Here is a 141,161-nt window from a genome sequence, read left to right on the forward strand (position 1 = left end):
ATACATGAACTTATTTACATGATACCAATATATTTTATTTTATTGACGGTAGTCGTGAAGACGCAGCGATGACCTGTATATAAACTCTGACAACTGACCCTGATACTACTACTACTTCTACTACTACTACTACTACTACTACTACTACTACTACAACTACTACTACTACTACTACAACTACAGACGATTCTGAATCCGACGAGTCTTTATTCTCAATTTGTTAAGGTTTTTTGGGTGTTCAATTCGCCAGACTGAAGAAACAATACATGAACTTATTTACATGATACCAATTTATTTTATTTTATTGACGGTAGTCGTGAAGACGCAGCGATGACCTGTATATAAACTCTGACAACTGACCCTGATACTACTACTACTTATACTACTACTTCTCTTACTAATGCTACTATAACTACTTCTACTAATACATCCTATTCTCCTTATATTATTACTCCCGCTATCACTGAACATCAACACAAGTATTAGTATTTTCAACCAGCAGAAAGTGATTCCACCAGTGAAGAAAACAGTGCTTATGCAAACATAAAAGCAACAAAACAATCGAGCCAATAGCAAAACACTTATGGGGTGAGAGCACGCCAAATTCCACAGCTCTTAGAACCACCAAAGTAAGTATCCGACAACGATAACCCGTTCGCTAAGTTAGTTGCAGAGATATCAAAATCGACTGTTGAAAAGTCTAAAAGAGAAATCATAAATAAATCATCGTTGGTGGAAAATTCCAAACACGCTTTCCCCAAGATTGAAGACACACTATCAAAACATGGAAAAGATGGTAGGATTTGCCTACATTGGTGCATACCAGATTCATGCATACTTATTTGTAATGACCAAGTCATACCACAGCATTCGTTGTTATATGAATATTGTTTACGACTGGTTTCAATTTAAAAAGTATAATGTTAATGTTTGGTGAGTTTTCAACAACAAAATTGAAGTACCGGAGAATATCGGTCATACGTTGGCTATACGTTTACTTTTGTGTAAAATAACGGCACACATAAAACACATTAACCAATATATACATGGGACGATACAAAAGTACATAAATTCTACAGTTGTGTCGTATTCATCTTTTTGTTTTTTGTTACCAGACGAATAGCATTTTCTTCCTGTCAACTTATTCTACACTACATGCGTATTACTTGATAGAGCATTAAACAATAAATTCCAAAAAGGCAGAAAATAGACACAGGCACCGTCAAATACTTCAGGAAGACATGACAATCACGGAGCTGTTTGCACGCAACAGTGACGATGACGATGAATTTGCCGAAGATGAAAATCTGTACATGCAGCTTGTGCCGCAGTCGCTGTTTCAATCAAGAGAAATCACAGTGCCTAACACGAGTTTACGTTGTCATTGAGTACCTAAACTCTATGTTCTAGCATATGAATATAAGTAACACATAACATGTAAGAATTATTATACTTTTACACAGGGATGTGTTTCAGGTGAATCGACAATTGTTTGTGCTTTTATTTCTATTTAACAGAGCATTCACCAGTCCCAGCCAGCGGTTTGAACATTTCTGTTATATTTTCTTAATAAGAAATCCTGCACGGACAAGTAATAAATTTCGGGAAACGGGGTTTCATGCATTTGCGTTTAGTGTCGTCCATGATGACGCTGTTAAGTCCTCACAGGCTATTCAGGGACGAAACTTTACGCCTAAACTGGGTTTCCGCTAAGAAGGGACTTCCTCTGAACAAACAATAGCTTTAAAGCGTAATGTGTTCTCCCTAATTTCGGACGACAATTTGCGCTGATGGTACTTCAGCTCGTCTGATATGTTTAAGCTGAAAATGGTTTACATTTGACAATTACTGAACAAGAACTTTTGATATTATATTGCTTCTGTATAAACACAAATTCCACATTTTCCAAAGGGGTGCACAGTCAGTGGGCTTACGCAAATTTCTTTTAACGGTCGTTTTTTTTAAATATACGTTTATTATTTACATACGTTTTAAAATAGAAGCAAATTTTGAAAACGCTGCGATAATTGTGTACATCTTCAATTATTTTCGTATCGTATTTTTTTGTATATACTGCGAGAGCAGCTCATTGCAGACTTGGGCCAAGGCGAGCAGCAAGGTGAAACACGCTATTTAGACCTAAATATTAAGCTTTACGTATTCTTCGATAAAACATTCAAATAAAACAGCTAGCGTGAGTTATGTATAGACATGATGCTAATGCATTGAAAATTGATTTTGCGTTTGTCTGAACGCTTATTCTCAGGACAGGGCGATGATGGGCAGAAGATGCCATATGCAATTCAGCGTTCTATACGTTCTATCAACTACAACAAATGCTGAGATGATAAGGCGGCGATCAAGCGAAGCAGCTGTGGAAAATGATTAGCGGATTAGGGGGTACCCAGGGGAACCAGATGAGACAAATGATGATCGGATAATGGGGTGATCAGGGGAATCAGATGAGACAAATGATGGGCGGATTAGGGGGTAATCAGGGGAATCAGCGGAGACAAATAATGGGCGAATTAAGGGGTGAACAGTGGAATCAGTTGAGACAACTGTTGGGCGGATTGGGGTGATCAGGGGAATCAGATGAGACAAATAATTGGCGGATTAGGGGTGACCATGGAATCAGCTGAGACAAAAGATGGGCGGATTAGGGGGTGATCAGGAGAATCAGCTGAGACAAATGATGGGCGGATTAGGGGGTGATCAGGAGAATCAGCAGAGGCAAATGATGGGCGGATTATGGGGTGATCAGAGGAATCAAATGAGACAAATGATGGGCGGATAAGGGGGTGACCAGGGGAATTAGCTGAGACAAATGATGGGCGGATTAGGGGGTGATCAAAGGAATCAGATGAGAAAATGATGGGCGGATTAGGGGGTGACCAGGGGAATCAGCTGAGGCAAATGATGGGTGGATTAGTGGTTGATCAGGGGAATCAGATGAGACAAATGATGGGCGGATTAGGGGGTGATCAGGGGAATCAGCTGAGACAAATGATGGGCGGATTAGAGGTGACCAGGGGAATCAGGTGAGGCAAATGATGGGCGGAATTAAGGCGTGACCAGTGGAATCAGCTGCGGCATATGATGGGCGGATAAGGTTGATTTCCAGAGTTGTCAGCTGAGGCAAATGATAGGCGAATTAAGGGGTGACCAGGGAAATCAGCTGCGGCAGATGATGGGCGGATAAGCTGGTGCGCAGGGCAATGCGCGTGGGTACGGTGCACCAGACGGAGGCGGTGACCGCATTAATCAACTTTGACTACTTGATAGCTTAAGTTGAATAGTTAAGAGGAGGTGTATATAGAATACTGACATACATCGTTTCATTGATCATTGATATTGTTTGTATAATTTTGTTTTTGAAATTTATAGCTTGTTTTGCTGTATGGAAGGGAAAGACCACCAATAGTATTCATCACTAGAAATGTTGCACGTGTTGAATATTCAGCTCAGTTGTTTAACAGAGAATTTTTTTTAATGCAACATTTTAATATCTGTTGTGTACAATTGTAAAGTGTAAAATGTTCCAAATCTACAAAGTGTTTAAATGTTTAAAAACAAACATGTAACTTATTAATCTACAGATCTGAAAATGAAGATATATATAAAGTCTACATCTTCATATACCTTACATTGTAGTCAAAATAATAAGTAAAAAATAATAGATCCATCAAAAGTAAGTTGATGATAAACAACATTAGCATGTTGAATCTTTTCTTAGTTGTACGATCGGTTTTAGTAATCTGCTACAAGTCAGCATCTCACAAGTGTAGACTATCTAATTGTACAGAATACAAGTTGACGAATCACAATTCAACGTTTTACAACGTATTTTCAAGTCAAGCGGTGTTATGGTACAAATTGTCATAAGTAGTAGCCACAGGTGTCGGGCGCGTGGCCAAGTCACCTAAACACTATTAATATGTAATAAAGCAACATTTTTCATAATTTTGGATTAAAAACAAATTTCTGATATAATATACATATACAAGGTAGGTATCTCTTGACACAAGAAAAATCACCTACATTAACATTTTTAAGCCATTAAGTGCCTAAATGGCGGTCGATTTTTGTAAACTATGTACCATTTTGTTAGGAAAAGTTGCCTCGTGACGAAAAAAAGCCACGAACGGCTACTTGCAAACATAAATTACAAGAAAACACTTCTCGAGCTCGTAGAAATGCTAGGTCGGCTCTCGTCTGCCCGAAAGTTCAGTGCCAGTTTGTACAAGAGTAAAACTGTCGTAATATCCCAGCTACCGAACGTAATCCACATTAGAACATTAAACAAATACGAGTTTTTCAACTAAGAACACTTACGGCTTAAATATGTTCATGTAGGTGCTTTTCCTGAGTCAAGAGATACCTACCTTGTATATATATATATATATATATATATATATATATATATATATATATATATATATATATATATATATATATTCAAAAAAGAAAATGTGGTCAAAATGATAAAAAATGTTGTTTTATGACATAGTGTTAAAGTGACTTGGCCACGCGCCCAACACCAGTGCACCAGAAGAATCATTGTTTAAATTTACAATGGTTCCCGGCCCGTAAGCGAGGCATTGGTTCCTGGCTAAGACGAAAAATAGTTTTGTCGCTTCCACCGCGTGTAGTTTTCGTGCAGACTTTACAACTGTTCAAATGTCAATTTGTAACATTGCAAGATGTAAAGGTACGCGATGACTAATTTAGACGTGTTTACATGCTCACAGTGGAAATCGGCAGTTCGTTAAAGTTACAATTGCAAATTTGTATACACTAGCATTCGCCTTTGTAAAGATGCGTTAGAGTTGTGACAAAGTTTAGTGCGTTGTGTATTCGATTTAAAAATAAAAGTGAATGTATATTTTACATTTTGAACATTTAATTTTTATTCATTGAACAGTTTTAATTGGAAAATGCAAAAGATGAACATTTGAGATGTCTCCGCCCAAAAAATTAGCATTGTTGAAATTGAAACATATAATATCAAACATTGTTTATTTGAACGGATATTATTTGACATGTATGTATACTCTTTAATTGCAACATGGAATATATCAGCTGAATAATCAACACGTGCAACATTTCTGGTCGTAAATAATATTGGCGGTCTTTCCCTTCCATATTGCTGAAGTCTTATTATTTGTTCCAGTAATAGCCATTGCTAACGAATCTTTATAATTCCCCACCAAACCGCAATGTTTATAGAAAATGTTAATGATATGTTACCAGGTTTGGATGGTCATTTAAAACTCATCTTACATTTTACACTTTGTTTAGGTCGCGTTCGTGGAATGGGTGAAGGACAGATAAGAAGAAATGTTGAGGAGGAAGAGTGACGTATTTTTTTTCATTCAAGCATTTTTATTCCGATGGTTAGGTTAAGCTTATAAACAATAATATTGCAATCAAATTAATCATGGCAAGGATTACAGTATAGTTTGAATATTCTATGCTATGGTTTCAAAGTCTTTACTGAATAATTCAATTAACCATTTGCATATATATGCATATAAATATACTCTTGTTTCAGATATAAACATCGAAGCCCCAGACAAAGGAGAAATTATGAACCAACTTCGTGCAATGGAATCAGGCAAAGGTAAATTATTATGTAACTTACAACTAAAAGTGTTAACATTCACATAATTCACATAAATTAACATAAACGGTGTTATATATTCCACTTAACATATGTCTTGAGGGTTCTCAACCTTTGTTATCCTTGAAGATAAAGACGCATTGTTAAAAAACAATATTTTCCTAAACTTTGGAAAGTAAAAGTAACTTCGGCAGTCATGTTGCGGCACCACGTGTTATCCTCCTGCTATTGCCCGTCTCCTTGCCATTCCAGTGATGCCAAGTACTCCGTAGGCCTTCCAGAGTGACTACCCGGCCTGCCAACCTCGATAGGGAGGTTCCAGGTCTTCCATCCTTGTCGTCGACACTCATAAAGTATTGGCTGGTATTTAGCCTTCATTTTTTCGTGTGCTTCATCCGTTCGTTTTTCCCATGGCACTGTCAGTTCCAGAAGCACTAGCTTCTTCGTTGCTCTTGACAGCAACAACATGTCAGGACGTAGAGTGGTTGTGGCGACGTATGGTGGGAATTTCAGCTGCTTTTTCAGGTCTACAATAAATTCCCAGTCACTTTCTTTAGCTAGGATACCTGAATTTGTAGACCTGTTGTTGCCTCTAACAAAATTGATGAATGTTGGCTTTGTCTTCATTGATGGCCTCTTCTTTCGTGCCACATCAAGGTTTGCTGCAATCTCGCGGAGGATCTTGTCGTGCCGCCATCGGTATCTCCCGCTCGTAAGTGCTGTTCTGCAAGACGATAGGATGTGCTCTAGGTTTGCTGGCCTGCCACATAACTTGCAGGTGAGTTTCCGGGTCCGAAGGTTGGTTTTTGTAGGCACCACTTCGTAAACAGGGCGTAGAAAAAATCCAATTATATGATGGTCCATTTTCCACATGGCAGTCCAAGACACGCTTCTTGGTTGGACACCTTCCCATTTCAACCAAATGCCCTGTTTTTTTGCATTCCAACGGCTATTAATAGTATCGTGAATCATCACGCCCATGCTTTATAAATTGGTCTATATGTTGATATACTTCTAATTAAATTAATCAAAATTGGCACTTATCATTCAATTGTTGAAGAGATTCACCTACCATAATACTATCGCCGGATATCTGTTTTTAATATCTTTCTGATCAAAATAAACTTCAAGTTCACATAACGCGATAGCGTTTATATTACAATTTTTGTTACTGACCGCGATTTGACCTTGATACCTTGAGAGATGAAATGCAATGCATTAAAGTGAGGTAACGATTCTAGTGTTGGAACGACGGCTTGTTTCAAGCTGTATACATTTACATGTTTAATGGTCAATATCGAAAACAATTTAACATATTTTCGTCAAAGCGTATATCAGGTTTCTGAACATATATTTACTACTTGTTTCTTCCTACATAACTGTTAAAAGATTTACTTTTGTAAATGATTTTTGAACACTTTAAATATTTATGTATGTGTATAATTATGTATTTGGTTATATTGTACTGATGCATTTCGACTATAATTTGAATACGTAAATGGTCAAAGGCTTTTTGACGATGTTCCGATAAAAAACTTGGAAAAAAAACTTGAACAAAAATACTCATTTAATCTAACATAAATGAGTGCACAGAATGCAATATCGTAATGATTATAAATATATCGTATGGTATTGGTATTACCAATGTTGACTTTTTTTCAATATTTAACCAACATAGTTTTCTCAAAAATGATGAATGTTTTATAACGACTGTAATGCGCTTAAACGCTGGACCATTGATATAAGCCGTGTGCTGACAAAATTGGGCTTAATGCATGTGCGTAACTTTCAGTTCTTATGGTATTTTTAGTTTCAAGGATGTCCCTCCTTACCAAAAATCAAGTTAAGTCGGAAAGTGTCGTTCCTGATTAGCCTGTGCGGACTACACAGGCTAATCAGGGACGACACTTTTCGCTCTTATGGTATTTTTAGTTTCAATGAAGTCCCTCCTTACAAAAAATCAAGTTTAAGCTGAAAGTGTTGTCCCTGATAAGCATTTGCGGACTGCACAGGCTAATCTGGGACGACACTTAGCGCACATGCTTTAAGCCCCATTTTCACAGACCAACACTCAAATATCTTATATAGTCCCTTCTTACCCATTAGGCAGACTAGACCTCTGAGCCCCGCAACTTTTAGGAGCTCCATGAGACCGTGACGAAATAATGTGTTACTTACTTACTTACTTAGCCTAATCGCATAAAGCCAATTATATTGTTTCAATGTTTATATCTTGCAAGTATAAGTTTCACTGCCTATGGGCAGCCACGATGCTCAATGTTATATTGCAATTACAAACGCCCGAATAGTTTCAATAAGGTATTCCAATCAATTTGTTATTGGCTGTAGACTGTAATGTAAAGCGTGTGTTGTCGGTAAAACCAACGTTGTTCAGTTTCCTTATTAATCGCTTTTACGGTTTTATCAAGGCAGGGGACGTAATTACCACACACTAAATTAAGCTTCTTCCTGATTGATAAGGTGGTATTCCACCATGACACTTCAACTTGTGTTTATTTAATTCATATATCTTTTAAAGGCGAACGGAATATAATTGGGTATACAAATGGTTAGTTTATACTTAATGTTTTATATTGGATTGTCTTGTGGAATTGCTCAGAGATAAATAATTCATTGTAATGACTAAATAAGAAATCGAAAGTAGGATTTCGATGAATATTATTTTTAAACTTTAGTTTAAAATGCGAACGGAATTTTGTTGTTTATCCATAGGATGTGACTTTATACTTAATGTATTATGATTTTTATATTGAGATGTCGTTTTGTATTTTTTAATATAATCAATAATTCGTTGACATATTTGGTGGTGGAAAATCGAAAGTAGGATTTCGATAAAGAGACTAGATATTAGTTTAACTCTTAAATGCGACCGGAATTTAGTTGTTTATCCGAATGACTTTATACTATATGTATTGTGATTTTTATATTTATAATTGATTTCTTCGATTGTTTTATTCTAAATAATTTATTGACATGTTTTGTGGTTGTAAATCGAAAGTAGGACTTTGATAAACATCTAGATATTTATTGCTAAACTATTTATGAATGTCTAACTTGGTGTATGTACAGTCATACTGTGATTGAACTTAATTATGCTGTTGGTTTGTTTGTTTTAATCTAATTGTACAGCTTTGGAGGCTAAATCTGGCTGATTTCGTACATTTAACAAATTGAAGTCGAAAGTAAACACTGTTTACATACGCAAGTATAAACAGGATTTTTCCGGAATGTTGTACTGAAAAAATGTGAGTTTCGTTTTCCTGGTCCGGGGTTTCCTTATTGATTTATATTTATGATTAAAACACAGACAGGGGTTTCTCACCGCCATGCTAGCGTAACAAATATATATTTTTACGCGGACGTAGCTTTATTGTAAATTGTGCTATGTATAGGCAGAAGCAATTATTGAACTATGTTATGACAGCTAGTTTTATCTGTGTCTTTATTCAACTAATTGACATGAAGTAAATGACATTGAACGCGTTTGAAATATTATACTTAATATTACTGCATTTTAATATTCAATATTTTGTTTCACTTTAATATCGTTTAAACGCACTCAGTTGAAATGACAAATCTTCCTGCCGTTATATAAAACACACACTGCCAATATACTTAATGCTTCAATGCATCTCAAGAATAAACTTATATACTAAATCTTATTTTTACGTGCATCAATCTTCATTGTGAATGAACAAATATATATAATCATTGGTCCTTTTAGAATGTATCTACTTTGTTTATTTCTCATGAAATCTTGCAATACATTAGAATTACTTAAGTTCTTACTGCCAACTTAGATATTACTTGCTAAAATATTTACATAGTCTGTATTTTATGTTCCAACCTGTACGTTCTAGCTTTTGAAAACTTTGTTTCAAAAATTGACAAATTTGGCAAACAAAAATAAATAAAAACTGTCGCTTTTATAATAAGTATACACATGCATTATAAATTAAACGATGCAGATACATCAACGGGAAATCAGACATAACTTGAATAAAAGGTGAAATTATTTAGCAAGGACTCAACTGCCGTAACTTTGAACAGGCGGTGCCATTCTTAGTGCAGTAATCAATTCATTGTATCTTCCTTTTTGACGATGCTGGAACAGCATCGTCTAAGGTATGATAACCATCAAAACATTCTTCACAATGGCGACCAATGTTAAAGACCGAGCCAGTCCGATTGAGATAACTCGATTTTTCTTATCGAAATACCTCGACCTCGTTGATTTTCATTGATAACATTCTCCTAGCAGAGTTGTCGTTCGTGTTTCAACATTCAACAATGGCCGCCCCCATGAGAGTGTCGAGTCAAAACTTTCTTACTGCATAAATTCGCTTGTTTCGCTATTTAGAAGCTGTCATTTATGATATATGAATTATTTATTCACTAAATCTCCGCTAGTGACAAGAATGGATGGAATTCGAAGGATATATTCGATGTGAATGGATCACTTTCTACAACAATGGCTTCGCCCATGAGAGACTTGATAACACTCGTGTCAAAACTTTCTTACAGCTTAAAGGGATCTTTTCACGCTTTGGTAAATTGACAAAATTGAAAAAAGTTGTTTCAGATTGGCAAATTTTCGTTTTAGTTATGATATTTGTGAGGAAACAGTATTACTGAACATATACCATGGTCTAATATAGCCATTATATGCATCTTTTGACGATTTTAAAACCTAAAAATTATAAAGCGTTGCAACGCGAAACGATTGAATAATTTGGAGAGTTCTGTTTTTGTCGTTAAATTTTGTGAAACTACGAAGATTGCTTATATAAGGTATAAAATACGTCGTGTATGTGTATTCGGCGGAATAGCTCAGTAGGCTAAAGCGTTTTTACTTCATGACTTTGGCAGGACTCCAGGGGTCACTGGTTCGAAACCTGCTCCGGCCAATGTTCTTTTCCTTTTTTTATTTTTTTTTTTATTCTTGATTTTTTACTGGAGCTTTTACGATCCAATGTTTACATTTATCAACATAAAGCATTTAATGAATAAGTTAAAAAATGCCAAAATCTGTGAAAAGGCCCCTTTAAATCGGCTTGTTTCGCTCTTTAGTAATGCAACAATAAATATAATTCGAAGGATATTCAATGTGAATGAAGCACTTTCTGGATCTCGACAGCTTGACAAGGCAAAACTGGCATACTGATGATACTGGTATTTTAGTTATCAATTTAAGTCACATTTTGCTTTATAAATTTTGTTCGAGCATTTTGCGACTTATTGAATGGCTATGATACCCGATATCAACATGTCATATGGGATTTGCATATCATCAAGCTGTCCTGAAATACAACATTGATTACAAACTCTTTACTTAAATTACTGGTTTGTATGAATTCTTTCATCTTTCTATTTAAGTAGTTGATATCATTATAGTCCAAATAATTAGACGTAATTTATCGTTTAGTCCATGTATATTGACCTCATATTTATAGGAGTAGATTTTATGTTAAAGGGGCCTTTTTACACATTTTGACATGTTTTGAAGTTAGTCATTAAATGCTTTATATTGATAAATGTAAACATTGGATCTTAAAAGCTCCAGTTAAAAATCCAGAATAAAATTCTTAAAAAAAAAGTAGTCCGCAGCAGGGCTCGAACCAGTGACCCCCTTAGTCCTGGAGTAAAAACGCATTAGCCTGCTCGACTATTCTCAGGGGTTTTCAGCACTCCCAAAGCAAACGGACCCGATCCCAAACCGAAATGATAAAAAAAATCCCAATTTCCAAAAAAAACTAACCAGTGTTTGTTTTGGTTAAAAATGTCTGCTATAAGGTTTTGACTGTACAGTTCTTATCTCAGAGTGTAACTGTAACTGAAAAACAAAACTGCAGTACTTGAATAAACGTTGAACATGCTCAATATTGCATCTGTTTATATAAAGAAGACAAAATAACAAATAAAAACTAATTTATTTGTTAAACCACTGAATTATTTAAGCATGATAAATTCACAATTTTTTCCCAAATGAGCCGTTTCATCGAAGCAAAAATTCCCAAAATGGCAAATTTTGTCGATAAAAAATTCCCAATTTGGTCAGACCCCTTTTCCCAAAATAGGCAGAAAATCCTCTGATTCTGCCAAGTATAAATGGTTGACGTATTTTATACCTAATATAAGCAATCTTCGTAGTTTCACACATTAAGCAACAACAACATAACTCTCTAAATTATTCAATCGTTTCGCGTTGAAACGTTTTATAATTTTTAGATCGTTAAAATATGCATATAATAGGCTATATTAGACCATGGTAAATGTTCAGTAATACTGTTTCCTAAAAATAACATAACTAAAACGAAAATTTGCGAATCCGATACAACTTTCAGTTTAGCCTTAATGCGTTTTTATAAGCATTTATAGACAGTGTCCCTCCCAAAAATCAAGGAATTATTACTTGTCATTCATTTGTAATTGTATAAAAAATTTTTTGGTAGAATTTTGAGAAAAACATTAGAAACGAAACTTGTCAGTGAGGAAATTTTCCATATAGTTATGGAAATTATCGATCGTCAGTTTCCGAAAAACAACACGTCACGGTTTTCAAAAATATGATGGTTGTCCCTAAAGATTTTGGTGTTAATGAACATTACTGGTTCATATTTTAATAATTTCGGGTCTCATTTGATTAATAGGTAATTTCAAGGCTGATAAACTTGAGATATGCAAGCTATTCTTTCTTGTTGAATATGTTTGTCGTTACATCTGTACAATCGGTAATTTCCGTAACCACTAGTTAAATTATAGCAGACACAAGTTTAAATTAAAAAAAAATATGTTTTACACTAATATTCTACCTCTTTCTTGTAAAAACTTATGAATGAATGATTTAACAGTAATATTGCATCGTTTTCAGCCAGGAACACTGTCTATGACCGCGAAAAAAACATAACAAACTTTTTGATTTACGATATTTACTTTATAAATAGCTTGCATGCGGCATGGCATTGCATGTTACGCAAGATGAATATCTCGACTTTATTTATTTGATGATTTCGGACTGTTTCATCCAATCAGAAAATAGCTTTTAAGCGTAATTTAGACCCATGTTTAGCGAGATAATTAAGTACCACTTTCTTGCATTGCCAAATTGTGACATAACAAGTTGCCACCCTTGTTGGTTCATGCTACTGTATTATTATGCCCCCCTTCGAAGAAGAGAGGGTATATTGTTTTGCACATGTCGTTCCGTATGTCCGTCCACCAGATGGTTTCCGGTCAAGGTCACGGTGACCCGAAATAGTAAAACGGTTTCCGGATGATAACTAAAGAATGCTTATGCCTAGGATCATGAAACTTCATAGGTACATTGATCATGACTCGCAGATGACCCATATTGATTTTAAGGTCCCTAGGTCAAAGGTCAAGGTCACGGTGACCCGAAATAGTAAAACGGTTTCCGGATGATAACTGAAGAACGCTTATGCCTATGATCATGAAACTTCATAGGCTCATTGATCATGACACGCAGATGAACCCTATTGATTTTCAGGTCACTAGGTCAAGGTCAAAGTCACAGTGACCCGAAATAGTAAAATGGTTTCCGGATGATAACTCAAGAACGCTTATGCCTAGGATCATGAAACTTTATAGATACATTGATCATGACTCGCAGATGACCCCTTTTGAGGTCCCTAGGTCAAAGGTCAAGGTCACGGTGACCCGAAATAGTTAAATGGTTTTCGGATGATAACTCAAGAACGCTTATGCCTAGGATCATGAAACGTCATAGGTACATTGATCATGATTCGCAGATGACCCCTAATGATTTTCAGGTCACTAGGTCAAAGGTCAAGTTAGTAAGAAAGGGAAGGTATTGTATTTGTTTCAAAAGTAACATTTTATTGATATTGGAAGTAACTGAGCAATTATATGATGTCATAGTTTTTGTTATTTTGCTCACTTGTTATGATGTAACAAGGTGAGCTTTTGTTATCACTCTTTGTCTGTTGTAGTCTATCCAAAGTTTATTGTGAACACATAAGATATCATTTTACAATGTTTAAATTTGGGTGTCACCTCTTTGCCAGATTCTAATGAAACTAGTCACCTCTATGTCATTTTGGGTTTCATATTCTATCAAAAATAAGGGCACTAGGTCAAATATAAGAAAAGGTTTGTTAATACTTTAGTGGCCACATTCTCTCTCTGACCCACTTGTAAATTGGTTAGAACATTATTTTAAATGATTTCAAAGTCAACCTTGAAAGTAGCATATTCAACATTATGGTCACAATGTCTAGTCTCTGTGATTAACAGGTCACGTTCCAAAGTGGATCATGTGCTTCCAAGCATTTGATCAATAACTTAAATCATTAAAATCTATGTTAACACTTACATTTTTTACCTGATCTTCATGGCAGTTGATCAAAATGTTCAAATAAATAAAAGAAGATATTCGGTACAAGGCTCAACTAGATCGGATCGACGCAAATAGTTTGTTCATACTCACAATGCCTTTTTTTTAGATCTTCATGGAAAATTAGTAAACACCACTAGGAAACAATCAGTTTCAGATGAGCCACATTGTGCTGTTAAAGCTATCTATGTATAGTATAGATTGTTACAAAACCTTGTTTATCAATAAAAATAAATGAAAAAAAAATGGCTTTCTAAAAGTTGTAGTCTTGGATGATATATTCCTCAACTTATAATCTACGACAATCTTTTGAGAAGATAAACAAAATTTGACTATTATTATACCCCAACATACTGTGATTAGGGGCTAGCACAGGAATTCTCAATTATGTTCCTCGAAAAATAATGGGTAAGCATAGTGTTGCTGTTTTATCCAGTTGTCTGGACCATAACTCCCAAAAGAATTGTAAGTTCAAATATGAGATATTTAGGTAAATAAATTTCATTGGAGGGAGTGCAGTGTCCAAGAACGAAAACGATCGCACCACAACCATTAACTATTGACCTGTGGATAAAAGACAAGCAATACAAATTACACAATTGCGGTGATGTAGATTAACTTAAATGGATGCTTATTTATTTTATGCTTTCCGGTGATTTATACAGAAATAACAGTGAAATAAACTGGTATTTTACTGTTTTAAACAGTGAAAAATAACAGTGAAAATATCGATATTTTTCGCAGTTTTTCTGGGAAAATCGATCCAACAAATATCCTCTATATATCCATCCTCTTCAAAAGCATCGTCAAACCAGTACTTTCAGTACTTTGATTCGACGTTGTATCCAGCTAGCCATTTTTCCATTATTTGCGAAACTCTTATGTTTTGGAACGGAACAGGTTACTTAATTAGCAGGTCTTATTTGTTTAATCTATTTCCAGCCATGTGAAAGTAAATGAAACTGGGGATTTGTGCAAGTTATCTTAATTTAAGAGTAATTTTTGATCGCTTTGAGGGGTAAGACGTATAATGGCTAAATAAAAAAAATGTATCTCCTTTTTGTTGTTTGTTTGAACTTATTCTTTATATTATTTCCACAATAACGATGATAATGTCGATGGTGATCAAGGTGAATGAAGAAAGTGATCATTTTCACAATTAAGCTGATCGCGGTGGCAGTATTGAAATAACGAGGATAATGTAATGGTATGATGCTATTGGGGTGGTAGAGATGAGTATGATGATGATGATGATGATGATGGTGGTGATTATGGTGGTGATGGTAATGATAATGATGACGATGATGACGATGATGAAAATGAAGATGATGATGATGTTGATGATGATGATGATGATGATGATGATGATGATGATGATGATGATGATGATGATGATGATGATGATGATGATGATGATGATGATGATGATGATGATGATGATGATGGTGGTGATTATGATGATGATGATGATGATGATGATTATGATGACGATGATGATGATTATAATGATGATGACGACGACGACGTTGATGATGATGATGATGATGATGATGATGATGATGATGACGATGATGATGATGATGACGATGATGATGATGATTGTTGGTTCCACAACTAATTAATTGGTTGAATTCTTCATTTTTCAGATATATACAAACCACCGAAACATGTTATTGATGAGGCTCTAAAACGCGAGATGATGGCTGGTAAGAATTATCTATTTTAAAATATAATTGCATTGTATGTGTGTGTTATATCAGTTTGTTATATAATTGTATATCACGTTAAGGTATTTTAAGATGTTGTAACGTTTTGTCATTTCATTTAATGTCCCCTTGTGCAAGTATTTTGTTATTTGTTTCAGTAAAATGTACAAGATAAGTATTGATGCAAAGTATCAAAAGGCGACGGGAATTTCAGTGTAAAAGGCACTCAATGAAGTTACATGGAACGATTTTTTTCTACTGTAAATATTAATATATTGGCCGATTTTTTTTAACAAAATAGAAAAAGATACTGGTATAACCATTATCTATGATTTTCTGTTATAACCCCCAAATAACCATTCTCTATGATGTTGTGTTATAACTCCCAAATAACCATTATCTATGATTTTGTGTTGTAACCCCCGAATATTTCATAGTTCATTTTATTGACATTAGTTTCCATTTTTTTACTGGCATCCGTGTGCAGTTTTCATAAATGGAACAGAACTGTGTAGGATTTAAAAAATCTGCTTCATCTTGTAAGCGTAATTTAATATTTTTCTCAACTTCAAGGGGAGATGATTCTGAACTTATTCTTACGTTGCTCATTTACGATACGGGTTGAGTACTCATTGATATGAACACACTGTAAAAGTTTGAATGTGTTTACGACCCCACCTCCCCATCCTTTCACACATATATTTCGTGGGCATAATAAAAACAAAAAATGGTTACAATAAAACAGTATATTTATCTAAACTAAAATGTCTACATCAAAACAAAAAGTTAACATAGAACACAAATAAAATAATTTGATTTTACTGGGGCTCGAACCTTTCAACTCTCACATGTGAAGCGAGCTTGTAACCACTACACCACGGAACCGCTTGAAAAATCACCTTCTAACTAAGATTTTTATAAGTGACTGTAGTATAACGGTTATCAATAAAGCAATAAACCGTGTAATCGCTGTCGTCTTGTAAAACTGAAAAAATACGCGTTAACCAAAACTCGGAACAGCAGAAGTCTGCGCTATTGTTAGAAAAACCACAAAATAAATATATTTTGATAATGTTTTGTTTTTATACAAAACCAGACAGTTTCACCGGTTCGCGTATTTGCCCAGTCCCTGTCATCCTTTATTATTTCCCAGTCCCTGTGATCAGTTATTAATTAAAAAAATTAGCTTTGCATTATTGGCAATAAATGTTGTTGTGAATATAAAAGGCACAAATGTAGTACTTATTTACACTAATTTAAACAAAAATCACCACTATGCAAGATATTCTGACAACAAAAATATATACAATGATCCATAAAATTACTTCTCCTCCCAGAAGCGAAAAAATGTATAACATACTAGTCGCCGCACTTCAGTGCGACGCCAATTAAAATTATCTTAAGAATAAATACTGTTTGTACCAAAAGTGAAAACAAGATACTCAAAGGGCGTCGGGAATTTCAGTTTAAAAGGCACGCACTGAAGTTACATGGAACAATTTTTTTTCTACTGTAAATATTTATATATTGGCCGATTATTTTAAACAAAATAGAAAAAGATACTGGTATAACCATTATCTATGATTTCGTGTTATAACCCCCAAATAACCATTATCTATGATGTTTTGTTATAACCCTCAAATAACCATTATCTATGATTTTGTGTTGTAACCCCTATATATTTCATAGTTCATTTTATTTACATTGGTTTCCATTTTTTTACTGGCATCCGTGTGCAGTTTTCATAAATGGAACAGAACTTTGTAGGATTTAAAAAATCTGCTTCATCTTGTAAGCGTAATTTCATATTTTTCTCAACTTCAAGGGGAGGATGATTCTGAACTTATTCTTACGTTGCTCATTTACGATTGGGGTTGAGTACTCATTGATATCAAAACACTGTAAAAGTGTTAATGTGTTTACGATCCCCCCCCACACACACACCCTCTCACACATATATGTCATGGGCATTCTAAAAACAAAAAAAATGGTTACAATAAAACAGCATATTTATTTAAACTAAAATGTCTACATCAAAACAAAAAAGTTAACATATAACACAAATAAAATAATTTGATTCTACTGGGGCTCGAACCTTGGGCCTCTCACATGTGAAGCTGAGCTTGTAACCACTACACCACGGAACCGCTTGAAAAATCACCTTCTAACTAAGAATTTTATAAGTGACTGTAGTGTAACAGTTATCAATAAAGCAATAAACCGTGTAATCGCTGTCGTCTTGTAAAACTGAAAAAATACGCGTTACAAAACTCGAACAGCAAATGTGAAGCGAGCGTGTAACCACTACACTACGGAACCGCTTGAAAAATCACCTTCTAACTAAGATAATAATAAGCTATTAATAGTCGGTTTAAATGTAAACCCGGTAGTTTAAACGCTGGGTAGTGAGCGGGGTTAAAGGTTCATACCAAAGCATCCATACCACTGGCAAGATACGGGTCAGGCCTGCGGCCTTCTATATGTGGTTCTTAAAAAAAAACCTGTAGGGGGACTTGAAAGTAATGAGACTGGGGTGCTGTGATGGTGCTCCTCATTGATAAACGGCTGCTTCCTTTATCAAGACTCATTATTACAATTAATTATACGTGTCCCGCTTCGCGCTCTATAGCGCCTTATTAGTAATTAGGTGGTTGCTAGGATAGTGGAACAAAGAAGTTTTGTTTTTATACAAAACCAGACAGTTTCAGCGGTTCGCGTATTTACCCAGTCTCTGTGATCTTTTATTATTGCCCAGCCCCTGTGATCAGTTTTTAATGAAAAAATTAGCTTTGCATTATTGGCAATAAATGTTGAAGTAAATGTAAAAGGCACAAATGCAGTACTAATTTACACAAAAAATCACTACTATGCAAGATATTCTGACAACAAAAATATATAAATTGATCCGTAAAATAACTTCTCCTCCCATAAGCGAAAAAAACGTACATACTATTCGCCGTTCTTTAGTGCGACGCCAATCATAGCAATGCGTTTGAGATACTTTATATAAGGGATAACAATACGTACTGCATTATCTCGTATGCATCTCTCTTTCAAACGATGGTTCATATATTTGTATTTCCAATTTTGCCAATAAATAGTACAGCTTTTACACATGACTAAACTGCTGATATAATACAATATTTCACTTTGTCAGGATACAACAGAAATACGTCTAGCAGTGAGGAAGAGGAGGGTAAAATATTTTTAATTTATTATATGATAACAAGTATGTTATTTTTTACAGTAAAGTTATTTGTATAAAATCTATTAGATGTTCTCCCTTAATCGTTCGGTAGATCTATGATTTAAATGAATACACTCTGTTTATGTATGCTGGTTTAGAAAGGTCCCGATCATTGTGGTAGTGTTGCTGCAAATTGAGTTAATGGTGGTGGTGAGAATTATGATGGCGCAACTGATAATGATAAAATTGCTGTTGGTGACGATGATAATGATGATGACCATGGTGATTATGATGATCATGATGATGACTATAACGATGGTGATGATGACTATAACGTAGATGATGATGTGAAGGAGGAGGAGGACGACGACGACGGTGATGATGATGATATTGATGTTATTGATTATGATGAGGAGGATGAGGACGACTATGACGATGATGATGACTGTGATAATAATTATTTTAGTAATTGTGATGGTGGTGGTGTTGATGATGATCATCATGATCATCATGATAACGACAACGATGGTGATGACTATGACGACGACGATGATGATGATGACGATGATGATAATGGTGATGATAATGTGATCATGATGATGATGATGATGATGATGATGATGATGATGATGATGATGATGATGATGATGATGATGATGATGATGATGATGATGTTGACGATGATGATGATGATAAGGATGATGAGGATGAGGATGATGATTAGGATGATGATGATGATGATGATGATGATGATGATGATGATGATGATGATGATGATGATGATGATGATGATAATGATGATGGTGATGATAGCTATAATGGTGATGATGAAGAATTGTTTCGTTATTTATTGCAGAAACAAAACCCAACTTACGAGATATATTCCGTAAACCAGCTGCTTCGAGCAATCAAGCACAAGTTCGTAAAGAAACGGCACAAATTAAGGATAACCCTTCTACTAAAAAGTCCTCCAAAAACAGGGAACACTCCGAAGGCGAAAGGCTTGATGACGAATACGGGACAAGAAAGAAGACGTCAAGCACTACACGTGTGACTGGTAAAATAAGAAATAAAGGTGAACCCGAGAAAAAATCAGCCGATGATTTCATGGCCATATTCCAGCAAACAACCTTGGGAGAACGCCCAGAAAAAGATGGACTAAAGAACAATCTCTCGTCTCAAAGATCTTCATCAGGTAATGCGATACTTAGTCAAGTTGTCGAATAAGTGTGAATGATTTTAAATAGGTATGGAAAGAATATTTATTACGTCGCGTCATGCGGTAGCGTATAGTTTGGGTAACGTAATCTGGCATATTTACGTTGATTCAATTCCAGTTATCTCGCATTTACACTAAATATCCAAACTTTTCTAAGAAAAACAAGTTTATTACTAAATATATGACTAGTATAATATATATACGAAGCGGTACACTTGAAGCGAGTATATACGATTTATATGTGAACAGTTTATTCTCGATATCTTAAACTAACTTTTTAATATGAACGACGGCTGTTACTTAAAATTATTAAACACTTTTTATTTGTACAATCAGTCAAATTTTTTTTTACTTCAACGAAATTAAGGAAAAACACGTTTACACCGATACCGACACTTTAATGCGTACATGTGTTGCAAATCGAAAAATGTTCACGACTCTTCACAGAATGATTGGGATTTACCAACATGACTATGTGGGGACATGTACAGTAGGCATTATTTGCAGTTTTAAACAAATCTAGTTACGCTTAGATTTTTTTCGTAAATTGTCTTCTGAAATTAATTCTAGTTTTGCATTCATGAACATACGTTTTGAGACAAAATCATATAAGATCATACATACTCGCTTTAATTTAAATCGAATGACCAACTGGTGTAGCGTTTTGATATATGTTATATTTAAATCGAAAACATAATTTTCTGTTTCTAATCTTTTCATTTGGACAACTGTTTATAACAGAAAAAGTTGTATGTTGACATCACTGGTTCAATCTGTATGAAACTTTTTGTAACCATATGCAAAATGATTGTTTTTGCATAATTTGAAATTAGGCCATTTCAGTTCTGATTTTTGATGTGCTTGGTTTAAAACAAATAATATTTATTTAACACGCTATTAGAGCAATTTTCCTATGATGTAAATGACAAGCATTGTTATGAATTAAACTTACAAGAAACGTGTTATACATTGCGGGTCTTATCGATTGTTTCTTTCAACAGATGATTCTGAAGAAGATGAAGAAAATCAAACACCAAAATCAAGCGTTTCTTCGGGATCGCGTTCATATCCGTCAAAGGACAAAACTGAACCATCCCCCGACGATCCTTTCAAGAGGCTGCAAGCTGGAATGAAAGGTAACACCCAAGATAAGGGATAAGATAAGCTTGGTAAATCGAAATTCTGTTATATTAATGAACACTCCTTTTCTGACTACTCTTGATTTTAGTGATAATGTACTTGATACAAATAATATATATGAAGAGGAATTTGCCTATTTCGCCAATTGCAGGCATCGTAGTATATAACAATTACATCAAACGTATTTTATATGACTGATGTTATCCATTTTGTGTTTAAACAGATAACTCTGAAGAAGATGACAAAAAGCAAACCGTTACTAGGCATACATCAAAATCAAGCGTTTCTTCAGGATCGCGTTCAAATCTGTCGAAGGACAAAACTGTACCATCCCCCGACGATCCGTTCACGACGCTGCAAGCTGAAATAAAAGGTAACGCCCAAGATTAGTAAAAAGATAAGCTCGGTAAATCGAAATTCTGTCATAATAATGAAGACTCCTTTGTATAAATCATATATATTTAATAAATTTGAAGGGTAATCTGCAAATGTCGCATAATTATGATAGGCATTGTAATATATAACAATTACTTTAAACGTATTTTATATTACTGGTGCTATCCATTTTGTATTTCAGCAGATGATTCTGAAGAAGATGACGAAAATCAAACCGTTTCTAGGCATACACCGAAATCACGCGTGTCTTCGGGATCGCGTAAATATCAATCAAAGAAAAAAACTGTACCATCCCCCGACGATCCGTTCACGAGGCTGCAAGCTGGAATGAAAGGTAACGCCCAACATAAGTAAAAATATAAGCTCGGTAAATCGAAATTCCGTTATGATAATGAAGACTCCTGTACTGACTACTCTTTGGATAGTTAAAGTGATAATACACTTTATATAAATCATATATATTTAATAAATTTGAAGGGTAATCTGCAAATGTCACAAATGATAGCCATTGTAAAAGATAACAATTACATTTAACGTTTTTTTATTGCTAATGTTATCAATTTTGTATTTCAGCAGATGATTCTGAAAAAGATGACGAAAATCAAACCGTAACAAGGAATACACCAACATCAAGCGTGTCATCGGGATCGCGTAAATATCAATCAAAGGACAACACTGTACCATCCCCCGACGATCCGTTCACGAGGCTGCAAGCTGGAATGAAAGGTAACGCCCAAGATAAGAAAAATGATGAGCTCGGTAAATCTAAATTATGTTGTGCTAATGAAAAATCCTTTTCCGACTGTTTTTGCGATAATTATATTGATAATGCACTTTATATAAATCATATATATTTAATAAATTTGAAGAGAAATCTCCAAATATCGCAAATGGCAGGGATTGTAATATATAACAATTACATTTACGTATTTTATATTGCTTATGTTATCCATTTTGTATTGCAGCAGATGATTCTGAAGAAGATGACAAAAAGCAAACCTTTAATAGGCATACACCAAAATCAAGCGTGTCTTCGGGATCGCTTAAATATCAATCAAATGACAAAACTGTACCATCCCCCGACGATCCGTTTACGAGGCTGCAAGCTGGAATGAAAAGAAATGCCCAAGATAAGGGAAGCGATGAGCATGGGCAAACACAATCTGTTTATGAGAATGAAGAATCATTTTCCGACGACTCCTCACAGGGTAGTTTAAGTGATAATGCTGATGCCAGCACTCAAGATGATCATTTCAAAAGGTTGGTAGAGTCAACTAAAGATACAAATGCTAAAGAGACGCGATCGGCGAAGTACAAAAAGGACGAAACAGAGAGCTCTTCTTCAGATGATTCTGATGATAATGTCCAACCTGGCGAGGAATATAATCCTTTTAGGAAAATGGTAGCTGATGTGAATAGGCCTAAAAGTAAACCTGGTCATTCCAAACACCCGTCAAGAAAACCGTCAGACGATTCCACATCAAATGGCGCAGGTATCATCATAGAATGATTGATATTTTTTTATTTACCTTTTTTGTTTTTGATGGACAATACTGAAATGTTATATTCTGAATTTCCGATAATACAAGGTTGGTATGTCTCTGTCAAATATGACAGGACCGAAGGAGATGTCCTGTTAAATATTGTACAGTTCCGCCTGTCCCTCACATTTACAAGACCGTTTGATATTGAGGACAAATTCATTAATGTTTGTTAACGCCTCTCGAATTTTTCTGCGTTGCAGGCATCTAATTGGTCCATTTCTGCATCATAATGTTCTAACGAATGCGGTAAGGACGGTTTAAATCTATGACCGCATAGTCGCTAATTTTTGAAGCAAATACAAATATCAATGTGCGTGTTTGGAATCACAATACTAATTAATATAATGATAATCGTAATTTAAACCGTCATGATCTTGGCTGTCATTCGTCAAGCATGAAAATGAGTGGACGTCATTGAGGTAGGCCGTCGGCAGTTAAGATCGTCTTGACCAGATTCCTATCAGACATGCGCACTCATACTTTACCAGTATAGGCTTCTTTTTTTTCTTTTCTACTTTTTTTTGAACGCTGACGTTTTTTAAATTATATGAAAGTGCGATAAATGATTACTCCTTCATGCTATTGACATGCATGTAACCCAAATTTCATTTACTCAAAGTTATCATCAACGCCTTGATCCCAGTAATGGAACCGGGCTATTTTATAATACATTCTATAGCCGATAGATCTTGTAAACAGAGAAAGTACTGTATTTGTTCGCATTTAAAACGACTAACAGTGTTTAAAATGTTTTAAGTTTTGATTTAATTGTAATGATGTAAAATATCTTCACTTGCGACTGATTGTTGCCACCGTTTTCGCCGGCAATTTCAAAGATCTAGGTTTCCAAAGTTTACACTGACCGCAACTTTAGTTTTTTGCTTTCCTATTGCATAACCCAGTCTAAGAGACATGTTAGTACCACCGAAGTTTTATTCACTCTTCATATTCGTTTGTTGATCGATTTGGTATAAATATTTTTTTACCAAGGTACCACTATACAACTATTGCCACTACAGTTAATTTTGCAGCATTTGAACCCGCTCTATCAATAGCACGGCTTTTTTTCAAGACTTAAGTCGCTCGGAAGACAGCGAACAGGCTGAATACATGTATACAATTAGGCGGTCGAAATGTGTTAAGCATTTTAGATAATAGTAACTTGATGGTTAATTCGTGTTGAACTACATTTAGAAAACTCATAATCATCAACACTAATAAAACATTAATTTTGATTTAGGAAGAGAGTAATTGTTTTATGCACATAGATTGTAAATTAGTTATTTTTACGAAGTGGCAAAATTCAAATATTACCAATAATTAAACTTTAAAACATACCATATATATAAAAAAAAGTTTTATTTTATCTTTAATGATTACACGCACATGCATTTTTGTAGACCGGACACCAGATATCATGAGTAAAAGAAAGTTAGACGATCTTCCTCCGAGTACTTCACAGAGTTCCCAAGGTAAATAATACACGGCGCAATTTATTAAACAAAAACATTGTTTTGTTAGGTTTATTGTTTGAATGCTTTCGGAGGATAAACATGAACTGAAGTATGAACGCTTATAAAACGCACACTGTTACAAAGAGCAAATTGTGAAAATGAGTTGTGCATTACCTTGTAAGAACAGGATCGATTAGTCATATCGTTTTATAGTCGATGGAATGCTGTACGAATCCATGGTCACTGAATTCGGAATCCTATTTTTTATTTTTTGACTTCTTTAAAAATATTAGCGAACGGTCTATTTCATGCCTTACTGTAATTATATTTGAAATAATACGCATACAGATGAATTTTCCGAGCCGAGACCACCTCCATCAACGCAAAGAATGTACGAAGAAATGACTCGCATGTTTAACACTGGCTAAGGTGAAAATAATTCTTACACGATTCATTTTGATATTTTCATTGTTAGCGAACAATATTGGCGCAGTGCAACAACCAAAGAAAATCAATCATCAATGAAAGAAAGCCGGAACAGAGAGGAGTAAATAAAGTTCATTTAAATTAACTTTTTGCACATACGTGTATTTAGCAATTGGTCATTAAATTATTTTTGTTAATGTTTAGCGAAGGGAAAAGTATAAGAATGTGTTTTCTTGGATCACGAGAAGTAAACATGTTTTAATAATTTAAAGTTAATTGATTTAGGTAACTTTTCGACATCTAACCCAGCTTTCAAGACCTATAGAATGTTCGAGGACTTTGCTGGTATGGCAAACGGGGCAGAAGGTAAACAAAAATCGAGCCTTTCAAGACATTTCACTTATACTGTAGATAAGATGCCCATTTGTCCAAGATGTATATAATATTTAAGTATTTGACAAATTAATATAATGTTTTTCATTTTATTAATAATCAATTTCAACGAATCAAATACTTCGATTGCAAAGGTAATAGGCTATTGCTTACCAATCTTGGTCAGAAATTGTATCTACATGATGTCTAGGCCAAGTTCGAACGTGGGCCTTGCCGGGTCAAAAACTAGGTCACGGGGTCACTTAGTGCGTTTTAAACATTCAGCATGTTGTTCGCTCTCTAATTCAAGTAGTTTTCATCCGATTTTTACCAAACTTGGTCAGAAGTTGTATCTAGATGATCTTAAGGCCATGTTCGAACATGGCCCTTGCCTGATCAAAAACAAGGTCAAAGGGTCACCTTGTGCGTGTTTTAAAATTCAGCATGGTGTCCGCTGTCTGATTCAAGTAGCTTTCATCCGATCTTCACCAAACTTAATCAGAAGTTGTATCTACATTATGTCTAGGCCAAGTTCGAACATGGGCCTTGCCGCGTCAAAAACTTGGTCACGGGGTCACTTAGTGCGTTTTAAACATTCAGCATGTTGTCCGCTATCTAATTCAAGTAGTTTTCATCCGATCTTCACCAAACTTGGTCAGAAGTTGAATCTAGATGATCTTAAGGCCAAGTTAGAACATGGTCTTGCCGGGTCAAAAACTAGGTCACGGGGATACTAAGTGCGTTTTTTAAAATTCAGCATGGTGTCCGCTCTCTAATTCAAGTAGTTTTCATCCGATCTTCACCAAAGTTAATCAGAAGTTGTATCTACATTATGTCTAGGCCAAGTTCGAACATGGGCCTTGCCGGGTTAAAACAAGGTCACGGGGTCACTTAGTGCGTTTTAAACATTCAGCATGTTGTCCGCTCTCTAATTCAAGTAGTTTTTATCCGATCTTCACCCAACTTGGTCAGAAGTTAAACCTAGATGATCTTAAGGCCAGGTTTGAACATGGCCCTTGCCGGGTCAAAAACTAGGTCACGGGGTTACTTTGTGCTTTTTTAACATTCAGCATGGTGGCCTCTCTCAAATTCAAGTAGTTTTCATCCGATCTTCACCAAACTTAGTCAGAAGTTTTATCTAGATAATCTGAAGGCCAAGTTGGAACATGGGCCATGCCAGATAAAAAACTAGGTCACAGGGTCACTTAGTATGTTTTCCACATTGAGCATGGTGTCCGCTCTCTGTTTCAAGCGGTTCAAATCCGATCTTCACCACACTTGGTCAGAAGTTGTAACTAGATGATGCGTAGGTCAAGTTTGAACATGGGCCATGCCGGGTCAAAAACTAGGTCACAGGGTCACATAGTGTGTTTTAAACCTCACCATGTTGTCCGCTCTCTAATTCAAGTAGTTTTTATCCAATCGTCACCAAAATTGGTCAGAAATTGTATCTTGATAATGTCTAGGGCAAGTTTGAATATGGGTCATGCCAGGTCAAAAACAAGGTCACGGGGTCACTTAGTGCGTTTTAAACATCACAATAATGTCCGCTCTCTAATTCTAGTAGTTTTCATCCAATCTTCACCAAACTTGGTCAGAAGTTGTATCTAGACGATGTCTAGGCCAAGTTCGAATATTGGTCATGCCGGGTCAAAAACAAGGTCACGGGGTATTTTAGTGCGTTTTAAACCTCACCAGGTTGTCCGTTGTCTAATTCAAGTAGTTTTCATCCTATCCTCACTAAACTTGGTCACAAGTTTTATCTAAATGAACTCTAGGACGAGTTTGAACATGGGCCATTCTGGGCCTAAAACTTGGTTACGGGGTCACTTAGTGCGTTATTTAACATTCAGCATGGTGTCCGCTCTCTAATTCAAGTAGTTTACATCCGATCTACACCAAACTTGGTCAGAAGTTTTATGGAGATGATCTTAAGGCCAAGTTAGAACATGGACCTTTCTGGGTCAAAAACTAGGTCAATGGGTAACTTAGTGCGTTTTAAAAATTGAGCATGGTGTCCGCTGTTTTATGTGAAGACGACATGTAAAATATTATGTGTCGATGCGGCATGTGGGGGTATTCGTCACGTCTGTGACAAAGCTCTAGTTCATGTTTGTTTATATTCGCTGTATGGATCAGTCTCGATACAACAATATCGGAACTCATCTTTTCTTGTTAGTGTACCTGCCCTTAGTAAACATCAAACGAAAGCGTTTCAATTTGAGCATGAACAAGTTAATTTATGGTTAAAACAAACTTTTTCAATTCAAATAAAGGAATAATTTTGCTAAGTAAAACGTTTATGAAATGTGATGCTTAACGGACAGTTTCACATTTTAGATGTTGAAAACACACATTAATACTTAACCGGTCTTATCATATATTTTAGGTTATTTTAATTCTTTATCCTTGTAAAATACCATATGACTTATTGTGCAAAAGTAATGCGATAACGCCATCATTTGGAATGCATTTGCAATTTATACAAAAACAAATTGACGTTAGCTTCACGATTGGAATAGCTGGAACGTCTGAAGCTGTCCCAACTATTGTTGTGTTTATAAATGTATGTATCATTGTGATTTATACATACGTTTTTACCAGAGGAGGAAAAGAAGCCCATCACTATTGGATCGTCGATGGCGAAACCGAGAGGTATAAACACTTATCACAAGTGATAAATTCATCGTAAATTATTCGTCGTTTAGGCAGGGGTCATGCCTCCGGTGAGTTCAGACCACTGAACCCTCGCAATAGACTAGATGAGTGAACAGTAGTATATAGAGGATAGTTATTAGCTTGTATTGACTGCGTGTTGTACATTGCCATCGTGAGCACAAGGAACACCAGTATGACCATCGTTGCTAGAGGACTTGTTAGTTGGTATACGGTGAATACTTCAAAATACAGGAGGCGTCTCATTAAAGAGACGACCTTGTGTCCCCAAGTTCACTGAACATCGGTTAAACGTGTCATCTTATGGTTTAACGCAGTGTTGAACCTTGGAACACTGAGTACAGTCGCCAGTATGTTTCCACTAGGACCGTAATAGTTTAAATAAAGGGCTTTACATCTAACCAAACGTAACCATTTTATACCGTAAGTGTGTGGTAAACTTAAAAAAAGCCAAAAATGTTTGCCGGATTTTTAAAGGTGTACTAGGGGATGCGGCAGGTGGCCTGGAAGGAATCGGTACGTAAGAAAACTGGTTTAAAACAACAAAGCTTTGTTTTCGCTTATATGCGGTTATTGAAGTTGAGTCCTTTAGATAGTTTTTGTGTAAATATGCAATGTTTTAACATGTTCTTAAATCTATTTGTGTTAAATTGGTTAATCGACATTTTCCCAGTCGCAATGTTGGGAATTTGAGTAAAGGATCTGATTAAGATTGGTCACCGGCATTGGTCTCTGTCACAAGAAAGCTTTACAAAACCTCGAAAGTCAAAATCTGACTAAAATAATTTTATATTGTTTTTACGACATAGCATACATGTACAAGGATCGGTTTTAAGAACTTTACTTTGAATAATGATTTGATAGTGTCCAAATGGTCACTACACTATGTTGTACATAAAATTTAATTTCAATTTAGGTGGCGATATTTTAATTGTTTAAAATAATAACTGATCACAGGGGAAAAATCACAGGGACTGAGCAAATACGCGAACCTTTCTGGTTTTGTATAAAAATAAAACATAATCAAAATATATTTATTTTGTGGTTTTTCTAACAACAGCGCAGACTTTTGCTGTTCGAGTTTTGGTTAACGCGTATTTTCTTCAATTTTACAAGACGATAGCGATTACACGGTTTATTGCTTTATTGATAACCGTTACACTACAGTCACTTATTAAGGCAGTAGGTGCCTAGTGAGATCGGGAATAGTCAGTCGATATCGCCGTATTCGGAAAGCATTTCGGCTTTAAGCGATATCTACGGTAAAGTCCGGAAATAATACTAAATACACAAAATAAATTTGTATTTTTTTATTTAAGAGTTTAATTTGCTTATCTCTTTAAGATTTAATAACTATACAATATAAATATAAGTTAAATTAATTCGTTTCATAAAATATTTGTGTCCATGACGTCACGATTGTTGACATTTTCTTAGCAAAATGAAAGTGCGAAATAATAGCGAGCGATTTGCAAAATCGAAAAAGAAGCAAACACCGATCGATAATGTCAACTGCGTCGTCTAGTAAGGCTGCCATTGATGCTTATGAGAAAGAAATGGAGTAAGTGTAAAAACTAACTTTTAATACAATGTTATTGACTATTCTGGTGCCATATTTTAGTATTTTTTCTTATCAACTGTCTTTTTATTTCCTATTCCTGATGAACATGAAACATATTAATAATAATGGTTTTATTAAAGGCTCTGTGTTCATAGTTTGGTAAAATTACATTTTTAAAAAGATTTTTGGTTAGAACCCCAGGGCAGGCACATTATTAAAAAAAAATTGTGATTGTTATTATAAACATGATAAGGTATTCCAAATATTACAATTTTTAAAATAAATTCATTACTTTTAGTAATAAATCTTATGGAGGAGCATAGGTATATTACAATTCTGAGCTATTCATATAAATGGTGAATTCTTTTCACACGCTATCATTTTAGTTCAACGACTTGTCAATATGTATTGTGTTTGTTATGCTGAAAATTGATTTTTCTCATAACCAACGATCATATACGACGTCAGAATGAAACTTAAAGGGGAATTATAAAATTAATGAAATAAGCATTGTGTGAATTTAATTTTGTATTTCAGTTCGAGGTACAGTAATGCCTGATGTTACTTAGATTGCTGCTGTGCGTTTGAAGACGGGTTTTAAGTTCTTGACATATGCGAAGACAACAGTGCCAATTTCTTCCGAAGCTCAGAAAGTGATTGGCATCTCTGTTGATCATGGCATAATGCGTGTAAATGGTGGAAGTGTTGATAGTCTATCAATTAAAACTTCTCTACATGATTGTATGATGTGGCTTGCAAAGTTTCCCAGAGCCATTTGTGTTGCTCATTATGGGCGCAGGTTTGATTTTCCGGTTTTGGTTAGTGCATTGCTGAACACACACTGCATTGCAACGTTTGTAATTGTGTAAGCAGTTTTGTTTACTCTTTGCCGGTTTTCAAACATCGTATCCTTGACAGTCACACAAACAGGAAGATCTAGTGAACGTGTTCTCCAGGCAACCTGCAAGGCCCACAGTGATCCTGATGATGTTGAAGCACTGGGATCTTTGCTAAAACATGTTAAATTACTGACAATATGGCCCACATCTTTACTGTTACTGCAATCCATAATTCAGTTTGTTTAAGTCGTGAAAAGCCCTAAAGGCAAAGAACATTAGATTGTTAGAAGTGCTGTTGCATAGAGGAACTCTAAAGCGACAAACAGCTGAAAACATTGCGGGATATGGACTTACCTTGTGTTATTTGAAAGCCATATTTACTAGTTCCGGAAATGATGACTTAAGGGATACTTTCATTGCTAAAAACAATGAGGGACTACCAAAATTCACAAACGCAAAAACATATTTTATCTGAAGTGGTCCCTAAAATCGGTCAGTTTTTCAGTGACGAAAAGTCACGGAACGAGATAATATGGCTATCAAATGACACGCAGCAAGTCAAAATCACGCAATGGCTGTATACTGATACTAAATTATGTACATCTGGTTGTCATTAATCTGGATGTTTTTATTAAAATATAAGTTGTATATTATTGTGCTACATGATTAGAGAAACATGATAACTTATACATATTTATGCTACGTAATATTGGGACAACTTTAACATTTTGTGGTGAACTGCGCCTGTAGTCATATGTTGCCTTTTGACTTTAGGTAACCTAAAGATTGTAGTATTAGCTCGGCTGTTTTCGGAGAAAACTCCGAGGTTTTGTCATAGCCTTTTTGTCGTCCGCCGGCCGACGTCCGCCGTCGTGCTAAAACCTTTGCATTGGCTCTAACATCATAGTGCTTCAACATACAACTTTGAAAATTCATATGTACATGCACCTTGATGAGATCTACATGCCACACCCATTTTTGGGTCACTAGGTCAAAGGTCAAGGTCACTGTGACCTCTAATATAAAACTTTAACTTTGCCTCCAACATCATAGTGCTTCCATCTACAACTTTGAAACTTCATATGTACATGCACCTTGATGAGTTCTACACACCACACCCATTTTTTGGTCACTAGGTCAATGGTCAAGGTAACTGTGACCTCTAATATAAAACTTTAACTTTGCCTCTAACATCACAGTACTTCCACCTACAACTTTGAAACGTCATATGTAGATGCAACTTGATGAGTTCTACATGCCACACCCATTTTGGGTTACTAGGTCAAAGGTCAAGGTCACTGTGACCTCTAAAAAAATATTCTTACAAGCTTTCGCAGCCGAGCGTGTCACCCATTATGCGGTGCTCTTGTTAATGTATTATTATATCAAAATTAATTCATAGTTAGCTAAATTTCTTTACATGTCATGGATTATAACTGTAGCTTTCAATAAGAAACTAGAAAAAACCCAAATATAAGTGATATACAAATTTATACTTAAATTCATTGCGTTAAAATGAATTGGGGTAGGCATACTCAAAGTAAAATTTCTTGAGTTAGGAATGGTAAAACTTAATGAAATTCATTCAGTAAGTAGAAAATATGCTGTGTTAAATAAATATGTACAATATATGCATTTCATTATACGCATTATGCCATGATCAACAGAGATGCCAATCACTTTCTGAGCTTCGGAAGAAATTGGCACTGTTGTCTTCGCATATGTCAAGAACTTAAAACCCGTCTTCAAACGCACAGCAGCAATCTAAGTAACATCAGGCATTACTGTACCTCGAACTGAAATACAAAATTAAATTCACACAATGCTTATTTCATTAATTTTATAATTCCCCTTTAATTCCCCTTTAAGTTTCATTCTGACGTCGTATATGATCGTTGGTTATGAGAAAAATCAATTTTCAGCATAACAAACACAATACATATTGACAAGTCGTTGAACTAAAATGATAGCGTGTGAAAAGAATTCACCATTTATATGAATAGCTCAGAATTGTAATATACCTATGCTCCTCCATAAGATTTATTACTAAAAGTAATGAATTTATTTTAAAAATTGTAATATTTGGAATACCTTATCATGTTTATAATAACAATCACAATTTTTTTTTAATAATGTGCCTGCCCTGGGGTTCTAACCAAAAATCTTTTTAAAAATGTAATTTTACCAAACTATGAACACAGAGCCTTTAATAAAACCATTATTATTAATATGTTTCATGTTCATCAGGAATAGGAAATAAAAAGACAGTTGATAAGAAAAAATACTAAAATATGGCACCAGAATAGTCAATAACATTGTATTAAAAGTTAGTTTTTACACTTACTCCATTTCTTTCTCATAAGCATCAATGGCAGCCTTACTAGACGACGCAGTTGACATTATCGATCGGTGTTTGCTTCTTTTTCGATTTTGCAAATCGCTCGCTATTATTTCGCACTTTCATTTTGCTAAGAAAATGTCAACAATCGTGACGTCATGGACACAAATATTTTATGAAACGAATTAATTTAACTTATATTTATATTGTATAGTTATTAAATCTTAAAGAGATAAGCAAATTAAACTCTTAAATAAAAAAATACAAATTTATTTTGTGTATTTAGTATTATTTCCGGACTTTACCGTAGATATCGCTTAAAGCCGAAATGCTTTCCGAATACGGCGATATCGACTGACTATTCCCGATCTCACTAGGCACCTACTGCCTTAATAAGTGACTGTAGTGTAACGGTTATCAATAAAGCAATAAACCGTGTAATCGCTATCGTCTTGTAAATTTGAAGAAAATACGCGTTAACCAAAACTCGAACAGCAAAAGTCTGCGCTGTTGTTAGAAAAACCACAAAATAAATATATTTTGATTATGTTTTATTTTTATACAAAACCAGAAAGGTTCGCGTATTTGCTCAGTCCCTGTGATTTTTCCCCTGTGATCAGTTATTATTTTAAACAATTAAAATATCGCCACCTAAATTGAAATTAAATTTTATGTACAACATAGTGTAGTGACCATTTGGACACTATCAAATCATTATTCAAAGTAAAGTTCTTAAAACCGATCCTTGTACATGTATGCTATGTCGTAAAAACAATATAAAATTATTTTAGTCAGATTTTGACTTTCGAGGTTTTGTAAAGCTTTCTTGTGACAGAGACCAATGCCGGTGACCAATCTTAATCAGATCCTTTACTCAAATTCCCAACATTGCGACTGGGAAAATGTCGATTAACCAATTTAACACAAATAGATTTAAGAACATGTTAAAACATTGCATATTTACACAAAAACTATCTAAAGGACTCAACTTCAATAACCGCATATAAGCGAAAACAAAGCTTTGTTGTTTTAAACCAGTTTTCTTACGTACCGATTCCTTCCAGGCCACCTGCCGCATCCCCTAGTACACCTTTAAAAATCCGGCAAACATTTTTGGCTTTTTTTAAGTTTACCACACACTTACGGTATAAAATGGTTACGTTTGGTTAGATGTAAAGCCCTTTATTTAAACTATTACGGTCTAGTGGAAACATACTGGCGACTGTACTCAGTGTTCCAAGGTTCAACACTGCGTTAAACCATAAGATGACACGTTTAACCGATGTTCAGTGAACTTGGGGACACAAGGTCGTCTCTTTAATGAGACGCCTCCTGTATTTTGAAGTATTCACCGTATACCAACTAACAAGTCCTCTAGCAACGATGGTCATACTGGTGTTCCTTGTGCTCACGATGGCAATGTACAACACGCAGTCAATACAAGCTAATAACTATCCTCTATATACTACTGTTCACTCATCTAGTCTATTGCGAGGGTTCAGTGGTCTGAACTCACCGGAGGCATGACCCCTGCCTAAACGACGAATAATTTACGATGAATTTATCACTTGTGATAAGTGTTTATACCTCTCGGTTTCGCCATCGACGATCCAATAGTGATGGGCTTCTTTTCCTCCTCTGGTAAAAACGTATGTATAAATCACAATGATACATACATTTATAAACACAACAATAGTTGGACAGCTTCAGACGTTCCAGCTATTCCAATCGTGAAGCTAACGTCAATTTGTTTTTGTATAAATTGCAAATGCATTCCAAATGATGGCGTTATCGCATTACTTTTGCACAATAAGTCATATGGTATTTTACAAGGATAAAGAATTAAAATAACCTAAAATATATGATAAGACCGGTTAAGTATTAATGTGTGTTTTCAACATCTAAAATGTGAAACTGTCCGTTAAGCATCACATTTCATAAACGTTTTACTTAGCAAAATTATTCCTTTATTTGAATTGAAAAAGTTTGTTTTAACCATAAATTAACTTGTTCATGCTCAAATTGAAACGCTTTCGTTTGATGTTTACTAAGGGCAGGTACACTAACAAGAAAAGATGAGTTCCGATATTGTTGTATCGAGACTGATCCATACAGCGAATATAAACAAACATGAACTAGAGCTTTGTCACAGACGTGACGAATACCCCCACATGCCGCATCGACACATAATATTTTACATGTCGTCTTCACATAAAACAGCGGACACCATGCTCAATTTTTAAAACGCACTAAGTTACCCATTGACCTAGTTTTTGACCCAGAAAGGTCCATGTTCTAACTTGGCCTTAAGATCATCTCCATAAAACTTCTGACCAAGTTTGGTGTAGATCGGATGTAAACTACTTGAATTAGAGAGCGGACACCATGCTGAATGTTAAATAACGCACTAAGTGACCCCGTAACCAAGTTTTAGGCCCAGAATGGCCCATGTTCAAACTTGTCCTAGAGTTCATTTAGATAAAACTTGTGACCAAGTTTAGTGAGGATAGGATGAAAACTACTTGAATTAGACAACGGACAACCTGGTGAGGTTTAAAACGCACTAAAATACCCCGTGACCTTGTTTTTGACCCGGCATGACCAATATTCGAACTTGGCCTAGACATCGTCTAGATACAACTTCTGACCAAGTTTGGTGAAGATTGGATGAAAACTACTAGAATTAGAGAGCGGACATTATTGTGATGTTTAGACATCAAAAATACACCGGTACAATGTAAAGCAAAGTATTGGATATTTTATAAGACAAAATACAGCAAGAGGCTGTGCATAAGTATATACAAAAGTCCTACCCTAATCATAATACGTATTATAAGTATTTCTTATTTCCCATGCTTTAAAAATAAACATAGCTAAATTTTTAACTATATTGCTATTTTGAGAGGTCAATAAATCTATAAACTTTAACATATTTGGTCTTACGTAATAACATGGTTTTAAATAAGCTTTTCTTACATCAGTATATAATGTACACTCCATAACAAAGTGGTATTCGTCTTCTAAGACATTGCATAAAGTACATTTTCTTTCTTCATAAGGAATAGCTATTGGTTTTTGCCATCTACCCGTTTCAACTTTAAGCTTATGTGCAGAGACTCTTAATCTAGAGAGTGCCATTCTGTACTTTGGGATATTTACATCACTTAAATAGGATTTAAATTTAAAATCGGATATTAATATGTATGTTTTTGCTCTAGTTGATTCACTCAATTCGGTTTTCCAATTTTGTATAAACATATCTGTAACTCTTACTCTAAAAATTTTCAAAAATATTTCTACATCCCCTACCCCTTGGTTCAGCCACACATCGTTAAAACCACAATTATCTAATAGACTTTTTACCATGTAGGCCCAAGATCTGTTATTAGGGTACGTTTCTAATTCTCGGAACATACTATCATAAACAAGTTTTACATATTTAATATCATGTGTGTTTACTATCTTTAACCAATATCTAATTACATTAATGCTATGTCTGACGGATAAAGACGTTCTTCCCAATTCTCCATATATAAAGTTATTCTGTGTTTGCCTTCGTACTCTTAATAATAATTTGCAATAATTTAAATGTATTCGTTCTATCTTTATATTGCTCTGTAAACCCCATATTTCGGACCCATAACTTAAAACCGGATAAATTAATTTATCAAATATTTCTAATCTGTGTTGTATTGTAATGTTATAAAATTTCGACATATATTGTCTTAACTTAAAAATAGCTTTCAAAGATTGTCCACACAGACTATCAAACGTTTTAGAAAAAGAGCCCCCTGAGGAAAAGACAAAACCCAAATATGTAAAGTTATCAACAATTTCTTATACATTGTTATTATATAACAAGATGTGTTTGTGAAACACAATGTCCCCCTATATGGTGTTTGACCTTGTAGGATGACCTTGAACTTGACCCTTCACCACTCAAAATGTGCAGCTCCATGAGATACACATGCATTTCAAATATAAAATTGCTAGCTTCAATATTGCAGATGTGACATTACATGAGCAATTTTGACCCAAATATTTGACCTTGAAGGATGACCTTGACCTTGACCTTTCACCACTCAAAATGTGCAGCTCCATAAGATACACATGCATGCCAAATATCAAGTTGCTATCTTCAATATTGCAAAAGTATTCATAAAATTAGCGATTTGAGCCACATACATTTGACCTCTGACCTTGAAGGATGACCTTGACCTTGACCTTTCACCGCTCAAATTGTGCAGCTCCATGAGATACACATGCATGCCAAATATCAAGTTGCTATCTTCAATATTGCAAAAGTACTCATAAAATGAGCGATTTTGGCCACATATATTTGACATCTGACCTTGAAGGATGACCTTGACCTTGACCTTTCACCACTCAAATTGTGCAGCTCCATGAGATACACATGCATGCCAAATATCAAGTTGCTATCTTGAAAATTGAAATACTGCAAAAGTGTACATTAAATGAGCGATTTTGACCCATATATTTGACCTTTGACCTTGAAGGATGACCTTGACCTTGACCTTTTACCACTCAAAATGTGCAGCTCTATGAGATACATATGCATGCCAAATATCAAGTTCCTATCTTCAATATTGCAAAAGTTATTGCAAATGTTAAAGTTGGCGCAAACCAACCAACCAACAGACCAACCAACAGACCAACAGACAGGGCAAATACAATATGTCCCCCACTACTATAGTGGGGGACATAAAAATCTCATATTTTGTCTAAGTCTTCCTCCTTTTTTAAAAACCATGACTTTAGTTTTTTGTGTATTAACCGTTAACTTCCATCGATCACAGTATTGTTTTAACAAATCTAATCCTATCTGTAAGCCAGTTTCACTTTCTGAAAACAAAACAATATCGTCAGCATATAACATTATTAATAATTTTAAGGTGTCTAGATTTATTCCATCATAATTATTTGTCAGCAAATATTCCTCAATGTCATTCAAATACATTGCAAATAAAAATGGAGACAATGATTCACCCTGACGTACCCCTAACAGGCATGTAAAACTATCGCTAACCTCATTGTCATATTTTACCATTGACTTAACAATACTATACATTGAACGAATAATGTTTAATATTTTCCCTCTAATACCAAGCTTTATCAGTTTATACCACAGAATATCTCTTACTACGTAATCAAATGCTTTTGTAAAATCTATAAATGTTACAAATAGTTTCTTTTTCTTATATAATACATGCTGTATTACGTTATGCAATACAAAAATATTATCTATTGTGCCCATGTTTTGTCTAAATCCTGCCTGAGCCTCAATGTAAACATTATACTTTTCCGCCCAGATTGTTAGCCGGTCATTTAAAACTTTTGTAAATAATTTGCCTAGTGCACTCAATAAAGTAATACCCCTGTAGTTATTCGTATTATTAACATCACCTTTCTTATGCAATGGGACCACATAACCCTCTGACCATGTTTCTGGGAAGTAACCCGAATCAAAACATTTATTAAATAATGTGCAAAGAACTGTCGCGAACATGTCTATTTCACATCCATACTTAAAAAAATCGTTAAGGAAGTTATCTGGACCACCCGATTTGCCATTTTTTAGTTTTTTACAACATTTTTTTTATTTCATGCGTGGTAATAATATTATTCAATTCTTCTGAGTGGTGAAAGGTCAAGGTCAAGGTCATCCTTCAAGGTCAGATGTCAAATATATGTGGCCAAAATCGCTCATTTTATGAGTACTTTTGCAATATTGAAGATAGCAACTTGATATTTGGCATGCATGTGTATCTCATGGAGCTGCACAATTTGAGCGGTGAAAGGTCAAGGTCAAGGTCATCCTTCAAGGTCAGAGGTCAAATGTATGTGGCTCAAATCGCTAATTTTATGAATACTTTTGCAATATTGAAGATAGCAACTTGATATTTGGCATGCATGTGTATCTTATGGAGCTGCACATTTTGAGTGGTGAAAGGTCAAGGTCAAGGTCATCCTTCAAGGTCAAATATTTGGGTCAAAATTGCTCATGTAATGTCACATCTGCAATATTGAAGCTAGCAATTTTATATTTGAAATGCATGTGTATCTCATGGAGCTGCACATTTTGAGTGGTGAAGGGTCAAGTTCAAGGTCATCCTACAAGGTCAAACACCATATAGGGGGACATTGTGTTTCACAAACACATCTTGTTATATAATAACAATGTATAAGAAATTGTTGATAACTTTACATATTTGGGTTTTGTCTTTTCCTCAGGGGGCTCTTTTTCTAAAACGTTTGATAGTCTGTGTGGACAATCTTTGAAAGCTATTTTTAAGTTAAGACAATATATGTCGAAATTTTATAACATTACAATACAACACAGATTAGAAATATTTGATAAATTAATTTATCCGGTTTTAAGTTATGGGTCCGAAATATGGGGTTTACAGAGCAATATAAAGATAGAACGAATACATTTAAATTATTGCAAATTATTATTAAGAGTACGAAGGCAAACACAGAATAACTTTATATATGGAGAATTGGGAAGAACGTCTTTATCCGTCAGACATAGCATTAATGTAATTAGATATTGGTTAAAGATAGTAAACACACATGATATTAAATATGTAAAACTTGTTTATGATAGTATGTTCCGAGAATTAGAAACGTACCCTAATAACAGATCTTGGGCCTACATGGTAAAAAGTCTATTAGATAATTGTGGTTTTAACGATGTGTGGCTGAACCAAGGGGTAGGGGATGTAGAAATATTTTTGAAAATTTTTAGAGTAAGAGTTACAGATATGTTTATACAAAATTGGAAAACCGAATTGAGTGAATCAACTAGAGCAAAAACATACATATTAATATCCGATTTTAAATTTAAATCCTATTTAAGTGATGTAAATATCCCAAAGTACAGAATGGCACTCTCTAGATTAAGAGTCTCTGCACATAAGCTTAAAGTTGAAACGGGTAGATGGCAAAAACCAATAGCTATTCCTTATGAAGAAAGAAAATGTACTTTATGCAATGTCTTAGAAGACGAATACCACTTTGTTATGGAGTGTACATTATATACTGATGTAAGAAAAGCTTATTTAAAACCATGTTATTACGTAAGACCAAATATGTTAAAGTTTATAGATTTATTGACCTCTCAAAATAGCAATATAGTTAAAAATTTAGCTATGTTTATTTTTAAAGCATGGGAAATAAGAAATACTTATAATACGTATTATGATTAGGGTAGGACTTTTGTATATACTTATGCACAGCCTCTTGCTGTATTTTGTCTTATAAAATATCCAATACTTTGCTTTACATTGTACCGATGTATGTTTGATGTCTATGATTCGAATGACCTGTGACTTTGTGTTTTTGCTTATTGTATTTGATATTTCATGTATACTCATGGGCATATTGCCTACTGTATTATCTAATAAACTAAACTGTATATCATATTACAAAAAACTATATATTTTGGATATAGGTTAAATCCATAGAAAACGCCCAACCGAGTCAAAGGGTAGGTGTATTCAACCAAGTATAAAAAGTTAACCGGCTGGTAAAAAGTTGTAAACTTTTGCAATTAGTTGTGATATAGAATTTACTATGTGGAAATAAAAACATATAAAAATAATAAAAGAAACAATGTTTCTTAAAAGTACCCATTAGGCTCCCACTACCTTAATATATTAGTTAGAAGGTGATTTTCTAGCGGTTCCGTAGTGTAGTGGTTACACGCTCGCTTCACATGTGAGAGGTCCAAGGTTCGAACCCCAGTAGAATCAAATTATTTTATTTGTGTTCTATGTTAAGTTTTTGTTTTGATGAAGACAGTATAGTTAAAATAAATATGCTGTTTTATTGTAACATTTTTTTGGTTTTATTATGCCCATGAAATATATGTGTGAGAGGGTGGGGGGGGGGGGGGGGTTCGTTAACACATAAAAACCTTTGTTCCACTATCCTAGCAACCACCTAGTTACTAATAAAGGCGCTATAGAGCGCGCAGCGCGACACGTATTATTTATTGTAATAATGAGTCTTGCTAAAGGAAGCAGCCGCTTATCAATGAGGAGCACCATCACAGCACCCCAGTCTCATAACTATGAAGTCCCCCTACAGGTTTTTGTTAAGGACCACATATAGAAGGCCGCAGGCCTGACCCGTATCTTGCCAGTGGTATGGACCCTTTGGTATGGACCTTTAACCCCGCTCACTATCCAGCGTTTGAACTACCGGGTTTACATTTAAACCGACTCTTAATAGCTTATAAATATCTTCGTTAGGTGTTTTTTCAAGCGGTGTCGTAGTGTGGTAGTTACACGCTCGCTTCGCATGTCAGAGGCTCAAGGTTCGAGCCCAAGTAGAATCAAATTATTTTATTTGTGTTCTATGTTAACTTTTTGTTTTGATGTAGACATTTTAGTTTAAATAAATATGCTGTTTTATTGTAACCATTTTTTGTTTTTAGTATTCCCATAAAATATATGTGTGAGAGGGTGTGGGTGGGTTCGTAAACACATTAAAACTTTTACAGTGTTTTCATATCAATGAGTACTCAACCCCTATCGTAAATGAGCAACGTAAGAATAAGTTCAGAATCATCTCCCCTTGAAGTTGAGAAAAATATGAAATTACGCTTACAAGATGAAGCAGATTTGTTAAAACCTACACAGTTCTGTTCCATTAAGGAAAACTGCACACGGATGACAGTAAAAAAGGAAACCAATATAAATAAAATTAACTAAGAAATATTCAAAATCAAGATGATGGTTATATGGGGGTTATAACACAACATCATAGATAATGGTTATTTGGGGGTTATAACACAAAATCATAGATAATGGTTATACCAGTATCTTTTTCTATTTTGTTTAAAATAATCGGCCAATATATTAATATTTACAGTAGAAAAAAATCGTTCCATGTAACTTCATTGGATGCCTTTTACACTGAAATTCCCGACGCCCTTTGAAGCTTTGCATCAATACTTATCTTCTGGTATATAATGTGTTGACCACGTAATTTATTTCGTGGTTCCGATAATGAGTATATGCTGACGTCACACATTTCAGGGCGTGGCAGAGGAATGGGGTTGGGTAGAGGATTTGAACTAATTACTGGATTCGACGACGAAGTTAATTAAGGTTGCGTTGTTTAGGAACAGTTACAACGTTTCCTGGTGTGTCTATAATGTTAAGTGGAACATTTCGAAATAAATGTTTGATGTGCAAAGAGTGTTTCATTTGTTCATTAGTTTTTAAGAAGCCTTTATTTAACAGCAAAATCAGCAAACAGTATTTAGCGCAAGTGCTTAAGACGTTATAATTAGCAAGCCAAACGTCGTACAACATATTCATCCCCGCTTAAAATACAGAGTTGTAGCGATTAAATCGTATTACTAATATTTCTTTAACAAATAGGGCGTGGAGGTATGATAAACATAACGACTCGTTACTACCCATCATTTTGTAATAATTCAGACCCGGTACAAAGTTTAGTTTATTTGATAATAAAGTAGGCAATAAGCCCATGAGTATACATTAAATGTAACGTACAATATACATAAAACAAAGTCACGGGACATTCAGATTATAAACATACAAAAATATATCGGTACATTGTAAAACAAAGTATTGGGTATTTTAAAAACGACTATATACAGTGAGAGGCTGTGCCTAAATATAGTCCAAAACTCCTACACTAATCGTAATATGTATTATAAGTATTTCTTTTTTCACATGGTTTATTAATAAGCGTAGCTTAATTTTTAACAATATTACTATTTTGAGAGGTCATTAAAATGAAATATATTGTGCTATGTTTACGATACAACATCTATCGATGAAAGTTTGGCAATTGCTATAAGAACACTGATTTTGTATGGGTTTACTTTATTTTACAAAATAGTTTGCGAAATATTCGTTGATTTTGAGTATTTTTGATACTTCAACATAAACGCCCAGTATCATTTAATAATAACTAGTTTGTTTTTGTGTGTTTAATACATGCCCATAAATCTGGGCTCAAGTGAAACTTTAAATGAAAAAAAAACTTACACTGTTCCTTACATTAACTACTACCTACATAAGTATTTGGGATTTACACAGGAGGACTGGGAGGAGCGCACAATGACCAGTTGCGTCCGTCGCTTGGAGCCCAAAGTCAGGCTTCGGCAGGTACGTATAAATAAAGTCTTAAAACTAGATGCCTTTCATCGTGTTTATGTTTAATGTTGAGCCGAATGTTTTGTCTTCCGTGTAAGTAGTCATGTGTGACATCTCCAAATACAATTTAGCGGATGTTATCAAGACAGTCTCTGCTGGTGATGTTTCTAGAGTGTGATTATTCCTGTAATTATACTAGGTAACTGTTTTAGAGAGTGTTTGCATATGATCCATACATACGGCTGGTGCATATACATATCGAGTTTGTTTCAACAGATACACAAACAGTCGAACATTCTTGAGGACAAGTTAAAATATTGATGGCAGTTTACTCGTAATAACATATAAATATCTTGTGCTGTCATTGACGAGTCATTGTTGCATCAATCTCGAACACGTATTCAAGTTGTATACGTTTCAGAGACAGTATACGAATGGATACTCTAACTATCTGATAATGTTATATTTAATGTACGTGGACAATTAATTATTGCTTCCTCAAATTGAACACGAATTTATTTATATTTATTTTTAACAGCGACAGGAGGCGCACCTTTAAACCAAAGTGTTTCTTCATTGGGTGCACACAATCCTGGTGGTGCAGGTTAGTGGTTATATTGAACATATGAAATATCTGGTTAATAATGCTTTTAACTATGTATTCTACACAATGAAGTATTCGTAAAATCGAGAAACCAGCACTGTAATGCATCGTCTATCCGTTATTTCTAGCAGTAATCGCTACATCAAACTCAATGTCGTCATTATTTGGCGGACACAACCTAGGCAGTGCAGGTAGGGTCATCTTTCATACACTCTGTTCTTATTTTCAATACAGGGCTATACATACAAGGGGCTACGTTTAGTCTCTACAATTAAACACACTGTATAGCGCATAATGTGTTTGAATTTTGTGCATTTCTGCACTTGTTTTTTTTTGTTCTTAGTGTATGTTTCTTCATTACAAACAGGGAGAGGCAGTGTTCCTTCTAACCAAATGGCCCCGTTCCTTGGCGAACAGAACCTTGGTAGTGCAGGTAATGCAACGAATTGAAAAATATCTAAACACATCAAGAAATATTTTAATTACGATATGTATTTATTAAATATATATCATGTTTTATTTTATCATTTCATTATGATATATTTTCGATATGAAGTTGTTCATCTTTCAATTAACAACGAGTTGTGATGCTAAGGATTTATACCGGTTTGGTGAGACGTTTCATAGCAACTCATCAATACCTTACCAATTTATGCCTAGTTGACTGTCCCATCCTTCTAAATTGGATCAATTTATTTCCAAAATTAGGGACGTCTAGTATATTTATTTCTATGATTATAATATTCCTTACAGAAATTCCTTTAAGCAAACAGCGCAGACCCTGATGAGACGCTGCATCATGGGGCTACGCTGTTTGCCAAGGCCTTTTTTCTAGACGCTAGGCATAAATGGGTTAAAATGAAAACCGATGAGTACATAACCATAATAGTAAGATACTTCGATTATAGTATGATTCTTCAAATGTGCAATATAAATATGTAATTTAACTGCATTGCGTTCTTATTTTGGGACTTCTATGTATATGAGTACGCAAGAGTTTCACAAGTTGTTTGTGTTCTTATAAATGTGAAGATCATTGATTATCATGTTGAAAGTTATTTGATATATATTATAATGACAGGTGTGTATACTTTATTGTTTGTTTGTATATAACACATTGTTGTCTATCAATGGAAATCCCCACAATCGCCGTTTCGAGCAACAGATGTTTTAATTAGTCGTTATGTTTTTATATCTGTATTAATTTACAACAGGTAGAGGAAGCTCTCCAGCAAACCAGGTATCACCATTGTTAGGGGCACAGAACCGGGGTGGAGCAGGTAAGGTACTTAGGCGTACATGATATGTGAAGGTTAAAATATAAGTTATAAATGTGTTGTTGAACAATACTTAAATCAAATATGCTATTAATTTCTGCTTGTTTGATGCTGATGGTATACACATGTAACATCCAGTAATGTATTAATGTATACGATCAATTCATATTCTCTCGTTTCAAAACGTTTTATAGTAATGACGTCATTGAGAAGACATGCAGTGCAAACACATTATTTTGATACACGCTCGAGTGAGGTTTGAGCTAAAGCCTACAAACACAGCCTTCTTCAATTAAAGTGTCACTATACTAATGTCTTTTTAAAGAGATTTTACATGCGTATATCGGTACTTCAAATAGATTTCAATTATAAAATGCACATTACTACAAATGTTTCCACGCGCCCGCAAAAATCGTTCCCGGACAACGACGTGTATTATACAAATGTTGTTGTTTGTATGTTGTTTATAAAAAAAACGAGACATACTTGTCAAGAAACCAATTACTACAACGTTTAAACGGTAATACTTTTTTTTAAAGAATTGCCTAATTACCGGCAATACGTCCCTTTATTAAATAATATTTACGAATGTTTTACTTGTTATTCTGAAGAAGCTAGTCTCGAAATAAACAGCTTTGTCAAAAAAACAGTTGTATTATTAGATATATTTTTCCTAAATATTTGAGAAAAGTGTGTTTGACACGATCAACTGTTTATAAGGCTTGTTTCGTTGTGTTAAAAGGTGCCCAGAATCCCATGGCACAGATGCAAAGGCTTCAGCAGATGCTTGGAGGCAAAGGTCATTATAACTATTATTGTTACCCTCAGTTTTGAAAGGTTTCTTCAAATGGCAACGGCACTTTTTTATTGGTATAGTAGGTATAAGGTAGTAGTAGGGAAATCCTAAATGATGATAATATCTTTGATATATTAACAAATGATATGATTTATTTTGAACAGGAGTATGGTAATGATTGTACATTTATAATGTGTGGGGATTTAAATGCACGGGTGGGAATTAAGCCAGATTATGCAGTATATGAAAATAAACATATTTTAGACATGTTGCCAGATGATTATGTTATGGATGATGCAATCGAAAGAAACAGTCAAGATAAAACAGTAAATGATTATGGCAAAATATTACTAGATTTTTGTATATCGACAGGTTTAAGGATAGTAAACGGCCGCTGTGGTACAGATAAAGGCATTGGTAAATTCACATGTGTAAACACACAAGGGTGTAGCGTTGTCGATTATGTTTTGTGTAAAAGCGATGTTCTTAAACTGTTTAAAACATTTGAAATTTACGATCCTAATATTGTGTCCGATCACTGTGTCATCTCGTTTAGTTTAAATATGCACACATTGGATAATTTTGTTGATGTCAAAAATAAAGGCGATCATGTTAAATTGTTATACAAATATAAATGGGATGATAGTAAAAAAGATTTGTACATGAATGTATTAAGCTCGGAAGAAAATACTATACATTTTGAATCTCTTTGTGGAAACATTCTTTTGTCAAACTCACATGAGGATTTGGATTTAAATGTTAAAACTTTTACAGATATATTGGATGGGGTATGTAAGCCTATATTTAAACATAATTTACATAGTAATTTTTTTAACCAAAATCACAATAAGGATGGTGTATACTTTGACCATGAGTGTAAAAATTTAAAGAATTATTATTATACTTCTCTTAATTATTACAGAAATAATCATTGCGATGATACAAGGAGGGACATGGTGGCAGCTAGATCAAATTATAAAAAATGTGTTAGAAATAAAAAATATGATTATGATAAACTGCAAACGCATAAATTGGAATTAGCCAGAAAAAATAATGCAAAGTTATTTTGGAAAATGTTAAAAGGATCGGTTGTGGGCAATGCAAGTTCTTTGTCATCAGATGATTTTTAAAATTATTTTAAATCGGTAAATGATCCCGATTCTGTGTTTTTTCAGCCAGATGAAGACATTTTATATTTTAACGAGAGATATCTAGGGGGAGAATTAAACATAATGTTTGAAGAATTGAATAATATTATTACCACGCATGAAATAAAAAAAATGTTGTAAAAAACTAAAAAATGGCAAATCGGGTGGTCCAGATAACTTCCTTAACGATTTTTTTAAGTATGGATGTGAAATAGACATGTTCGCGACAGTTCTTTGCACATTATTTAATAAATGTTTTGATTCGGGTTACTTCCCAGAAACATGGTCAGAGGGTTATGTGGTCCCATTGCATAAGAAAGGTGATGTTAATAATACGAATAACTACAGGGGTATTACTTTATTGAGTGCACTAGGCAAATTATTTACAAAAGTTTTAAATGACCGGCTAACAATCTGGGCGGAAAAGTATAATGTTTACATTGAGGCTCAGGCAGGATTTAGACAAAACATGGGCACAATAGATAATATTTTTGTATTGCATAACGTAATACAGCATGTATTATATAAGAAAAAGAAACTATTTGTAACATTTATAGATTTTACAAAAGCATTTGATTACGTAGTAAGAGATATTCTGTGGTATAAACTGATAAAGCTTGGTATTAGAGGGAAAATATTAAACATTATTCGTTCAATGTATAGTATTGTTAAGTCAATGGTAAAATATGACAATGAGGTTAGCGATAGTTTTACATGCCTGTTAGGGGTACGTCAGGGTGAATCATTGTCTCCATTTTTATTTGCAATGTATTTGAATGACATTGAGGAATATTTGCTGACAAATAATTATGATGGAATAAATCTAGACACCTTAAAATTATTAATAATGTTATATGCTGACGATATTGTTTTGTTTTCAGAAAGTGAAACTGGCTTACAGATAGGATTAGATTTGTTAAAACAATACTGTGATCGATGGAAGTTAACGGTTAATACACAAAAAACTAAAGTCATGGTTTTTAAAAAAGGAGGAAGACTTAGACAAAATATGAGATTTTTATGTCCCCCACTATAGTAGTGGGGGACATATTGTATTTGCCCTGTCTGTTGGTCTGTTGGTTGGTCTGTTGGTTGGTTGGTTTGCGCCAACTTTAACATTTGCAATAACTTTTGCAATATTGAAGATAGGAACTTGATATTTGGCATGCATATGTATCTCATAGAGCTGCACATTTTGAGTGGTAAAAGGTCAAGGTCAAGGTCATCCTTCAAGGTCAAAGGTCAAATATATGGGTCAAAATCGCTCATTTAATGTACACTTTTGCAGTATTTCAATTTTCAAGATAGCAACTTGATATTTGGCATGCATGTGTATCTCATGGAGCTGCACAATTTGAGTGGTGAAAGGTCAAGGTCAAGGTCATCCTTCAAGGTCAGATGTCAAATATATGTGGCCAAAATCGCTCATTTTATGAGTACTTTTGCAATATTGAAGATAGCAACTTGATATTTGGCATGCATGTGTATCTCATGGAGCTGCACAATTTGAGCGGTGAAAGGTCAAGGTCAAGGTCATCCTTCAAGGTCAGAGGTCAAATGTATGTGGCTCAAATCGCTAATTTTATGAATACTTTTGCAATATTGAAGATAGCAACTTGATATTTGGCATGCATGTGTATCTTATGGAGCTGCACATTTTGAGTGGTGAAAGGTCAAGGTCAAGGTCATCCTTCAAGGTCAAATATTTGGGTCAAAATTGCTCATGTAATGTCACATCTGCAATATTGAAGCTAGCAATTTTATATTTGAAATGCATGTGTATCTCATGGAGCTGCACATTTTGAGTGGTGAAGGGTCAAGTTCAAGGTCATCCTACAAGGTCAAACACCATATAGGGGGACATTGTGTTTCACAAACACATCTTGTTATATAATAACAATGTATAAGAAATTGTTGATAACTTTACATATTTGGGTTTTGTCTTTTCCTCAGGGGGCTCTTTTTCTAAAACGTTTGATAGTCTGTGTGGACAATCTTTGAAAGCTATTTTTAAGTTAAGACAATATATGTCGAAATTTTATAACATTACAATACAACACAGATTAGAAATATTTGATAAATTAATTTATCCGGTTTTAAGTTATGGGTCCGAAATATGGGGTTTACAGAGCAATATAAAGATAGAACGAATACATTTAAATTATTGCAAATTATTATTAAGAGTACGAAGGCAAACACAGAATAACTTTATATATGGAGAATTGGGAAGAACGTCTTTATCCGTCAGACATAGCATTAATGTAATTAGATATTGGTTAAAGATAGTAAACACATATGATATTAAATATGTAAAACTTGTTTATGATAGTATGTTCCGAGAATTAGAAACGTACCCTAATAACAGATCTTGGGCCTACATGGTAAAAAGTCTATTAGATAATTGTGGTTTTAACGATGTGTGGCTGAACCAAGGGGTAGGGGATGTAGAAATATTTTTGAAAATTTTTAGAGTAAGAGTTACAGATATGTTTATACAAAATTGGAAAACCGAATTGAGTGAATCAACTAGAGCAAAAACATACATATTAATATCCGATTTTAAATTTAAATCCTATTTAAGTGATGTAAATATCCCAAAGTACAGAATGGCACTCTCTAGATTAAGAGTCTCTGCACATAAGCTTAAAGTTGAAACGGGTAGATGGCAAAAACCAATAGCTATTCCTTATGAAGAAAGAAAATGTACTTTATGCAATGTCTTAGAAGACGAATACCACTTTGTTATGGAGTGTACATTATATACTGATGTAAGAAAAGCTTATTTAAAACCATGTTATTACGTAAGACCAAATATGTTAAAGTTTATAGATTTATTGACCTCTCAAAATAGCAATATAGTTAAAAATTTAGCTATGTTTATTTTTAAAGCATGGGAAATAAGAAATACTTATAATACGTATTATGATTAGGGTAGGACTTTTGTATATACTTATGCACAGCCTCTTGCTGTATTTTGTCTTATAAAATATCCAATACTTTGCTTTACATTGTACCGATGTATTTTTGATGTCTATGATTCGAATGACCTGTGACTTTGTGTTTTTGCTTATTGTATTTGATATTTCATGTATACTCATGGGCATATTGCCTACTGTATTATCTAATAAACTAAACTGTATATCATATTACAAAAAACTATATATTTTGGATATAGGTTAAATCCATAGAAAACGCCCAACCGAGTCAAAGGGTAGGTGTATTCAACCAAGTATAAAAAGTTAACCGGCTGGTAAAAAGTTGTAAACTTTTGCAATTAGTTGTGATATAGAATTTACTATGTGGAAATAAAAAACATATAAAAATAATAAAAGAAACAATGTTTCTTAAAAGTACCCATTAGGCTCCCACTACCTTAATATATTAGTTAGAAGGTGATTTTCTAGCGGTTCCGTAGTGTAGTGGTTACACGCTCGCTTCACATGTGAGAGGTCCAAGGTTCGAACCCCAGTAGAATCAAATTATTTTATTTGTGTTCTATGTTAAGTTTTTGTTTTGATGAAGACAGTATAGTTAAAATAAATATGCTGTTTTATTGTAACATTTTTTTGGTTTTATTATGCCCATGAAATATATGTGTGAGAGGGTGGGGGGGGGGGTTCGTTAACACATAAAAACCTTTGTTCCACTATCCTAGCAACCACCTAGTTACTAATAAAGGCGCTATAGAGCGCGCAGCGCGACACGTATTATTTATTGTAATAATGAGTCTTGCTAAAGGAAGCAGCCGCTTATCAATGAGGAGCACCATCACAGCACCCCAGTCTCATAACTATGAAGTCCCCCTACAGGTTTTTGTTAAGGACCACATATAGAAGGCCGCAGGCCTGACCCGTATCTTGCCAGTGGTATGGACCCTTTGGTATGGACCTTTAACCCCGCTCACTATCCAGCGTTTGAACTACCGGGTTTACATTTAAACCGACTCTTAATAGCTTATAAATATCTTCGTTAGGTGTTTTTTCAAGCGGTGTCGTAGTGTGGTAGTTACACGCTCGCTTCGCATGTCAGAGGCTCAAGGTTCGAGCCCAAGTAGAATCAAATTATTTTATTTGTGTTCTATGTTAACTTTTTGTTTTGATGTAGACATTTTAGTTTAAATAAATATGCTGTTTTATTGTAACCACTTTTTGTTTTTAGTATTCCCATAAAATATATGTGTGAGAGGGTGTGGGTGGGTTCGTAAACACATTAAAACTTTTACAGTGTTTTCATATCAATGAGTACTCAACCCCTATCGTAAATGAGCAACGTAAGAATAAGTTCAGAATCATCTCCCCTTGAAGTTGAGAAAAATATGAAATTACGCTTACAAGATGAAGCAGATTTGTTAAAACCTACACAGTTCTGTTCCATTAAGGAAAACTGCACACGGATGACAGTAAAAAAGGAAACCAATATAAATAAAATTAACTAAGAAATATTCAAAATCAAGATGATGGTTATATGGGGGTTATAACACAACATCATAGATAATGGTTATTTGGGGGTTATAACACAAAATCATAGATAATGGTTATACCAGTATCTTTTTCTATTTTGTTTAAAATAATCGGCCAATATATTAATATTTACAGTAGAAAAAAATCGTTCCATGTAACTTCATTGGATGCCTTTTACACTGAAATTCCCGACGCCCTTTGAAGCTTTGCATCAATACTTATCTTCTGGTATATAATGTGTTGACCACGTAATTTATTTCGTGGTTCCGATAATGAGTATATGCTGACGTCACACATTTCAGGGCGTGGCAGAGGAATGGGGTTGGGTAGAGGATTTGAACTAATTACTGGATTCGACGACGAAGTTAATTAAGGTTGCGTTGTTTAGGAACAGTTACAACGTTTCCTGGTGTGTCTATAATGTTAAGTGGAACATTTCGAAATAAATGTTTGATGTGCAAAGAGTGTTTCATTTGTTCATTAGTTTTTAAGAAGCCTTTATTTAACAGCAAAATCAGCAAACAGTATTTAGCGCAAGTGCTTAAGACGTTATAATTAGCAAGCCAAACGTCGTACAACATATTCATCCCCGCTTAAAATACAGAGTTGTAGCGATTAAATCGTATTACTAATATTTCTTTAACAAATAGGGCGTGGAGGTATGATAAACATAACGACTCGTTACTACCCATCATTTTGTAATAATTCAGACCCGGTACAAAGTTTAGTTTATTTGATAATAAAGTAGGCAATAAGCCCATGAGTATACATTAAATGTAACGTACAATATACATAAAACAAAGTCACGGGACATTCAGATTATAAACATACAAAAATATATCGGTACATTGTAAAACAAAGTATTGGGTATTTTAAAAACGACTATATACAGTGAGAGGCTGTGCCTAAATATAGTCCAAAACTCCTACACTAATCGTAATATGTATTATAAGTATTTCTTTTTTCACATGGTTTATTAATAAGCGTAGCGTAATTTTTAACAATATTACTATTTTGAGAGGTCATTAAAATGAAATATATTGTGCTATGTTTACGATACAACATCTATCGATGAAAGTTTGGCAATTGCTATAAGAACACTGATTTTGTATGGGTTTACTTTATTTTACAAAATAGTTTGCGAAATATTCGTTGATTTTGAGTATTTTTGATACTTCAACATAAACGCCCAGTATCATTTAATAATAACTAGTTTGTTTTTGTGTGTTTAATACATGCCCATAAATCTGGGCTCAAGTGAAACTTTAAATGAAAAAAAAACTTACACTGTTCCTTACATTAACTACTACCTACATAAGTATTTGGGATTTACACAGGAGGACTGGGAGGAGCGCACAATGACCAGTTGCGTCCGTCGCTTGGAGCCCAAAGTCAGGCTTCGGCAGGTACGTATAAATAAAGTCTTAAAACTAGATGCCTTTCATCGTGTTTATGTTTAATGTTGAGCCGAATGTTTTGTCTTCCGTGTAAGTAGTCATGTGTGACATCTCCAAATACAATTTAGCGGATGTTATCAAGACAGTCTCTGCTGGTGATGTTTCTAGAGTGTGATTATTCCTGTAATTATACTAGGTAACTGTTTTAGAGAGTGTTTGCATATGATCCATACATACGGCTGGTGCATATACATATCGAGTTTGTTTCAACAGATACACAAACAGTCGAACATTCTTGAGGACAAGTTAAAATATTGATGGCAGTTTACTCGTAATAACATATAAATATCTTGTGCTGTCATTGACGAGTCATTGTTGCATCAATCTCGAACACGTATTCAAGTTGTATACGTTTCAGAGACAGTATACGAATGGATACTCTAACTATCTGATAATGTTATATTTAATGTACGTGGACAATTAATTATTGCTTCCTCAAATTGAACACGAATTTATTTATATTTATTTTTAACAGCGACAGGAGGCGCACCTTTAAACCAAAGTGTTTCTTCATTGGGTGCACACAATCCTGGTGGTGCAGGTTAGTGGTTATATTGAACATATGAAATATCTGGTTAATAATGCTTTTAACTATGTATTCTACACAATGAAGTATTCGTAAAATCGAGAAACCAGCACTTTAATGCATCGTCTATCCGTTATTTCTAGCAGTAATCGCTACATCAAACTCAATGTCGTCATTATTTGGCGGACACAACCTAGGCAGTGCAGGTAGGGTCATCTTTCATACACTCTGTTCTTATTTTCAATACAGGGCTATACATACAAGGGGCTACGTTTAGTCTCTACAATTAAACACACTGTATAGCGCATAATGTGTTTGAATTTTGTGCATTTCTGCACTTGTTTTTTTTTGTTCTTAGTGTATGTTTCTTCATTACAAACAGGGAGAGGCAGTGTTCCTTCTAACCAAATGGCCCCGTTCCTTGGCGAACAGAACCTTGGTAGTGCAGGTAATGCAACGAATTGAAAAATATCTAAACACATCAAGAAATATTTTAATTACGATATGTATTTATTAAATATATATCATGTTTTATTTTATCATTTCATTATGATATATTTTCGATATGAAGTTGTTCATCTTTCAATTAACAACGAGTTGTGATGCTAAGGATTTATACCGGTTTGGTGAGACGTTTCATAGCAACTCATCAATACCTTACCAATTTATGCCTAGTTGACTGTCCCATCCTTCTAAATTGGATCAATTTATTTCCAAAATTAGGGACGTCTAGTATATTTATTTATATGATTATAATATTCCTTACAGAAATTCCTTTAAGCAAACAGCGCAGACCCTGATGAGACGCCGCATCATGGGGCTACGCTGTTTGCCAAGGCCTTTTTTCTAGACGCTAGGCATAAATGGGTTAAAATGAAAACCGATGAGTACATAACCATAATAGTAAGATACTTCGATTATAGTATGATTCTTCAAATGTGCAATATAAATATGTAATTTAACTGCATTGCGTTCTTATTTTGGGACTTCTATGTATATGAGTACGCAAGAGTTTCACAAGTTGTTTGTGTTCTTATAAATGTGAAGATCATTGATTATCATGTTGAAAGTTATTTGATATATATTATAATGACAGGTGTGTATACTTTATTGTTTGTTTGTATATAACACATTGTTGTCTATCAATGGAAATCCCCACAATCGCCGTTTCGAGCAACAGATGTTTTAATTAGTCGTTATGTTTTTATATCTGTATTAATTTACAACAGGTAGAGGAAGCTCTCCAGCAAACCAGGTATCACCATTGTTAGGGGCACAGAACCGGGGTGGAGCAGGTAAGGTACTTAGGCGTACATGATATGTGAAGGTTAAAATATAAGTTATAAATGTGTTGTTGAACAATACTTAAATCAAATATGCTATTAATTTCTGCTTGTTTGATGCTGATGGTATACACATGTAACATCCAGTAATGTATTAATGTATACGATCAATTCATATTCTCTCGTTTCAAAACGTTTTATAGTAATGACGTCATTGAGAAGACATGCAGTGCAAACACATTATTTTGATACACGCTCGAGTGAGGTTTGAGCTAAAGCCTACAAACACAGCCTTCTTCAATTAAAGTGTCACTATACTAATGTCTTTTTAAAGAGATTTTACATGCGTATATCGGTACTTCAAATAGATTTCAATTATAAAATGCACATTACTACAAATGTTTCCACGCGCCCGCAAAAATCGTTCCCGGACAACGACGTGTATTATACAAATGTTGTTGTTTGTATGTTGTTTATAAAAAAAACGAGACATACTTGTCAAGAAACCAATTACTACAACGTTTAAACGGTAATACTTTTTTTAAAGAATTGCCTAATTACCGGCAATACGTCCCTTTATTAAATAATATTTACGAATGTTTTACTTGTTATTCTGAAGAAGCTAGTCTCGAAATAAACAGCTTTGTCAAAAAAACAGTTGTATTATTAGATATATTTTTCCTAAATATTTGAGAAAAGTGTGTTTGACACGATCAACTGTTTATAAGGCTTGTTTCGTTGTGTTAAAAGGTGCCCAGAATCCCATGGCACAGATGCAAAGGCTTCAGCAGATGCTTGGAGGCAAAGGTCATTATAACTATTATTGTTACCCTCAGTTTTGAAAGGTTTCTTCAAATGGCAACGGCACTTTTTTATTGGTATATCTGTTCACTTTTATTTAACAATGAATACTCCTACCACTATAAAGTGTGTGGTAAATAGTTTAGAAGCATGTTATTATATACTAGTCCAAACGCACTGAATCGGAAATTTGGAAAATTAATTACCCAAAGCAGTTGTAGTATGTTTTAATCTTTAACGATGTCATAAATATGTATATTATAATTCGAATTCGTTTGTTGTTTTTTTTTATATCTTAAAACAATTAATTGTTGTAAAGGCCTGTGTTTATTCCACAGGTGGACAGAATCCCATGGCGCAATTTCAGATGCTTAAAGAAATCCTGGGAGGGCAAGGTAACTGGGCGCCTCCTTTAAAGTACATATTGTTGCTAAGGCGGAGACTGTACACACACAAAGCATTAAAGCGCAATTCAATTGCACGTAACGCTTATTTGTATTTTTTTATAACTGACACACGTGAACTTTGAAATAAAAAAAGGTATTGAAATTCGATTCGATTTATATATTGCAACTATAAAAGTAGGTACGTATTGATGTGGTTTATGCTGCAATCTATTGTGTGATACATTTTGCTTTCTTTTCGAAAACAAAGACATAGAAAATTATGTAAATATTACAGGAACACCTTGTTGTATCGTCTGTTAGTATTACCAATTACTTAAACAGCCCTGTATACGGTTTTTTGATTGCGTGGCATGAATCCCATCAATAGCTGACACAAAAACGTTATAGCCCTTACATGTGTTGAATATATTGAAAACTAAATGCGAATGTTGCCGGTATAATACATAAATGACATATTTCGGCTGATAAAACAGATGGAACGAACCCCATGTCACAAATGCAATACCTCGACAAAGACTTGGCGGGAAATGTGACATAAAGTCGGTTTTATGTAGACACCCGTGCATGTCTTTGGTTCTGTTGTCCGCCAATATTAATTATATTAACATTATTATTACGTATGTCATAATCATTTTATATAGCCTTGTTATCGTACGCAATAATGTACATGTTTAACTTCCTTGAAATAAAGAAGTATTATTTCCGAAGCGTGTGCTTAAGAATGACTCTTCACAATATACAGGGAAATATGAATAGGAAATAACTCAAAAGTGTTGCACATCCGGTGTATTGTTGTGGTGTAAGTACAATTTTAATGAAACTTATAACAAAACGTATTAAAACTTATATAAACTCATTTGCAAACTGCAAAACGATAAGTACACCTGCGTATTGCAGAGGCTGCGAGTTCATTCGTGTCCATTTAGTAAGCTTCACACGTCTTAAGCTTTAGTTTACTTAAGTAAAATGTATCATCATGCGCAATATTGCCTTCATTTTCTATGAATCTGTTTCAAATGTTTTATATACATATTTGTTAAGAAATTTTCACACTTGTTGTGATTTATTATAAAGCTGGAAAAGACCCGATGGCGCAATTGAACATGCTTCAGCAAATGATGGGAGGGCAAGGTACTTATATCTTAATACTCAGTAATATTAATATATTTTGTGAACTGATTTGTTTGTTTTTGTATTGCCACATTTTGCAATGGAACCCAATTAAGAAAACAAACGATAGTTTAGTGTATGTGATCGCCATCTTCCGATTGCATCGATGCATTAAGTTATTGTTTTCTTGTTTGCAAATATTTTATATTTATCAAAGCTAGTAATTTGTTCCATATAAAAGGTCTGTGTTTATGTGTTACAATTATATGTATGACTTTATAAACATCAAATGGCAGATAATAAGTATACTATACCTAAACATTTAATTGTTATGTAAGTGGCGATATGATGAACATGCTTAGCCAAGCAGGCCCAGGTAAGACATTTGTTAACAACATGTATATACGAGTTTCCCCTTCTGCAATCAGAACAAAATGAAATCTCATTATTAAAGGCAGTATATTCCTACCTAAAAATGTATATTAATAATCAATAATAGCTTATAAGGTTAAAGAGGATTTCGTCATAAAAAAAACATTTTGTAGTAAATCGTAGCTCGACAGAGATAAAGAAAAAAACATTTTTTATTAGATTAAATGTAGTTTTAGTATCATTATCATTTTTGGTATTACACTATATGAAATGTTCAATGTTTACTGATAATTTAAATAACTAATTTAAATTCGTACCCTTAAATATTTAGTGTAATTTGCGTTACAATAGTAAATAACTATATTCTTGATTCACTTTTTTCGAATTATTGTGAACTGGTTTATTTACTGTCGTCGATAAACAAAACGATTAATTTTAGTATATTTCAATAGTGTTATTTGGCTTATTTATATATAATGTTTACTTCCTTCTTAGAATCGTTGACAGTTTAATTTGAAGAATGGAACATTGTTTTTTTTTCAATACGTAGCAGGTTTATTAAAACTTCAAAATGTACACTAAGAAAAAGATTCGAAATTAGAGTCGAAATTTGTATTTAGAATACAACTCTCAAGATCTGTTTTAGCAATTAACATTGAGAACCGGTCTGACGACGACATCATTCGCCGAATTTTGCAGTGGGAAACCATTCGCGGTGAGTTTGAATGTATATGCATAGCTGTATAGCAAGACTATATCTAACACACTTAGAATTCCATATAAATATATTTTTTAATTTATGTGTTCATTATTTAAAACATTAATCTGAAGGAAATCATATATTTCATTAGGATTTACACCTTTAATGTAACACTATAATTGAAAGCATATCAGTCGAATACTAGTACTCAGAAAGCATATATTGAGATGAATGCCGTGATTTTTCAGCAAAGGTAATGGTTAAAGCGCTTATATATATCGCTTTATCAGAGAGGTGTTTATGTACCTACAACAGGTTGACCGTGAGTTAAGCTAATGCTCGTTCATGAGAGTAATCAAATACCGAGGGTTTTTTGTTTGTTTTACAGCCCAATCCAATCCACTGAAAAAGGACCCTAACGGGACGACCACGTTGCTTATCGTCGACACTTCCGGTAAAATGGCTGGAGACGCAATGATTCAGACAGAGCAATTCCTCGACACTTTTATGGCTGGTAAAATAATCGGAAAGGAAATGAAAGCTTGTACGGGGTCCATGACGACGCGCAAGTGTTGATTTGTTTGTGCTTTGTGGTTGTTAGGAGTGCTGTCTATCGTTTTTGGCTGGTTCGGATATTGCAAATGATTTAAGAACATCAATACGTTAACATTGTTGACCCTTTTGCGTCTATGGTTGAAAATAGTTTGACTAATGAGATCAAGGAATCTTTATAAAAAAAAGAACACGTTATCTTCCGCACCGTTTGTATTCTATCTGGACAAAGTGAAAATACATATTTAATTTAACCTATTTTCTGCTTATTCACACCGGTCCTGGAATGGCGCCTATATAATCATCGTTCTAACAACTGTAGCCGTTATGCATATCATTTGGATGGCGTTTCTATGATATTAATGCTTTTCAAGTTTAAACTTCATTAAATTTGCAGGTCTTGAACATCAGCAGAAAAACCTGAACATGCAGGAAAATGTTGCCGTTATCACCGTGGGGACATTTGTTGAGGTTAAACAACATCTGACGAACAACTATCCTAAAATACGAGAGGCACTACGTAATTGTTGTTGTGTTGCTTATTTGTTTTATCCATACCAAAGAAGACACCTCATACGGTACAAATATCAACATAAACGAACGAAATTATGAACGAATTGATATTCATTCAAATCGAATAATCGTAACGCCGCGCCAATTTATGTAACGTTGTTTTATGAGTAATTATTATTTATTTCAAACTAACAATAACATAATAATAGGATATGACGTTACTTATAAAACAACGTTACATAAATTGGCGCGGCGTTACGGCGGCGTGACGTTAACGCGCCAAAACCGTGACATTCTGGGGGCCTCAAATGATTAGGCAACATATATCAATGAGTCTGATCAAAAATGTTAATCCAACAAAAATACATGAATAACAAATTATAAGTCAAAATAATAATCTCAATTACTGTCAAAGTATCGATTAATCACCTAAACTCCAGAATAGATTGCACTGTCTTTGAAAGTTCACTTTGTATCACATTTGTAACAATCACATGTTTATAAACTGTTAATCGCGCTGTTTCTCGCATGTTTAATCACAATGTTCATCACTAGTTTCTCTCGGTTTCGCTTCCACATAGCACTTCTAAAACGGATAGAGTTTTACGATTGGCCTGGTTGTGTGTCCATTGACCGTACATGAAAAGCAACTTGGCGGCCGCCTCGTACGTCTGCTCCACCGGTGCTCTCTGTGCATGCGGGTACATGCTCATGTTGACATCCGCGCATGAGGTGTACCGGAAGCCGAAGCCGACGGGCGCGGCTCCGGTGCTCGGGTGGTGGTACGGCGTACGTTGCGCAGGCGGTGACCCGCGGGAATCTTGGTGAGAAGCGGTCACCGTAGAACTCACCGTCGGACTATCGCCACGTGACTTTTCGGACAACACGTTCGGCTTCTGATCTTCGCTCTCGGAGCCGGACGAGTGCTTGGAGTCGGACGAAGAGCTGAAATCAGGCATGCTCGTGTCACGTGACTGGGAGCTTGCCCACTGAAAACTCTTCGGCGACGGCGACCGGGAAACTGAAATCGTCTCAGTTTCCAATCCGCCGTCTGTCCGCTCGCTCTTCATCTCTGCAGAGGAGACGCTTGTCTTGTCGCTCGATGCAGTTCCCGCCGGATCGCCGAAGCTCCGCGGTCGCTCGTGGTTGCCGTCGGCGCTGCTAGGATATTTCGGTTCCGGGCGTTCTGAGCGTCCACCATATTTAGGCCACAAGGGAGTCACAAGGTTAACGTTTGCGTAGCGGCCTTTGTGTGAGAAGCTGTTCCGGTAGACTGAATGTGTAGGATGTGGCTGCAGGTGGGCGGCGGCGGCGAGGTGATGGAGCGTCGGATATACGCCATTGAAGTGAAATCTAGCGGGTGGTTCGGCTGGAAAATGGCTGTGGGTGTTTCCGGTACGCCGACAATGTACGAAAGGCCGCTTACGAAAGGGAATTCAGTTGCGATGTTTACGTGTGAGTTGTGTTGGTTTGATTGCCGGTACTCCGATCTTGTCAAGTCGAGGTACTCTCCGTACGGATACGGGGACCGTCTATCGTGTGCCTCCCGGGAGCCGTCGTATACTTTCCTTCCAGAACTGGAAGCTGCAAGGCACCCTCTCGTGCTGCACGGCTGTCAGATGAATGGTATCGACTGGATTATGTAACGCATGTTTATTTCTGTTCTCCAGTGTAAGTGGTGTATCGTCGGGATGAAATGTCGTCTGCTGAATGTCCAACCTCGTATCCGCTTGATCACGCTGTGCTAAGGGTTGATGTGTCGTCTGTTGACCTCCTAAACCCGTATCCCCTCGACCACGCAGCGTATCCATGGGATGAAATGTCGGCTGCTGACTCACTATGCTCGTATCCCGTTGATCACGCTCGGCGATAAGTGTGTCTAATGTCATGCGTAAATCCATCATGTAAATGTCTGTTTCCACAATTTCATCTTCAATTTCTTCAGTTTCGGTGTTTGATAATATTTTTTCGTTAAGTTTCTCTAGCATTTGCAATTTTGTCTCCAAATTTTTCAGAAGTGAGTTGATTTCTATCCGCGTTCCATTCTCTTTATTTTCGTCGATTTTTTCAAGCAAAATATCGATTGTGCGTTTAGTACCTCCCCTATTTGATCGTAACTTCTGTAAATTCATCGTTCTTTTAGTGTAATCGTCACGGCACCAAAATATAAAGACGATGTAAGTGATAATGCGTTGTGTTCAGGTTCGTTCCTTTATTTCAAACTAACAATAACATAATAATAGGATATGACGTTACTTATAAAACAACGTTACATAAATTGGCGCGGCGTTACGGCGGCGTTACGTTAACGCGCCAAAACCGCGACACTTACTGTGGGGGCGATCTTTATAATCCCCCAAAAAGAAACCAAGTACTGGTTCAGCCCAGGAAACGCACTCAAAAGCGTTTCAATAAGCCATAGGCTTTCGATGAAATTGAGTTAAAATAAATAGGTTTAAATTACGTAATCTTTCAGTTTGGACCGACGTTTATCTTGAAAACTTAAACATGTATCTTGAAAACTTAAACAGGTCTCGACATTTAACCTTGACTTGACTTTTTTATTCGGGTATATTTCTTTAATTATATATGTTTGTAGCTTAAATGCAGACCTAGCATGTGATCGCATTTTGGATGTGATTGCATGTTGGATCTTCTTATCAATTAATCCTTTAAATATGCATGCTCACAAGCTCCGGCTAAATATTTCCCTTCAATGGTTGGTGGTCGTTTAGTCGGCTCCTCAACAACGGCACTTTGGTGACTGTAAGATGCGGAATCTCATATGCTTGTTTTTTGTGTCTATTGTATTTACTGTCTGCAATCGAAAACAGCTTGATTAAGTTGTGGTTTTTACCTACAGATTGCCTGTGTGCGGAAGGTCCAAGCAAACTCCATTTCGGTCTTAGGTTGTCGCAGAGCATAGTCCAAGCAGAAAATGGAGGTAAACATGCAAACTTAGTATCTGTAGTTGATCAAAATATTTTGCAAACTTAACGTGTTTTTGTCAACCCATGTCAACACAACGCACAATACCTACCATCAACTGTGTCCAGTTTGTTTATAATTGCAAAATGGTCATGAACATAGATCCAATAAATTTTAAATATGGATAAAAAAATCCATTCAATGAAGATTAAAATTAATTACATCTTGATGTGGTGAGCTTAACGTTATGTAACTGGGTTGTTCTTTACCAAGCAAATATCATCGGATTGTGATGACAACAACTGATATAATAGATGTACCAAAGCACATTTGTACTTCTCTTCTATCAGGGACACAAGCAGCACTTACGTTAAATTTGAAACAAACAAGCTGATATTAAATGTTACCAAAAACAAACAATACGTCTAATCCGTTAATTGGATGATAACAACAAAAAACATTATCATCGTTTGTTATTGATGACAGTAACTAACCTTCGTGTATGTTTCTAAGGTATAAAGGATTTCGGTGGTCATGCAGCCGCACCTCGAGTGATTCTGATTTCAGACGGTCGAATAACCGGACACACAGACGGCCTTTGTTTTCCAGATGAACGGGAGCATGTATGAGCAGTTTAACATTTTGGAAGATTTTTACATGTCGTTATCAATGCCTTTACCAAAACTTATATTTTGATTATTTTTGTTCAATTTGTTGAGACACCTTTCGGTAATGCGTAGGGTACAGATTGGTATTTAATTGTTTAAAACAATATTTCTCAACCATCTAGAAATACAGGCAAAACTATACGTAATGTAATTCCAGAATTACTTCTTGCGACTGAACTGACTACCAAAACGATTTAGAGATTCATGGATAAAAATTATCTTATATTGTTTCTGTTTTACTTTTGGCTTTACCATTCAAGAGAGCCTGTTACAAACACCTGTCAGTCTTTTAGCTTTTCGTGAGAAGCTTCAGATATGGTAGTGCTACGTATGATGATATGATTTTACACTGTATGTATCTTCTTCATGACTAATTTACCAGCTTCAAAACGTCACCTTAGAGTCGTTGAATATGATGATCCAGATGACACTGACCCAGGTATTCTGTATTCCAGTGGGACAGAGTGACAACGTGAGTACACTTTCTGCATAGGTCTTACGTAATCTGTCCATTATAGTAAAGCAGTGTCATTCAGTTAGTACCATATAGGAGCACGAAACTATAGAAATGTTTTAAGTAGATAAATTGAAATCATTTACATGTCTACTAAGAAAATTGTTCATTTATTCACAACATTCAACCACGTCAATAACGTTTTATGTTGTTTAACGGTTGACTTCGCTGGAGTAATTATTTTTTTAAACACGCATTTGACGACTTTGAAAGCCTCGCCTTGCATAATAAAAATCAGATATAGTCAAAATTTTGTAGTTAACGTTGTTGTTAAACTGTTTACTTGGCTGGGATAATTATTTTTTTAAACACGCAATTGACGACTTTGAAAGCCTCGCGGTGCAGAATTAAAATCAGGCATAGTAAAAAAAAATAGTTTACTTTCGTATAAAGCAAGCATTACATGATTTAGACATAAAGTTCAGTTACAAATATATAATGACGTGCTGTATTAAATGTAATATGTTGCATGGTAACTAATGCATTGACAAGTTTTCTTTAAATTGATTTTGTCTTGTTAAAGGTGTAATTTTTACTGTATAAAATACAAATAAGCACGTTGCAGTTTCACATATAGAAATAGAGTTCAGCCTTCACTCAAAACCCGTGTGGCTTTATTCTAGGGATTCCTGGAACTCATTTCTAGCATTACTGGTGGAAAAACGATGGACAGAAAGTGTGCCCGAGTCCTCAGCCGATACCATATCTACCATGTAAGTGTTCCGTTTAAATTTTATTTCTTTAAACATACAAATTACAAAAAAAAATGTGAACGCATGGATAATTCATAGAACAAGCATACACTCGTCTGAAGAGGATATAAATGAATGGTTAAACAAGATTATAAGTATTTGAATTGTTATTGATTTCTTAACAAATTGGCATAGTATATTCACTTTGTTATATTAATTATTATCGTATTGGGGTAATTTGATAGTAAACTAGTAAATGTTTTCAATGTTAACCATGTGCATTAGTATCTTTTTATTTACTTCTAACGAAGTATCTTTTTATTTACTTCTAACGAAGCTCTGTTTATTGCGAACATATGACAAAAATGATATTACTTTTCAAATTAATTGGATAACATTTCTGTCATCGGCTTATTTGAATTCCATCTTTAAACCTTTGATAATATGATTTAAACACTATTACACGCCAGTTTAAACAATCAAAATCCGATATCCCATTTATACGTTGAGATCATCGAAATTACTTCGCCTTAGAAACTTCGCTGAAGCATTCTTCACGAATTTCGCTCTTGAGGAATGCATTTATTAACATTTTTAAATGATATCTTTGTGTTTTTTTGCTGCATAAGACCATGACAAACAATTACGATTGCGGTTAATGATTATTGTAAAAAGATGCGAGTCCAACGGAATTTATCGATACTTACTGGCTACAAAGGTGCTAATTCTTAATGTAAATTGCCTTTCCATTAATATATCTGAACATTAATTTATAATTCATGTTGTCAATGCCATAAATACAGTTCGAGTTGGGATATCTGTGTCAGAAAAATACTATTACAACTGTAAATCATATAATATTCATATATTCTGCTGGTTCCGTTCCAATAAATCCAAATAGATGTTGGACATCCGATTGACCGCTCTTCGACGCTTTCTTTAACAGACGGTGGTGGCCTCTCTTAAACAGCACCAGACGGAACCGACGACAGATTCTATCCGGCATCAACTGGTCACCGTGGCCCAGACCTACGACGACGACGACATGGTCAGTAACTCAGTTCAACAGATTCATTTTTAATTGTTATTAATATAAATATATGTCGTAAATTGTGATTTATGTACTGCCCAAGCAGAATATTCCTTTAATGAAACACAGCATTGAAAAAAACACACAAACTTTAAACTAAAACCATCAAAATAATTGAAACACTTGAAAAACAATTACATGAAACAAACACAAACGATACCAAAGCCATTGAAAATGAAATAACATCAACAAAACAAGTATTAGAAGGAATTTATCCTACACATCTCAATGGAATAATACTACGAGCACGTGCGTGCACAGCACAGCATGTTGAACACAATGAAAAAAATACTTCGCAAACATCGAAAAACGTAGAAGTGAACAAAAACTGTACACAAATTGGTAGTCAATGGCGAAGATATAACAAACATAACTCAAATACAAGAAGAACAATGTTTATATTTGGAAACCCCCAATAAACGAAAACATGTTCAAAATGATACCCTTTAAAAAAAAATACACATCATGCTTTAAATCAAGAGGAAAAACTACTGGGCGACGGATTACTAAATGAATATGAATGTGGATTGGCACTAAAAGAAATGCAAAATAACAAAAGTCCAGGATCTGATGGCATCACAATCGAATTGTATAAGACATTCGGTAATTATATAAAAATTCACTTAACTTTTCATTTAAAAACGAAAACTTAACTTCGCTACAAAAACAAGGTATAATGTCACTCATTCCAAAACCTTGAAAAAACTTAGAATCGTTGTCAAACTGGCGCTTGATGAGTTTTACTGAACAATGATTATAAAATAGCAACTAAAAGTATAACAAATAGAATTTTAAAAATATTACAATCAATCATTTCAAGATCTCAATCTGGTTTCAGTAAAGGGCGTTACATTGGTGAAAACTTTCTTCTTATACAATAATGCATAAACTATGCAACAATTCAAATAATTCTGGTGTAATATTCTTTGCAGACTTTGAAAAGGCATTCGATTCCTTTGATCATTTGTTTATGTTCTCTTGCTTAGAAAATATGAATTTCGGTAAAAATCTAATTAAATGGGTTAAACTATTTTATACCGATATTAACAGTATAATTGTTAACAATGGCTTTTTCTCAAATTGCTTTAACATCGAACGAGCGGTAAGACAAGGATGTCCACTTTCATCCTCGCTATTTATTATACGCATCGAGTATCTTTCACACTATTTCCAATCAAATCAACATAATAAGGGAATATCGCGAGAACCGGACGAAGAAATTAAACAGTCCCTATTTGCTGACGATGCAACTTATTTTTTAAATGACAGTCTTGACTCATTTATTAATGAATCGCCTACCCTTTTTGGAATGGCATCGGGTCTTAAACTAAACAAAAGTAAATGCACTGTGCTACGAGTAGGTAAATTTAAACAAAGTATTATTCATCTTAAAAAAGAAATAAAATTCAACTGGACATCAGATAAAGCAACAACGTTAGGAATAACCTTAACAAACAATGAAAATGAAACAATTCTATAACATATTGCCAAAATTATAAAAAAAATGTTTAAAAACATGGCAGCATCGTAAACTTACACTTATCGGAAAAATCACCATGTTGGAAACGTTTGCACTCACTAAATTGATGTATACACAAACAGTTCTCCCAAACCCACCAAATGATATTATTGAAGATATAAAATCAGAAAATATTTAAAATTAAATATTTAAAATATTTAATTTCAAATGGAACGGTAAACCTGATAAAATTCAGCGAACTCAATAAATTCAATCAGTAGAATATGGAGGTATCAGACTAACGGATATAGATTCATTCCTGAATGCAATCAAATGCAGTTGGGTTAAAAGATATTTAGATAATACCAATACGAGTAAATGGAAATTATTCTACCAGAAAATTCTAAAAACATATGGTGACTCCTTACTTTTGAATGTAAAATCGACAATAATATCGTAGATGAAATTTCAACCCAAAACATATTTCTATCGAATGTTCTATCAGCATGGTGTAAAGTTACTCATAATTTAGAAACCCAAATAAACAGTAAAATCATTTTATGGAACAATTAAGACATAACTACTGACAATAAAGTTTTTCTATAAGCATTGGTTCGAACGAAACATAAAATATGTAGATCAATTGTACGACTAAAGAATAAACGACTTCTATTCTTTTGATAACTTATGCTACATACTCGGAATACCTAATGTACTACACATTGATCAATAGTATACTCGTACATATTAAAGCTGTTACAAATAACATACCATGTACTCAAAAAACATTCGTAGAAAATACAATTGCAAACCAAACCAAAACGAACAAAATATTTTAGACACTTCAAATTAAAAATCCTGTCGAAATCTCTAAAGCTCAAACTAAATAGCAAAACCTTCTTTGTGAAAATTAATTTAATTAGAAACAAATATTCATCATGCCATATAAATCAACTTCTGATAGCACACTGAGAAATTTTCAATATAAATACATCCAGAGAATCATAGCTATAAATATATACATTTTTAAGTGCAACCTATCTAACACAAATCTATGTGATATGTGTAGAGAACATATTGAAACAATAGAATACCTTTTCTAGGAGTGTAAACATATTCAATCTCTATGGAATCAATAGACAACTTTTCTAGAGAAACAACAATTAAATGTTAAACTTCTCTCTTCAACATCAGTTTAGGGATAAATACCTTCAAAATACTAGTGGTTAATAACGTTGTGAATTACATAATTATATTAATGAAATATTTTATATTCAGCATGAAATACAGAAAACAAATACCTACAATGAACTGTTTTATCAATTATTTAAAACTGAAGATTCAAATTGAAAAAGAAATAGCCCTATATAAGATACACTTCATATATTTGAACAAACATGGAAGCACGTTAAACTTTCATAAACAAGTCCAGTATGCTTTGTACCCCTTTAATGAAATTCATCCTTATTCATAACTATAATGTGCTGTTTTTCTTATTTTTGAAACACTTATCACAAACGATCAAACAAAAAATACATATTAACCTTTTTTGAATTTAAAGGAAACCACACGGTCAAAAAGGTATATATTAGCATACCTTGTATAACATGTTTGAACATTATTGCTGCTACATGGTTTCACTTTGTTTTGTGATCATATACATGTATAAATTGTATGTCTAATAATAAATATATATAAAAAAACTATTGCTTTTCCAATTTAGGTACTTTAGTGTAAAAAATATGTATTGAGTTAACATTAAAAACATGTTTTTAAAACTCTCCCATTAATTGTGATGTAGTGGGAAAATGACTTTTTAAGATAAAAATTGTAACACATACTTTCGATTTAATGTTCGTTTTATCACATACGTCAATGTGTATAATTCTTATGATGCTGTTCATAAAATTTTATACGTTAAATGGCACGTGAAAATCCAATCATAACTAAAATATTGAATGCTTATAAAATATGGTCATTTTTCAGGCTGAAGTATTATATCTGTGGCGCCAACCGGAACCGGATATTCAAGGTCGCAATCAGCGACCCGCGCAACAAGAAGAGGAATTGAGTCGTCGAAGACAGGCTGGTAAGCGGAAATATGAAATATGTGTTTTAAAGAAGATGATTTGTTCATTAGTCCCACTATAACACCTTCATTATTATCCGTAACTTGCTTATCTTACAATGTTATAACTACTGTATAAAAAAGACCAAAATGCGATATTTTTTAAGTGATTTTTTTTAATATTACGGTTTATTGCTTGGTACATATAGATAATAAGTGACATTCAGTTACTTGATATAGGCCTAATAAGCTCAGGAAGGGCTATTTTCGTTTTTTATTCTTATTTCCAAGAAAGTTTTCCAAGAATGTGTTTTGTAGTCTAACACAATTATAATAATGTTATATTTAAACATAATTGTATAATGCTAAAACATTTAAAAAGTAGGACAATGAAGTATAAAAACGAAAATCACTAACACAAAAAAACAATTATCACAAAAAAACTCCCTTTTTTATCATTAAACGTTCAGAAATGTTGATAATACCTTTCATTGTTTCCTAACCAATATTAATGTATGTTCAATTTAAATATTGGTTGACATTCTTTTATCACTCTCCCACTAAACTATAGGTTTCTGGAAACATTTGTTTTTATTGCAATACTCTACCAGTTTTGTATAATTTTCTTGAATTTTAAATTGATAAATTATATTGTTTTTAACTATTATGTGGTTAAAATATTCTTCGTCAGAATACTCTGTGTGATTTGTCATAGCTCAGTGTTGTGTTGTTTGTTTTTCTTGTCCAGTTACCGAGTTAATTTACCGAGTTCTTCATCTGATACAACACTCCTTAAAAGATGTTGTGCCAGAAAAATAGGAATGCTCTATTTAGCAAGTTCCTTATTCCTCTGATTTCTTTCAGATTTCGATTTAATTTCCAGTCGGTTAATATTAAGGCATTTGCCTGTTGATGATATAATCTGGAGAAATTTAATTGCTGGCATTATTTTTTTATGAATATTTTCAATGAGTGTCTCCTAATTGTTCTTTATATATACAATGTAACTAATATTTTTAAAATAAAGAAATGATATGTTCTGGTCTCTTAAATTGAAGAATTTATTAAATTTCACATTTATATTGCATATCTGTGGGAAGTTTTATTTAATTAAATGTTATATAAAATTTTGTTTTTATTCTTAAACTAAAAACGAAACAATCAATGCTTTTAATGATTAAAATGTGATTTCAAATGATGTCTTCGAGACAAAAGTAACATGTGTCTAGATGAGATTCTAAAAATCCCAACTAAATGATACGAAGAAGAAATATCTTACATATGGTAGATTCATTGTGGTTACAGGGAAAATCCTTAAAATGAGCAATATCTCTTTATCCCACGATTTTCAGAGTTGTCTTCAATAACCTTGTAAAATCTTTATATTGTTTAGTTTTGAGTTCATGGAGTCTTTACAAGTAAACAACTGGTATTTGTTTTATAAATCTTTGTTTATTGTATTCATCACAATTTTTAAATAAAGCAACACTTTAAATAACACCCAAAGACAACATAGTGGCTTGTTCAAAATTGGAAATACGTCAACCACCTTTGTAAAGAGCTGTACCATGTTATTTTAGAGAAAATTATATGCTACTTTCAACTGTAATTGTTAATTATTTCACGTAGGTGGGTTAAATATGATAGATACCGGTATGTATTCTTTTGAAAAATACATGCAAAAACATGGCTTAACAGATTAGTGTCAGACAAAGTAAATTAGTTATTCACTAGTAAAATCATAATTAGCTTATAAAAATATCTTAAACTCTAACATTGTCGCAGAAAATTATTTTTACACTTGGAAATGAAATTTTGGCTTGATGTCTTGAAAACTGTATTTTGTTTATTAAAAAGCAGCTAATAATAAACTCTAATGATTTTCTGTATATGTCTCTATTTTATAACTATAATATTACAATTAACAATAGCGATATTTAGATTTAAAGTCTATATAAAAGAGGTATTAATTTTGTGAGTGATATCATGATTGAAAGAAATTGTTTTATTCCAAAGGAATCTTTGGATAAACATTGCGAAACAAAGTAATTTCCGATGTTACCACGGATTAATTAACATAATAAATAGATAAACCGAACATTCGAAATTTTGAAGACATGCCAACTTTTGCCAAAACAAACTTAATGTCTTATATTACCAAATAACATTAAGAAAATTGTAACAAGCCCTAAAGAAGAGAATTATATTATACAAGTTTAATTCAAAAGAGTTACATTATAGTTTTTTGTTATCAAATGGAACTCCGAATTCCTTTAATATTGACTTGAAAAATGTGCATGTACCTTTGTTCAACCTTACTAAGGAAATATAGATCAATTGGGTCAATTGCTGAATAGTTCACATAATCGTGGGAACAAAATCCAATACGTTCATAATGACAACTTTTGACATTAATATATGTTATATATTTTGTAATAATGAAGTAGAAAATACTATGTCACTTATTCTGGTAATTTCCATTTGCCCCCACAATTTTTAAATATGTTGTTGTGATTATTTAAAGTAGTACACACATTATAAAGAATAATGTAACACTGGCAGCTCCAAAATCTGGGGCAGAATCCCAACAACGGCACTGACAGTTACAAGTTTATTGAGTGGATATACAATAAATATATGAGCGTCGAAACTGATCTGTTACTGACCGTCCTGAAAATATACAAATTTTCAATACACATATTTAATAATAAGGTTACAAGTTATAGGTGGTTACCGTGGTAACCATACTTAATAATTATACATGCACATCAAACTCATATTCATCTTTAAAACATAATGGTATGCTGTGTGGTGGTTCCAATCAACATATTACCATACAAATGGCATAGTTAGATAACATATTTATTATTTTAAAACATCGGTATCCTTAAAACAACACAGTGATAATAACAATATTTTTTATACATCGTTACTTTGACAAACTGCACATATTACTTACGGAGTAAGAGCTACTCTCGACCTGGTCTCTGTCAGCCTTTGGGAAGTTAGCACTGTGACTGCTGTAATATTAATATTTCAAGGTGAAAGTGATGTGCAACAACCAATAGAAGCGAGTTGGGCCATAAATGCAGGAAATACACAGGAACAGATACCTTTACACAAAGATGACCATACCTGTCACTAAGATGTTATAAAAAATGAAAGATTCCTATTGATATTCAAGCCTTTAATCTCGAAATATAAAACCAAGCATCATAAACCGGAACTTCTGTGTGTCGAACTAGTCACAACCGATACACCACCTTACATACAAGAAATTGGTTACACAACACTAATTTTATAGACCTGTTACATTCTCCCCCTCTCCCCAAATTAAGTCGTCACGACTTGAACCTATGCTCACAAGTGTTAAACACAGAAACAACACCGATACCAAACTAGTAGTATTTCTACTTATCACAGTACAATTTTTACTTCTAATAAGTAATCAATTACTTACTACTCTAACCATGTCACTGTTATTGCATTGTTATTTTTATGATTATGTACCACATTTCCTCATAATAATGTCTAGTATTTACAGTATTTACTGTCGCTGGTTTGTTTCCAAAGAGCAAGCTAATCTGCAATAAAGACAAATGCAAAATTAATTAAAGACAACATATAAATTCACTAAAAAATATTTTAAAAACAAATAAAAATACAATTATCCGGTTATGTTGCTCTCCCCTCTCTTGACAATTGCTGAAACCAAACTGGTTTCTTTCTTAGGGTTCCATAGATGGACATAGATCAGATGCAGCTTCTATTTGGTCTTCTACTTGATTTTCATTAACTAAATTAACTTTTTGTTCTCCTTCTTGTCCATCAGCATCAATGTCCTCTTGTTCTACTTCTTCCATTTCTGTAGATACAGAAAACGTAGTCGCTCTTATCTCTTTGCGTTCTTGATCTGTATATGAACTGCCAAATTAATATATGAAATTCAAATGAACTTCTTAGTACTGTGTGTAATGCTTGAATGTATGTACTATTCTATAAAGGAAATGCAATTTTAATAATTCTATATATTTTCCCTGCACTCATTGATTGGAGACTATAAGGAATAAGACAAATTCGGATATTGCAATGGTTTCTCTGAGGTGTGTCCATAGTAATTCTATTTATTTTACGATAATTTATACTATATGTAAGTATGTAACATTATTATGTTATTGATAGTAAAGAAAAAAATCCCAAGCTCCAAAGGGGGATTGAATAAGTGTCTTCCGATCGATAACCAGAACCTCTAACCACGTCGCTAAAGACCTAGCCTAACAGCAAGGCCGTTGGAAGTGATCTTTTTTTACAATAGAATATGTTATTTACAACACTGTATTAACAGTTTAAGTGGGTCGCGAAAGTATATGACAATATCAAAATAATTCTTGACTTGCAGATTGGTATTTCCTCCTTCCGAACAAGATGTCGAAGGCGATATATACGTATGATACCTGGATTAAATTTATTTTAGTATGCTACTATCTCAAAGGAACTGTTCTTGTATGTTCGTTATATTAAAAAAATACATATCGTTACGACTCAAAACCTGTTTAAAATGAACTAAACTTTACCCTGAATAGTTTGATAAAGTATGCGATAAAGCATGGGCCTATTTTGATTAAGCAACATATTTATATAGATGACTAGAAATCAACATATTTAAGTTACAAAATATAAAATCAAAACTATAAAAACATGTCAATAATTTTCGTAATTTTGATTAACATAAACAAATAGAATTCGGATTTTGAAACATCACTTTTGTTACATTTAAAAGTAATACACATACAACTAATCACTTATTCAGACGTACTTTGTACATTTTTTGTCTTTTTTACGTGATCTAATATTTAATCTATTAAGGAAATGGAATGCATAATGTGGAGTAAGTGATTTACAGGGACTGTTTTGCAGAGAAAGACGTCAGCGAGGGCGAAGACAAGCGGAGGCTGCTTAACCGTAGCTCAGCCGACACTGAATAATAATTTATAATATAAATAAGGTTTTCCACATCTTTCTTGCTGGCTTCTGACAGTTGAAAGAAAGCGTTCATAACAACATGAAGTATACAATATATTGAGAATATGCATACGTGTGTATGGTTACGTGAAAAACATTGCCAAACACTCATGTATCATTAAGCTTGAACGTTAAGTTGCATTTACGACAAACATGTTAATTATGGAAATTGCCTACAATAACGTAACATTTTGTTATGAAACAGGTCGACTTTTGTTTCGTTTTTCGCATTATTTTATTTCATTAATTAGATCTAGTACTCTGACCGCTGTTATGTATGATCTTAGAGATTCCGATAATGGGGTTTACTTTCATTATGCAAAATGATCTAAAAAAATCACCACTATGCAAGATATTCTGACAACAAAAATATATACATTGATCCGTAAAATAACTTATCCTCCCAAAAGCGAAAAAAGTATTACATACGAGTCGCCACACTTCAGTGCGACGCCAATAAATTTATTTCGATGATAGCATACATACACACAATACATTAAAACAACATGTACATAAAACAATATGAAGTAAAAAAAAACAATCATTATTGAAAAGTACCTGCATATAATGCACTATGGCATGCACACCAGCGCCAAGGATTACAAAAAAGAGCAATATCCCTTATCCCAATATTTCCATTGTGGCCCATGTTGTTGATTGCAGGACATAGAGAGGCTACAGTAATAAATAAATACTAAATACTGTATTAAAACTAATCAATACATGAACTAAAATACTGAGATTCAGATCAATGAACACAACATTAATAAAACATTGTAGCTTTGCAGACATGTGCTTTCAAAGTATAATTGAGTATCACCTTAAAGCAGAAAACATCAAACGTATCAATTATGATCAATTTTATAACAGATTTAAATTTGGATAGATTAAAAATGTAAAGGCTACTACAACAAACATCAATTGAAATAATCAATATCAAAATAACTCTTGACTTGCAGATTGGTATATCCTACTTCTGGACAAGATGTTTATTTCTTGAAATAACAACTGTATGCCCCTATTCTTGTTAAAATTTCTCATTATCTAAGATCTACTTTCCTACCAAGTACATATGTGACAAGATATTTTTTATTTGAATGTCACACATTCAGTGATATGTTAGACTTCTAACAAACTTGCAAAAAAAGACAAATAACGCATGTTCACAACACATACGATATTATTGTAGTTGTCACTTTTTGTGAATTCTGTCGTTCGACACGCGAATATACCTAAACAAACGTTGCGACCAAAGTCGATATTTTCACATGAGTCCTGGATTAAATTTATTTTAGTATGCTACTATCTCAAATGAACTGTTCTTGCATGTTCGTAATATTAAAAAAAACACATATCGTTACGACTTAAAACCTGTTTAAAATGAACTAAACTGTACCCTAAATAGTTTGATAAAGTATGAGATAAGGCATGGAACTATTTTGATTAAGCAAAATAGGTATATAGATAACTAGAAATTAACATATTTAAGTTACAAAATATAAAATCAAAACTATAAAAACATGTCAATTATTTTCGTAATTTTGATTAACATAAAATTATATAGAATTCGGATTTTGAAACACACTCATCACTCTTATTATATTGATAAGTAATACACAAACAACTAATCACTTATTCAGACATACTTTGTACATTTTTGTCTTTTTTACGTGATCTAATATTTATTTAATCTACTAAGGAAATGGAATGCATAATGTGGAGTAAGTGATTTACAGGGACTGTTTTGCAGAGAAAGACGTCACCGAGGGCGAAGAGAAGTGGAGGCTGCTTAACCGTAGCTTAAAGCTAGGTGAGCCGATACTGAATAATACTTAATAATATAAATAAGGTTTGCTACGTCTTTCGAAAATACGCATTTTTATAGTGTAAATGGTCCCAAACATGCGCACGCCATTTGTTTGCATTTAATTGTTCAATAGCATGACTCATAGGAACGACGTGGGGCAACTTTTGATATAATCTTTTATGGCAGTGTTATTCTTGCTGGCTTCTGACAGTTGAACGAAAGCGTTCATTACAAAATGCAGTATAAAATATATTGAGAATATGCACGCATGTGTATGGTTAAGTGAAAAACATTGCCAAACACTCGTTTATCATTAAGATTGAACGTTAAATTGCATTTATTACATACATGTGTTGCAGACATTTTACGCTTGAATTGATTCATATATTCAACTATGTTTAAGTTGTTCACAAGATAAAACAACCATATCGGTATTTTGGCGTTTTGCGTTTGTTTGTTGTTTGTATTGGTAAGAAATCGAGTAACATATTAACAGTAGTATTGTAACATAATTCGAAGGGATGACAATGCATACACAAGTCCGATAAAGTATTCATTTAGATTTTATTCTGCTAATAAACAAGTCCTCAAAATATTCTAATAAATAAAATACATTCAGTAACTTTCGAGATCGTAAAATATTAAAGTCCAATAATTAAAATTACGGCGGCAGCCAGACTCTTACGGGCCTGCCCTGCGATTCACAATTAAATGAATCCGATGTATATAATAGCTGAATCTCCTTAAACAAATTTGACTCTCTGTTTATACTAAATGGTTGCCCTTGGATCGGGTATCTACGACAAACATGTTGATCATGGAAATTACCTACAATATCGTAACATTTTGTTATGAAATGGGTCCACTTTTGTTTGGTTGTTCGCGTTATTTTATGTCCTTTATTAGATATAGTACTCTCACCGCTGTTATGTATGATCTTTGAGATTCCGACAATGGGGTTTAATGTCATTGTGCAAAATTATCTTACATTGAAGTCTATTATACAACACTGATTTAGATTTGAACGATTCGTCGCAGATGTCGACCAATTTTAATCAATGTGTTACGTTACAGTATAACTTTCATACATTGCGTCAACGATTGTGACTACAGATTCATTGTAAATATTTGGTTAACCGTACCAGAATACACGTTGCCCGTCAGTAAGAAGCCGTGAAAATAAATATAACAATTCAAATTTAATTCTATTAAAACGGAAATAATGTTTTCCCATGAACTGCTCTACTTAGTTAAATTATATTTATAATATATGTGTAACTTTATTATTTTTAACAATTAAAATCTTTCGTATACTGATCGATATTCTGAATGTATGGAGTTAAAACCATTCGACACATAGTAAGAGCGAAAATAAACCATCTTATTTCGTTCTTTCAAAACAGATAAAACTTTGATAACTGAAAAACTAGAATAAATGTTAAGAAGAATATGTATTTGCAAATAAACGAAAGAAATGTTTGATACAATTTCACAAGATTGGTTGCCTTACTACAGAAAACTCCTTTATATAAACGAGACATGTACTTAGTTTGGAAATTCATATCAGCATGCACTCATACACATGAATTGGGTTCTACAACAATAGATGGATAAACTTATTTCGGAGATAGCATACATACACACAAAACATTAAAACACCATGTACATAAAACAATACGAAGTAAACAAACAATCATTATTGAAAAGTACATGCATAGAATGCACTATGGCATGCACACCAGCATCAAGGATTACACAAAAAAGAGCAATAGCCACTATCCCAATATTCCATTGTGGTCCATATTGTTGATGGCACGACATAGAGAGGCACTAGCCATAAATAAATACTATATACATAATAATAAATACATGAAATATAATACTGAGATTCAGATCAATGAACACAACATTAATATCACATGGTAGCTTTGCAGACATGTGATATCAATGTATAATTGAGTATCACCTTGAAGCAGAAAACATCAAGCGTATCAATTATGATCAATTATATCGCATATTAAATTTGGATGGAAATTTAAAGTTACTACAACAAACATCAATTAAAAAGTCACATTAAGTATGCATGTATTATTAAGCCAAACTGATAAGACATTGGGTAAACGAAAAAATTTATCAGCAAAGCATAGTAACTTAAGATAGATTAAACTACTCTATTTAAAAGATGTTGTTTTATAGCAGAATTGAAACTAGACAATACAGTCATCTGGGTTATAAACGATGATTTTATTCCACAATGTATAATCCAAGATACTGAAGGACTTCTTCCCATTTCCTTTAACCTTTGGTACAGAGAAAGCACTTTTATATCTTAATCTGGTAAAAAAACTGGTCTGACAAGTAATCAGGAGACCATTTATGATCTTTAAGACATGGGAAAGCATTATTTTCTCGGCACGTTCGTCAACTGGCAACAACTGCAAAGAAGTATAATGTTTCGGGCTAATATGAGTTTTAGAATCAAGAATGAGCACAAAACGGATCAATTACTTTCGGGTCACCTGAAATGTAGTCTTCTTAAACTGAGTAAGACCATTGTACCATATAGAACAATCATATTCAAAATGACACTGGGTTAAGGACATCACAAGAAGTTTCTTGGTATGCTGGGTTAAATATTTGCTTTTACGATATAAAAACTTTTACCTAGAGTTAGATTTCTTTACAACAGACTGAGCCATATTGACAAATGATAAAATCTGGTCAATACTGGCCCCAAGATACTTGACCGCAGTTGTATGTTCTACAACCGTTGTTAAGTATTTGCAACGTCAACGCTATGTGCCGCATTTATGTATGCTTACTTTGACGTCATCATCATAATTGTTATTTATCAGACGTTATTAAAGGATCGAACCTAACAGACGTGTTGTATTGTATATAAGCGAAGTATTACTACCACATTAAAATTGTTGCCGTGACAAAACGATAAAATGAATCTTCTGAAATTACATTACAACTCCGAGGAGTTATTCAGCGTCATTTGCAGAATTTTGAAGATTCGAAATCAATTTCGACGCTTATAGAGTTTTCTACTATTCTTGAAGCTTTGGAGATGAAAATTAAGATTTTAGAATTATTAAATGAGAAGATCTTCTCTCAAACAGATTTAGACGGTATTCAAGAAGAGATGCTAACGACGGAACAATACACGATTGACATGGAAATCAAATTTCGGAAATTAAAAGCCTTCCTGGAACAACAGACTCAGCCCAAAGTACAAGCACCACCGCCGCTATCGCTACGAGAAACAGCATCGATTCAAGCGAATAACCCACAAGCGGAGCAGCCTCGTCCGTGGTTAAGTCAGCCAACGGAGCAGCTTCGTCCATGGTTCAGTCAGTCACTTTCCGCTGGGACTCAGATCAACGCGAACGCTCTTCCGGCGACCAGCAATATCACATGTAATGACGTACATTCGAATCAACTTCCCAAAAAAACATTGCCTTCATTTGACGGAGACATACTGAAATGGCAGACGTTTTGGGATTGCTTTGCATCAACGAATCATTTAAACACTAACCTTACGGACGTTTTAAAGTTTGCATATCTTCAATCTCATCTTGAGAGACTTGCTGCACGTACAATTGAAGGATTTGCGTTGACGAACGCCAACTATTCAAGCGCTATAAGCCTGCTACAGGAGCGATTCGGTAGTCCGCACCGCATTGTACACGCCACCATGCACGCTCTGATCCAGTAACTGGCTCCTTGCAACACGTTGAATAGCATGCGCAACTTTCATGACAAAATGGAAACTTACATACGAGGCCTCGAGTCACTAGGTCAGCATCAAGACGGATACGGAAGTCTATTGGAACCGGTCATTTTAGATAAGATGCCGTCGGAAGTAAGACAGAGTCTTGCTATAGAACATGGAGATTTAAACTGGCAATTGGGAGATCTACGACACGCATTGAATCGAGAACTCAATGTTATGGAGGCCGGAAGAGCGTGTAATATACCGGAAATGACGGAGTTTGTCAGCACAGCATCATTTTACGCTGGGTCAAACCCGAATGATCAACGCAAAAAACATCAAACAGTAAGTCAAACTTCGATTTCGTATGATGTGAAATGTGTGTTCTGCGGTAGAAATCATAAACATAAGGACTGTGTGAGTGTTCCTTACATGAAATCAAGATATGAACAAGTGAAACAGAAGCGACTCTGTTTTAACTGTCTCGCACTACATCAAGTTTCTAAGTGCACATCTCGAAAACGCTGTTAAGTGTGAAAGACAAAACACCATACGAGTATATGAAATAACTTGAATAACAGGAAACGCAGGCAAGAACCGGAAGTGTTGCCAACCAGACCGGAAACAGCTGTTCTTCATTCATCAACACAGAGACATAAACATGGCGTTCTTTTGAAGACAGCAATTAGTTCTGTCTACTGTGGTCAGATACACACCGACGCATGCATACTGTTCGATGAAAGAGCACAGAATTTGTTCATCACCGAAGCGCTTGTGTGTGAACTTGAAGTGAAGCGAAATGGAACGTAGGCCATTCAACTGGCAGCCTTCGGCGACAAGAAAGATCGGATTTTGCACTTGGAGACAGCTACAAACGATCTGATCTCTGACCGGAAGGAGCGTATACCGATCAATGTGCTGATTATTCCAACGATAGCTACCCCGAGCAGCACGCGTCTCCAACACACTGCTGCACGTTTGCCCTATCTCAGGAAGTTGAAACTTGACCATCCAGTAACTGAACGTGAAAATGTCCACATCTCATTGCTGATAGGCGCTGACCACTACTGGGACATTATCGAAGACGAGGTAATACGCGGAAAGAGGCTTACGGCAGTGAAGTCGAAAATAGGATACCTGTTATCTGGACCAGTCGGAGCAGACGAAACAAGTTCGAATCACGTTCTTCACTTGAACGATTTTGGTCCTTAGAAAGCCTGGGGATCATTCCACCAGAAGATGAGCCAGAGAAACGAGACCGCTTGAATTCATATCAACAGACGTCAATCGAATACTCTGATAACCAATACACGGCATCTCTACCGTGGAAAAATGACCATGAGCCGTTTCCATCAAACTACCACGTTGCTAAAGGAAGAACGGAGAGTACGATTCGACATACTCGGCAAACGCTGGGAACCGGAAGAAGATATCACGTCATTCATACATCGTGAAATACTAACTTTGCACAAGTTGTGATGCAGTTACACGACGAATGTCCCCTCAGCCAGGGAAAACTAGAAGTCGAACAGGAGCTAATCACCGCAAGAGACGGTCTAGCACGAGCTGCGCATGTCCGAACCACCCGGGGAGTCACGACAAGGCCTATTGTGAAGCTCTATCCGTTGGAGGTCACTAGTGACAATGAACATTAAATATGCATCGATGCTAGACAAACTATGTATATTATTGACATAATTTAATTTTGGGTGAATTCTGTTCGAGGCCCCCAGAATGTTAAGTATTTGCGACGTCAACGCTCTTTGCCGCATTTATGTATGTTTTACTTTGACGTCATCATCATAATTGTTGTTTATCAGACGTTATTAAACAATCGAACCAAACAGACGTGTTGTATTGTACATAAGCGAAGTACCACTACCACATTAAAATACTGGCCATAAGATACTTGACCGCAGTTGTATGTTCTATAACCGTGTCATTACAAATAATATTTTACTTTGGATTTGACCTAAGCTTATGTTTGGTACCAAAGAGAATTGATTCAGTTTTACCAAGGTGAAGAGATAACTTGTTGTCAATTAACCAATGGCTCACTTCATTAAGATCCTGAGAAAGGGCTTTATCTATTTTACACTTGTCTTGACCTGAAACTAAGATGCCAGAATCATCAGCATAAAGTTAAAGTTTATTCTTTGTTGCTTACGACATATTATTGACATAGATCAAGAAAAGGAGAGGACCGAGAATAAAACCTTGAGGCACCCTACATGTAATTTTGGCCATAGTAGATTTAGTACCTGATACATCAACAAGTTGTTGTCTATCAGAGAAGTAGGATGAAAACCAATTCAGAATGTCATCCCCAAGACCCAGGGCTTTAAGTTTCATGAGAAGGATAGAGTGATATACAGTGTCAAAAGCTTTCTGTAGATCTAATAGAATCATACCCACTAGATTACCTTTGTCCATTTCTAGACGGATGAAATCTGTCAAGTGAATTAAATAAGTGTCGATGGAAAACCCACATCTAAAACCTGATTGGAATTTAAAGGCCAATTCATTACAAGTGATACATGACTCAACTTAGTCATAGACAACTCTTTAAAAAAAAATAATACAGAGGATAGATACTGGTCTATAGTTACCAACAGCAGTTTTATCATCTGTCTTGAAAAGGGGGACAAGTCTGGCAGATTTCATATCATCAGGCACAGTACCTTGGATAAGTGATAAGTTAATGATATGGGCTAAGGGACTGGCATTATTAGGGCACCATCTTTTATAAACCGAGACGGAATACCATCAATACCTGTTGATTTGTTTACCCCTAACTGTGAAATATATTTTAATACTTTGTTCTTAGAAACAAGAGAAAATGGAAAAATGTTTGGTACTACCTTTTTGGCATACAATGATGTACCAAAATCCTTTCCAAATTTACATATACTGGTTTGGAGCAATTTTTCAACAAGTTTTGATGCTACACTTGTATTAAAACAATTGAACGTTTCAGCTACAGTATTCTTATCAAAACATGTATCATTGTCAACCTTTAGACCAATGTTTGATCTTCATGAACTTTTTTTGGAAGGTAAACCAAGATTTTTAACAATTTTCACAGAGACTTAGACTCATTATTTTGCTCAAGAGACTCAGTAAAGAAGCTCTTCTTGGATATTTCAATAAGGGACTGTACCTTATTTCTCAATTGACTGAAAGAGGTTAAGTTATTTACAGTTTTATTTTTCACGTACAAATTAAAAGCAGTATTACGTTTATTAATAGCTTCAAGAATATCTTAATTAATCCAGCGTTCAGTTCTCTGCTTAATTCGTACCTCTTTAACAGGAGCAATATAATTAATAACAGACAACAATAAGTTTTTTTTTCAAATTAAACCAAGCCTCAGACACATTATCACATAACATAACTCCAGTCAGTAGCTTAAGGGTAAGCTTGTAGATCATCCTTGTTATCTTTTGCAAAGAACGAATGGTTACAGTATCATGATTGTAAATAAATGATTTATTTACTGAACTTTTCTGGTACAATACATTAAAGAATGATCACTAATACATGTATCAACAACACCGGATTGAGAAATCTTTTCCTAATCAGACACTAAAATAAGATCAATGGTGGTAGCTGCAGTGTTACAGACCCTAGTAAAGTCACAAATAAGTTGTTTAAAATGAAAGTCACCTAAGATTACAGTTTCGTGTCCAGCTATGGTTGTAGACGTTGATGTAAAAAACATTGTCCAGAAGTGTGTAAAAGTTCGATTGTTATGGAGGCCGATAAATGACGCCACATAAAATAGGTTTGGTCTTTGGCAGGAGTAGATCTATCCAAGTAGCTTCAATGTCTGAATGGTCTAAATCAGAACGTTGGTGAAAAGCAATATATGTGTGTATATACATACAGACACCGCCACCATGACGATTACGATCCTTGTGCAGAACGTTATAATTTGGGATAGAGATTTCAGAATCAAAATCAGATTCGTCCAGCCACGTTTCAGTAAGTTTAAAAACAAGCGAATCTGATCTTCTGTGCGAGCATAAGTATTTCATCAATTTTTGGTAGAACACCCTCTTGCACATATGTATAAAATGCAAAATGTTTGTTAAAAACACTTAATTCATTGGTGTTTACACTAATGAAAGAGAAAGGGTGTCAGGTCCTGGACACGGATAAACATCTCCATATAATAATTTACAAAGAGGAAGGAAACTATTCATCTGTTGATAGAACACCATGAATGTTCACTTTTCTTGCTTATGTCAGTGTTAGTATTGACGAAATTATAACAATAAGCTAATTCTCCAAATGGGATGGCAGAAACAGTGGAAATATCCGAAATTAATAACGAATCCGAAAACTGGTACACTATTGAAAGTTGATTTCCATGTCGATCTAATAAACGTACTAGATAAATTACCAGCAGTATAAACATCTTCAGAAGTTCCATATTACACATCAGTAGTTTTCATCAGATATGATAATGATATAAAAGTCAAAATATAAAGTGTAAATAAACTTCAAAAAAGTGCCTCACTAAGTCAGAAAGCACTACCGTTCATTAGGGGTTAACGTGTCGGTATCGGCGTTGACATGCTTGTTACGACTATTACTTAAGTTAACATTTGATTGATAGTTCTCTGTTCAGATTTTTAGTAAATTGTATGAAGCATTTATGTGCCTTAATTGTATGACGGTTTAAGGTTGCGGGAAAAGAAGGTTGACCTTTTTAATCGTATATACCCGATTCTTTTATAAAACAAAATGTTTGATACAATAGGTACTGACTGCTGTCAGCATTTATATATGTCTTTGCCTAGACCCATCAATAGAACATGTACCATCAATGGAATTATGAGGAATGCGAATCTGTAACTGTGTTAAGCAGTCAACAGTTTTACATGAACACACAACATCAGCCATTATTCAAGATCTCAGTAGTTTTGTTCTTTGATTGAGCTTTCCAAATTTCAATAAAAGAGAAGTTAGTGTTTGTTAGAACATTACAATCATCATTATTATTTACACAAGCAATCATTCAGCTTTTAACTGAATTTTCAATTTAGAGTTAGTGGAAGAACAAATAAGTGTGTCATATACTATGCGATAAGTATGATCATATTAAAGAGGTTCAAATACAATTTGATTTGTAATATTCCATAAAAATTTCAATAAATGCTAGATAAAAAAGAACCTTCAAAAAGAGTCTAGGAACATATACATAAACTTATCCTCAACTTTTGGAAAATATAACGTTTAAGTGAACAAAATGACTGACAGCTTTTTTATTCTCCACGAAGTTAAATGTATTTAACGTCAAAACGTACGTCCATACGCTTGTCTTAACTAATCATATTAAAAGATTGTTTCGATGTCGCTCTAACGTAAATAGCTGAATCAGCTTCATTTGAATAGTATTTTGTTCAAACTTTAACAGTTGAACTCCCGTTAATCCCAGTGTTTATAATAAAAGCAAGCGGAGGCAGCTATACCAATGGTGGCTCGTTGTGTCTGAACCATGTTGATGTCAGAAACGTCTGACTGTTTTTCAAACCACACGCAAAGTAAATGAATTTTGAAGCAGTACACATGTCGAGTTATCATTTATGATGATATACGATATGGAGGCTCGCCGAAGAAAAAATCAATGTATGTTTGTGCGTAATAAATGACTTTTCCTTCATGAAAATGAATTTAAATTCCGTTTGTCAATCAATTTTGGTAACTTACTGTTGTGTGGTTTGTTAAAATTAGTAAAAATATCGTACATTGTACTTTTTTTAAATTTAAAACTAGTACGAGTCATAATAACACATTGTTCTAATGTTGAACAATAAACCCTATGTTTCCCTTTTTAGTGTGATGTTAGTTTTTGTATTAACTTCAGATGAGTTTTATATTTAAATATAAAATATAAAACATAATCTTATATATAATAGTATATATAAATATATAACTGTACTCGAGAAGCACGCAATAAGAGTGCATTGTTACGAAACTATAAATACTCACTAAGACTTATGGGCAACACTTATTTTTGTTTACTTAATCTATGTATGTATTATTCGTTTAACGCGTGAAACTTTGTCATTGTCTACATAGGTAAATAATAATGAGATATGTTTAGATGCGCGTTTTTTGTTTTTGACGAATTGTGAGATAAGTGTAATGTTCATCTAGCCTTCAAATCGAAGTAAAACCTTAAATATATTATATTGCATTGACCGTTCCAAGGCAGTGATCCTAGTTTGTATCAGTGTATGCTTGCATAGTTTGTATTATGTAACAACACAGATGGTAACAATATATACCTCTTAAATCTAAGCTTTATCTTACAGGCATTGGAATTGAAGAAATTGCTCCATACTTCGATAAATCAAAACAAATGCGTTTAAATGTTCTGGTAATAATGAAAGGCACAGCTACGGACTCGAACTGGAAATTATTCAGGCATGAATGGAATTCTTTGTCAGAGGATGGTAAGTAGTGAACGTGTTTTTGTAAACCGGAGCGTATTTGTCAAATGATTAAAATGTGCTAAAGGCATTGACGCTACATAAAAAGACAATACATTGTGTCACTAGTAACAATAAAAACGTACATGTTGATAAAAGGTTAAACGTTTTATTTACTTATAACATTAAACAAATCCGCTCTACCACAACTCTATGTCCAGAAACTATGGAAGGTAAAGAACGCCAATAATATTTATCACCAGAATTGTTGCACATGTTGAATATTTAGCTCATTTGTTTAACAGAGAATTTTTAAAATGTTTAAATACCACATTTTGATATCTGTTTTGTACAATTGTAAAGTGTTGTATGTTCCGATTCTACAAAATCGATCTGCAAATAAATCGATTATGAACATAGAGATATTATCATTCTAATTCGATCAATGTCCACCTTACACATGTGTTGACTTAATTCAACAGGTTTAAATATTTTAATACAAACATGTAACTTCTTGAACTACAGATCTGAAAATGAATATATCGCATATATATAATGTCTACATTTTAATATACCTAATATTGTAGTCATAATAATAAATAAAGTCGATGAAAAACTACATTAGCATTTTGAATATTTTCTAAGTTGTACGATCGGTGTTAGTAATCTGCTACAAGGTTCTCGAGCACTTGCTCGCTGTAAACAATTTACCTGGTAACAAAAGTTTTGACAATTTAACAAATAGAACAATATTTCATGTTTATTACTTGGTGCAGTGGTAATAAGATCTTGCAGCCCCCTTTCATGACTGGGGCTGTTTAGTATGTCCTTTAAGTATGTTCAGATATTCAGATTTCATATGAAATTGAGTCCATTTATTAATACAATTTTATATGTTTGTTGGTATTGTGAACCTCATAGAAAAAAAATTTGATTATGATTTGATTATTTGATTAAGTGTCAACTGGTTCTTTTATATGTTGGTAAAGCAAGATTTTCAAATTCATAAATTGATAGATTAAACTTTGTATATACTGCTGTACTTTATGAAGTTGATACTGAATTACTACTGTCTTGAACATTTAAGAATTGTATGCTTATTAAATTGTAATGTAATTATTTGTGAAGTGTTTATTTAGATACACTAAGGAAACCCATATGGTTATACAGGGCTTTGTTTCCTTCTTTAGCAAGGGCCTTATAAAGGCCCCTTCCCCCAAGAAAAAGACCTCTCCCCCTAAGAACATTTCTTTAAAATGATGCAATTTTCCCCAAAATTAAAGCTTACTTTGGGAATGTTCTTCCCCTTTTCAGTTTTTTTTTTCGAAAAACAATCCCCCAAAATTGGAAAGCCAGGCCCTTTTCCCAAATCAAAAAAAAAAAGCCATGGCATAATATTGGAAACTCAATTAACTTTAATAGACCACAAACAAGCATCATTGGGTTTATATTCTAATTAACATGCATGATTAGAGTTCATATGTATCTAATCAATATCGGTAATAGCATAAAAATAAAACACATACATATATACCTCTATTAATACATACACTTTGTATTAATTATGCCAAAATAAATAAAAAATGGTTTGTTTATATAGCTTGTCCAGAAAAAAAGCCTTCCGTAGTCCCTGTCTGTCACGGCAGTTGTTATATCAAACTTGCTGAATAACAACACCTTCTGTGTTGTTCGATGGTGTTCATGTACTTCTTACACAGCTTCGCACCTTAAAACCGGTACAAATCTTTTGACGAATCCTTTTAAAGTCTGAAAAACAACAGAAGAATAACACATGTTAAGTTATGTTACTTTCTTTGTCTTTTATTTATACAAAAGTGTGTACACAAATTTATGCAAAAAAAGAATCATGATATTAAATAAAGACAAGTGAATAGGCAGAAAATCTTATTTTTTATTAAAACATGTTTGTTAAAAAAATAATATATAAAACTTCAACTGTGTGGTTTATTTAATATATTCAGTTTGAAATAAATTAGTTTGAACAATACACAATTAATTCAGTATTCCATCATGTAAAAATTGGTCAATTTGATATATTGTCAGTACAAACTAAAACATATGTTCTAGAATCTTATAATAATGTTTTCAGATAAATTGCTGGATGTTATTCTAGTATACACTTGCCTTGGACATTTATCACGTTCATGCAGACACAAAGTCTTGGTGAACAGGACCATCATCATCATGCTTATCTGCTATGACAATTAGGCATATTTGAAGGATACCAACATGGAAACTAAAACAACACATTTATGTGTCAATTGTTGTCCTGAAATAAAAAACAAACTAATGAAATCTGCTACATGAAAATGTGTTATATCACCACACCCACTGGTTTAGTCAAAGTCTGCTGAAAACTCATGTAAAGGCAATTACTTAAGTGTGTATACACCGAATTTAATATAATTTTGGTAAAATATCCCTAGTTTCTGATACAAAAACATGTTTGATACATACTTTATTCCCCGAAGTAGACTATTTTCGTTATTGCACCAGAAGAATTAATGTTTACCTTTCACCGGTAGTCATCAGTTTGTTATCCATATATTTTATCCGGGATTAAAATTTTGTGTGACGTCATGTCAAAAAGGTTCCCGACCTGTAAGCGTAGCATTGGTTCCTGCATAAGACGAACAATAACTGTGTCGCTTCCAGCGTGTATAGATTACAGACTTTACAACTGTGCAAATGTAAACTTGTAAAATTGCAAGATGTTAATATACGCGTTGATCAATCTAGACGTGTTTAACGTGTTTACATGCTCACAGTGGAAATTGTCAGTTCTTTAAAGTAACTGTTCTAAATGTGCATACTTTAGCATACACCTTTGTAAAGAAGCGTTAGAAATGTGACACAGGTTTGTGCATTGTGTATGCAATTTCAAAAGACAAATGAATGTATATTTTTCATTTTGAACATTTAATTGTTGTATTCATTGAACAGTTTGATTTGGACAACGCACACGATGAACTGTTGAGATGTCTCCACCTTTTAAATTAACATTGTTGAAAATTGAAACATAAAATATCAAACCTTGTTTATTTGAACGGATATTATTTGACATGTATGTATAATATATAATTGCAACATAAAACATATCAGCTGAATACTTGACACGTGCAACCTTTCTGTTTATAAATAGCATTGGCGATCTTTCCCTTCCATACGAAACGTATAATAATTGTTATTCTCCTGAATGATTTTGCCGTACGGTTTGTAAGTACAATTAAACTTAAATTAAAACTGTTTTTGAAATTAAAAGATTTATTTAAATTCAAGGCGAAATGCGAGGTTACATTCAAAGGGCGTTGTCCACCGTCTAAATATAGGTGTATGTCTATCGTCGTGCTGCTTGTATTGCCCGGTATTATTTATCAAACATATTTTATCCGATGGTTTTCATTCAGTTGTCCCGTCATTGATTCCTTTAGCGCACAAAAAGAAAAAAACTATTCTCGATGCAATGACGTCGGCGTGGCTGTTGGTTTCGGTGTCGTTGTCTGAGCTAGCTTTAAGTTTTTCAATAAGCTTCTTTCACAGCAAATCAGCAGGAAATACGTACAATATTTTTCTGGGACTTAAACTATTTGAATGATAACATAAGCCTAGTTTGTAAACTCCATATTAAATATCCTTCACTAGTAGTTTAAGGTTTTCTGTTCTAAAGTTTTTCGTGATTGTATTCAAACTGTAAACATTTAATTGCAATATTAAAATGATCCCATAGGCAAAGCTGTGAAGCTTTAGTCGGACATTTAATAACATTTTAATGGCCTTTGTTTGACACAGGTGGTTATCGTGTGGCTATGGTATTAATTAGTGAAAACATCATTTTGAATTACAAATAATCAAATTATAACAAAAAATCAACTTTTCTGAAAAAAACTTCACTATCAAATATATATATAACAAGGTATTCACCTCAAAATTACCCGAAAACAGGGTGCATCGCTTTGAACAGCCGTAACTTAACCAATAGTGCAGCAATCTCCATGAACTCTTATCATACTCGTCTACGATCAGACCCGATTCATGAATGAAATCTCCAGAAGTAAAGACACACATTCGAATTGGACAAATGAAATTTCTCGTGTGTTTAAAATGTCGACCAGTTGAAATGTATGTAAAACAAAGGTTCCAAACGGCGCTGGACAGTTAGTGTTGATCTATAATGTAACGTCAAGATCGGTAAGAATGTTTTTTCATTCGTTTCATAGAATTTCGGTACCTACGTCCGTGAACTTTGTAGCAAAAATGTCCTTTACTCCATGAAGATTTCAGTCTTCGATCGGTTCTGATTGATGACGATTAGGTCACGAGAGTTGTATATCTTGTTATTTCTGAACATTTGTCCCATCATTTGTAAACATATCGCAAGAAATGTACAATTCCAAACAGGAAATTCATTTCTGCGTTGAATAAGACCATGCTCATGGAAATCGCTGCACAATTGATGAAGTTATTGCTGTTCAACGTGATGCATCCTGTTGTCGGGTGATTTTGAGTTGAATACCTTGTTATTTATATATTTGATATTACTTATTTTCGGATAAGTTGATTTTTCGTTACATTTCGAGTATGTTTCATTCAGAATAAAGTTTTTACTTATTAATATCATACCCACACGCTTACCACATGTGATTTATTGTTCAATTTGGCATAATATTTATGCAGTATGAAGGCAGGTTAACGTTTCTCGGTAATTTTCTCAAATGGATGATTAACCTTCAAACTTAGAATATTTATCCACCTTACCCCATAGGCAAAGTTTGGTATCGCTTATATAACATGGGTTATAATTAAAGACCGTGTTATACTTCCACTTTTACACATAAATATAAAGGCATGTGACCCTTTTTCGCTCAGCTCTTGGGATTACGTTTATAGGAGAGGCGGGGACAGAATTCAAGGTCAATGTTAATTTTACTAAATAGATCCAATTTTTTAATACCTATAGTTTCTATAACAACTTGAGTTTCTTACGTGCCAATATATCCAGACCTGGTTCTCAGTTGTATATGGGAGTGGTGTAGGCGAGATAAGATAAATTGAGCAAAACAGATTTATCTCGAATGTATAAAGAACAAGTTTGGCTCTAGTAATAAATCTGCATGATTAGAAACATACTATTTAAACACAAAAGGTCCATTTCAAGGCTACCGTTAAAAAAGCATTATCGAGTCTGCTTAATAATTCGGTAATGGTCAACAATGCACTAACTTGGTGCATGAACATATGTTGAATAAATTGTCCCGCATAAAAAGAGCATTGTATATCTTGTTAAATCTATGTTACCAGACCACATCAAGCGTTGACATTTTGGCTACTGCTATAAGGACCATTGATTTTGTGTGCGTTAACTTTATTTCTGAAATATTATACAAACTAATCGTTGGTTTTGAGAGTTTATGTGTTTTTTTTAAAGTTTAATTCGTTTCGTAGAATTCAAACAATTTGGACCGCTGATCCCCTAAATGCTTCTCAAAACGAATGATAGATTTGAAATGCGATTCAATTAATATATAAATATATATATATATATATATATACATGTTGTATTATATATATATATATATATATATATATATATATATATATATATATATATATATATATATATATATATTTATAAACATGTTTGCTATCTTTAAGATACGAAAGTATTTGTTGTTGTTTTTTTCATAAATAAATAAATAAAAAAATTCGAAAGTATTTTTGCATTACAGATCGGTATATGCAAAGCAACACAGACGTATCCGAAACGATTCCAGATTGCTTTGATGCCTACCTACCAGGTTGATTTCTGTATAAGTTTTACCGACGCTTGCAAACACGATTTCAGTTATATCATTGAAATTGACAATAAAAGTTACACTATACAAAATAGTAAACAATTGTATAATCAAACAATAGATCTGATAAAGCACGTACGTCTTGTGTGCGCTTATTACGTGGATTTTAGACATTAGCAATACATATCCTAATATGTTGGTGTTTAATAATAATAATATAATATATGCATAGGTACTATCACGTTCTTTTTAAATAAGAAATTAAATGTAAACAATACAAATATTGTGTATGTAAACATGACATAATTAATCCTTCTCGTAATATAACGTTTAGTGGATCGTTACAAATAATTGTGTTAATTTATTTTTTATTATTTTATTATTGTTTAATGATATTTATTTGTGCATGTACTCAATACAATTTGATGGTTTTGTTCCAGACAAGACATTTGATGATTAAGAAGATGCCAGTGCCTCAAACATTTTGAAGTATTAGAACGGTTCAATCAGTGCCCCTGAAGCCTACGCCGTTTCAAATGTTGCTGTCACAAAGCTAGGCGATATTAATGACTTCCAATCACACATACATACCGGATTGCAGACTGCGTTAAGTAAAAAGTCAGTGACTTAATTCTTTAACAGTAAATCAACCAATAAATTATCTTGATGATGTTCAAAACCCTGACCTTGTGGCAAATAAATCGTAGAAACGTGTTCGTTTAAGTTTGTTTAGAGCTTTTTGGTTTGTCTCGGTATCCAGTACCATTTTTCTTTTGTAAACTGTTTGAAAGTGATTCACCGCAAAGCATGTCTTCCGTGGCTAAAAAATGTTTAAATTTCTTTGAGGAAATAATTATTAATAAAAGCAGTTGTCTATTAACATTTTATGTTATGAAACGTTTTGAAACCCGATTGTTACTGGTATGTGATGTGTAGTTTTCGCATGTGTGTGCCCTAGAAAGTGATTCCCTTCTGGCTTGCATGAACATGTGCTACGCATACTTTTGTATATTTTTAAACTATGTATCACTGCATATTTCATGTACAACAGCAACAATAAAAAACGACGCGATTGATTAACTCGTTCACATAAGTTATATCCGTATTTTGCTTCAAAATATAGTTTTAATGTTTAAATTAAGACAAGAATATATCCCCTTTCTACTTTGTACTACATTTAGTGTATATAACAATATGTTTTATGATATTTCTCTGCTTCTGAATCGATGTGACTTGATAATAGTTGTGTTGGTCTAGGTTGGAGTCTTGATGTGTTTTTTTTTTCATACTTCCGCTGATATTTTCACTTGTTGACCGCTCATCTAGGTGCATATCATCATCTTTGTCGTTATTTCTTTTATGTTCCTCTTTGGCCTTTATCTTATGTTGTATTCTGAATTGTTTATGCAGGCTAATTCTTATCTCGCCCTCGTTCTGACAGATAAAGGCCCAGTCTCACTATGATGCCGGTAGAGCCACGGTGCGTGATCCGGGATCTACCGGGATGAACCGGGGTTCTACCGGGATGAATCGGGGCTCCACCGGGGACGACTGGAATAAACCGGGACAACCGGGGCTCCAACGGGAAAGTATTTAAGTTTTTAATACCTACGGGATGAACCGGAAGCCACCGGAAAGGACCTGCAACGACCGGCACGGCACCGGGAACAACCGGGACGTCACCGGGAACTACCGGGACGGCACCTTAGCCAACCGGGGCCCATACAGACTCCGGCAGAGCAAATGCAACGCCCCGGTTGTCGCCGGTGGATCCCCGATGAATGCCGGCAGAGCCCCGGTATAGCTACAGTACATAGGTAAATCGGCGCTCAGCCAGGACGCCACTGGCAATCATCGGGTCATTACCGGCGACGACCGGGGTTACACCGAGGCATTGCCGTAGCTCTGCCGGCGTCTGATGACGGCATAGCCCCGATGAGTGCCGGTAGAGTTACGGTATACCGGTGCTCTACAGGAACGCTGCCGGCTTTCATCGGGGCATTAACGGCGACAACCGGGTCTTCATCATGATAAACCGTAGCTAGTCGCGAGATGACCGGGACTCTGCCAGGTTGTTGACCGGCTTTAACCGGGTCGGCACCGGGAAAAAGTGTGACAGTCTCGGCATGGACGTCGCCATCTTGACTATCACGTGAATACCCCCTCTGGTATCGGCAACTTACATTGTACCAAGTGTTTTCTCCCGGTATTGGATAACACGTCTATACAATGTTTTTTTGTAACACAAACCTCATATTGATGAAGCATACATAAAAAGCTTCGTTGCGTTGATTTGTATACACAAATTGAATTATATTTAAGTATATATTCTTTAAAATTGTCTTCAATCTTGTGTAAATCTGTAAATGCACATAGGTTTACTTCTTAACTGTTTTGACCTTTTGATAGCGTTGATCTTCTTACACGTATTGGTCCTGTTTTTTGTTTCTAACATGGCAAGGTATGCATTCGCAATAGTTTTCCAAGGTTTAAACTTTTATATTAATTTAATCATTTATTATTGCATTAACTATGTCTATAATGCCCTCTGGCGGGGTGCAGAAACTTGGCAAAAGGAGGGCTTGAACGGAAGAAATTGTGTATTTACAAGGCGATTAACGTTCCGTTCAAGCCCTGCTATGTGTTTTTCATATCCATAAACTGCTTCACACGCAGTTACTTCCCTTATAAACTTTGTTAATAACTCCAGCTTTTCGACGACCTCTTAAGCATAAATGGGAAATTGAATAAACACCAGTTTCCTCATGCATGCAGGGATAAAGGCAATGAATATTTCAATCCACTTTTCATATTATACCATCTACATTCTCTTGACAACAGCTTTATTTTATTGGCAACGTCAGCGAAGTTAAGGTTATTTACTCAACACCATCTATGAAAACAATGAACTTATTCAGACGAAATATTTATCCGTCACGACCAGTTAATTCCAACATAATTCCTCGTTTCTTACTTTGCGCGGCTACATTTCAAATCTGCATTAATCACACATTTTAATAGAAAACTGCCTATCCGAAGGTAAAGTCGCGTTATTTCTGATGATGACCGAGTTTGCTTATGTAAAACAGAACCTTGTACTGTATGACTTCATATGAAATAATCGAATTATTTTGTCGATGTCGATTGAACAAGACATATTGTTTTCAATGTTGTTTTAATTTATTTTGGTTTGAGTGACTTATTTATGCAATAATAGCGAAAATACACATTTTCTCGGACATGATCATCTGTGGGCTCTCTCAAAATCCGTTCCTGCCCTCGTGCTGCCCACACGAATTTTCCGAGCGCCCGCAGATAACCATGCCCTCGAAAACGTGTATTATCCCTATAATCATCACAAACTGCTTCTTATTCATGCCATAATACACACTGTGTATTTGAAATGTGGGTTTCCTTTAGATAAATGAGAGGAGAGTAAGTTGTTGATTAATATTGGTATGTCAAGCGGAAGGTTGGTAAATGGTATTTAAGTTATTGTTTTGTTTTAAGATTCTAAGATTAAAATATTACCATTACACTAAGAATGATGTTCAATTGTGTTAATTATAACGAAATGAATAACTTGTTATTCAATAATTCGTGCGCAAATATTTCCACTTGATCTCACAATATTTAAGGTGTTATATCTGACCTCCAATACAGCCTTTGCATAGTTGAGGTGGCAACATATCTAAAAAGCACCCGTTCGAAAGGAATATGTGACTGTTATACTGTTGGCGGATAATTGAGGCGTTGATGTGTGTAAAGGGTATCCATTTGACACCTCTTACCTGTTGGTTATAGTTTCTGATGGAATTAACTGTAACCATAGCCAGTAAACTTTGTCAGGTATAAGAGGCTTTGTCCTCTATTTTGCATGATTTCGCATGTCACAATGTAATAGATAAAACATCTAATTCTAATTCGCAAATGACAGCATCAATTCTGTTCTTCTATCTCTCTAAATAACAGAGAGATAATAATTATCGATAACTGTTTAACATGCCTCAGCTGTGTCAAATGTGTGTTGCCCCAATCCAATACTTCTTGTTGCATTATTTGTTTCATATTGATGAAATGGAATATGTGACGTAACGTAAGCACTTAAATGTTTCGTAAGCCCTGTATGTATTAATAATAATAAAAGCTTTATTTACAGAAGGTTACACATATAGACAATGACACATTATACATATTATGCAAATGAATCAATACTTTTTTACAATGTGGCCTTCTTAAACTAACATACACAAATAGGTCTATAAGTAAAAATAATCAAACAATATTTTCTTAAACCCATACATAACACACATAGATAGACACACATGAAATATAATTGATTATAATAATAATAATAATAATAATAATAATAATAATAATAATAATAATAATAATAATAATAATAATAAAAGCTTTATTAACAGAAGGTTACACATAAAGACAATGACGCATTATACATACAACTGTTCAATATATAACTATTCAACTATTCAATATATAAATTACAATCAGCCAGTGCTGACATCCAACGTCGCTCTGTTGAACTGTTTGAATCATAAGTAAGAGGATTTTAAACAGTATTCGTATAGCACTTTTTGTTTGTGGGAGCTTTTATATTGCAAAATAGTATCGGACAGTGTTTATGTGTATTTAACAGATATTATTATTTTTTAACTATCGCGTTATTTAGATTTGTGGAAGACATCCGACATGAATTATGTTGTATCATGAACACGATTGGGTTATGATTTAAATTGCCATGACAAACATATCGTAATCTTAAATCGAAAACAATACTTTGTTTTGCAAATTCAAGTTATTCACACTATAATTATCGCAAACATTAAATATTTACATTAATTGTATCGTGTTATGGTTTCAGCTACATTCTCACATAAGGACGAATGGATACGGCAATCCCGGATCCACCGAATAAAGATTCGGAAGAATCCCTGGACGTGTAGGATTCTTTGACGGTCTTCAAAAGACAATCAACCCACGATAACATCATGGCTCAAACTCTTACAAACCGAACTTACACTGACAAATGCGGCAATGACACGCAATCAACACGGCGCTCACACTGACTGTCCCGGCAGAGCTATAAACTATTACGGACCATCACGACAGGGACACGGATAGCCCCGGATACACATGAACAAAGACGACATCTACACAGATCATACCGGACCTGCATGTCAAGGGCACGGACACAGACGATCTTCCAAGGTCCGAAAATATATTCTAAAGAAGAAGGTTGATTATTGGTCATTACATTATTCTGCAAATAGATGTTACCTTGTAATTTGAGTACATGATTGAAACTTCAAAACTTAACTTAATCAAAATTGAATATTTCGTTCCCTCCCAATGGTCATATCACGTCCTTCCGCCAGAATAATTATCCGGCTTCTGTGCGGAGGTATTCCCGAAGATATTTGAATTAGCTCTTTACTGCCTGTGTGGTTGAGTTGGATGCAAGCTCCGACACACCATCTATGAGCAAGTTGTCATTTCGCCAATGGCCTTATAAGAAGCTGTGAGTGTCTTCATTTTGGAGATCTACAGTAATGTACAAAAGAAAATCATATACTACATGTAGATAGTACATGTATGTGCACATGTATGCGTACTTACATTCGGACAGTACGTAAAGTCGGAAACGTTAATAAAGCGTTTAGATGATCAATACCATTGACTCTTATGGTGTTAATCAATGCAATTATCTTTTTAACAACACATAACGAGTTTCAAAGAAATCAAGAGAGTATTTAATCATTTATTTACTTGTGTCCGACTTGAAGTACTGTCCGAATTTACGTATTGCATCTGTATGTAACGACACTTGTGTGCAGTCAGTATACAATACAATAATTGTTTCAATAATGAAGGAACTAATACAGCGTAACGGTAACGATACAGCGTGTTTACATTATACTTTATTAAGAGGAAATGTCAATGCCAAATCATTCGCGAGATAGCCTGGTACTTAAGTTTAAATTCACAATGGAAATTAAATGATCTCAATGTTGTACCCGCTAAGAAATTTTTATTTACAAATAAATACACCACGCCAATTTTCGCGCGTTTTTTATCTGGACAAAGAAATTCATGTATTGAATGTAGAATTTGAAACCTAAAATAGCTTTACCCGACGCGTGCATACCGTGTCAGGTGATTTACGCATGTTGCAATACAACGGTCCTGATTGGGAGCTTATTTCATCATATCTTTGAATAGAACCATATGCCAAAATTCATTGGACACTTTCGAACATTTCAAACGTTTGTGTTCATGACTCTAATCGTCTATATTACCCACCCATAACTTGGTTTTAAAAATATCAAGCGGGCATATATGTGATTATCGATTAACAGTCGATTAATCCAATTACAAATTAACAATGCAAACTAGCAGGTGCTAACCGCGTTCACACCGTTGTAATTTATATTCATTTTCAGTTCGTTACCGTTTTGAAGAATCCGCTATTGTTTTGATTTATTTAATGTTCGGCGTCCTTGGATATTTTACGACATCAAAAATGTTGTCGCTATTACTCATTGTTGCGGTTAACAAAGAATTCCGAATTGCGAAATGACGTTGCATCATGTGCGCCAACTATCCAACCGGTTCTCATTATATTATTAGCAGACGACAAATGTTGATTATGATTGGATGATTAAATTACACTGTTACTGTTTACAATCGACATTACCGCAAGTGATCGGTGACTGATTAGATAATTGACCAGTCGCCAGCTGTCAATCAAACTCACGAAATAATCAATCAGATTTCGTTTATGACGGCCACATGTTCCGACAAACAAAGACTGTCGGAGTAATGGATAAAGCATTTTATGAAAACACAACTTAGTGGGCGGAGCGATCTCGCATTTGGCGACTGGTCAATTTATTACACTTTGTTATCGGATTATAAGCAATATACATTGTACAAACACATGGTCAGCGTGTTTATTCTACGTATGTCTGTCAATAAACCGCTCTTATAGATTTATAGTAGCCCGGCGTGCGTCAGCTGAAGAATTTCAGTAGCCCGATGAAAAATTTCGGTATCCCCTGGGCTCCAGGCAATGGATCTGTCGGACACTGGCTACACTCAGATGCAATTTTGTATTGCGCAGTCTCAGAAGATTGTGTAAGCAGGTGCAATATAGCACATTGGATGCTACTGTCTCTTGAAACGGCACAATGTAGTATGTAGGCATCGAAAGCGAAGGACAACCCCTCCCCCCTCCCCCTGTACGATCGGTAGTCGACGACACTCTCGGAATGTGACATGCTTTTCTTGTTGATATGTTTCATGAGTCACTTATTTAAGGTGAATGCGTCATACCAAGCAATGTGGCACGGCATAAGTGTGCCGTTATTCGGTAGCGGTTCGGGATCAGGGAGGCCCAATATTCTATGACTGATGGTTTCCTTCAACTCCATTGTATATAACACCTGCGCCTCACCGCCTGATAAATTGCTGTCTACGCCCACTCAAATAAACGTGTTGTCCACATTAAATAGAGCCATGAGAACTTTTGAATGGTTAACCTTAAACTTTGAGTACAAGTAACAACCACGCTTCCTGTCCAAGGCAGCCACACAGTTTTGCAGCGGTCATCGGTCGCCGAACTGCTTGGCGATATTTTTCTACTCCACTGGCGTTTCAGGACAGTTTATTAGTTCCTCGGCAAATTCGACAGTTATCGCATCACAGAACTGATGGTTGATCTTGGTGATGGTATTTTGTGCAGCTCTGGAGCCATACATCAGTGAGTAGTAGCTGTCCTCTGATGCTATTAACCAAGTCTTCTCTTCTTTTCATACACAGATGGTTCTACTATTCATTTTCCAGTGGTGTAGATTATATCTTTTATCGCGACTTCCCTATTTTTGTGTCGCAGCCCCGCTTTAGCAATCAGTGGTTTGCTTTGTGCAGAGAAGCTGGCATCTCAACAGCATGCGATGGTCTTGTTCGTCATTTCTTCGCCCATGTTGCATCGGCGGTAGAACAGGAAAAAAATATTGGTTTTCGAATTGCCCGTATTTATATGAACTTCTTACATCTTTGTGGAATTCCGTATTCCTCCCAGTTTTCACAGTGTCTATACCGTGAAGGTCCCTGTCTTTTCGGCAATGTTTCATCCGTATTTGTCCATTTTTGTACCGTATTCCACCTTAATAGTTCCATGCTGATCCGTGATTGACACTATGCAACACGGAGATACATTGGGCTACACAGTTTACATGCTGGATCATGCCCCATAAATGGTGTTGCTCATGGATCTATATTGGACTTGGGCTTTACGTTAGTAAGATATTGCAGAAGTTCTCTAGCACAATCCATCATTTCGCGGTCAGGTTGAAATTAGTACATACATTCATAGCACTTTTCAAAACTTTTCTCCTTTATAAAATGAGCAGTGATTCTCCATATATAATACATATATATATATATGTCACTTAGGTTGTAACAGGACTATTAACGTGTTACGGTTCTTACGCAGATGATATTATCATATAAAAACCAGAAGAGAATTTTTGATTTGTAAATAAAATCCGGCCCAAAATACATGTCATTAATACAATTATAAGAGTTTGAGTTGTGTCAAATTTCAATGTTCATGAGATACACATAAAGAGAGACTTTCTTAACAATATCAGCATCTTGGGATGACATCAGTACATATAAATCTTGAGGATCAGTACCATGTGTATACCAGTTAAACAAATATGAATTTCTAGCATCATCATATTTATGACATTTAAAAAAGGCATGGCATTCACAATCAATGACTAATGTGTTTAAATTTTGTAGACAATAACTACATATTTTACGGTTTTCTTTCAATATTCCGCTATGTCTACCGAGTTCAATATTTAATTCATGATTTGATAATCTAAACTGGACATTGCTGTGTGATATTTGAAATAAATGTCTAATGACAAGTATTTCTCAATATTTAAAAGACTTGCAAAGTGACTATAGTGATAACATCTACTTGAATTTTCAACAGAAGCGTACCATTCTAGCGTACAGCAATTTATAACAAGCTGTCTAAACATTCTAATAAAGTTATTTATGTTTCCAACATCTTGACTTATCCATATGAACCCAAAGCCGTATTTGTATGAGTTTTAACCTTGGTTACCCAACATGTTCTGCCTACATAGTCAAGTGATTTTAACATATTGTAACATTGTTTTGGATATCTGTGTGATGGAATGGTAAATAAAGTACCCCAGTATCGAATACAATTGATAAAGTATGTCGTGCATAAAGGTAATCTACCAATATCCCCTACAACCATACACGTGTTTGTGGTTTTTGAAACGTGCAGTATATTTTTGCAATATTTGTCTTGAACAGCTTCAATAGAATCAACGTATTCATAGCCACAAATTTGGGACGTATAACAAAAAATTGGCTTCACTATAGAGTCAAAAATGTATATATTAACATGAATATTATGGTGTTATTGTAACAATTATTTTGGAACACCTCGAACAAAAGTAAGTGGAAACATGGAAAGTAACGTGTTAATCTTGTACGTGATAAAGTTAAATGACGAAACATAACTAATGTTTATAAACGTTTAATGAATATGTATTAGTATACCATCGATATACATTCCTGTACATTTTTTGTTCATATTCATTTTCATAATTGCGGTGTTATTGTATATAGTTTGAAATATTCTGTTTTGGTGACCATTGGGTCGGGTGCAAAACACATTTGACAATGTATATATAGTTATATGATGTTGTGTTATTTCACTATTATAAAAATTTACTTACTTACTTACTTTTACTTAGTATGTATGATAATATCGCGATATGTAATTGGTAACGTTAATCTTTACGCAAACGCTTACAAGCTAAAGTGATTTTGTTTGCAAAACGTTTGTGATTAACACGATAGGTGGTGAACACATTTATAATCGCGAAACTTGTGTAGCTATGGTAAGACGGTTGTATGCCACCAAACAGTTTTGACAAAAAAGAACTAAGAAATCACATTAAATGTGTTTGCGGCAGGAAACTAGAAAAAAATGTTAATGCATATTTGGAATTTTACCTTTTTTCTAACATAGTTCAGAATCCACTCATTGCGTCTCATTATTTTGATTAACTAATAATACAATAATATTAATGCATTCAATTTCAAATGTTTGTATATAACTTGTCTAAAACGATTAAAACAGGTAAATACAGCTCAATATGTTTTAATCGCTATATGATTGCATGTATACAAATTTATGAAATAAAACATTACAACATAAATTGAAATATAAAAAAATCGAATTTTTCGTTTCGAACCACCAAGTATATCAGAGAAGATTTGAGAATTAAACAACCGAAAATTAATCGCAATATTAAAACAAAAATCTATTTAAAATAAACTAACACACCTTAGGAATACATTCGTTATTCCGACCCCCCCCCCCCCCCCCATCTAAACGGTATTTTCATTAAATTAACGCATTTTAAAGTGTTCAAATCTGTGTGGAATACCAAACTCGGGTATTCATCTGATGAACTAACCACATATATTGTGTCAAAATAAAGTTTTCTACATTTAACTGGATACAATGACATTTTCGCACAATATGTTGATAATTGGGGAAAAAGATCAACGGAAGATGACTTTATATAATTATTTATTTTTATTGTTTAAATCATTGAATTACTTCTAAATATAAATATGTTACCTGTGTAAAGAAGTATCTAAACCATATAAATAATTAACCACGCGATAGTTACGTCATAAAGGTACCACACCATATAACGTACCTGTAAAAGTATTCATGTTTTATAAGAAAGTAATAAGACAATGTAAAAAAGTATCCACATAATAACAAATAAGTAACGATTTCACGTAATAAAGTAACCAGGCCATATAACGAAGCCGAAGCCTTTCTGTGACTATATACATCATAACAAAAGCACCGCATTGCGGGTGCAAACGCTTTGCTGTGGGTGCAGTTTTAAATAAATGAATAAATGACGGTAAATGAATTACCGTGGGTCACAGTGACCTTGACCTTTGACCTAGTGACCCAAACACGGGTGAGGTATGTAGGACTCATCAAGGTGCATTCACATAGGAAGTTTCAAAGTTGTAGGAAGAAGTACTTTGATTTTAAAGCCCATGTTAAAGTTTTATATAAGAGGTCAGAGTGACCTTGACCTTTGACCTAGTGACCCAAAATTAGGTGTGGCGTGTAGAACTAAGCAAGGTGTATCTACATATGAAGTCTTAAAGTTGTAGGTGGAAGCACTTTGAGTTTAGAGCCTATGTTAAAGTTTTATATTAGAGGTCACAGTGACCTTGACCTTTAACATAGTTACCCCAAAATGTGTGTGACGTGTAGAACTCATCAAGGTGCATCTACATATGAAGTTTCAAAGTTGTAGGTGGGAGAACTTTGATTTTAGAGCCAATGTTAAGGTTTAAGCACGACGAGAACGGCAGACGCCAGACGGCGGACGACGAGCTGGCTATGACAATACCTCGGATTTTCTCCGAAACCAGCCGTGTTAAAAATAAATAAAAACGTCATATAAGAGGTGTCCACGTCATACTAAGAAGTATCAACATCACATAAGGTAGTTACTACAAACAGAAGCAACAACATCATATAAAAAAAGCTGCAACATCATGTGCTACTTTTTACATCATTTGTAGACTTCTTATTAACGGCCACCGGAAAAACTTTGCGAAACCGAAATTTCGCAAACTTAAGTACCCTTTTTCTTAAAGATTTGCTACTTTGAGACATAGTATGCGATAAAAGTCTTATCGTTGATTAATAATTGGTTATTTTCACTCAAAAAACGCGTTTTCTTCACTATGAAATTTATAAGCAAAGTTGGGGTCCCCATGGGATTTTTGCATTTTCCCATGGGATTTTCGATTTTCCCATGGGATTTTTTCTCCCATGGGATTTTTTTTCTCCCATAATTTGCAAATGGGAGAAAAATCCCATGGGATTTTGAACATTTTAAAAAACGTGTTTTATTTGCGTTTGCAAGTATTTTAACGTTATTTAAGGACTGTATATTGGTTTTATGCCAATTATGTATAAAAATATATAGTAATAAAAAAATCCCATTTTAAAATGGGAGAAAAAAATCCCATGGGATTTTTTCTTATTTTGAGAGATTTATTCATGAAACTTTCAGAAACATCATATTTTATGAAATGATGAACAACTACGATATTTTAATGCGTTTAGTCGTGTTTAAAAAAAAAAATCCCATGGGATTTTTAAAAAACCATGGGATTTTTTCACCCATGGGATTTTTTTCCAATGGGATTTTTCAGTTTCGTAAGCCGAATAAGTTTCTTAATGCGAAAAACAACAATAAAGGAAATAATTATTATAATTTTGAATAATAAATTGAATAATATAAATAACATGAATATTTTTAAAATGAGCTACAATTAAAGGTTTATGCAAGTAGAACTTATCATTTCTTGTTCGAGCAGATGGTTGAGTCCAATTGGTGAGTATGCCAGCTTAGAACCAGTATAAATGCATCGCAGACAGACAACGCTGTCATACTGTACACACCGCTGAGTAACAATCTTTATTGCATTTCATTTTGCAACAGAAAATGAACTCCGTAGTATAATTGATCTTATATATGCCCTCTGCTTTTGAAAGCGTGCAACACATTAACATAACAATAAGTCCATGCCAAAAACTATGTGCAAATTCCATTCAAAGCTATATACACATTATAAAGGTCAGATGACCCGCGTCATGCGAAAATGGGTCTTATGTCATATGCGGCCAAAGTTGGTCCATCCTAGCTTGTCCAACCGCGCAGTCTGGTCAGGTACTACGCTGACTGATATATAAAGTCAAGCCATGATTCGTGGTCTCATATCCAAACTCGGTAGCTCCTGTGCGAAACTTTCACCGGAAACGACGGCACCGAGACGGGCGCTCGAACTTTGCGGATGCGCGTTATATATTATATATAATAGCGCGATGTGTTTTTTCTTGCCTCAAATTAGTAAGCCCAATCAGCGTTTTATTGTGTTCTTTGCTTCTACTATTAACAAGAACTTCAACTGATACGAACATGAATTTTATTTTAATATGTTTATTTAATGCTCGGAAAACTCATTTTATATTTAGACTACTACTTATAAAACAAAGTCGGGTTTTCAACATCTGTTTTCGGCATATAAATTGTTATTCCAAACCAGATTTTACGCACTTTACTGTACAAAATACCGTTAGGGCCACCGTGGTTACTCATTAAAATCCAGAGGGCGAGAATGCGAGAACGCGAAAGTACGATGACGACAGTATGACAATACGATGGCGACAATGCGTTCGTACGATTGCGAAAACGCGCTAGTACGATGACGACAGTGCGACAGTGCGACAATACAATGGCGGCAGTGCGATAGTACGGGGACGACAATGCGATAGTCATATCGTACTGTCGCCGTGGTATCATCGCAATGTCGCCATCGTTCTATCGCATTGTCGCCATCGTATTGTCGCACTGTCGCCATCGCATTTTCGAATTGCCGCCATCATACTATCGCGTTATCGAACTATCGCACTGTCGGCTATCGCCATCGTATTGTCGCACTGTCGTCATCGTATTTTCGCACTGTCGTCATCGTATTATCGCACTATCGAACTGTAGTATTGTCGCCATCGTACTATTTCACTGTCGCCATCGTATTGTCGCACTGTCGTCATCGCACTGTCTGATTGTCGTCATCGTATTCTCGGGTTCTCGCATTGTCGCCATCGTACTATCGCATTGTCGCCATCGTATTGTCACCCTGTCATCATCGTATTGTCACATTGTCGCCATCGTACTATCGCGTTCTCGCGTTCTCGCCCTCTGGATTTTAATGTGTAACCACGATGGCACTAACGGTATTCCGTAATACTGCTAAAGCACAGTATGATTAGGTCACTCCCAATGCTCAAATCTCTATGTCTATTTTAGTAACAACACATGTCTATGGAAGGATATTTAGGTAAAAGTTACATCATTCGTGGTGAATATTTACATTATGACTGATGCTTATTCTAATTTGCTTTATGACAATTCCAACATGCTTGTTGTCTATTCGTTTATACTTGATGATTGCTGCAACATTACATCATTCATGAATAATATTTACATTATGCGTGATGTTTATTCTAACATGCTTCATGACAGTTCCAACATGCTTGTTCTCTATCGGTTATACTTGATGATTGTTTCAACATGCTTGGTGACTATCCAATGTTTGTGTGTTCATTATTCCTGAAACCAGTCATAATCGGTTTTGCCACTAAGCGTCATTAACAACGGCAGTTAGCAACAGGCAGTAAGCAGAATGCAAGTTACTAAATTATGACATCAGGTGGCGCGCGTTTATTTTCCGTATGTTGAATAAATTACTTTTCGGAAAAAAAAGCGAAAACATCCGAATCATTTTGACTAGTAAACTGAATAAGCTGAATTAGTTCCCTTCGTTATATAGGTTATATTACACTAATTCCGATTCCCATAGGGTCCCATTATAAAACTGACAACTTTCACAGCATTTTTCTTGCCTTTCCGACGTATCAATTTTTCCGAACCTGGTATCATTTTAAAGATGGATCTGTCATCTTCCAATAATTGCAATCAAAAACATACCGTCTCGCAACTTCTAAGAAAGTAAATCGCTGTCGAATGAACCCACCGTAGAAAAACGCGTTTCGGAATCCTAATTTCGACAAAAGCCCCACACAATAGAAAACACACCCTCAAAAGTTCATCTTTTAAGTTAGCTTCCAATCCAAGGCATCAAAGTACTCCAGACACATACAGGATATTACAAATAACCACAAAAGACATGTCTCACATTGTTAAATGGCTTATATTCAAAAAGAGAAAAGGAACTCTTTAGAAATAGGCACTACTTTCGAATGGACCACGGAGGGATACACAATGATTTAGTGTAATGTAACCTTTAAGGGAACTCAACATTGTCCTATCTTTTTCAAACTTTCTCCACATGAGATTTCAACTATTTCCACAATGAATATGCAATTTCAGTGCATTCGGATGGGGGTAAAGGCCTTAAAATGGCCATTTAAAGCGGTGACTAAATTGGCCGCAGTCAAGTCGGAATGCATGATTTTTAGTCTAAGTGACGACAGCTGATTTTGTGTCTCCAATTATTGTTATGCGTAACTTTTATGGCAAAAACTGGTATCATTGCATGCGAAATTCACCAATATATCAGCAAAAGGCCCAAATAAATGTATTGATTGTGAATCAGTGTACTTTTCTTGATGAAATAGGAGACTTTTTTTAAATTTTAAGCACTTTTTTCAATAAAAAACTCACTGACAGCATATAAAATCATGTTTTTTAAGAAAATTATTATTAATAGCTTCACTTACAATCTAAACATACACATTGCATTTACACAAATTAATGCTATTATGATGAGAGGCATAATTTGCAGCTTTCAAGCCGATACAAGCCGGCTACCCAAAATTAACACTTAAAAAGGCGCAAATCGCTCCTTCAACAGCTTACGACACAAAGTGACACTTAATGCGCATCCAGATAGTCTCTCTCATATAAATAAGTCCTGTTAGCGACATTTTATTAAGTATTCCCTTTAAAATCCAGTGTTGAAAGCGTAAGTTTTGCAAAAATGCCCACAGTCACCATGCAAAAGAGCACGTTGGTTAAGGAATTCCTACGCGAGTGGCCACACTAATGTCGTGGCAGGAAAGTCATTTGGGTGTGATTCCTCTGTAGTTCAGTGTACATTCATTCCACTACCTGGGGATGACTATCAGGATCAATTTTCCCAGCTTGGTGTAGTGTTGACCTTTCAGGATGTTGATGGATCGTCCACAAGCGCTGCACCACTGCGGCCTCTGTTCAGGACACAGAGTCGTATTGAGGTGTACACAAACCCGCAGTCAGGCAAGGATCATCCAGACCTTTAATAAAATAAAATGTTTTGGCCCCTGAAACTGGTAATTATGTTCAACACTGAGATAAGGAAACACATAGAGGAGACATCATGCCATGGCTTTCTCATTATCGACACGGCAAACTCGAGCGGCTGGGGACTTGGCTCTAAACAAAAACAGGTATGCTCCATCAATGTGAGCAAGATGGCATGTCAGAGTTAAAAAGGGCAAACAAACATACAAAAGAGATATAAAGGAAATTAGAAATTAAATGCCAGAAGTAATTTTAAGTATTGTTTTTCTGTCTGCAAGAGTTGCTGTGGAAAATAGTGCTTAACGCATAGTTTGGCCTGTAGGGGTTCTGCTAGCAAGAACAAATCGAAGTCATATCTGCCCGCGAACTGTAAGCTTGAGATAACCATATCTGATGAAGTACTGCTTTGAGAATGCATTCTGATTGTACTTGAACCAGATCGCATTGACAGCACAAGGCTTCAGACCGCCCATAAGCGTGAGGCTTTCAATAGTGCTTACCTGATACCAGACCGCATTGCCCAAGACAGTGACTTTCTCCCGGAACTGCACAGGCTGCATCCGCAGCACAATCCTTAAGCTCAATCATGGTCTGGCTGACTCTGAAATAGTGAAATCTGAATTTACAGATGCTCATTTGTCTAAAGGTTATGAGTTTATTGCCTATCTTATTAAAAGCAAACACAATGACATGCTTAAGAAGGCATGTGCATTTCTGATACTTGACTAGGAAAAGGCGCTATGGTCTTCACTCTGAAATTCATTACTCTAAGGGCTTAACAGAATAAAAGCCAGATCTTACAGCTAAATGGCCCAACCTACAGCTAAATATGCTTTATAGGTTGAAAATAAAATTATTTGTCTGAAGAACTAGTGCAATTAACTCATCAGCTATGTTGCTCCACTGGCCGCAATTCTGTTAACATAGTGTACTTATGGAAATACCTAGTCTACCACCTGCTGCGCACTACTACGTCCACTGTAAATACACAGCTAAGTTAGTACTTTAACGAACAAACTGAAATTCATGTGTTAATTAAACAATCAGTATGATGACTCACATTGAAATCATGTCCAGTGCACCAGTCAGAGCAAGACAGCTAGCGGATTGTTGACCATCTACGGCTCAAGGACAAACGGTCAGGCCTACAAACAAAGAGAAAAATGGCATAAATGGGTTGCATGCATGTAATTTGGCATATTTTTCATCTTGCTCTCCACCTGAAACTTCAATCTATGGACATAATAATATTTACATTTAAGATTTGTTGGAAATGTTACCCTTACTTGTCCATACCAGGTCCCCCACCCATCCGGAACAGTCCAAAACCACCTAAAACATCCATTTGGACCAAAATATTGACATCTCTCATCTATTTTAGCACCCAAATCATCAAAACATTCATTAAAATTCATTTTCTACTTGTCTCGCTTGCAGACGAATCCATGTGACCTTGACATTGCAGTAAATGTGCTTTTTAAAGGTTATATTACACTAATTCCGATTCCCATAGGGTCCCATTATAAAACTGACAACTTTCACAGCATTTTTCTTGCCTTTCCGAAGTATCAATTTTTCCGAACCTGGTATCATTTTAAAGATGGATCTGTCATCTTCCAATAATTGCAATCAAAAACATACCGTCTCGCAACTTCTAAGAAAGTAAATCGCTGTCGAATGAACCCACCGTAGAAAAACGCGTTTCGGAATCCTAATTTCGACAAAAGCCCCACACAATAGAAAACACACCCTCAAAAGTTCATCTTTTAAGTTAGCTTCCAATCCAAGGCATCAAAGTACTCCAGACACATACAGGATATTACAAATAACCACAAAAGACAAGTCTCACATTGTTAAATGGCTTATATTCAAGAAGAGAAAAGGAACTCTTTAGAAATAGGCACTACTTTCGAATGGACCACGGAGGGATACACAATGATTTAGTGTAATGTAACCTATAATCTCCATTAAACTAAATACGTTCATTATTGCCATGAAGACCAGTAAGTTTACACAATGAATTGACTGCCGTGAATGTTTTTGATATTTGTAAGATGCAATTGGCACTCAAGAAATTTTATACATGTATTTTATTCAGAACATAACGAGGCTGATGTGTTGGAATTGTGGCCCTTCCCTAGTCCAAATAATTACAGTAGACGTAATCTACCGATGTGTATTGCATATCGACCTCATATTTATAAAGTAGCCCAAACCCCCATTGCCACAGACCTGTGCGTGAAACTTTCAGATTTCTCTAGTCTGTTTACCATGCTATAATTACAATTTCTATAAACACATATTTATCATTTTATGACTATATAATGTCTGTGGTATACAGAGAAACCTGAAAGTTACAAGTACTCGTGTCTAGTACTGTACAACTATTGTACTCCTCGTTGAGAAAACAACTACTTCATCTACATGTATTAAAATATCATAAAACATAATTTTCAATCAAGTTGGAAAAAATCAATAAATAAATGTCATATAAACAGGTTTGTCATGAACGTTGACGTCGCTCTTGGTTACCAGAAAAAATTCCCACGCACGGATTTCAACCGTCATTGTTTACAATCAATTAAGTGCATAAGTACTTGAATTTGTATAGTGTTTTTTAAAAGTGTCCAGCTACAGGTGGATAGCGTGTGGCTATAATACTAGTTAGTGAAAACATATTTTGGAATGATAAGTAATCATATTATAACGAAAAATCAACTTTTCTTAAAAAAAAATAAGTTAAATATATATTCAACAAGGTATCCAACTCGAAATCATCCGAAAACGGGATGCATCGTTTTAAACAGCCATTACTTCATCAATTTTGCAGCGATTTTCACGATCTTGGTCTTATTCAACGCAGAAATAAATTTCCTTTCTGGAAATGTATATGTCTTGCAATATTTTTACAAATACTGGGTCAACTTTTAAGAAATAACACGATACACAACTCGCGTGACCCAGCTGTGATCGATCAGACAGTATTCATGACTGAAATCTTCACGGGGAAATGGGCATTTTCCCTGCAAAGTTCACGAACCTCGATACCATAATTCAATAAAACGTATGAAAAAAACATTCTTACCGTGCTTGCCGTAGAATTATGCATCAAAACTAACTGTCCAGCGCATTTTCAAACCTTTGTTTACATACATTTCAACCAACTGACATTTTAAACACAAGAGTGATTTCATTGCTCCAATGCGGAGTTGTGTCTTTACAACTGGAGATTTCATTCATAAATACGGTCTGATCGATCACAACTGGGTCAAGCGAATTATGTATAGCTTTATTTCTTAAAATTTGACCCAGCATGTGTAGAAATATAACAATATATATACATTTCCTAAAAGGAAATTCATTTCTGCGTTGAATAAGACCGGGTCATGAAAATCGCTGCAAAATTAATTTAGTAATGGCTGCTCAAAACGATGCACCCCGTTTTCGGATGATTTCGAGTTGGATACCTTGTTATATATAAAACGGTAGTGATTTTTTTTATAGAAAATTTGATTTTTCGTTTTAATATGATTATTTATCATTCAAAAAGATGTTTTCACTAATTATTATCATAGCCACACGCTAACCACCTGTGTGTCCAGCACGTGTGCCGGGAGAACAGGGCTTAATGTATTTTTTGTTAAGCTCTATAATATTTATATCCAATCTGTATGAAAAAATGTCGGTGAACATTATTCCGGTGTTAATTTTTGAAAATATTGAGGCATTCGTTAATTATGGATCTAAAACGGAACATTAATCCGCAAAAAAAAACACCGGGCATATTGCATATTAGATCGGACACATGAAATTATTTCGAAAGAAAGCAATAAGAGTTTCAATTCTACATGAATAAGTCTCGCTGTGCACGATTACGCTCTTACTGCTCGTATATATTTGACTCTTGGCAAATACCTAGTGTTTTGTTTTGCTTAATCTAAATTGTGTCATGCATCTATATGTACTTAAAGCAGCATGACCAACAGCTCTTTCATATGTGAAAGAGATTGACACGAAATACCTACCCATCTATAATAAAGTTTATATGTGCACTTCAATATTATAGTTTTAAAGCATTTTATGTGGTGCAATATAAAAGTACTCTAGTAAATTTGAAATTATGTAATCGATTTCCTCTCAACATACATGCAAAGTTCCAGATAACTTTTTCAGCAAAATCTTGGTTTACACTCTATAATAATCCAGCCTTAAAGTCTATTATTAATTTTTTTTTTTCAGGTAAATATAATTTTTGGCACATCCGCATTTAGGTTTATAGTCTAAGAAGAGCTCATGACAATTGCCGGGTTACAGCAGACTTTTTGCGATAAAAGGACCAGATAATGGAAAACGTTCGGCTTTTCGACTGTTGTAAAGATGGTCTGTTATTCATAATAGCGTTAAAGTGCTGTTGATTTCATAATTATAATGAGGGCCTAGACGAGTGGGAACTCATTGATAAAATGTTTACATTATATGCATTGATATTGAGTTTTACGCATGATCACACATTTTGAATTCTTATTTTATTTTTCCAATATGTAACCGTACGCACAGAATTTAAGTCTACTTTTTTACTAAATTTAATTTAATTTTTTACGACTTTAAGCGTCTTATCTGGAGCTCTGCATACATGCATTAGTAGCATATATTGAAATATATCCATAGACTTTCTTTGGTTATTAAAGGTAAATTACTGTACAAAAATTATGGTTAGTCATTAACCAAAAAAAAGTTAAGTCTACAAACACGCGGTTAATTTCGGTTCAGTAGCAAATATCTTACAAAGGTGCGCAACTTCTCCTATAACATAAAATTTCCGTTATACGCCGTTAATTTCCGTAGTCCTCCGTAGCATCTCGGAATGACTGTCAATTGACATCATTGTATCATGCATGATAGTATGTTGCTTTGTGCTTGGGTGAAACTCACATCTTACCATCGCGTTAATTTATTAAACGCATTAATATTTGATTCCATTATGCACTGCGCCTATTGCACAAGTCTCTCTGCACAAACCAACATACACATATGCAGCATGCAATTAACGAACAAGAATGTTGCATCTGTACACATGCATGATACCATTAAGCAGAATGTAAATAGACATTGGACATCAGGCAAGATGTAAGTGTCATGAGCATGAAAAGGTGTCTACATACTATTTGAAAGTACCATCAAGAATCATGACACAGTCACAAAGAAGGATGTAATTTTTACCTAAATACCCTTCCATATTTGTCGGCACTGTGTGTTTGCTTAATTTCACTGAAGAACGTCTACTGGTATATCTTACAAAAAAGTGATAAATAAGACTGAGTAGCAATTTTTTCGGCGTTGCTGTTTAACGTCAAATTTGGCCTTTCAACGAACTTCTTAAAAGCCCATTGAATTTTAATGAAGAAGTTTCCCGCTTGTAGGTCCGAATGAATTAAATCAAATTTTGCAATTGGCAATTTGATAGAAATCCCCATAAAACATTGCACATAGCTTTCTGAAATAAACAGGCCACATTGAACGCATTCACGATATCCAACAGCTCTCTTTGCAAAGACCTATCTAGTGTTTCTTGGCCGTGTAAGATCTATAATTAGAACATCGTCACCTAAACATCTACTAATAGAAGAGCATATTTTGGGGAAACAATTCAATAAGAGTATAAAACGTCCACGATCAATAATGTGTAGTTTGTTAAAGATATCACGGCAGTAAAAACATAGCACTTTAAAGAGACCACAATCTGGTACATTTGGTCAATTGTTGCGTCCGTGGCGGACAATACATATTTAAAAAGAAAGCGTACAAAAAAGCAAACACAAAGTTCTTCGAATGCTTGTTTTAATCTTAAAAACACATAATCGACAGTCATTCCAGTCAAATACAATACTAACAGTCAGCACTCTAGAGATCAAAATTGCGGATATAAATATTTAATTCAGGGATATCAAGTGTATCAAGTTCGAATTCCGGAAAAAATAGCCGGTAGTCTGGGGCATTAGGTCCCTTACAGGGATAAAAGGTAAATCCCCGCCCGAGCCGTAGCTAATTGATTTATTGTAGTCTTTCTAGTTGCAATTTCTGGTGAGTACTATGCGGAATATTACGGATATTTGCAACATGTCGAAGATTTTCGGAAAGTAGCGAAGAGGTTTTCGTCAGTTAATATTCATGTCCGTGCCGGCCGCTAACTTATCAGAATCAATAAAAAAAGAACCAGGAAAAATCGGTACCGATCGCAAATTTCCGGAATTCCGATAAAGCTTCATCATTATTTGTTCTCAAATGATCGCGTACTCGAACGAATCTGTCCCTACGCCTCCAACTCCCTTTAAATCTCATCGGACGTACATTGATCTCAAAATCTATCCTTGACGACTCAAATCATATTTCCTGAATAGTTTGGCCTATTGACGTCCCTGTAATTATAACAATGGTCTTTTGGATAAACACCGCTAAGTTGTTGCAATATAATAACCGTTTAAAATAGTTACCGGTTTTCATTTAATAAAATGATTAAGTCATATTCGAGATTTCAGCGATTGCCAATATTTTGCTTTTGTTTCTCATAAGCATATGGTGCTTGGTATCTGCTATTGACTCCTATGTAGATTGCAAATATTACATAACCCTTACAGCGGCCGAGCGCAGATATCTGCACTTGGCCGCTAAAAAGAAAAATCTTTGCGCATTATTTTAATTCAAATCTCATTATCATAATCAAAATCATCATCATCGTCGTCGTCGTCACTACTACCACCACCACCATCATCATCATCATCTTCTTCTTCTTCTTCTTCTTCTTCCTCCTCCTCCTCATCATCATCATTAACAACAACAGCAACACCAACTTAACATCATCATCAAACAACAATAAACATCGGTAGCATACAATGTGCTTCATCAACCATACATAATTATATGCGTTAAAACACCATAATAGAACATCATGAATGAAGCTGTCTATTACTCTTTTATATTTCCTATACCAATATTTTTTTTCGTTAATTGAAGGACTAGTTGAAATCTTCTATAAAAGCCCCCCACCCCCCCCCCAAATAAAAAAAAAATAAAACATAATAATAATAACCCTAGCAAACAACAATAAACATAGGTTAGTTAGTATACACTGTGCTTTAGCAACCATGCATAATGAATGTTTATGACTTCGGACCGTTGTGATCAAATTTAAAAAAGCAAGATGGTATGTATGCGGCACACAACACATAGATAATTATAGTTTTATACCTTAAACGTAGTTCATCAAAATAAAGATAAGTTATTATCTATGTAATACTTAAATTAGGTTTATAACGTATGCATATTTGTCTAAAACTTGTGAAATGTGATTCGTAAGCCGACGACATCATTATCATTCGGACCCTTCTCCCCACCTTACAATCGAGATTAAACACCTGTGGAGATCCCGATCTTATCAATGAATAAACCGGTTCAATGATGTCAAGTCAAATAAAACATACTATTACTATCCAAATAAATATCTATCAAAAAATGTAAATTGATATACCTGCTTAACTAAAACTAAACTTAAACGATTAGCAAGAAAAATATATAAAGAAGAAGCAGGCAAAGTAGACAAATTAATTGTAACATATGTTTTCTCAGTCTCCCACTGTTGAACAATATAAATAGTATTTATCGCCACCCCAAAAGGGATCTTTATCACACGTTTGGCTCAACTAATATATAATTGTGACAGGACAAACTGTCAACAAATACCTTGTTAATGTTTTATACATAACTCCAATCAAAGGTTAACTTCCAAGGAAACTGCGGCATGTTAAAACTGTTGATTATGACAAAATGTTGTTTAGTACAAATCAGTACAATAGCGTCTGTTATGTGGCCTATACTAATCCAGTTAAATAAAACTTTAATCGCAGAAAAGTTTAGATTCTTTACACCTTTAAAGGGGCCTTTTCACAGATTTTGGCATTTTTTTAACTTATTTATTAAATGCTTTTTATTGATAAATGTAAACATTGGATCATAAAAGCTCCAGTAAAAAATCAAGAAAAAAAATTAAAAAAAAGGAAATGAACATTGCCCGGAGCAGGGTTCGAACCAGTGACCCCTGGAGTCCTGGCAGAGTCCTGTAGTATAAACGCTTAAGCCTACTGAGCTATTCCGCCGAGTACACATTCTTGACGTATTTTATACCTTATATAAGCAATCTTCGTAGTTTCACAAAATTTAACGACAAAAACAGAACTCTCCAAATTATTCAATCGTTTCGCGTTGCAACGCTTTATAATTTTTAGGTTTTAAAATCGTCAAAAGATGCATATAATGGCTATATTAGAGCATGGTTAATGTTCAGTATTACTGTTTCCTCGCAAATATCATAACTAAAACGAAAACTTACGAATCCGAAACAACTTTTTTCAATTTTGTCAATTTACCAAAGCGTGAAAAGATCCCTTTAAGAAAATATATATAACAGTTCTTTCCTGTTTTAACAAAATGATACATTTAAAAATAAATTATGAAGCATCGCTAGCAATATTAGAAAGAGAAGTAGAAGGAGAATTATTATCAATAGTAGCAGTAGCAGCAGCAGCAGCAGTAGCAGCAGCAGCAGCAGCAGTAGCAGTAGCAGAATCAGTAGCAGTAGCAGTAGCACTAGCAGTAGCAGTAGAAGTAGCAGTATCAGTAGCCGTATCAGTAGCAGTAACAGTAGCAGTAGCAACAGCAGCAGAAGCAGCAGCAGCAGCAGCAGCAGTAGCAGTAGCACTATCAGTAGCAACAGCAGCAGCGGCAGCGGCAGTGGCAGTGGCAGTGGCAGTAGCAGTGGCAGTAGCAATAGCACTATCAGTAGCAGCAGCAGCAGCAGCACTGGCAGCGGCAGTGGCAGCGGCAGTGGCAGTGGCAGCGGCAGCGGCAGTGGCAGCGGCAGTGGCAGCGGCAGTGGCAGTGGCAGCGGCAGCGGCAGCAGTAGCAGTAGCAGTAGCAGTAGCAGTAAGAGTAGCCGAAGCAGTAGCAGTAGCTGCTTTTTGCTTTTTTGTTTTAGAAGTATTTGTCGTATAAGAAGAACGCAAGGAAGACAAATTAATTGTAACATGTGTTATCTTAGTCTCCGTTGTAGTAGTATTTGTTGTATCTACACAGCCATTTTTCAGTCACCTGAGAGACATGTTTTTATAAGAGATTTAATTGTGGACCAATACATCGTGTATTAATATCAGTGTACCCACTGGGACACCACATGGGGCGAGGATTAACAGATAAACTAGGCCTTCAATTAATTATGCGCCTAGAGGCAAACAATACTATAACTTACTGATAATTTTAGGATTGGGATGTGTTTGTATCTTATTTGAAATTAGCTAGCTTAATTCAAAAACTAATTATAGCCTCAATATTATCACAAGAACATCATCACATATTCATTGTGCAATATATAATCATATCACCATCACAATATGCCAGAGCGTTAGTATTTATTGTGCATACATATCCTACAGCAACATTTACAAAACTTATTACAAACCAACCGCTCAAGCTTTAATTAAGATTGATTTCAATTTATATTATGACATACATTAAAGATCACTGTCAATTAATTAAAAAATAGCTTGATGCTTCGTACTCAGCGATTTAAATAAATGAAACGCTGCGTACACATTAATTGGGGTTAATAAAAAAAGTCTGCAATTAAAATAATCAAATTTAAATATTACTAGATTTAGTTTCAAATTGTCGCTCAAAAAATGTATCAGTTATATCAGTTACTAGGGAATCGATTTGTTTAATCTCCGCAATCCAATAGCAATGACAAATTAATAGCTATTCGTCATTGAATGTATGATACTCATAAAAATATTGAAACAATAACCACAACAACAACAACATATGTGATTATGTATATATCTTCTTCAGATACTCTGTGTCATACTTTCAAAATTATCCTCATAAGATTCATAATAATAAAATAAACACTATTGCAATCTTAGTAAAAACCAACTTAGCCGTTATGCTAATGATTTTATCTTCAGTATGCGTGTACATTTCAATATTATATAACAACAAGTGTTCACAAATACCTATGTTTAATAAATATTAAAAACATGAGAACCAATGAAAATATTTCATTTTAATAGACTAGTTTTACCGTGTGTGTACATTCATATAAAATCTTTTGAAAATCACACTTGAGATAATGTCTTTAGGTTTTGCTATTTCTAATCGATTTAAACACCATAAAACCACCGTATTTTCTCTTACATTCTAAATTTTCTTACATTTCCTTTTTAAGCCAAAATATTTATGTTTTCATGATTCTAAATTTTCGTACAGTCAGTTAAACAGCGCTATTTTATCAGATTTTGACCCTGTTTTTGCTTATCTGATGACACTTCGGTCATGCATTTTTACAACCGGATTAAAGTAATAAAACAGAATCATGCCTAAGGGCAATCGACCATTACATTTGCGTACTTGGGTAAATTACCTTGTAAACCTCTAATAAGCAATGGTTCCTTCCAACAGCGTTTGAAATGATATCGTATTAAGAAAGCCAAACGTTTATTGTTTTTACTTTTTATATATTTTTTCAGTTGATTGCAAAGCTGTTAAGTTGTATTTTTAAAGTAAAGAACGAAGGGAACAAAACAATAAAATTATGTACACCGATGTATTATTTCTACTTCAATTAAATAATTGACAAACAAACATAACACACTTGTCTCTAAATATTTTTCGTATTTAAATTTTCCAACACGAAAAACAATATCTTTAAGTGAACGGAAACTTATAATTATTACGGCATATAGTAAAAGCAGAGTTGTATGAACCATAAGTAAAATAAAAAATAAAAAATGACACAGCTTATTTTTCCCTCAAGTGTTAATGATAATATGGATAAACAATTAAAAATACATAAAGTCAATTGTGTTGATTACTCGTTATTGAAATATTGCAATGCCAATTATAAGACATCTGATTAAAAACAAAATGTATGGTGGAATACCTAATCTGGAAATACAAACTAATGATACTATTAATGCAACAACAACAATCACATCTTTTCAAGCGAAATCAGAAAACTGCTACAGCTTTGTATTAACAAACATAAATATGTTTGTGCTTATAGATTTAGATAAACTTCAAATCTTTAAGCGTGCTATGAATTGAATATAATTTATATTTAAAAGTTTTGCTACTCTGTTGATAACTAGCAACAGCAAAAAGGAAGATACCATTTTTTTTCGTCTAATTTTATTTATATTTCATTGTTTATTTGTTTATGATCACAAGGATTGTTTGGATAACAGAGTGTGTCTAGATATACCGGTACCCTTATCAATATTTTTATGAATTGCAATAAAGCGGAGAAATTAAACAGGCCCTAATACAGACACCATTTTTATCGGAATGCGATTATAGTTTCAATAGCAACTCGTAACGCTTTTTGGATTGAATGTGTAATGACTACTTTTAGCGACAAATTGACTTGGTCAAATATTGCATCTTAAACGGATAAATAAAATTGAAACCATTTATTTTCAATATTATCAACATTATTATTTAGTTATTAATACATTAAGCAGCAAACTCTATTAATCAAAAAGATTTGATATAACATCCGAATTCACTGCAAAAATGAGCTGAGCGATAGGTTTTACGGTTGTTGAAATTGTTCATGATGAGAATGACGATGACAACGATGATGACGATGACGACGACGAGGAGGAGAACAACGACGATAACAATGACGATGATGATGATGATGATGACACTGATGATGATGATCACGACGATGACGACCATAACGATGTTGTTGGTGATAGTGACGATAATGCTGCTGCTGTTGCTGATGACGATGCTGCTGCTGATGATGCGGTGGAGGCGGAGGAGCAGGACGAGGACGAGGGCGACGACGACGACGACGACGACGATGATGATGATGATGATGATGATGATGATGATGATGATGATGATGATGATGATGATGATGATGATGATGATGATGATGATGATGATGATGATGATGATGATGATGATGATGATGATGATGATGATGATGATGATGATGATGATGATGATGATGATGATGATGGTGACGATGATGATGACGATGATGATGACGATGATGATGATGATGATGATGATGATAATGATGATGATGATGATAATGATGAGATGATGATTATGTTGATGATGATGATCATGATAACGTTGATAACGATGATGTTGATGAAAATAACGATACTGTAAGTAGTAAATTAACTAATTAATTGTTATTATAATACACAAGCACATGCTAATGGATCTGTATCCGCAAGGCGGTCAAATGAAAACTCACTTGGTATAAATATGAAAAATTGATTCAAAATATCATAATGCGGAGTGTTAAAATGTGTTCAAATCTAGCGAAATTGTTGCAGTACTTTTCTACCGAAACCAATGCTTAGCCCAGTTATTTTAAAAATAATTTCAAAATACCACGATACACGTCAATTGGCTAACAAATACATTTGTAAGTTTAACCTTACTCAAAAACAGTATCTATTGAAGACAGGGCGTCAACAATGTCCGAGTTTCTTCAACGTAGCTTAAGTACCTAAAGTACCTAGCCGTTTGATTTATCGCAGGATCCTGGGTCCGCACCCACAGTCTTTTAAAGTGTCTGCATTAAAAAAGATAATAATTGTTGTTTGTAATAATCTTTGACAGCTCATAAAACATGTAAATCCTCAATTCGTAGAGTTTCAGTATGATTTCATTTATTTAAAAAATAAAGACGGTGAACATATTTTATACACACATATATTAGTAGCTATACGCCATATAACATAGGACATAATGTATATTATAAATCAAAGCGCTGAAGGCACTTTAGTTGTTCGCTGTTGTCGTCCTTGATTAGCTTGTTTTTAATAACCCTAGCTCTGTGTGTGTTAATTCTTTAATATGTCAGTTTAGAAATAGACTTATAGATACATTTAAACAGGAATGGTTTGGTACATTAAGTAACAGTACTGTATTAGACATGTACAGAGTTTTTAAACCTACAATTGTATACGAATCTTACTTGGATTTGTTACCAAGGAGTTTGCGTACCCAATTTGTTAAGTTAAGAATTTCTGTTCACTCACTGAGAATCCAAACTGGGCGATATGGGCGTAATAATATTCCTCGCAACGAAAGATACTGTGTTTGTTGCAATAGTAGAGATATTGAAGATGAGTTTCACTTTGTTTGTATTTGTCCATGTTTTAGTGTTTTACGACAAAAATACCTTAAAAGGTATTTAAAAGGTATTTATATGTTAATCCATCTGTGTTCAAGTATCACCAATTACTGACTTCATCCGATAAAAACGAACTTGTCAAGTTGTGTAAATATATAAAAGAAGCATTTGTAATTCGCAATTCATTTATTAATAATACCATATAGAGTCTAACCGGTATCACCTACAAATCTTTCTGTCATTATATGTTTAGAAAATTTACTATATGCTTTTTCTTCATTTGTATTTTGTGTGTGTGTGTGTTTTATATATATATTTGTTTTCAACTTAAATGAAATGAAAACGTGACATATTTATTTTATACTGTTTGTATTAAGACGATGTACTTATGTATAAGTCTAAATAAAATGTCGGTTCTGTTCTGTTCTGTTCTTGTTCGCATTGCATATGCTTATCATTGTGCACAGGCTAATCTTATTTGACGTGCATTAAGCCTCGTTTTCCATACAAGCAGCCAATATGTGCATATTTTAATGATAAACACTAGACTGGCCAATGGCGTTTACAAGCTGGTATATACATTCACTGCTAGAGCAGAATCATTTGTCGTCTGCTGCAGACAGGCAGTGGTAATCGTTCCTAGCAGAGTGAGTTGTGGTTCTTGCCGTACTTAAGTCTTCTAAGCACCTACTGATTTGCATTTATTACCCATTCTCTTGAAACGCCGACTAATAAAGTGCGATAAACCGCCTTTAAGCACTTGGCACATTAACAAATAAGAACATTCCACACCTAACCGAGAACCGACGTCTTTAATCGCGAAACTATTACCAGAAATTGAATACCGCCAGAAACAACAATGAGCTCACTTCGATTAAATATAAATACACTATATTCATTGCGTCCTAAGCAATCAAACATATCAACCGAAAATACCAGCGAATACATTATTATATATGACATCGGTCTTGTATATCGCCTCAGACATGCGAGAGCGCCACGATGAGTGAAGAGTGTGTGTATGAGCATTTGTTTACAGGTCCTACTGGCCTCTTCACGAGATTTGTGTAGCCCGACCTGAATGATGAATGAAATGGATGTAGTAACAATTATATGAACACGATATATCCGTACCAATATCCATGTGAGCATATACTAATAATAATTAATTTTTTAATCGCCATAAGGCCACGACTTTTTTTTTTATTGGTTTACAAAAATTATTTTGAAAATGGTCCATCGGGCGGTCGAAAAAAAAAAAAAAAACATCGGAAAAAAAAGTTAATACTAATAACATCAGAACAAAGACAACATATCTTTTATAACCTTAACACAGAGACAAAAAATCAAATTATGCAATGAAACACATCTATATCTTCAAATGAAATGAGTCCTAAAAGCACCTTTTGTAACATCAGGCAATTTTAAACACTCCATTACATGACATGCGTTCTTCTCCCATTAAAACGAAAAACTGCGCTTCATTTCCATAATTCGATGCGCTTCATTACGCAATGCAATGCCCGTTGCATAAATCTTATATAAGATAAACTACTCATACACAAATTACCCGGTATGTGTTTGCTCTTACTCGACTTATGAGATCGTACATGAAAAAAAATCGAGGTAGATCGATCCATGCGTCGTCGCGGTAATGTTTGTCAAAGTTATTGTTGTCATGAAAACTCGTTGATTTACAACGCAAAACGTCTTATTTGAACTGATGCGAATTAATTTAATCATATTTGTCAACTTCGCTTTTGCTTTATTTTGATAATTTAATCCAAAGTTTAATGTTAGCAAGTGTTTTTTTTTACCGGAATTGTAAACAAGGAGTCAGTTAAAGTCTTCCGAAAATGTGCAGTCTGTGTGAATTGACAGTTTGACGTCATCAAAGGAAAGCCGCTTTCTGTCGGAAGCAATAAAGCGACAAATTTCGCGCCGAAAAAATTGGCTTCCTTTGTCTAGCAATCAACATGCCGAACCAATCGTGTGTTTGTTTCTCAATTGCAATCCTCCAATTTAATAAAAGCACGTGCATAGCTCCGCCTTCGAATCTTTTGCCGAGAACGGAGGCGGAGTTTAATGGTTAATTGAGCTAGTGTTTTACGCAAAGATCTATTAATATACCAAGATAAGTGTTATCGAGATATCCCGTTAATTCGCCCGGCCTCCGAGATTTCCCTGACGTAATCGGTCACGTGATATCGAGAATTTTATATCGATGTCGGCTGTCTAAGAATCAAACGGGTTATTAATTGATGCAAACACATTGTTTGATTAATAAATGATTTATTTAAAATGATTAACTTAATTCAAAATTATGTTTGTTGTTTTCAAATTAATTGCTTTCAGAATATGAAAATTGTAGAATTATGTACCTATGGATCACAATATCTATTCGGACCAACAGAAAATATCGGGTATTAGCGCAACGAAAACGAGATCAATATTACCTAACATCAATCGAGCAGCCGCTAGTCTCACTCTGTTATCTCAAAGATCTATTAATATTTCTGCGCCACTGGAAATCACGTCGTCAAATCTCGGGCCTGGAGAACTAACGAGATTTCCTTCTTTATCGCATTGATGATTCTAATCTTGGTATATTAATAGATCTTTGGTTTTACGCAAGTTGAGTTCCGATTTGCCGAAATTACTCGGCCCTAAGCATTGAAACGACAAATACATTTATCAATGATTTTCCGAGATATACCGATTTGTTCCGATTTCCAAACTTTCTGTACAGTTCCTATAAACTATGGCGGACGTGTTTACAAAATTCCTAAACACATATATCGTAAATAATGGCAGTGTTTTATTGGATTATTTATACTAATTATCAAATACTTTTTTATCTACTATAATATCGGGTTTGTTTAATATAATTAACATGTTAAACAATATAGTTGCGTCACAGACTCGGAAATAAATTTTGATGGGGTCGACATTTTACTGACGTTGATTTTCTTATTGTCTGTAATTTTTACCCGAAATAAATTTTGAGAAGTGCCCATAAAAGGACTGGTACATAATGTGTCACATTGAAAAATATCCCGATCTCTGCAATATATGTGAACCAATCGTTGATTGTACTTACTTGATTTTATTCGCAACCGTACTCAAACCGGATCGTTTTTTTTTCTCGTTTCGCTCGTTTTGCAGTGCGGTCGGGAATAAAATATTTAAAAAAAAAGACGATTTTCCGATTTTATTTTTTTTCCCTTTTTCCAAAAATTAGGGTCGGCGGTTTTGTAAACCAAGAAATATATAAGCCGTGGCCTAAGCTTGAAAATAAACGTAAATAGATACAACAAAGACCAATTCGGAGACTTTAAAATTTTTCAATTACCGCCCCTGCAATAGAAAATATATATGGAGACTCGCATTCTATGGAATATCAAAATCTCAATATATCTTTCTCCAAAATTTTTTTCTGGTAAAAATCATCTTAAATTTAGCTTTATATTCGTATGTAATTAATTAAAGAAGAGTTATAAAAAGGCATCGCAAAAAATATCGCGTTTTACTTGAATAAGTTACCTCCCTTAAGCCTATCGGAATATCAAAAATACGTATATAAACAAAACGCGTTCCTTGCATAAGTGATAATAAAGCGCGTGCCCGTGCCACTCGTCCTCCAAATACTTACTAAATATAGTACAACGTATCTACAATCATTGCGACTAACTCATACCTCAGTAAATAAGTAACCAGGATAAATATACGTTTAGGTAATTAAGATATAAAACATACATGTAAAAATTTACATGTTCCCTGTCTACCGAACCCGATCCATGGACTATAGCCACAAGAGGTTTTTATGTACCTATGTAGCCGGATTGCGCCCTCAGAGCGCCCAACACCGACACAGATCACGCTACTCTCCGGTCAAACACAATACTACATAGGACTGCTGCCTTTGTCACCATATTATCAGAATCATTAACGTGCAAAATGGAAACTTTCAACTGTCCTTTCACTTCATACATAAGCCTTTGCCGATCTTCAATGATCGCTTATTTCCGAGAGATGCATTTTATTTTTTTCAAACTTCGAATTTTGATATATGTTTAACTTATTCATTTAGATTACATTATTTTCACTATAAATATTGACTTTGATCCAATTATCATCTGAAAAATACGATTTCGCGATTTCTTCAAAGATCGAGCGAGCCTTTTTACCTGTTTACTTATATATATCTAATTTAAGGTTACACAGATGTAATGTTGTCGTGGCCGAGTGGGTAAGGCGATGAAATTGAAATCTTTTGGGATTTTCCCGCGCAGGTTCGATTCCTGCCGACATCGCATACTTTTTGCGACGCGTTTTATTTCTTTTCTAACGTAATTTGATTTAATATAGCACATAAGCTATGTTTATTGTTTAATATGTTGAAAATTGTATGCACATCCTTCAATTTTAAAATTAAAACAACGTTATGGCTAAATTGATTAATTTACTGCTGAAAATACGAATGATGCATGTTGCATTTTTATTTTTATTTCAAAAAGTAAACGGTAAATCTGTCTATTTTTTGGTATTTTTGCTGTATATAGTGTCTATAAAAACTTAGTTTAAAATATAACTTAAATGATACTATTTTGAATTTTATGACACTTTGTTTTTAACCGACCCAATTTTTACTTGGCTGAAATCACTTACATTTCATGGCGCTATTCCATAGATTAAAATTTGTAAAAAAATAAATGTCTGTAAAAGAATACTTATTTCATCTTGTTTAAACTTTAAACACCTTTACTGCATCTGTACACACCAACTGCATGCCCATATTTGGAAATTTGAATGAATTATGGAACTTTTATATACCTCAGGGGTGAAAATAAACTGGACAAAAGCCGAGCGTGAGGGTGGTTTTGAAAAAATCGGTTTTTTTTAAGCATGGAAAGCTACCTACAAATTTGCATGTAGTTTAGTGAAATGATGCTGATTAGGAAAATGATTAATTAAATTATATTTGGATATGTGCCCATTAGAGGTGCGCAAGCTTAAAAAGGTAGAATTACCGAAATTCCCGTTCTTACACGTTGTAGCATGGATATTGTATTGAACACGATACACGTGTGTATTAGCACCCTACTGTAGTCCCGGCGGGGTTATCAACTGCACCAATACACCGGTAAGCAACCAGGGGAATATCATATGAAAAAAGAACTATCGTGCATGTTTGATGTGTTAAAGTGTGTCACTAAATTTCCCTAACTGCCGATGTCGGCTATAATTTCGGTATAAACATGCACAGAAATTAACATATATATAATGTTATTGCCGGTATGTTATTGGACATTTTGTATGTCAAATGTTCATTATTTGTTATCCCCACGCTTTTTGAAAAAAAGGTGGGGATATTGTGGTTATCTCCGCCGTCCGTTCGTCCGTCCGTCCGTCTGTCTGTCTGTCCGTCCGTCCTGGCCACTATCTCCTCCTACACTAAAAGCACTAGAACCTTGAAACTTACACACATGGTAGCTATGAGCATATGTGCGACCCTGCACTATTTGGAATTTTGATCTGACCCCTGGGTCAAAAGTTATAGCGGTTGGGGTGGGGCCGCGTCAGAAATTATCACTCATTTTTTATGGTTATTTTACATTTACTTCTTTATTTCTACACCGATTCACTTCAAATTGATACTGGACCTCTCTTATGACAATACGGTCAATCTCAACCATGCATGGCCCCATTCCCAACCCTGGGGCGCCCCGCCCACATAGGCCACACCCACCAAAAATTTCCATATCTATAATTTTTTCATTTCTACACGGATTCACTTCAAATTGATACTGTACTTTTGTTATGACATTAGGGTCAATCTCAACTATGCATGGCCCCAATCCCAACCCTGGGGCGTCCGCCCACATAGGCCACACCCACCAAAAAATTCCATTTACTATATTTATTTCATTTCTACACGGATTCACTTCAAATTGATACTGAACTTCTCTTATGACATTAGGGTCAATCTCAACTATGCATGGCCCCATAACCAACCCTGGGGCCCCGCCCACATAGACCACACCCACCCAAAATTGCCTTTACTATAATTTCTTCATTTCTACACCGATTCACTTCAAATTGATATTGAACTTCTCTTATGACAATACAGTCAATCTCAACTATGCATGGCCCCATTACCAACCCTGGGGCGCCCCGCCCACATAGACCACACCCACCCAAAATTGCCTTTTACTATAATTTCTTCATTTCTACACCGATTCAATTCAAATTGATACTGAACCTCTCTTATGACAATACGGTCAATCTCAACTATGCATGGCCCCATTACCAACCCTGGGGCCCCGCCCACATAGACCACACCCGCCCAAAATTGCCTTTTACTATAATTTCTTCATTTCTACACCGATTCACTTCAAATTGATACTGAACTTCTCGTATGACAATACGGTCAATCTCAACTATGCATGGCACAATTACCAACCCTGGGGCGACCTGCCCACATATGTCACACCCACCCAAAATTGCCTTTTACTATAACTTCTTCATTTCTACACCAATTCACTTCTAATTGATGATGAACTTCTCTTATGACAATACGGTCAATCTCAGCTATGCATGGCCCCATTACCAACCCTGGGGCATACCTAGGTCAAACATTCTGCGTGGGGATACGCGTCGGCCTCTGCCGCGCCATTTCTAGTATTAAAATTAAGACGATGCTTATTTGCCAGAAAGCGTTTATTTCAAATTCAAAACAAGCAATAATCATACATAATACCAAAATATAAAACTAACAAAATGACAACACTCTCGCTTAACGCAACGTTCAGAAGCACGCGCACTTAACAAAATTATTGCAACTAATGCAAGCTGTAATTTATATGTGACTACTTGCTATACAACCAGTATCATGCGAAAATTGATCTTATTTAATTGTGGTTCCCTCTTTGAATTTATGTTGCCTGTCGACTTTTAGAATAATGTGTCAGTAAGAATTGTATTGCTTGCTCTACAACCAGCATCATGCGAAAATGGATCTTATTTAATTGTAAATCCCTCTTTGAACTTAAGTTGTCAGTCGACTTTTAGAATAATGTGTCAGTAATAAATGTTTTTCTTCAGTTTCACATGTTTTTTTAAGAAAATTTAGTGAAAGATGCAAATGTGGCTTATTTATTGTTTTCTGTGTCTTCAATGTATCTTATTTATATGTGACTGCGTGCTTATTTTTTTTTTCAAGAAATGAAAGATGCAAATGTGTCTTATTTTAATTTTATCCATGTCTTAAATGTGGCTTATTTATATAAGATAAAATGATATACTGCCAGTGTCATGCAAAAAAGGATCTAATTTCTTAATATCCACATTCACGCTTTGTTCTTTATTAGCACCGTCTTTAATTAGGCTATCTATTTAAAGTACAGATTACTGTGAACTTAATAATTGTGCAACGGTGATGTTGATCCATTATCGTTGTTAATTTAAAATGTAGACAACAAGTTAGCAATTAATGAAATCAGTTATTTTGGAAGTAAATCTAATTTTTTCTGTACAGTAGCCAGGTGGATGTGTATTGAGCGGATAAGATAGGGATCACCACAACAAGTTTCTAATACACAGTATAGACTTCCCCTATTATTGTATTTGTTATTTACCTGATTGGAATAAATAAAGTGTTAAAGATCATTTCATGTGAAAAGCAGGATTTCTGACATAATTTCAATCGTTTTGCTTTTATACACAATTTCATGGAACAATGAATATATTGGCGCGATGGAACACAATTTATAAATCAAGCTGACAGTATAGTATCATTTTTTAATTATGTGTAATTTAATTCGCATCTCTCCCTTAACTCGTTCAATGACACGTGAACTTATATCAATTATAAAACATCACGTGCATCATTAAATATTTTTTTTTAATTATGAAAACATATATGTTCTACATGGTTTTGTTTAGTTTTTTTTCTCAACCAGAGAGACATTATAAAACATTGTTATATATAAAGCGCTTTACTTTTCTACATTACGTAAAGATATATCGATTTTTTTGTTAAGTGTACGTGCTTGACATATTTATAAAAAGGCAGTGTTTATTTTTGTAATAAAATCGAAAATTGACATTTAATTTGATGCAATCCACATTGTTTAGCGGCCAAGCGCAGTATTCCGCTCTCGGCGGCCGATGGTGTATTGCAATATATACAATGAAAAGCTGGGTTTCTGACATAATTTAAATCCTTTTGTTGACGCGGAAGTGCTTTTTGGTGGCCAAAAATACTATTGTTCCCTTTATTTAAACCTAAATCAGTATTTTTTTACACTTGAAGGTTTGTACAGCGGGGATTTCGGTACCGGCGCGGGTTTATGTGCTTGTTAAGAATTACCGAAATACCCGCTAAGAGGCAACATATTATCCTGATTTATGCTTTGATTAAACATTGATAACTAAATTGCAAAAGTGTATAGCATATTGTAAATAAAGTAGTACGATATCATTTGTTTCATCAGATTTGTTTGGAAAATACTTTCTGAAGACTTATTATTACTATGTCATGTTATATTTACATATACTTTTGTGTAACCAATGTTTTAAATGTACATTTTACCTTTTTTACATTCGTTTACATATTTTTCACATTAATAAACTATTTAATAATGGAAAAAATATTCTGATAAGAGTGTTTAAATGATTAACACTAATATGATTGTGTACAAATCAACATTAATGCAAAGCCAAAACCCAAACATAATGACATATAGACCCTTTAAGGCGTAATATGGGGGATTGGCGTAAACATGGGTGATTTTCGGCTCTGGGCGTACGAATGTAGCAGTACCGAAATCCCCGCTAATTATTTTCCAAAAGAAGTAACCGAATGGGAGATAATACATGTCACTGGTTGCTAATGAAAAAAAACACTATAATAATTTTGTTGACACTTGAAGGTTTGTACAGCAGGATTTCGGTACCGGCGCGCGTTTATGTTCTAGTGAAGAATTACCGAAATCCCCACTGAGAGGCAACTTAATGCTGTCAAGAGTGCTTAATAGTTAAAATTAATATCATTTTTTTGCACCTTAACATTCATGTGAAGTCAAAAACCATTCATACCGATGACCTATTGACCCTTTAAGGCGTAAATATGGGGATTTCGGTACTAGGCGGGCGAATGTAGAATTACCGAAATCCCCTTTTCATCATCGCACATCAGTGTAACATAAATTTTAACACAATATATGTAGGGAAACTCATATGATTCGCGTAATGTGAAAATGATTATTATGCTATAATTCGACCACGAAACTTGACGTGACTTAATACCGGACATTATGGAATGGAGCTACGCTGGCCGTATTTGACATAAGACCCATTTTCGCATATTATCTTATCAATGCTTATATGAATTTGATTGCTATAATCTAATGCGTATTCGACACGGAATTATTGTCAAGGTTTTTCATTTTGTCAATATTTATCATAGCAGGGGACATTGCTGACATCAATATGGATACTGTTTTCATTTTCTGTCGAGAAATGATATGACTTATTATCAAGATTATTTTATAGTACGGTAGCGTTCTCTTCACAAGTGAGATTTATTTGTACTGGTAAATTGCTCTTATTCTCACCATTCGGACTCGACGATCGGCTCGAATAAAAATGTTAGTCGCTTAAAAGTACAAATTCATCATATTGAGCACGATTATTATTATTATTATTATTATTATTATTATTATTATTATTATTATTATTATTATTATTATAATTATATAGCTTTTAGAAACTTATACCTTAAAAAAAATCCCATTGGAAAAAAAATCCCATGGGAAAAAAAATCCCATGGGACAAAAAAATCCCATGGAAAAAAATCCCATGGGATTTTTTTATTATTTTAAAACACGATTTAACGCGTTGAAATCGCGAGAAATACTCATCATTTGTTAAAAGGTAGTGTTTCTGAAGGTTACATGAATAAATCTCTAAAAATCAGAAAAAAATCCCATGGGATTTTTTTGTCCCATAAAAAAATGGGATTTTTTTTCTATCAAAGTAAATTGAACGAAAATAAGCACAAATGCTTTAACAATGCTTAAAATCGATAACTAAGCACAAACGAACATGTTTTATGTTTTTGAAAATCCCATGGGATTTTTTCTCCCATAAAAAAAGCTGGAGAAAAATCCCATGGGAGAACCAAAATTCCCATGGGATAATGAAAAATCCCATGGGATATTACAAAAATCCCATGGGAACACCAACTTTGCAAATAAAGTTCATAGTGAAGAAAACGCATTTAACAAGCAAAAATAACCAATTATTAATCACAAGTCAGACTTTTATCTTATACTTTATCACAAATAAGCAAACCTTCAAGAAAAAGGGTACTTAAGTTTGCGAAATTTCGGTTTCGCAAAGTTTTTCCGGTGGCCGTTTTATATGGAGTGGTTAATTATGTATATAATGTAGATCCTTCTTTATATGGTGTGATTACTTATTCGCGAAGGAACATCCAATTCTTAAAAAGAAGTAAGCACATAATTTAAATAAAAAAACGCCATATAAAGACGTATTCACATCATACAAAGAACGATCTATATCCTATAGAGGCTTAACGACATCATATAAAGAGGTATCCACATACTATAAAGAGGTAAACACACAATATAAAGAATACACCGCATCATATACAGAAGTATTCACAGTACATAACGACATATTGACTTTATATATTTCACAGAGGCTTATTTCTCTGTATCGACAATGTTCCGCGCCAGCAAAACAGGTAATCATGAGAAGCTTGAAGCATCTCTCCAATACACTACATAGCTAGTGGTTTACAACTGTTGAATGGGGTTAAGAGGTATTATCATCAATTGACCTTCAATCAATATTCAGACCAAATTACAGCTATTTGATCAACTTGTTTTACCCATTTTAAATTATGGCTCAGAAATATGGGGCTTAAATGAATCCATGACACATGAGAGAGTACATTTAAGTTTCTGTAAAAAAATATTAGGTGTGAAAATTCTAGCTCAAAATAATTATGTGTATGGATAACTTGGTAGAACATCCTTAATCGTGAGACGTGCAGTTAATGTAAAAAGGTATTGGCTAAAAGTTACCCAGTTAGAAAACCATAAATATGTTAAGTGTATATATTTACATATGTGTAGCTGTTTGATAGGTAAACCAAATATGCACACATGGGCTAAATCTGTTTATAACTTGTTGCAGTCCCTGGGATTACATTATGCATGGATAAACCAAGGAGTAGGTGATGATAAGTGCTTTTTATCTCTTGTTAAATCCAGATTAAATGATGCTTTTATACAAAATTGGATGTCTGAACTGAGTAATTCATCAAGAGCAGTAAGTTATAATCTTTTTTGTAAATTTGAATTCCAGCCTTATTTAAATGATGTTACTATTGATAAGTTTAGGTTTAGTCTGTGCCGACTAAGAGTATCCTCTCATAGATTAGAAATAGAGTCAGACAGATGGCATAAACCAGAATCTATACTAGTCCAGGAAAGAAAATGTCAATATTGCAATGTCTTGGAGGATGAATTTCATTTTTGTTTGAATGTTCCATATACAATGATATTAGACAAAAATACATAAAGCAATATTACTGGAAAAGACCAAATATTCCAAAATGTATAGAGTTAATGCAATCTGATAACCAAACAATTAACAGAAATTTAGCAAATTATGTTCATAAAGCATTTATTCAAAGAAATGTCTATAAATATTATTTTGAGTAAGTTACATGTCAGAAAAGTTGACTTCTCGCTGTCAATAGCGCTATTTATGTTAACATAATGTTGAAATACATGTATCCTTTTAACAATGTATTTATATAACATAATATAGTTTGAATATGATCAATCATGTCATGAACGTGTATTTATTGATGACCACTTGCATGCATCTTGTTTGTATAAATATATTCAACATACATGTGTACTCATGGCCTGTAATGTCTAATGTATCTTGAATAAACCATATATAAACCATCAATTGACCATGCTTATCATCAACGGTGATAAATAATCACTTAACACCAGATAATCACACATGCATGAAGAGTTTACCATCTAAAGGTCAAGAACCTGGTTATGGAATATAGTTTTCACACATACAATCAAGGGTAAAAAATGACCGCAAGTACAAAATCTTTGAATGCGACTAAAAAGCTGAATGGAATTCTTAAGTTTTCGAAAATACAAATTTCAGATTATATAAAAGAAAATGGAAAAAAATATGGCATTTGATAAAGTGTACAACTTTTCCATAGAAAGTTACATTCATTAGACTTTTGTTTGCAACGATGATAAAGCATTCATGGTGAAGGCATAGCAGGGTAATAATTATGAACTTTATTAGAGCCATATTATAGATAGTTTCTACATGTTTTAATTAAAGAAGAAAACATCATAGAATAAGAAGATGCATAGTTATTGATGCATTAACACGAAAACATAACGTTAGTGAATATTATATTTGTGATAGAATGCATAATACTCATAAGAACCTTTTGATGAATGCATATTAACACTATTGTGCTTTGTTTGATTTCAGGACTTGTGGGGTTTGCAATCACATTATTGCATTACTATATACAGTTAATCACTGGGTTGCCTAGAAATTGCAGGAATTTTTTTTAGGCAGACATTTCATGTACAGAGGTTGGCCAAGTATGTCACAAGCCACGTGGGGATAAAATAGAAGCTGAGCCAGTTATGAAGCTGACTTTTGCTAAAAGCACTAAAGATAGACAAACGAGAACACGGGATCCTGTAAAATGTTATTTGTATGATGCCCGTGCAAAGAAAAGTAAAATGACATTGGGACTGTCATAGAAGGAGATTGATTCAATACAAACCGCAGTTGGTGGACGAAATGATAATATTCCGATAGTTTACTTGACGGAAAATGTCTCTACTACCCAAACAAGTGATACTTTATTTGGTGAAGTTCCAAACGGTTCTCCACTTAGTTATCAACTAAATGACAATCATAGTTCAAGACAAGTGTTTTCGGCACACATTCCCAATGTAGTTGCTTACTGTTTTGCCTGAAACGCTTGCTTTTCCAGACTTACCGATCCCGCAACCAAATCTAAATATGGACTAATATCTCAAATTGACGAGGCTAGCAAAACATCTTTGAAATCATTGAAAGTATCTAATGTCAAGGCTACAGAAATTGAGCAGTCGACAGTCGATCAATCACAAAGTACTTTGTGGCATGAGATGCGAAGTGTCAGACTAACTGCTTCAAATTTCGGGAATGTTTTAAATAGAAAATCTACGCCCAGTGAAGCGTTTATGAAAATTTATTTACATCAAAGGACTTGTCAAATGTTTCATCAATTTCACATGGTAGAAAAAAATAAAATACAGCTAGAAAATTATATACAAAAAAAATGCGGAGTTCGTGTCACCATAATCTAACAGTATTTCAAAAGGTTTATTAGTCAAACCTTGTTGTCCATACATGGGAGCCTCTCCAGACGGGGCGGTGATAGACAGATTTTCATATGATTACTTCGGGCTCCTTGTAATCAAGTGTACATATAAGTACAGGAACAAAGCACCCGAAGAAGTGGCAGGAAATGCAGATTTTTGTCTTGAAGTTGGAAGTGAAATCCATCCTCTACACTTAACTTATACGTCCTTGAAGTGTGGTAAGCATTTGCATCATTGTCATCATCTTCATCACTATTATCACTGGTATCCTGAGCACTCTCAAAATACTCTGCCCCACATGTGTACGCCTTGCTTCTTCGACGATCCCAATAGGATATCGAGCCGCAGTCTTTTTCAGGCACAATCAGTTCTAGCACATTCATAAAGATTGAAATACTTGCAAATCCGGGAAAAAAGTAACAGATTCAATTAAGGACTGGAATTTGTTATGTACTGAAGCGAAAATCTGTGTGCACACGGTATGGGAATGTCCGTCTGTATGTCGACGTGTACTCTCCTCCCCTTCCGAGGCCGTGTCCGTATCATCACTGTTCACATTTTTGCTTTTTCTTGGAGACCTGCGTTTTACAACCCGTTTCCACTGGAATTCAAAGGGAACTGCCTCCGATTTCAGGCGTTTCTTAAACGATTCTGGGTTTACAAAGTCATTACATTGGAAATGATATAAACATACTCTTGTGTGTTGAGATATCTTAAATTCTGACTTCGTGGTCAGAGCCGGATCTCATGATCCTGTCTTTCCAGATCTGAAATTGATAGCGTAAAAAATTCTACATCCTAAGAATATAATTTAATAAATGTTAAAAGCCCTGTTTATTCATTTATTGCTCTTTAGTTTTAAAACTAATTTTTCTTGTAATGTATAGCTTATATATGTTCCGAACCTTACCGGCAGTATGCTACATATGTGTTTACTACGCATAAATTTGATCTTTAGATAAAGAAATAATTAATAACTTATCTTTCTTTGTTAACACTATCTGGAAATGTCTGTATTAAATCATTTTCATCAAATCCTGAAGCTTTGCAATTAGGAACACACCAATAAAACATCATAATTACAGAGGAATGTATACACGCCAGTGATAAACTGATATGTACAGCTGGATGAGAAAATCTCTGTTTACCTGTTTCCATTCACTGGCGTTATCTTGTCGATACAGTGTATTGGAAGATCAAGGCTTCCCATTCGCTAGCTTTTTCAGAACACCACAGGTGAGCTGTTTAAACGCGATATGTATCATGTGACCGCAAATCGCTCGACAAGCCGTTAAGCTCTTTTCTAGTCGGCCTTGCTTCGACTTGACTGTCCTATTGGTCGTGTTGGGTCTGCATCATATGGTTTGATGTCTGTTAAGTGAGTAGGGCCTTGCTATCAATGTTTTTAATGGTATGCCCGCTTGCATGAAATAGCAAGTCCTTGATTCGCTAGCCAGACATATGCCGTAGGTCATGTATCATCATATAATAAGGCCTATTAACGCCAAACTTGACAAAAGCCGAAACTATCATATAATAATTTTATATCATTTTATTGTATGGTTTTACTGCCGTTGCCTGAATTAAAATATCCGTACGTGAAAGTCCATTCTGTCTTCTTTAGGCTATTTGGATGCATGTTACAAAATGTAAACAATAAAGAAGTGTTTTACTCATAGCCCATATCATCAAGAACACTAGCACAGATAAGTATACTAATTAACAGTCTGGCGAAAATGGCAAGTTTTTACAAACCGCCTTGGAATATAATCACTCAAGTTTAAGATGACCAAAACATTCAAATCGAATGTATATAAAAAATCGAATGAATTGTCTTTAGTCTTTCATATGGAGCTTAGCGGATACGGACTATGATATACGAACCGCAATACTTCGGGAATATTCGGATAAGCACGCACTGAGCATGAAACTGAAATCATTTGAGTTATATAAGTATTCAAAGACTTGTGTTCGATACAGTAAAACAGTCCCCTCTTGCTACGATGACGAAAACATGACGACACTGAAATAAACATTTGCAAACGATTAAAATACTTGTTTTCGATTTCAGTGATTCGTTAATTTAGTATTTCGTAAGTGGTTTTATTAAACTCGTATGTGTATGTTTACACAAATGAAATTAAATTATCCTCTTTTAACCCAACACATGTCACTGCATGCCTTTGCATTTGAGTAATACATTTGAGCAATTGGGTTTATTGGGGCAATATATATACATAGCAGGGTATGAAAATAAATATGTACAATGAACTTCGATATGTGTTCAATCATCAAATTTACATCCTTCTAATTAACTTGGTGTAAAAAGGCAACGTTTATTAACGGGTTTTTCTCCACTCATTCAGCGTATGGCATAAAAGAAACAAACAAGATTCTTCACGACTAAACAATAATGGCATTCATCAAACTTTAATGTTCCTTAAATAAAGATCTATTCAACTATACTTGAGGTTAATATGCGTTTCATCTCGTCGATTTAAGTTTGGAGAACACATTTTTATTAAAGTGGTCATTCTTTATTTTGTACAAATTGCATGCAAATTTGCTCAGCACATGTACTCCTATCTTCTATAAAACCTAGAGAAATAGCTCTAAAAACACATTAATATTACACTTTTAGTCTTCCGCGGAAGACGATTCTGAATCCGACGGGTCTTTATTCTCAAGTTTTTTGGGTGTTCAATTCGCCAGACAGAAGAAACAATACATGAACTAATTAACATGATATCCATATATTTTATTTTATTGACTTAGATGTTTATAACCCAGCTTGATATACAAAGCCATAAACCGCCGATCACAATGTTAAAACGAAGAAAATACGTGTTATAATGAAGTGTGCAGTATCCATGCTTAACATTTTAATACAAACATGTACTTATCAACCCAATATTTAAATGTATTGGAATGGAAGAACTATAACAGAAAAGAACATTCTTATTAAAAAAAAAAATAATGATAATAAACGTCAATAACAATAATTTACGAGATAGTATACATTAAAAGCTGTTGCCAATATTCTTTCCTTCATCCAATGATAGATGGAATATTTCAAATATTTCCGAGGGTTAAATGTGGTTTTTCGTAGGTCAGAACGAGCGGTCTTTACCCGGAACTACATGTATATGAGCTCGAAGCGGTTTACGAATGTCGTATTAAATAATGAAGTATTGAGGCAGATACATGCTAGTACTCTTATCCCTTTCTCACATAACTATTCATTGAATATGAAAAGCCTAATATCAACACTTCTACGTGTTTCCATTATTTGAGAGATTGCCATACCACATTTCCATCATTAAGAACGATCCCGCAAGTTCTAAAAGGCAAGACTGTAACGTTTCGTTCCAAAATAAGACATTTTTAAAATCCTGATTTAGAAAATGTTCGTTTTTGTTACGAACTTATTACAGATTGATAAACGTATAAAAAGACAATGAAATAAAAACAAGCGAGCATAAAAGTTATCACTTGTTTATTAAAACGCTTTATGCGCCATATAATTAGACGTTATTCACATCGTCATGCAATCAGAAAGAAGCCACAATAAGGTTTTCAACGGCGACATTAAAAAGCTTGTTGACATTTTTGTTCCTTCAGCTAAGTAAAAAAACAATATGAAGTATTTCATCACAATGACCCAATGGATTGCATGGAAAAGTCGTTTAAAGATCGAGGACTTTGGAAGCACGCCGAAACGGACACTTAACGATCACAAAAACTCGCGCCGATAGAATCAGATTAAAATGAAATATTACGGTGTTATTTGTTGTCATAAATAAGCATGGCGAGAGGATGATTTGGGTTTGTGCGTATGTATATTCACATCTCATACTATATTCACCTTTATTGGAAGACCTTTAAACTAAAAATAGTAACATAATCCACACAAGTGTTGTTTTACTCTGAACTTGACTATATTGTTAAAACTGTAGTATTTGTCAACACCAAATAATTGTGTTAATTTTAGAAAATAATGTTTCTATGACTTGTGGATACTCAATGTATCATTTTGACAGCCTTTGTTTTTATTTCGAATCTGAAGATAATACAAATTCATTGCAGATACAAATTATGCGACGAGTTGTACAATTCTGTTTGCGTCAATATATTTCCAGATCTATTGAAAAGGGTGCCCCACAATTTCACATCCAGAAGTATCAAAATGATGACGGTTATACTGTAGACGAAGTTTATTCATAACAAAAGTTTCTCGAATTGGCGTCTGTTACTGGTTTATACAAACTGTTTGACAACTGATACTGTGACGTTTGATCAAATCGATGAGTTTAATTGTCAGATAAAATATAACGAAGGCGTACGTTGTTAATCATGGTTTGCAATACGTTGTAACAATGTGTGTGCAAGTGTTTAGGAAACTACTTTCAATGCAACATTTGCGTTATCGCACGCTTTGATTATTGATGACGTTTCATACATAAACCGTGTAATTATTTATTAAGTAAAATATCAACTACGCCTAATATTATATAATAAGCTTTGTATGTATGTTATTTTCTACGTATGTATGTAATATTCTACGCAAAAAAAAATGAAAATAAAATATCTACAAAGTTATACACATTCGTGTAATTTTATTGTTATCTTTCAATAATAAATGTTAACATGTCTTTACTTTATATATTTTGATCTATCATTGAAGAGTAACATTATCAAAATTTCAGTATTTGAAGCAAATTGATTACTCTACATGCTGGAATATCAAACATTTTCTTGCAATATTTCTAAGTAGTTTTATTTTGTTTAAATGTTTACTGTACACCCAGTTTATGCTGTTTTCCGACGGAATTTTCTTTGTTTGGGGGAAAAATCTACGATTTTTCAGTGATTTTTTTCTTTGTGATAGAAAAGGATACACCATTTATAAACTCGACCATGCGCCTTGTCTAAAAAAATAATCTTTCTGAACTAACTTTAAAAAACACTGATGAACTTACCGTTCGCGCGTGGTTTTTGTTGTTATCTGGTATCGAAGTGCCATCTGTTATCAAAGTATCCGCATACCCGGCGTGATTACGGGCTGTGGAGTTGTGTTTGCCTAATTTCCGATGTTTCAAGTAATTATCCATATGAACGACGTTTCAGCATTAATTTTACACATTTTTACTGGTTTTTTCATTTTATGTTTGAATTTAATTACATATCTGGGCTGGTTTGCGCTTATTTATTGATAATACATATATATTTATTGTTAATACGACATGCCAAAAACTTATTTCGATTTAACCTTTTTCATTATTGCACGGAAGTTATTGTTGCTGACTTATTATATATAACCGTATAAAAATTGATTGAGTTACATATTTTGATTGATATACACATTGTTGTAGTTATATTGTTATCTGGTAAAATATATATATTCCACAGCTCTTAGAACCAACAAAGTAAGTATCCGACAACGATAACCCGTTCGCTGAGTTAGTTGCAGAGGTATCAAAATCGACTTTTGAAAAGTCTAAAAGAGAAATAAATCATCGTTGGTGAAAAATTCCAAACACGCTTTCCCCAAGATTGAAGACACACTATCAACATATGGAAAAGATGGTAGGATTTGCCTACATTGGTGCATACCAGATCCATGCATACTTATTTGTAATGACCAAGTCATACCACAGCATTCGTTGTTATATGAATATTGTTTACGACTGGTTTCTATTTAAAAAGTATAATGTTAATGTTTGGTGAGTTTTCAACAACAAAATTGAAGTACCGGGGAATATCGATCATTATTTAGCTATGCGTTTACTTTTGTGTAAAATAACGGCACACATAAAACACATTAACCAATATATACATGGGACGATACAATAGTACATACATTCTTCAGTTGTGTCGTATTCATCTTTTTGTATTTTGTTACCAGACAAATAGCATTTTCTTCCTGTCAACTTATTCTACACTTCGTGCGTATTACTTGATAGAGCATGAAACAAATATTCCAAAAAGGCAGAAAATAGACACAGGCGCCGTCAAATACATCAGGAAGACATGACAATTACGGAGCTGTTTGCACGCAACAGTGACGATGACGATGAATTTGCCGAAGATGAAAATCTGTACATGCAGCTTGTGCCGCAGTCTCTGTTTCAATCAAGAGAAATCACAGTACCTAACACGAGTTTACGTTGTCATTGAGTACCTAAACTCTATGTTCTAGCATATGAATATAAGTAACACATTACACGTAAGAATTATTATACTTTTACACAGGGATGTGTTTCAAGTGAATCGGCAATTGTTTGTGCTTTTATTTCTATTTAACAGAGCATTCACCAGTCCCAGCCAGCGGTATGAACCTTTCTGTTATATTTTCTTAATAAGAAATCCTGGACGGACAAGAAATAAATTTCGGAAAACGGGGTTTCATGCATTTGCGTATAGTGTCGTCCATGATGACGCTGTTCAGTCCACACAGGCTATTCAGGTACGAAACTTAACGCCTAAACTGGGTTTCCGCTAAGAAGGGACTTCCTCTAAACAAACAATAGCTTTAAAGCGTAATGTGTTCTCCCTAATTTCGGACGACACTTTGCGCTGATGGAACTTGAGCTCGGCTGATATGTTTAAGCTGAAAATGGTTTACACTTGACAATTTTATGAACAAGAACTTTTGATATTATATTGCTTCGGTATGAACACAAATTCCACATTTTCCAAAGGAGTGCACAGTCATTGGGCTGACGCAAATTTCTTTTAACGTTCTTTTTTTAAATAATACGTTTATTATTTACATACGTTTTAACCTTGAAGCAAATTATAAATACGCTGCGATAATTGTGTAGATCTTCAATTATTTTCGTATCGTATTTTTTGTATTTACTGCGAGAGCAGCTCATTGCAGAGTTGGGCCAAGGCGGGCAGCAAGGTGAAACACGCTATTTAGACCTTAATATTAAGCTTTACGTATTCTTCGATTAAACATTCAAATAAACAACTAGCGTAAGTTATGTATAGACACGATGCTAATGCCTTGAAACGTGATTTTGAGTTTGTCTGAACGCTTATTCTCAGAACAGGGCGATGATAGGCATAAGATGCCATATGCAATTCAGCGTTCTATGCAGGAAATAAGAGGCAAGTGGCAGTTTGTACAAAAACAACTGTTCATAAATTATAAATATTACTTCTTTTATCGAATTTTAAAATAGGCATAACTAATCAGAATTAGCGCGCAGTAGTCATCGCGAATATAAAAAACA

The 141,161-nt window shown here is 34.5% G+C and overlaps 3 protein-coding genes and 2 long non-coding RNA genes across 40 annotated transcripts; 3 read left to right on the plus strand and 2 right to left on the minus strand.

The window, feature by feature from the left end:
- The first annotated feature begins 8,047 nt into the window (after nucleotides 1-8,047).
- LOC127876067 (PHD finger protein rhinoceros-like) lies at nucleotides 8,048-96,595 on the plus strand. Of its 36 annotated transcripts, XR_008047631.1 has the most exons (34): nucleotides 10,046-10,193; nucleotides 15,665-15,724; nucleotides 18,882-18,920; nucleotides 19,768-20,106; nucleotides 21,132-21,266; nucleotides 21,494-21,643; nucleotides 21,848-22,000; nucleotides 22,240-22,392; nucleotides 22,632-23,159; nucleotides 24,611-24,682; nucleotides 25,376-25,456; nucleotides 28,067-28,117; nucleotides 42,977-43,045; nucleotides 43,572-43,637; nucleotides 53,445-53,507; nucleotides 53,684-53,749; nucleotides 54,531-54,596; nucleotides 55,335-55,391; nucleotides 55,724-55,780; nucleotides 56,867-56,923; nucleotides 57,921-57,989; nucleotides 58,363-58,488; nucleotides 58,924-59,046; nucleotides 61,903-61,983; nucleotides 62,481-62,590; nucleotides 63,018-63,107; nucleotides 63,773-63,862; nucleotides 64,788-64,889; nucleotides 68,377-68,479; nucleotides 75,231-75,290; nucleotides 85,329-85,469; nucleotides 91,193-91,261; nucleotides 91,699-91,876; nucleotides 96,141-96,595. XR_008047631.1 is itself a non-coding variant. In XM_052420942.1 (33 exons), the coding sequence occupies exons 1-33, from the start codon at nucleotides 10,067-10,069 to the stop codon at nucleotides 91,716-91,718; spliced, it is 3,573 nt and encodes a 1,190-aa protein (XP_052276902.1). In that variant the 5' UTR covers nucleotides 10,046-10,066; the 3' UTR covers nucleotides 91,719-91,972. The 36 variants fall into 36 exon arrangements, 35 of the variants coding, with proteins under 35 accessions (XP_052276922.1, XP_052276923.1, XP_052276930.1 ...); XM_052420942.1 differs by lacking the exon at nucleotides 96,141-96,595 and having other exon boundaries at nucleotides 91,699-91,972; XM_052420962.1 differs by lacking the exons at nucleotides 10,046-10,193; nucleotides 91,193-91,261; nucleotides 91,699-91,876 and adding an exon at nucleotides 8,048-8,192.
- LOC127876072 (uncharacterized) lies at nucleotides 28,667-31,225 on the plus strand. The gene is made up of 2 exons (XR_008047632.1): nucleotides 28,667-29,699; nucleotides 30,237-31,225. It is a non-coding gene; the product is annotated as an uncharacterized LOC127876072 (long non-coding RNA).
- Nucleotides 35,618-38,444, minus strand: LOC127876071 (uncharacterized). The gene is made up of 2 exons (XM_052420980.1): nucleotides 37,228-38,444; nucleotides 35,618-37,075 (listed from the first exon to the last, which is right to left on the minus strand). The coding sequence occupies exon 2, from the start codon at nucleotides 36,591-36,593 to the stop codon at nucleotides 35,691-35,693; it is 903 nt and encodes a 300-aa protein (XP_052276940.1). The 5' UTR covers nucleotides 36,594-37,075; nucleotides 37,228-38,444; the 3' UTR covers nucleotides 35,618-35,690.
- On the plus strand, nucleotides 45,814-49,143 carry LOC127876070 (uncharacterized). The gene is made up of 2 exons (XM_052420979.1): nucleotides 45,814-48,226; nucleotides 48,379-49,143. Exon 1 carries the CDS (start codon nucleotides 45,857-45,859, stop codon nucleotides 46,838-46,840), a length of 984 nt encoding a protein of 327 aa, XP_052276939.1. The 5' UTR covers nucleotides 45,814-45,856; the 3' UTR covers nucleotides 46,841-48,226; nucleotides 48,379-49,143.
- A 10,127-nt stretch (nucleotides 96,596-106,722) lies between the features above and the next one.
- LOC127879333 (uncharacterized) lies at nucleotides 106,723-109,130 on the minus strand. Its single transcript, XR_008049020.1, has 3 exons — nucleotides 108,308-109,130; nucleotides 107,748-107,848; nucleotides 106,723-107,240 (listed from the first exon to the last, which is right to left on the minus strand). It is a non-coding gene; the product is annotated as an uncharacterized LOC127879333 (long non-coding RNA).
- Between the last annotated feature and the right edge of the window lie 32,031 nt (nucleotides 109,131-141,161).

The sequence above is a fragment of the Dreissena polymorpha genome, chromosome 4, assembly GCF_020536995.1.
Source record: "Dreissena polymorpha isolate Duluth1 chromosome 4, UMN_Dpol_1.0, whole genome shotgun sequence".
NCBI classification, from domain to species: domain Eukaryota; kingdom Metazoa; phylum Mollusca; class Bivalvia; order Myida; family Dreissenidae; genus Dreissena; species Dreissena polymorpha.

Coding starts and splice junctions, on each gene's coding strand:
- LOC127876067 (XM_052420941.1), top strand. CDS start 10,067: ATGGAATTCGAAGGATATATTCGATGTGAATGGATCACTTTCTACAAC. Junction 25,457..28,066: donor TATGGCAAACGGGGCAGAAG/GTAAACAAAAAT, acceptor CGTTTTTACCAG/AGGAGGAAAAGAAGCCCATC. Junction 68,480..75,230: donor GAGTCGTCGAAGACAGGCTG/GTAAGCGGAAAT, acceptor ACTGTTTTGCAG/AGAAAGACGTCACCGAGGGC.
- LOC127876071 (XM_052420980.1), bottom strand. CDS start 36,593: ATGTCGAAATTTTATAACATTACAATACAACACAGATTAGAAATATTT.
- LOC127876070 (XM_052420979.1), top strand. CDS start 45,857: ATGATTTATTTTGAACAGGAGTATGGTAATGATTGTACATTTATAATG.